This window comes from Carettochelys insculpta, chromosome 1, assembly GCF_033958435.1.
Source record: "Carettochelys insculpta isolate YL-2023 chromosome 1, ASM3395843v1, whole genome shotgun sequence".
Lineage (NCBI taxonomy): Eukaryota > Metazoa > Chordata > Testudines > Carettochelyidae > Carettochelys > Carettochelys insculpta.
Window position 1 is genome coordinate 308879012 of NC_134137.1, and position 144179 is coordinate 309023190.

Below are 144179 nucleotides of genomic sequence, written 5' to 3' on the forward strand. Positions count from 1 at the left end.
TTTAACCCCCATCTTGCTCAGCCTTCCTCTCACTCCCATATACCCCCATCCCGAACTTCCCCCACACCCAACCCTCTTCCTTATACAATCATTGAAATATAGCATGTACATTTGCTTTTTAGATTAAAAAAATACTGCAATGAAAGACCTACCCGACCCTCATAATATATAAAGCAGTGTAAAGAAGTCATTGTTTGCATGAAATTATAGCTTGCACTGACTTCACTTGTATTTATTACATAGCCTGTTGTAAAACTAAGAAAATATCTAGATGAGTGTGTGTTCCCCCATCGGGTCTCTGCATATCCCAGGTTGAGCAGGCTACCTTGGGAAGCACCTGTTAGGTAGCTTCCAAAAATTCCATAAAAGAGATGGGCTTGGACCTGCTGGGGTATCTCTTGATGAGCTGGGAGTGAAGCAGGGTAGAAGGATGCTGAGCTTCCATTGCCTCTTCAGGAATACCAATTGGCTTGAGTGAAGATGTACATAAGTTCACAATTTACTTTCCAGTGTTGGGAGTCATAACAACACTTGCCTTTTTGGTGTTGCACTTCATGTGTAGGTCTCAAAACGCTGTGCCATCAAAAGCAAACACTGTTATCTGCATTTTGCAAATGGGTGAAGGTTCTTGCCATGGGTCTTTCAGCAGACTAACGTCAGGGCTGGAACTGGAACTGACATCTCCTAAGTGCTCCTTTGATATAGTGCGCTGAGCCTAGCTGTGGATGGGGACACAAAGGTTGATAAGTATTTTGCAGACCTGGTTTAATTCTGGGCAGTTGCATTCATGCACAATGTCACTCAGACAGGCCAAATGTTCTGTAATTTATCATGAAAGAAGAATTACTTGAAGATGTTCAAAATGCATAAAAGAACAGCTGTTGTATTGCTGGAAGCAATGCATTAGTGCATGCATGTGTTACTATAAAACATGGTGCTGATTAATTGTTAAGCCTTCTTATAACATTTTAATGTATTTTATGTTAACTGTCATCTATTTTATTCACAGCTTGTGCGGGATTCCCTTTCCACAATGAACTTACCACAAATAAACAAGTAATATAATACATTTATTAATGAGCATGTTAATCACTGGGTTGGGAAGACTGAAATGATGAAATGGAAGTGAAAAGTAGCTATTATCACTGACATAATTAACACTAGACTGTGTTAAATGAGTGGTGAAGAAAAGGCAATTTAGATACCAGCAAATCCTCATCCTTTAAACTAACCTTCCTTCTTAGGGATTTTTGGCCAAGTTAACAGGTTCAATGGTGTGAGGAATCTTTTTTCTTTTTGCCACATTTGAGGCAGAAGAATAAAGATTCTGATAAATAGTACTAGGACCTTTTCTGCACTATGCACTAAATCAGTATTGCTGCACTTGATACAGGAGCATAAATTTAGGGGGTCTAGTATAGGGATCAGCACTTGTGGCCCCAGACCCCCAGGCAGCTCCGTAAGGAGCCACTTGCGGCTCCAAGTGCTGCCCCCGCTGACTTCTGTTGCAGCTCCAGAGGCTGCTGCCACTTAAACAAACAAACAAAAAATCATTTTGATCCCTTCTGCCTTTAAATTGAATTTAAGGGTTTTGTTTGTTTGTTTGTTTGTTTGTTTGTTTAAATGTGGCAGCCTCTGGAGCTGTTGAGCAGTCAGCTGTGGCAGGGAGCCCTGCAGAAGTCAGCTGTCAGGGCAGGGGCCCAGGAGGAGAAAGCTGGAAGAGCAGGGAGCTGCCCACCATGCATGTGGGGGAAGTCAGCCCGCAAGAGAGTGGAGGGAGGGAGTAGCTGAGTCTGCCAGAGCTGCACAGAGAAGGAGGCAGAGACGCCCAGTAGATGCAGAGGCAAAGCAACTTGTTTCTATATTATCATCCCCACATCCCTGAACAAGAGTGCAATACGGCTATAAGGAGTATGTGAATGGTATGATGATGGGTGGGAGAATTGGCAAGGATGGATTACACACAGCTCTGCTCAGCTGGAGGATGCTTTTTGGAGATTGTTAGCATCTGAGCATGTTCGAGCAGACCACGCACTGCTTCAGCTTGTTTTGAGACCAGGTTGCAGGCATGAAGCAAATAAGAGACCATAACCAACCCTCTGACAGCCATCCACTTGCTATGTCATAGTTAGACTCAACAGAGCAGAGAATCTGGCCCTTTGACAATTTTTTATAATAAGTAAATTGGTCTGCTGATAAAATACCTACAAATATTTTGGGTATGGCAATCAGAATTTAAATATTACTCCTGGTAAGAAGCTACACTGCAACCCTTTGGCTAGCAGCAATTAGATTGTCCTTAAAATAAGATCATGATACTTGCACTGCTTCTATAAAGATTTTTAAAGAATATATGGTAAGCAAATGTAGCATCACTGCTATTCTGAGAGGAGATCAAAGCAGAGAGTTAAGAATAAAGCCAAGTTTTAAAAATGTTCTGCTTTTTCTCATGTTCTTGGGATGTTTGAGCTCAGTTTGTGGTGTTAAACATTGACTCAGAGCAAATTAGGTCCTGGAAGCCCCTGCCCAGTTTATGAACTGTCCACAGAGAATTCCATAGTCTGAGTTAAACCCATCTCAAACACACAATACAGCTGTAGAAAGTGATCTGACAGAGACTGAAGGCTGAAAGATTTGGGCTTGTTTAGTTTGGAAAAGAGAAGACTGAGGGGAGACATGGTAGTGGTTTTCAGGTATCTAAAAGGGTATCATAAGGAAGAGGGAGAAAACTTGTTCTTCTTGGCCTCTGAGGACTGAATAAGAAGCAATGGTCTTAAACTGCAACAAGGGAGGTTTAGACTGGACATTAGGAAAAAGTTCCCAACTGTCAGGATGGTCAAACACAGGAATAAATTGCCTGGGGAGGTTGTGGAATCTCCATCTCTGGAGAGATTTAAGAACAGGTTAGATAAATGTCTATCAGGGATGGTCTAGACAGTACTTGGTCCTGCCATGGGAGCAGGGAGCTGGACTCAATGACCTCTCGAGGTCCCTTCCAATCCTAGCATTCTATGACTCTGTGATCTTTTGGACATACCGCTTTATGGTCACGGTCTCATTGTTTCTGTTCAAAGCTCATCATGAAGGGTTATTCTGAAAGCAACCAATATTTTTATTTATTCAGATGGATTTTTTTGAAGAATGATAGCATTCAGCGAGAAAAAGACTTTATAAGCCTATAACAAAAGGAGCACCTTAACTGTCTGCAGCTAGATTTCAAAGAAACGCCAATTCTGAAGCTTTCTGGGAACCTCTGATTCTTTCCTGTATACTGTATAAGGGTCTGATACAAACATTTCAATGGGATTTGAATCAGGCTTTAGTACACATGCAAACCTGATGTTTTGAAAATTTGGTTTATTATTAGCCATTCTTGGAGATTTCTCCAATGATAAACCAGACACTCACCCTTGACATGGGCTCTCAAATAGCTGTAAAATGAAATGGTTATGCGACTGAGTGACAGATACAGGAAAAGTTAGAGACATCCAATTATGTTAATGGCAACAATAAAACCCATCTAATTCTCTCAATTTATTTGCTAATTAAGATCCCAGTTCAGCAAAGTACTTGGACGTTTGCTTATGTGTGTATGGTGTCTTTCTCATAGCACAGGGAGCTTGCATTTAATAACTAAATTATTTTTATTTCAAAATTTCGTAACACAGAAATGACAGCCCAGTGTCAGCCAAGTCTGATCTATCTCCTGAAGTCCAGAATTCCACCCTTCAAAATGGAAGACAACCTTTAATCTTTGAAGATCAAACACTTATATAACCTTGACAGCTACTCCACAGAGCATCTTGCTGAATAAGGGTCAGACTATGTGCAGTGTTAGAGTTGAGTGCATTATTGAATTTTCAGTTTGATGAGTGAAGAAAAAAACTTTAAAAGAACCATTTGGTTAATAAATAGTTTTGTTTCAGATTAGTTTTAGGTGTTTTCACCTTAGTGATTTGTAAACAGCTATATATCTAAATGAAATGTTATATAAAATAACAAGTCAGAACATTTTGAAGTAGACAAAACAAAATCTGTAAAAACAAAACATTTCATTTTGAAATGTCCAAAATGGAGCATTTGACTTTTTTTCTTTTTTAAGCTTTCTGCTTCTCAGCTCAAAGCTATTGGCTGAATTTGTACCAAATTCCCAAATAATTTTATGCCCCTCAAAAATGTATTTTTCCAGTGAATTTATAATTTACCAGAAAATATGTCCAGCTCCAGTCAAAATATTTCTTCATTTCCACATTCAGTTTCTTTTTCCTGAAAAGTGTTACAAGCAATTCAATTCCCTGTTTCATCTACTGACTTACTTTAAACTAAAATAGTTATAAAATGCAGATTCAGGCCATACATTTGACAATATGTAAGTTTTCTTTCTCAGATCTATTATAATATATGCTTCACTCAGTGCTGGAAATTATAAAATCAGGATGCATCCTACAGGTGTTTGAAAAAAATGGCACTTCTAAGACAACATACAATCAATTTTATTTTGAAATCTATTAAAAATATCAATATCAACATCTGGAATTAATGGATCAGACATTCAGATAAATCAGATATATTTTCACCCCTGAGAATATGGCCCATTGTAGCATTTTCAATCCGCTCAATAAAGAGGGATGAGGGTGAGCTGAACAAACAACTATTTCACTTAAGAAAAATGTGCCAAAAAGAAATGGTATAATAGCAAATAAAGCAATATTTGCTTTTCAATAAAGCAAACTTCAGAAGTCTTGGAACTATGTAAAGTTGTGGGGAGGCTTGGGACAGGAGGTTCAGGGCACCAGAACTTGGATGGGGGGCTTGGGACAGGGGGTGGAGGAACCTCAAAACATGGAGGAGGTTTGGGGCCATGAATCTGAGGGGAAGCAGGACCCTGTGTAGCATCAGACTTGGGATCCCCTTCTGCTTTGAGTTGGGGAGGCCCCCATCAGGGCTGGTTTGGGGCCAGAATCAGAGGGAGACACCAGGGAGTTGGGGCTGCAGTGGGGTCTGGGTGGTCAAGGGAGATGGGGCGGGGGCTGGGGGAGCAGATCCAAGATGCCCTGTGGATGGCCAGAGGGGGCAGTGCAGCAGGGTTTGGGGGCAGCCAGGGTAGAGGAGAGGGAGTGGCAGGGGCAGGGGTGGTGGCAGGGGTGGGAGTGGCATGCTTGGGCTGGGCCATCGTATCCCACCAGATACTGGTGGTGATGTCCAAGCAGAACATGAGCTGGTCCCAGGCCCATGACCACCACTCCATGTTGGCTCATAGCTGCCACTCCAAAATCAAGGTACTCCTCCAGAGGGTGGCATTGTGGTCCTTGTGGCAGTCCTCCTGGATGCAGTTATGGCTCCGCCATCTGCAGGATCACTCTGGTGCTGGGGTGGGGCTGGCCCAGCCCTCAGATGTTGTAGGTGCTGCTTTAATGAAGACAAGGAGGAGAGATGGTGAGTCATTCATGCAATGCAGCCCCTAGGGCCCTGGCCACCACCATGAGCACCGACCAGCATCCTGCAGGCGAAGGGATGAGAATGTCACAGGAGCAAACCCATATGCAGCCTGCACTATGGGCCCTGCCACTCCGGGGCTCCATTGTGCCTCTGGTACAGGGCTGACCGCAGTGCTCCACCCACTCCCCACTTGATGGACTAGTGGCTAAGGGCAGTGTCTGGCCACAGAGTGGTCCCCTCACGGATGGCAGGTGAGCAGAGGACAGTCTGGTCCTCACCAGCACCACCCCCACAAACCTGCAGCTCATGGTGCTGTCTACAGCAGGGTGCTGCCCTGTGCCTGCAGGGATACCTGTGTGCCAGGAGCCACGGTCCTCAGTGTGCCTGCGGTCAGGCCGGTGCCCTTGCAGCCATAGCAGGTGCTGGCAGCCCCCACCTCACGCCCCCCACCATGGGCCTGAGGCTCATCCATCCTCCTGTGAGGATGTCACCCATGCCTAGGGGCTGTCTGCTGGGTTCAGGTGTTGCACATGACTTTGAACGTGCTCTGTGCACCGGTCCCATAGCGCAAGGTCCTGCCTGCACTGGCCATGTAACCCTCACAATTTGCCCCTTCTGCTCCCACCTCCCACGCTCTGGGGTGTGTGACACATGGGGTACTCAATGGAGGGACCCTTGACCAGCTCCAAAGACACCCAGGAGTGGTCTGGCTGGCAGGGACTGGCTCCAGGATGATTACGAGGCTGCTGCTGGCCTCTGACCCCATATCTGGCTCCAGCTCTGGTGGGGTTGGGGCTCAGGGGCCTCTTCCTCCTCCTCTGGGAGCTCCCGCTGTGGTGGGGGGTTGGAAGGGTCTCGAACATCATGTCCACACTGTGGTGTGGTGGGGATGTGTTCTCCCTCACTGGATGGTGTGGAGTTCCCGGTAGTAGGGGTAGGTGGCGGGTCCTGCCCCAGAGCATTGAGAGGCATCCTGGGCGCAGACATAGCTCTGGTGGAGCTCCTTCACCTTGGTACACACCTGCTCCATGGTTCGTCAGTGGAAGGTGGCCCTGTTCAGCCATCCAGGCGTAGATAGGGGCATTGCAGCACTTTGCCTTGGAGTCTTGGAGGGTCTCTTCCTCCTCACACAGGTCCAACAGGGCCTGGGCCTGAGCCCCGGGGCAGGAGGGGACCTGCCTCCTGCTGTCCGTGGTGGCTCCTGAGACCCCTCAGTCTGGTCCCTCAAGGGCCCAGAAGGGATGAGGTGTGCCTGCTGCTCAGCTATCGGGCATGCTGTCTGCTCGGGAGTGGCTACAAGGGTGTGAGACACAGATATGTGATGCTGTGCTGTTCACATGCCCTCAGCTTCCTGCCACAGGCTTTTAAAGAGGGGCTGGAGGCAGGGACCATAAAGCTCTGTTTGCTGTGGACAGGGTGTCCCATGGGGGCCTTTTTGGTTGGCGGAAGGACCGCACTGGAATATCCAGACTGTCATTTTGTTGACAGATCTCTGTTGACAGAGGTGTTCTTCCTCGTGGGGAGTAGGGTATGGCTGTCCACAAAAGGGCTGCATTCTCTCACTTGTCTGTTAACTGAATGCACTTGGCAATCTGGACGCTCCCAGCTTTCGTTAACAAAAACCTCTAGTCTAGACATAGCCTAAGATATTACTCAGCAGTGTTGGTTAAATGTTTCAGTTCACTCATCTGTAGCAAGCATGTCATTTTTCTAATATTCTGTACCTGGTGTTAGTTTCAAAGCTTCTTTACCAATCAGTTCACAAAAGATTTACTTGCAACATATTCTGCAGAGTTAACTGGTGTTAAACATGAAATGCCATATAGTTTTGGAAAATAATGTAATATAAGTAGATACTATCACATTTAAAATCTGAATTCTTTCTTTCTTTTGCCAGTTCCAATATGCTAATGGGGAGCTTTCTCACTTCCTTACACGAGACTTCCTCTTCAGGAGACAGCACTTCTTGGAAAGAAAAGCTTTCTTTAAATTATTTTGTATTTGTAGGGCCAGTTTAGTAAAACTGAAATGTCAAACACTGCCAAGAATGGGGATGATATTTTATCCTGTACTTACATCACAGTGAGTAAAATTAAACCAAGTGCATTATCCACTGAAGTGCAGACTGTTAGCAACTTGGTATTAAGAAACGAATCATAAATGTTAAGCAGACCTCAGAGCTATTCAGAAACTATCTGTGAATGAAAAATCAGAAATAAAGACCAGAGCTGGAAAAGACCTATTAGGACATTGAGACCATCCTTCCACTGGCATAATTTTTTTTTCTACTCTACATTTGTGAGTATTTTGTCCACATTTATTTTATAATCTCCCACTCAAAGAACTGTTCTGTTCTATGCAGTTTCTTATATCATCTTCCTCTCCATAGCATCTGTCTATCTTTCAGTAGTTCATTAAGTGATATGATGAAAATTTATTATATTAAATTAATTCACTCTCTCAGCCTTTTACTAAAGGGAAAGTTGTTTGAGCAGTGGAATGTTATATTTTGGTCACTTATTTGTTAAAAAGTATGCACATATATATGTACCTAAATTAGAAAAGAAAAGGTCCAAGAAGTACACCTAGCACTTGATGTAGAAGAGTGGCAATATTTGTGATAGTCCTTCATTCTCATGGGGAATTATTCCACATTCTTGGATTGGATGCCTCAAAAGCTCTGACCCTTAACACAGACTAACATCTCGTATGATGCAAAGTTCCATTGTGCTTGTTGATCACCACATTAATCTTTAGACAATCTTTTTTGATATGCTAAACCGGGCAATTGAATGCCTTGAAGCTAAAGACTGAGACCTTGAATTTGACTCGGTGTTGTACGGGAAGCCAGTATAGAGAACAATGGAGAAGTTTGACGTAATCCTCCCAGTTCCTCGTGGTACTGATTTCATATCTTAATAGTATCCCCTGTTTTTCCATAATATTCAGATTAATTTTCCCCCAGTAATCAGAACATTTTTCAGACTTATAAGATTTTGTTGTACCCTAACATATTTTCTCTTCCTCATTAGTGCTGGTACACTTTAAATTTGTAGGCATTAATCATGCCTCCTTCATTCCAAATCTTCACTTTCAATTCACAACTAGCTGGTTTTCAAACCTTCTACAGAATTCAGTTATTCCAGTTCCCCGATCATTTTTGTTCCTCTCAGAACATGCTCCACAGTCTGTCAGTATCTTCTGTTATTCCCTATTATGAACAAACATCCATGGAATTAAGTATCGGAGGACTAGTTGTATTAGTCTGTATCTTCACAAACAATGAGAAGTTCTGTGGCACCTTATAGGCTAACAGATATTTTGGAGCATAAGCTTTCATGGGCAAAAACCTGCTTTGTCAGATTCAACGTGACATTGCATCTCGTAAAGAAGATATTTGCCCATGTGAGCTTATGCTCCAAAATATCTGTCAACCTATAAGGTGTCACAGAACTTCTCACTATCCACGGAATTGTGCTTGGACCCGAATGCAATTCAGAATGTGAATAAAAACATCACCTATTGCAGCTGTTTGGCAGTGTTTAGTCAGGCTCACCTCAAAATACAACAGTGGTACTGCAGCTTCCAGTATGTAAAAAAAGGCCAGCACAGTCCTGGGTTGCATTATCTCACTCTAAGTTCACATTTAACTTGCTTTCCATTACAAATTCTGGAATTTGAAACCAGACAAATTCAGACTGGAAGTGAGACCTACTGGAGAAACCTTTGATCCTCTCGTCCAGGTACTGCAGAGAGAGCAGCGGATGGGCTCCATTTTGGAGAGTGGAGCCAGATTGCTGGGGTTTGGCTATTTCCAGAGCGGAAGCTGCTGCTAGGAAGCTGGAACCTGCTGTGACTTTGATCAAGCAGGAAGTTTCAGAGACTGTTGGTAGTTTTCCCTGAAGGGGAGAGACTCTGGCTGTGCCTGGAGCTGACTGAGAGGGGCCTTCAGAGAAGGAACAGTGAGTAAATATGGCTGTTTTGGAAAATGCTCGCATGGGAAGGAGCACAGCAGAGAATCTGAGTCTGAGACGAGGGGTCATTTGGAGGGGCCAGCTCCATTTTCAGCAGAGTTGTGCAGCTTGTTGCCTTGGCTGGACTGACACACACAACTGCGCCATGTTGTGGCCACTCCAGCTGGAGACCTTTAAGCGTGCCCATGTCTGGGACTCTGAAATCCAGGTAAGTGTTCACTCAGGAGTGGCTAAATGTAGGGTTACGCTATAAAAAAGAACACATCCCTGAGTGCATCTGCATCAGTATCTACCAACTCACTTTGTATTAACATGTTATGGTGTAAACATAGCACATTAATACAATGTGAGTTGGTAGATACTGATACAGATACACTCCCTCTCGTGGGGGTCCTCTTTTTTGAAAGGTCATATATGATAACCCTAACAAATGGTGGCAGTGGAAATACCATTTAGATATTTAGATAAGCTTAACTGATTACTGTTTATTCTGCTTCTTAATTGCTTTTTTTTTAACCTGCACATTTAGATTTAATTTAGAAGTGGTATTTAATCTTGGTCTTTTAAACCCCGTTCCTTTAATTTGTTAAGTAAATGCGTGTTAATCCTAATTTAAATATATTATATGTATATTTTATAAGGCTTATTTTGGAGTTAGATTCATGTCATATATTATTATTATTATTATTATTATTATTATTATTATTATTATTATTATTTAAATGAGTTTATTCCTGAAGGTTTCCAAGGCACACCATTGAGTGCGTGTACACGGACCAGCCGGGTGGAGGCATCACCAGTTCCAAATTCTTATATAAGAAAGGGATGGCAGCAGATCAGTGGCTAAAGGATTCCCACCTATCCAACATCACTACTGGGATGCTCAGGATCTCCTATAACAACATCAGGCACACAGGTACGTATGGGAGGCTCCCGGGGAGGGTTTACAAGTTCAATTCCCCATCAACCTTTTAGGATCAGTGTGTTCACATTGTGGAAGTGTTCACGCTGAAATACCCAGCTGCATTAATCTGGTTAGTTATCCTTGTAGTTGAAATAACCATGAATTTCTCTGATAATGAGATGAAAATAACCAATGAAACCTTGTGGAAGGGTCATTCCAATATCCCGCCTCTTGCCAGAAATCAACCCAGGTGTCACTCAGTCTTCCAGGAGGTTATGTTATTTGGGATTTGCTGTGACAATATTAATGTAATTAACCACTGAAACAATTTACCATGTTTGCTTGGCTTAATCTAATTCTTGACACCCCGCCCCCACCTTCTGCCCCTCTACTCTCTCATTTGCTCACCTTGATAATATTTTTCTGATTTGTCAACCTTGATTACTATTTTTGGTTCTCTGTGCCTTAAATATTGAGTCTGTTCTGGTATAGCTATGATCTGAAGAAGTGGGTCTGTCCCACGAAAGCTCATCACCTAATAAATTATTTTGTTAGTCTTTAAAGTGCTACCAGACTGCTTTTTTGTTTTGATAGTATATAGACTAGCACAGTTTTCTCCCTGTTACTATTCAATTTACCATGTGCTCTGCAGGATTCTCCATCATGAGAAATCCTTAAACCAAGACTGGATATCTTTCCCAGATGAAATCCTCCAGTTTATATAGGAATTAATTCAAGGAAGTGTCCCACATAGAAGGCCAGACTAGATGATCATAGGCTACGTCTACACGTGAAGCCTACATCGAAGTAGCCTATTTCGATGTGGCGACATCGAAATAGGGTATTTCAATGAATAACGTCTACACGTCCTCCAGGGCTGGCAACGTCGATGTTCAACATCGACGTTGCGCAGCACCACATCGAAATAGGCGCAGTGAGGGAACGTCTACACGCCACAGTAGCACACATCGAAATAAGGGTGCCAGGCACAGCTGCAGACAGGGTCACAGGGCGGACTCAACAGCCAGCCGCTCCCTTAAAGGGCCCCTCCCAGACACACTTGCACTAAACAGCACAAGATCCACAGAGCCGACAACGAGTTGCAGACCCTGTGCCTGCAGCATGAATCCCCCACTGCAGCAGCAGCAGCCACAAGCCCTGGGCTAAAGGCTGCTGCGCACGGTGACCATAGAGCCCCGCACGGGCTGGAGAGACAGCGTCTCTCAACCCCCCAGCTGATGGCTGCCATGGAGGACCCCACAATTTCGACGTTGCAGTACGCGGATCGTCTACACGGTCCCTACTTCGACATTGAACGTCGAAGTAGGGCGCTATTCCGATCCCCTCATGAGGTTCGCGACTTCGACGTCTCGCCGCCTAACGTCGAAGTTAACTTCGAAATAGCGCCCGACGCGTGTAGCCGCGATGGGTTCTATTTCGAAGTTAGTGCCACTACTTCGAAGTAGCATGCACATGTAGACACAGCCATAGAGTCCCTTCTGGTCTTATAATCAATTATTTTGCTAAGATTCCTTCAGCATTGCTTTTTCCATTGCTGTAGAATATATGTGTTTTAGATTATATTCCCCCAGATATTTTAATGCACCATTTTCTATAAGCACAAATTGCTAAGCAGTCTAATGGTGGGATTTTCAAAGAGATCTTGCTTTGTCATTTATGGCTGCACTTTTATGATCCTTCGGTGAAATTTCTAATCTATGTGATAGTGCTTATATCCAAGGCAATTTCAATTCATTTTGGTGAGATGCTTTGTCAATTACTTTACTCAAATCTGTTGAAGCTATCAGGAGCCGTTCATCCATTACTGTTATAATTTTATCAACTACCACAACACAAGCAATCAGGTTAGTCAGGCAAGATTAGTTCCTTAAACATTTCTACAGCTTATTAGGATGGTTGATTAATTGCAGTTAACTCACACGATTAACTTAAAGTAATTGCGATTAAAATTAATCATTATTAATCGCAGTTTTAATCACACTGTTAAACAACAAAATACCAAGTGAAATATATTACAGATTTGGGATTTTTCTACATTTTTTAATATATTGATTTAAATTACCACACAGAATACTAAGTGTACACTGTTTACAGGCCCACCAAAGTTGCCCTGGTGCCTGGCTATTCAAAAGGGTCCATGGTTCCAGGCAGCAGCAACTGGAGCCCTGAGCCCCATATGCCACCAGGGTGCTGGGCAATGCAACTTTAAGGGTCTTGGGGAGGAGGGTGCAGTGCAATATGCTATGAGACATGCTGAGGGCTGGCTGCCCCCAGCCTTGCCCCTTCTGAGAGAGACCCTCCACTTCCAGGGGCTCAGAGCTGCCCCTCAACCCACCCTGCTCATGTACGCAGCAAGTATTTTGGCCCCATGACCTTTCATTTCATAGTATTGTTTTTATTACAAATATTTGCATTGTAAAAATGAGAAAAGAAATAGTATATTTCAATTCCTCTTATATTGAGTCTTATACAAGCACTGCAGTGCAATCTCTTTATCATGAAAGTTCAACATACAAATGAAGATCTTTTTGTTACATAACTGCATTCAAAAATAAAACAATGCCAAAGTTTAGAACCTATGAGTCCACTCAGTCCTACTTCTTGTTCTGCAAATCTTGAAGATAAACAAGTTTGTTTATGTTTATGGCAGAGAATTCTACCTGCTTTTTATTTACAATGTCATCAGAAAGGGACAAAAGGTATTCACATAGCACTTCTGTAGCAGGCATTGCAACCTATTTATGTGCCAGGTACGCTAAACATTCTCCTGCCTCTTTGTGCTTCAGCCACCTTTCCAAAAGACATGCTTTCATGATGATGATGCTTCTTAAAAATAATGCATTAATTAAATTTGTGACTTAACTCCTTGTGGGGAGGACTGCATGTCTCCAGCTCTCAGATGCCCATATTCTGTCATATATTTCTTGTTATAGCAGTCTTAGATAAGAATATTTCTTTTGCAGATTTGACAAAACACAAAGGCTACAGACACACTGGAAGCATTTGTTGACAGTACATAGATACACTAAAGTAGATCAAAAGAACAATCTTGTCTGTTGACAGAGCAGCTGGACTGTCCAGCTGCTCTCTTGACAAAACAGTAAACCGGAAGCACAGTGGACAGGGCTGCCCGTTGTCCTGGATGCCCTGTCTGTTGACAGAAGACCCACCCAGAGCATCCACACGCTTTTCTGGTTGACAGAATCTGTCAATAAAAGTCCTCTTCCTTATCTGGGAGAGGCAGAAGGTTATCAGCAAAAACACCAAAGAAGTTAGCAATGAGAGATTTCTAAAGATGGCAACAGAACTCGACCCAAGTAACAGAGAGATAGCTGTGTTAGTCTGTATCATATCAAAACAGAAAAGCAGTCATGTAGTACTTTAAAGATTAACAAAATAATTTATTAGGTGATGAGCTTCCATGGGACAGACCTACTTCTTCAGATCAAAGCCATACCAGAATAGGCTCAACATATAAAGCACAGCAGTCCAAAAATTGTTATAAAGGTTGATAAACCAGAAAAATTGTTATCAAGGTTGGCAAATCAGAAGAGCAGAGAGAGGGGGTAAGGGCTGGGGAAGTAAGTGTTTGGTCAAACATCAAAGTATACATAAGAGTCCTTATAATGGGTCAGGTAATTGCTGTCCCTGTTCAAACCACGTGTTAATGTGTCAAATTTGAATATGAATGTTAGTTCCAAATATTCACGCTGTAGATGGTTGTGAAAGTCCCTTTTCTGCAGAACACAAACTTTCAGGTCTTTAACAGAGTGTCTCACTCCATTAAGGTCCTGGCTGACAAGTTTGTGCATTAGGAGATTTTTGATGTCTGCTCTATGTCCATTCATTTTTTAGCAAAGCGTGTTTGCAGTTTGCCCAATATACAAAGTGTGTGGGAATTGCCAGGACATGATGGCATATATGACTTTAGTTGAGGAACAGGAGAATGTACCCATGATTCTATAATTAATGTGATTATGTCCAGTGATGGTGTCTTCAGAATAGGTATGTGAACAAAGGTGGCAACATGGCTCGTTGCAAGGAAAAGTTCCAGTATTAGTATTATTGTGGTATAGCCTGTCGTTCCTAGTGAGAATCCTCATAAGATTAGGAGATAGTCTATAGGAGAGATCAGGCCTGTCACCTAGGGCCTTCTGGAGTGTGGCATCATGATTTAGGATAGGTTGTAGGTCTTTAATGATGCGTTGCAGTGGTTTGAGTTGGAAACTGCAGGTAATGACAGGTGGAGTTCTGCTATTGTTTTTTGGGAGCCTATCTTGGAGTAGCTGGTTTCTGGCTATTCATCTGGCCCTGTCTATTTGTTTGTTTGTTTTTATTTCTCCTGGTGGGTAATTAAGCTTTATGAATGTTTGGTGGAGATCTTGTTGTGTTCGGTCTCTGTCAATATGATCAGAGCAGATGCAACTGTATCTCAGGGTTTGACTGTAAACGATGGCTCATGGAATGTGTGCAGGATGGAAGCTAGAAGCATGTAGGTGAGTGTAGCAGCCAGTGGGTTTCCGTTAGACAGTGGTATTGATCTGATCATCAGTGATTTGTACTGTAGTGTCCAGGAAATATATCTCTCGTGTGGAGTGGTCAAGGCTGAAGTTGATGGTGAGGTGCAGATTGTTAAAGTCTCTGTGGAATTCTAGATTTGCTTTACCATGGGTTCAAATGATAGAGATGCCATTGATGTATCATAAGTAATAGAGGGGCAACAGGGGACAAGACCTGAGGAATCATTGTTCCAAGTCAGCCACAAATATATTATTTTATTGTGGGGCCATGTGGGTGTCCATAGCATGCCACTACTCTGGAGGTATAAGTTGTCCCCATATCAGAAATAAGTTTGGGAGAGAACAAAGTGACATAGGTCAGACACCAGATTAGCTGTGGTAACTACAAGCAATCAGGAATACCATCCCTGATGTTACCACACACCCCCTCTTCTATCTGATTGACAACCTTGATAATAATTTTTCTTATTTGTCAACCTTAATAACAATTTTCAAGCCTCTGTGCTTTATATAGGCCATGTCTACACTAGCCCAAAACTTTTAAATGGCTCAGCAAATGGCCATTTCAAAGTTTACTAATGAAGCACTGAAATGCATATTCAGCACCTCATTAGAATGTGTGTGGCTGTGGCACTTTGAAATTGACATGGTTCGCCACTGCGCAGCTCGTCGAGACTGGGCTCCTTTTCAAAAGGACCCTGGCAACTTCAAAATTCCCCTATTCCTAACAGCAGATAGGAATAAGGGGATTTCAAAGTTGCTGTGGTCCTTTCGAAAAAGAGCCCAGTCTGGATGAGCCAAGCTGTGGCGAGCAGCATCAATTTCGATGTGCCGCAGCGTCCCACATTCTAATGAGGCGCTGAATATGTACTTCAGAGCTTCATTAGTAAACTTCAAAATAGCCATTTGAAAGGCCATTTCGAAGTTTTGGGCTGGTGTAGACATAGCCATATTGAGTCTGTTCTGGTAAGGCTATTATCTGAAGAAGTGGGTCTGTCCCACGAAAACTCATCACTTAATTGTTAGTCTCTAAAGTGCTACATAACTGCTTTTTTGTTTTACTCAACCCAAGATTTAAGAATCTCAAGTGACTTACAAAAATTGAGATGGATGGGGTGTGGAGCATGCTTGTAGAAGTCTTAGAAGAGCAGCTCTCCAAAGCCAGAACTACAGAACCCAAGCCACCAAAAAAGAAAGTCAACTTTCTGCTAATGGCATCTGACCAATATGAGGAAAATGATCACACATTGGTCCACACTGCTTTGGATTGTTATCATGAAGCATCTGTAATCAGCATGGACGCATGTTTTCTGGAATAACGGTTAAACCATGAAGGGATGGAAGAATCTTCAGTGCATCTGGCATATAAATATGTTGCAATGCTGGCTCCAATAGTGCCTATTTTCGCCTTCAGGTGACATTGTAAATAAGAAGCTGGCAGCACTATCTCCTACAAATGCAAACCAAACTTGTTCTTCTCAGCAAATGGCTGAATGAGCAATAGAAGTGAGAGGACCTGTAGGCACTAAAATTTTACATTGTTCTATTTTTGAATGCAGTTTTTATCCATAATTATCCATTTTAAGTTCAACTTACAAAATAAAGAGATTGCACTAAAGTAGGTCTATTAGCAGAATTGGTAAATGCTATATTACTTTTACATTTCACATATTTGTAATCAAAATAAATATAAAGTGGTCACTGTATACTTTATTATAATTGAAATCAATATATTTGAACATGTAGAAAATATTCAAAATATTTTAATAAGTGGCACTCTATAATTAGCAGTGTAATAAATCACAAATATTGTTTAATTTTTGATTAATCAGAATAATTTTGAATCACTTGCCTCGTGTTCATTGCTCATAGGAAATGCAAGTTTTAACACACACTGAAACACAGAGAGACACACACACATTCTTACTGCAACAACAAAAGCTTGATCAGCAGCATGAATTATGCCAATTATTCTAATTCATATAAAAATCTGAATAAAAAGATACCTATAACAAAACTGATTAGTGAAGAGATTTATATTCATTTCAGGTGTACTGGGATTTACTTTACCTGAACAACAATCCAGAAACATTAATTTGCATAGTAAAGGAGCTGAGCATTATATGGCCAAACTTTGAGGCACCCCACCAAATACTGAACTCTCCAGGCCTAAACATTTCAAGGGGACATTTAGACCACTGAGAAGGGGATTCCTGGAAGCTAGTAAGCTAATGGGAAGTTGCCTGGACTACTCAGTAGGAAATGCTGAGGAGTCGGGTTCGAACTAAGCCCTGCCCCTCAAAGTGACAGGTGCTATACTCAGGGCTGAAGAGAGGTTCCTTCTATTTTTCCTTTGGATTTGTAGCTCTGAACCTTCTCCTGGACTCAGACACCTAACTCATATCAGCTATGTTCTGCCAGTTCCAGGACTGTGGCACTCTGGTGGCACGTGGGAGAACCAATTTCATATACTGGTTCCAAAGCAGACTGACCGTGGATTTCAAAACAGCCCTTCCACACTCCTGAACAGTGGGTATTGGGGATTCTGGATCACAACTGCATCTCAGAAATATTTCTGATCTGATCCTCTTTGGCTGTTTTGTGTGCAGAATAGGCATGCTCTGAGCCTGCAGCAGTCTTTGTGACTTCAGTCCAAAAGGATGGCTCCTGAGACACATGTGCCGTATTATAGCTTCCACACAGACAACTGGTAATGTGACATTTTGGCTTCTGCAAAGTTTCACTTGAACAGGCTGGTAGTGTCCAAAATTCATAGCTGTCTGGTGATCTCTTGGAAATTAATTGGTTTCAGCCCATTTCCTTGAGGAAAAATGCCTAAATCACAAACATGTGTCATTTGCTGGCATCTTTGACTGCCTGCAGAAAGGTACCAAGGATCGAATGAACATAGGGATTGAGCTAGTCCAAAGATGAACCCTCCAAATCAGAGATCAGCCACATTGGCTTGGCACTGCAGGGAAGATAGCCTTGCTCTTCCTGTGCAGAGACCAAAGAGAGGCCTCAAGGGCTATTGCATTAAAACCTTTAATCAGATCAACTCTTTTTAAATGTGTTGTGTTTTATAAACTAGACTTTTGGCATTAACAAGAACAAAAGGGATTTTTCTCCGTAGCAATTTCCCAGGTTCTGAAAAGGCTGGCCCTTATGGTTAAACCCATTCTGATCGTACCAGCACTTGCATGCACTCTAAATACCCTTTCAGTCTGAAGCACAGCTACTTCAAGGCTATTTCTCACATATTGTGTATCACAATGTTTCTCTTTATCTAAAAAAACAGCTCACTAAAGACATGCAAGGCAATAAACGCAGTATGAAGATGAATGGTTCCCCAGGGCAACATAAACATCCTTATGTCAAGTACAGCCAAGGTAGTTCACAACAGCTTGCTCTGTGAAACATCTCTAGAAAAATCTACAAAGACTCCCAGCAAGATGTGGAGAAGTCCACAAGTCCTACCACAGCGATCCGGTATCGCTGAGCAAATAGAAGTTATTTAGATGTTGTGCTTACTAGGGGGCATTGATATCTGCATTTGATGCATCTTGCCCACTAGTTGTTAAATGTTGTTTTCAGATCAGAGTACCAAGAACTCCAGTATACAGGATTGACTTTTACCCAATGAAGTATAAGATTGTTCAAGGTTTGTATAATGTAATATTCTGAATTCATTTTTTTCATTAAAAAGTAAATTTGGGGAAGTTGAAAGCCAGCATTAATCTTTCGTATTACTATGTTTCATTGGAAAAAAATTAAAATATCTTAAGAATCTTCTTGACAATATAAATTACCCTTTTTGAGAATTTTATGTCACAGATAAACTGTGAAATTAGCCTTTTTTGCTTTAATCATTCATGCAGCTTGACAACAGTGATTTATACAGACCCCTAATTATCCATGTCCCAACAGTTTTAGAGCAATTACAGAAGATCCATGGTTTAAAATAAAAATCTGATAATAAAATAGTCACAATTCAGCTTTAATAATCTAAAGTAATTTTTATTTGACACTGGTAGGGGAAAAGATGGGAGTTATCCACCTCTAAAATCTAAAGTCAAGTGTTACAGCTTTCTAAAGCATCAAAGAGTAACCTCATTAGGACTGACATTTTAAAACTTGTGATCTGTTTTTTCAGAGGTGCCTCCATTCGTCCATTACCATTTTGGTTCACCAGATGTATGGGTATTCAGAACCTGTGCAAACCACTGACTAAGGGGTAGAAATGGGTAAAGATCCAAGCACACTAAAGCAATTAAGCATGTATTTAGCTTCAAGACCAGAAGTAGCTCCCCTGACTTTAGTGACTAAAGTAAAGTATATACCTAAGTCCTTCCCACTGAAATCAGTTAAGATTTAGATGCCAAAATGCCTTTGAGGGTCTGGGCCTTAGCACCAAAACTTGAGACTTTTGAATTTTGAGTTTACTCTAAGGAAATGAAAAGCTAATGAATTAGGCTGAGGTTTCATCTTTTAAAGACAAATCATTCCATCCCTATATCAAACATGACAACACTACCACAAATGCTATGTTCCAAGAGTAAAACAAGTATTTTAAATGGATATAACAAAATCTAAACACTGTATTTGATATACAGTAACATTAGATCCATCAGATTGGATATCTGTGTTTTCTGCTGCTGAATTCAGTTAGTTACAACTTTGCATTGTATGGCATCCTTTGTACAATTTGCATCTCAGAATGCTTCATAGGAGAAGAGACAGAGGGCTGTGGCAAAGTACCTCATTGGATGTCATGAACATTTGTTACACAGCCCCTATTTTAAGTAAGATCTGAAAAAGACACACTGTTAAGGAGAGCAGGGGCATATAAGATTATTGTTCCAGATGGCATATGTTATAGTGAAACCTGAGGCATACTGAGTGGCAAGGCTCTGTTACGAGTTGGAGAGACTACAAATAATAGGACAGATGAAGACACAGTCTGATGCAAGCCCACAGTAAAGTAGAAACGTTTATAAACAGGGAAATTCTGAATATACCCTGCTGTAGAGTTCTCTTGTATTTTTACCTGTATGTATGAAAATTCCAAAAATCCTGTAGAATGAACCACTGAATGTCTTTATTGCTTCTACTTTCCTTGTGTGGAACCACAGCTCCTGCTTTCATTTTTTTTCCATGTACCACTTTAAAAATGAGGTATAAAACAGGCAAAAGCTTATTATAGCACATCGTTCCACAGTTTTGTTAGTATCTGAATTGTCACCCAGTGATTTGTTTGGAAAATGCAGTTGTAATATTGTATTGTGCTCCTTGGGTTAAGTCAGAGTTATAAGCAAAATTGACATTCTATGTAAAGGAGCTATTTAGAAATAATCACTGGCTGATAAAAAATGCTCTCCAAAGAGATGGAATTTTCTAACTTTTGATTTTACAATCTCAAAATTCTTAAAAATGTTATTTTAGGGCAGACTATGAAAGTAGCTTTGAGGAACAAATGAAAATAAAAGAGGTAAACATAGTTATTTTTAAATACCACTTGCACCTGTTTCTCTCATTCCTCAATATCTTCAGTTGTGCTGTGTGAATTATAGCCAGCCGAGAACAGAAAATATGACACTTTCATGGGAAACCATGAATTTATAAGACTGGCATTATGATATCACATATCTATGCATTGGTTTTCTATAAATATCAGAGGCTAAATTTCATTACAAAGCCCACTGTAAATGATGACATATAGCTGTGCCATCAAAGGAGTATCTTACCCTAGAAGCCATATGCTCAGAACACTGCAATTCCTTTCTTACTTCATTTTTACTCTGGCAAACAGGTGGGAGCTGCAATAATTTGCTATTTGCCAGCAAATGTTGGACACCCATTCCCTACCCCTCTCATGTCTTTGGTTTGGTTAGGGGTAATGCTCACCTTCCTGATACCACAAGTTTGCATAATAGCTTCCCCTGTACAGGAGTGTATTCTAGATAAAAATCTAGACCTTGAATATGAAAGAGGATAAATATATGATAAATCAATGTGCTGTATAACATGCTAGTTTATATAGTGCCTAGCATAATGGATCATTGTCTGGATTGAGGTCTCTAGGCATGATTCTATTAGAAATAACTAATAATTAACCACAATAATTAACAATGATAATTTTCAGAAGGGATTATAAATCAACCAGTTCCTTTCTTTTTCAGTTGGAGTTGCTATTCAATTAATATAAAGTAGACCAGTAAAGCTATGCAGAACTTGTAAATCAATGGGCCAATTTCATCCCCACCCACCTGGAATGTGGGAGAACTGAATTCAAGGACTTTTTCCAAATTAGACAGAGCGTGGATTTCAAAACATGAAACACACCTCAAAAATATCCCTAATCCAGTCATGTTCAGCTGTCCTGTGTGCAAGCGCACAACTGTTTCTGTGACTTCATTCCAAGAGGGTGGCTCTTGAGGCAAATATGTCATGTAATAGGTACTGGCCCAGGGAAATGGTAATGTGGTATGTTATTGTCTTCAAACCCTAACTCTTACTCAGGCCAACAGTGTTCATAATTCATTGCCGTCTGGTGATCTCTTAGAAATGAGTTGGTGTCAGTCAATGTCCTTCTGGAAAAATGTCCAAACTGCAGAAAGGCCACTCATGTCACTCATTGGCATCTTTGACTGTTTGAGGAGAGGTACCAAAGCATGAATGAAAATGAGGACTGAATTATACCAGAGATGGTCCCACCAGACCAGTAATGAGACATAAAGGCTTGACACTGTGGAGAAGATTGCCTCACTGTTCTCATGCAGGAACAAAACAAAAGAATTCCATGGCTATCAATATGATACCTTTCAGAAGCTGAAAGTATACTTACTTCTTCTCTACCTGGTTCCACTGGCTTCAGTAGACATCCTGAATACATGATATTTCTGAGAATTGCTAGTGGGACTGGTAACGGCTTTATCATCTTTCAGTATAAAATTATTGGTTAACCTCCAACATAGTTGCTTTCTACCATCTTCATGGGTTAGAAACCATGTCCCATTCTGGTCATTGATTTGCTGGCCTTTGTGACATCTACTAGAGCAATGAAATTTGCCTGATCATGTAGTCTTCAGCCTTTAGGAAACTCTGAGTAGTCCCAAATGCTAGAGTACAGAAAAATGTCAGCAATGTAGACACATTAGGCATGTCCTCCACTTTGTGAACCTGCTTCCTATAAAAATATTGAGTTAAGCTCCAAATTTCAGTCCTTATCTTCAAGGAGCCCAATGTCTTGGGCCCAGGATATCTAACGCTGTGGGGTAAGGGCTGTGTTTGACAACTCTGCTCCTCATTCACAGCAAACATCTTAATCACAAAGATCATGCTTGTTTGTGCAACAGCTAGAGCTTTCTCAGGTCCTACTTATTCCTGTGAGCAGATGGGAATAAGGAGACTTCGAAGAAGCTGGGGTCCTTTCAAAAAGGAGCCCCGTCGGGACGAGCCGCACGGCGGCGAGCTGCATCAATTTCGAAGTGCCGCGGCCACCTGCATGCTAATGAGGTGCTAAATATGTATTTCAGCGCTTCATTAGTAAACTTCGAAATGGCCATTCGCATGGCCATTTCGAAGTTTGGGGCTAGTGTAGACACGGCCATAGTGACCACCAATAGAGTGATTTCCATGAGCAAGCTGACCATAGAAGACCATCTTTGACATCTGGGTATCATCGATCCTCATAATATGATCAATTCAACAAGACTGTTCAGAAGCATTGCTTCCATGCCCGCAACACCAAACAGCTTAAGAACCTCCGTGTCAGGAATTTTGTCCCAACAATTCATGTGGGTATTCTTCCTCAGACAGCATATATGGAACTGTTCAAGTTTCAGAACATGGTGGTGATATATTTTCCATGACCCCAAGACATACAGCAGGAAGTTCAGGACAATTGCCTGATAAACTACTACCTTGGTATGGAGTTTAACACCATGGTCATTCCATAGGTGTTTGGTCATTTTTTCAAAGGCCGTACTGGCTTTGGCTAATGAAGCAGATATGTCATGATCCACATTTATGCCAGAGGTCAGCACACTTCTGAGGCAGCAGAACTTGTCAACAGCCTTAAGGACTGTATGAGCAGCAGTGATCCCTGGACTGCTGGGCTTTTTCCAAACAGGCTGAGGCACAACTTCTGTCTTCTTCAGGCTCACTGTGAGTCCAAAACAGTGAGCAGAAGTAACAAAACAATCAAAACGTCCCTGTGCATTCTTCACTGAATGAGCTAACAATGCACAGTCATCAGCAAACAGAAGTAGTTTTAGTAACCACTTTAGTGCAAGCCTAAAGTTTCTGGGGGTTTAAAATATGGCCATCTGTTCAGAACCAAATATATATGCCCAACAGTCAATCCTTAAAAGCAACTAACAGCATCGTTGAAAAGTAGATGTTGAAGAGGAGAGGAGCAAGCACACATCCTTGCTTAATATTTGAAAGGGTGCTGATGTCACTTCATTGTTAAGGATGAGACCAAACATGTTATCATGAGAAGACCAATCAATTCTGATACATTTTTTGGGACAGACAATTTTCCCAAGTATTTTCCAGAGCCCCTTTCTGTTGACCTTGTTGAATGCCTTGATCAAATTGATGGAAATCACATACAGGTCCTGATGTTACTCTTTACATTTCTCTTGTATCTGTCTGGATGTAAATATCATGGTTGCAGTGCCTCGACTGGCACAAAATCCACACTGACTTTCAGAATTAATGTCATATTACATGTTGTTCATTTTAAGAACACTTTTACTGTCCAAAAGATATTTGAAAAGGATATAGGCCAGGATCTTACCAGCTATACAGAAATGTTCCAATGGTCATCATAACACACGGTCACATTTTGTCTAGTATATGTGTACAATCAGGGCATCTTTGAAGTCCTGGGGGACTAGCTCCTTCTCCAAATGGCAGTAAATAAATTAATGAGATAGTACATTGGCTGGACACCAGCAACATTATGAATTTCTAATGGAATTGCATCACTGCTAGGTGTCTTTCCACATTTCATCTGTTTAACAGCTTTATGTACCTTTTGTACCTTTTCGTACCTTGGTGGTAAGACTAGCTGTAAATCATTAGCCCACTGAGGGATTTCTTCAAGAACGCTGCTGTCAAAAGCTGAGCTCTGGCTTAATACTTTGTGAAAATGTTCAGCACAGAGTCAAGGATTTTAGCACCATCTGGGATCAAAGTAAGGCCATCAGCAAGGCACACTGGTGTAAAGCCAGCAATGCATGGCCCATAAACTGCCTTTAGCTCATCATAGAATGCTTTATAATCATGTGTGTTGGCCACATCTTGGAGTTTAACTGATATTTACCTTGATATTTCCACCAGTCCTCTTTCATTTGCAATAATTTGACTTGTGTCTGCTGCTTAGCTTGAATATATGCTAATTTTCTGAAGGCATTCTCTTTATTTTTGATCCAAGCCAGGTGAGTCACATGCATCTTATCAAGAAAAGCGTGTGCATTTCTGTCCTTGTTGTTAAACCAGTCTTGGTGCTTGTATTTTTGAAAACTAGAGATCTCAACAGCAGTTCTGTAGGTTGTTTCTTTTATGTAAATCCAATCATCCTCAGTAGGGGGTGACCACTCTGGACCTTCATTGCTGATGACTAAGGAAGTGTCAAGACTGCATTGAAACAGAGCTTGTGTCTTGGGTATGTCAAATTTACCTGCATTCAGCTTTTTCAGCATAAAGCAGAGTGATGACATTTTGGTGAACAAAGGTCCAAGGTGGTAACTATGCGTACAATGTCATGGTCGGAACAGGAGCCACTGTCATGCACTGCATGACAATGCTTAGACCAAGGATGCATCCAAGATGCTTTGTAAAATTGTTCTCTTTTTGGAAGAATGTTCTTGCAATAGTAAATTCATGCTGTGCACAAGTTTGAAGAAGAAGAAGAAGAGCATCTTTTGAGTACTCACTTCCAATACTGTGATGTCCAAGCACCTCTGACCATGTGGTGCAGTCCTGACCAACTCTAGCACTACAGTCGCCGAGTATGTATAGCTTGGGTTTAAAAGGTGCTGAAGAGATCACTGAATTCAGGCTAGCACAGAAAGCCTCCTTTTCATCATCTGCAGCAGTCAAAGTAGGCGCGTATGCACTAATGAGTACAAGGCATTGTCCCTGCTTCAGTCAAAACTTTGCAGTCATAAGGTGAAGACTGATGGCATATGGCTCGGATTCAAGCTGTGAGACCAGTGTTGTCCTGATAGATAAGCCAACTTCTGCTTCCCTTGGATGACACTCAGGTTAGCCTGCACAGTAATATGAATGGCATGCTCCAACTGCTGTGAACTGGCTGATACCAAAAATATGTGTTTCTCTTAAAGCTGCAACATCAATTTTGTAAAGTGCAAGTTTTCTACCAATGATTGCTGTCCTATGTTCATGGCAATTGTTATTATCAAGAAGCGTGAATATGTTCCAGGATGCAAAGCACAGTTTCTGTTTAGTTGTTAATTTTCCCTTGTGACTGCAAAAACTGGACATCCAGTAGGTCATGGTTAACTGACAGGGAGAAATTGGAACAAGCTGTGTTTAGGGATTGTTCTCTCTCCCCCTCTTCTTTTCAAGAAAGCAATGCTGTCCCTAAATAGGGCTGCTTTGTCACCTAGGAAGCATACAGGAGCTACTGTTTGTTCCAGTTCAGCAGACAGACAGCCATCACACCTGGGCTGCCTACATACAGGTTTGTGAGTAAATGCTTCCAGTGGTATCCTCCACCTACATCTGGTATCATTGGCCATCACTGCATGACTTTCATCAAGAGGTAAATCTTTAGTGTCAAGAGAGATACCTTCACATATGAATGTATTTAAGTGAGGCTGGCTTGTAAGTTCCAACCCCACTCTCTCTTCTCATACCAACGATCGTGCACAGGCACAACAACTCAGACATGTTCACGGAGAGGAACCCAGGTTTGAGATCAGTTACCTTCTCCTAGACTGATGTGTCTAAAGAGGTTTAACAAGCTCACTCTTCCCCGGTTTGGAGTCAGAGTTTCCCTTTTCCTAGGTACTGTTGGTTCCTGGTGCCCTATTCTGTATTATTTGGCACAACACCTCATGGCGCTTCCTTGTTCCGCCATCCTGAGACTGTGCCTCAATGTTATAATATCCCAGTGTGAGGACAAAACAGCACTCTTTGTCTTCTATGTACGTCATAGTTCTTGTGCCCTTTCACGATGGTCATTTTAAGAAGAGAGAGTGGGGTTGGAACTCACATGAATGTATCTCTTTTGATGCCAAAGATTTACCTATTGACCAAACAGAACACAAAGTATACAGTGCTCACTTTGTATTATTTTTAATTAAATCTTTGAACTGCAAAATGGATAAACAAAAGAAATAGCATTTTTCAATGTACCTCACACAGGTACTCCCTTTGTCATGAAAGTCTAGCTTGCAATTGTAGATTGTTACATAACTGCTCTAAAACACAAAACAATGTGAAATTTTAGTGCCTACAAGTCCACTCAGTCCTTCTCCTTCTTCTTCTTCTTCTTTTTCAGTGAATTACTCAGACGTTTGTTTACATTTGGCAGAGATAATGCTTCCCATTTCTTATTTGTAATGTCAGCTGAAAGTGAGAACAGGCATTTTCATGGCACTTCTGTAACAGGAATTGCAATATATTTTTATGCCAGATGTGCTAAACATTCATATACCCCTTTGGGTTTTATCCACCATTCCAGAGGACATGCTTCCATGCTGCTGATGCTCATTAAAAATCACATGTTAATTAAATTTGTTACTCACCTCCTTGGGGGAGAATTTTATATCTGTTTTACCCACATTCTGTTGTATATTTCGTGTTACAGTGGCCTTGAATGATGACCCAATACATATTGTTCATTTTAAGAACACTTGCACTGCAAATCTGACAAAAAACAAATAAGATGCTAGTGTGAGATTTCTAAAGCTAGCTACAGCACTTGACCCAAAGTTTGAGAATCTGAAGCGACTACCAAAATCCACGGGACACAGTGTGAAACGAGCTGTCAGAAGTTTCAAAGATCAACACTCTGAAACTTCAGAACCGCGTTTGATTTATTCCATCAGCAGTACCATGGGAATGCTTGTTCTCACTTTCAGATGACATTGACATAAGAAGTAGGCAGCATTATTTGCTGCAAATGTGAACAAACTTGTTTTTCTGAGTGTAGAATTAGGACTAAGTGAACTTGTAGATTCTAAAGTTTTATATTGTTTTATTTCTGAATGAAGTCTGTTTTTACATACTTCTGCGCTTATAAGTTCAGGTTTCACAATAAAGAGATTGCACAATAATACCAGAGCAGATAGAACCCTCTCTATTCTGGCACCCGAAGGACCTGACCTGTGCAGAATAGAGAGTTTGCCAGACCACAGGAGGTCAATATTGTTTAGCACATTACTAATACTTTCACTGCTTGCTGGGCTCTTAGAAGACATTTGGGATAAAATACAGCTAAATAACTGCATAGAAGACTGAAAACCAGGACAGGAAACAAACTTTATGGGACCATGGGAAACTTGGACACATCCATGATAAATGGTCATCCACCTAACTAAAATCATGACCAATTACAGATGTTGCTGGATGAGAGAGTACTGGACTAGAGAGATTCACCCTGTATTAGGAGAATTGAAAAATGCTATTGCTTTTATTTTTACTGTACACGTTTGTAATAAAATAGATATTGTGAGCACTGAATACTTTGCCTTCTGTTTTGCAATTGAAATCACTATATTTGTAAAGTAGATAACATCAACAATATTTAAATTCTATTCTATTATTATTTATCACTGTGATTAATCATGTGAGTAGTCATGATTATTTTTTTAATCCCGTGATTATTCATGTTTCATTTTTAAATCACTAAAGAGCCCTAACATGTTTTTCTAAAACATTACAAAATATACACAGGACTTCTGTGTAGGTGACAGAGGAAATGAATCCTACATGGACAGATATTAGCCATTTCACTCAATACCTGGATAGTGCACACAGATATTATGGTGATGAGGGCGGTACATAAATAATAGAATGGAAAGGTCAAAACAGTACGGTCAAATGTCCATGAAAAATGAGTTTGATCTCAGTCACATTCCAATAGGTACACACGTGAAACACTGCAATTCACACTTTTGTTGATTATCTCAGCAAAAACAGCCAATATTTGATGGGCATGGGGAACTAAGAAGTCCTTAGTGGAGCACTCTGAAGAAGCCTACATTGTGGTTTCCTGCGTTGCATCTGGTCTACATATAAGTATTCAAGGCAATCAGACATCTTATATAAACCTTAAATTCATATTTTAGAAAGCAACTTTCTTTTCTTCATTTTATAATCTCTTGTGTCTGTTTGCCTAGTAGCCCACTCTTTTGCTTGGCTTCCTGCCAGTGACTAAATTCTTGATTATACCATCTAATCCTGTCTTATCGCTCTGACCTTAACACTGCTATACCTTTCTTATTTCCCACTGGCACCAGGTTTGTTCTTTGTGTCCTGAACCCTGCAACAACTCCAAATGGGTCAGTCATCACATCACTTGAGACATGACTTGCTATCAGCACATCTTCAGAAGATAAGTGTAAGATCTGGCTAGTCAAATTGAAGTAAAGGCTGAAATTCCCCTGTACTTCCTACTTTTTTGTAATCACTTCCTTTGCATATATATGAAAAAAGGGTGTCATTTTCTCGCTATAGAACTCACTCACTAGTGGTATTGTGGAATTGATTTTATGCATATGTCATGTCTTCACTACAGAAAGTCTGATTTTTTTCCATGCATAAAAGGCTGCAAACAAAGGTGGGGGTTTTCTCCAAAGAACCATGTTTACACAGCATTTTGTGTGCTGGCAGCAGTGTCTGCCAGTAAGCAAATATGCAAATGAGTGTCCATTTGCATTTTCAAGACCCTGAATTTGCATACTGCTGCTGGCGGTTAGGATCAGTGTAACCATAGCCCAGGAGCATCCATACACAAAGGCTTTTTGTCAACAGTCTCAACAAAACAGAGCACTTTCCCCAACAGTGTTATCCCTCTCTGGTTACATCTACACGGGCAGTCTCTGTTGACAAAACTGGGCTTTTGTCAACAAAACTCACCAAGCATATACATGGCTAAAGTGCTCTGCCAAGAGTTTGTCAGCAAAACTCAGCTGTTCAGCCAGCCGCGTTATACTTCTCCCCAGTCAGGTATAAGGCCTCTGTTGACAGTGTTTTGTCAACAGAGATCCCATGTAGCGACAGAGAGGGCTTCTGGTTCCCCAGGCAGCCCCGTTTGCAGAGCTTCCAGTCAGCCGTTCTGTCGACAGAGAGCAGGGAAATGTGGCTGCTCGCTGTAGACAGAGTGGTTTACTCTTTCAAGCCACTTTTATGTGTAGATGAACTCTGTCGACAGAGGTACTGCCGAGGTTTCTCTGTTGACAGTGGCAGAGTTCGGTCAACATAAGTGAAGTGTAGATGCTCCAGGGCCCTTTTGTCGACAGACAGGGCTTCTGTTCTACTGAGAAGCCCTGATGCAGAGTTTCTGGTCACCCATTCTGTCAAAAGAGGGCCAGGCAGTCTGGCTGCTCTCTTTCAACAGAGTGGATAGCTCTTTCGATCTGCTTTTATGTGTAGACACAATTTGTCAACAGAAGTTTTGCACATAGATCTCTTCCAATAGTGACTTCTGTCGACAGATTGCTATAGTGTAAACTTAACCATTGTGTGCTGTTGTTTATTTTTGGAGGGAGGGGAACATTGTGATCTTGTCCATTTGATTCTCACCCATATTCCACATCATATCCTCCCTCCTCCATCCCCATCTCTTCCTACACTGGCTCTATCTTCCCTCCCTGAGTACCCTCAGCCCTCTGCAGTTGTCACCAGGTCTCCATGGACCTCTTCCTTTCTCTGCACCCTTCTCTCTCACCTCTACACAGACGTGTTAGATCTCCTGTTTCCTTCAGGGGACTCCCAGTTGTGCATGTTCTCTCATGGTCTCCTGAATCACCTGTGAAAACAGGGTTATTTGATAGGACACAGGGTTAGATGCTGTACCTACAAGCACTCCTAGTCACTAAGGTCTCAGCAAGGTTGAAACCAGTGAACTATTCCTGTGATTCCCCGCTCACACATATTGATAAGGGATTTTCAATCTGTTGCTTAATAATAACAACAGACTGTTGAAAATCCAAATACCTGCCAAATACCAGGGTCTTGACTTTTCACTTTGCAGATATGCCCAAATAACTCTAACTTCTGTTGTATAACCTTCTTCAGTAGGTTCTCTTTCAGCTGTATCTTCCTATATTATTCCTCATCGGTGACTTTCTTCATCCAGACAGCTCATGCACCAAAGCGCACCACCAGACTCAGTGCACCTCCAACTGTGGCTCACATGTTGCAGTGTGCCTCCAGTCAGCTCACACCCCATGGGGCACCTCCAGCCCTGGCTTATGTGCCACAGGGTGCCTCCAGCCACAGAGCACCTCCAGCCTTGGCTTACATGCTGCAGGGTGGGTCCAGATGGTTCATGCACTCCAGAGCACCTCCAGCTGTGGGGTGTCTCCAGCCCTGGCTCATCTGCTGCAGGGTACCTCTAGCCATGGGGTACCTCCAGCCTCAGCTCATGTGCCAAGTAGCACCTCCAGTCGTGAGGCACCTCGAGCCCCAGCTCACACTCCGTCGGGTGCCTCCAGCCATGGCTTGCACACTGCAGGGTGCCTCCAGCCCTCAGTTATGCAGCACAAGGCACATCCAGCCACAGAGTACCTCCATTCCCAGTTCACCAACAGCCATGGCTCATGTTCCCCGGGGTGTCTCTGGGCTGCTGGGTCCCCTGCACACTGGTCAGGGTTCCCACAGCTGGGGCTGCCAGTGGGCTCCACCCCTAGCTGTCTCCCAGCCATGGGGTATGCCATCCCACACTATAGCCGTGTCTACACGTGCACGCTACTTCGAAGTAGCGGCACTAACTTTGAAATAGCGCCCGTCACAGCTACATGTGTTGGGCGCTATTTTGATGTTAACATCGACGTTAGGCGGCGAGACGTCGAAGCCGCTAACCCCATGAGGGGATGGGAATAGTGCCCTACTTCAAAGTTGAACATCGAAGTAGGGCACGTGTAGCCGATCCGCGTCCCGCAACATCGAAATAGCAGGGTCCGCCATGGCAGCCATCAGCTGAGGGGTTGAGAGACACTCTCTCTCCAGCCCCTGCGGGGCTCTATGGTCACCGTGTGCAGCAGCCCTTAGCCCAGGGCTTCTGGCTGCTGCTGCGGCAGCTGGGGATCCATGCTGCAGGCACAGGGTCTGCAACCAGTTGTCGGCTCTGTGGATCTTGTGTTGTTTAGTGCAACTGTGTCTGGGAGGGGCCCTTTAAGGGAGCGGCTTGCTGTTGAGTCCGCCCTGTGACCCTGTCTGCAGCTGTGCCTGGCACCCTTATTTCGATGTGTGCTACTTTGGCGTGTAGACGTTCCCTCGCAGCGCCTATTTCGATGTGGTGCTGCACAACGTCGATGTTGAACGTCGACGTTGCCAGCCCTGGAGGACGTGTAGATGTTATTCATCGAAATAGCCTATTTCGATGTCGCTACATCGAAATAAGCTACTTCGATGTAGGCTTCACGTGTAGACATAGCCTATGAGGTGAGCATAGCACTTTTTTTTTTTAAGAATAAAAGCACTGATCAGAACATAATGTGAAAACATAAGAGTTACATGGGAAAAAATTCAGTTCAATAAGAATAAAGAGTAGGAGAGTATCTCTTTGCTATGTAATATAACCAACATCATGTTTCACAATAACCAACAATGAAGGCAAGAACAACTAATAAACTTGATAAATTACTGGGAAAGAAAAAGAAAAATCCATTGTTCAGACTGACTATTATCATTCCTTATCTTCCAGATAAAGGGCTATGAATATAAGCAGAAAAACCTCATCTAATCTTGTAAATATTAATGAGCCATAACTACCCCAAACCAAGAATAATAGGGTCATAATTAAGCAGAAAGCAGCCGAAGAAATTAACTGAAGGAATAAAATGGAAAAAAATGCAGATAAAACTTTGCTTTGGAAAGCTAGGTTTTTAAACGCTTTTACCTCAGTTTGGGCTTGTCTACACTTGCCTCCAACTTTGAAGGGGGCGTGTTAATCAGCATGATGTGAGATTACTAATGAAGGCTGTGGTGAATATGTAACTCTTCATTAGGCAAATTCTCCAACACAGGAACTTCAAAGTGACAAACTTCAAAGTGCCTTTACTCCTCAAAATTTTGGGGAGTAAAGGCACTTTGAAGTAGCGCAGGCATTTCAAAGTGCCTGAGGCTACACACATGCCAGCACTTCAAATTTTGACACTCTGAAGTTGCCATGGGGGAGAATTAGCCTAATGAAGTGCTGCATATTCACCGCAGCACTATATTAGTAATTTTCCATCACCCTGATTAACATGCTCCCTTGGAAGTGGGTAGCAGGAGTATACAAGCCCTTTCACACCCTTACACTTTCACACACATTGACTTCAGTTAACCTTTTCTAGACTTAAGGGCTAGTCCAAAATGACTGAAATTGGTAAGTATTAGCTTTAGTCTTTAATGCATTTTGGATTAGTCCATTCATGAGTTTATATTTTCAACCTTTTGTACAAAAAACCTGAAGTAACTATTGAAAGTTTGTTGTTTCTGTTGCTTTATTTCCAGAAAAGCCTGTCCTGCGCATTTTCTCAATTTGTATCCAATTAGGGTTGCCAACTTTCCCTCCTAGATGGACCAGAAGCCATTAGTAGCAATAGTGTCCAGTCGGTCTGATAGGGAGGGCCAGCAACTCAGTATTCAATATGTAATCTTTCTAAGTATAAATAATATCTTTCCAAATTTCTTTCATATAACAACAGAATAGATCATATTACATTATTGGACAAGAAAATTTACCTTTACCAATTACAGGTTAAATTAACAAATTGTAATACTAAATTACATGCATATATTTGCAAAAAATTGGTGCTGCACCAGTAAGATACATGGAAAGATGGCCAAATTTTCAAACATTTATAAACATCTAAGTTACACCGGCAAAGTTAAGTACTTGGACACAAATAAATATGTTCCATGTGGATGTGCAAATGTGTGATTTGTATATTTTAAAAGTTTAACTGCACTTTTGTTTGTGCTCATAGACTTCAAGATCAGAAGAGTCCATCATGATTCGGGCCTCTTGCATATTGCAGGCCACAGAAACTCACTCATCTGCTTCTGAAATAAACCCGTTATCTCTTTCTGAGTCACTGAAATAATCAAACTGGGATGAGTTAAATGTCTATTAGAGGTTTAGAAGTGAATTTTTAGGAGTGTACTTTGCATTCATGGAATGCCTTTCAAAATAGTTGGTAGGTGTACAAAAAACTATTCACCTTCCAGAGTAGCATTGTTAATATTGTTCTTATTATTCTAGACAAAGAAAGATCACTTTCTAACATAAAAAAACAAGGAAATGAAAATGGTAAACCTGAGGAGAAAAAACATGCAAGCAATTACAACAAACAACACTTGAAATGTATCCAGCTGTTCAATGAAGAGTTAGGGAATGATGAAGGAAACTAGTAGAGAACAGAATACTAAGATTTGAAATGAGGACCCCATAACAGTTAGCATAGCTTTCTATTGTTGTTGTTCTATTTAAACATTCCATGAACTGATTGCAGCTCCAATATTTCAGCACTCTGTGCGTGTGTGAGACCTGCAAGGTGAGGTAGAAGCTTAACTGCTCCACAATGAACAAGAGGTAAACTCCAGGTCAGCTTTTCTCTAGAACAGATACTTCAGTGAAAGTCTGTAAGGAAAGCTCATTGTGGAAAAAAAAACAAAAAACATAGGAGTGAATATCTTCAAGAAGGGCAAATTTCACACCCAGCACACATAAGACCGGGTTGAATCCTGATTTGGTGAGCTGTTCCGTTTAGTTTTTGGTTTTGACTTCATTCCACTTCTGTGTTGTAATCCTCTATTCCTTAATAAATAACCTTTGATAAATCGTTTTAGTTGAATTTTATTTCTCTGAACTTTCCATGGGGTCTAACAGTGAAACTGACTACAATTGATTAAAGACAACAGTGAAGGTGATTATCTATTTTAGGACCATTCTATCAGGAAGCAGAAATTCTACTGTCTTCTCTGAGTTTCATCTGTCAGGTCTATTCACACTTGTGAGCCGAAATTTTGCATCATTCAGGGAATATGCATCCTAAAATTTACAAGACTTGATAGTATCTCCCTAAGGCTTATACAATTACCATTGAAGTCATCTTCTGAAGACTCACTGGCAGTGTTTTCAGGAAATCATCACTCCATATTCAAAATTTTCCTTGTTATCAGTTCTTCTTAATCTTCTCTTCTTCTAGAACTGTCTGCTCAATTGTCTCTTCCATTTCTGTGGCTATCCCTTCAACTCATTTATCTAGGTCTTCCTCTGCGCCCACATTCCTGATCTTGAGTTTCATTTTGATGCTTGCAATCACTAGACTGTGGTTCGACTCTGGATCTGCTCCTTGGAAAGCTCAGCACTGCTGTACTGATGCTGCCCATCTTCTTCTTACCAAAATCATATCTGTCATGCTGCTGCACTTTTCATCATTCAATCATCATGTCCACTTCCTATAGTCCTTTTGTTGGACTCTCATGTTGCAAATCACCATCTTGTGCTATGTAGTAAACTCTAGTAGTTTCTTGCCTCTTTCATTTCTTTCTCTGTATCCTAACCTTCCCATGGCTCTCTCCCAAACTTCATGATTTGTTCTCACCTTTGAGTTCCAATCTCCTGTGATGGTCAGCCAGCTCTGAAATTCCTCTTTCCTCATGAAAATCATTGAGAGGGCCTTGGGAAGCCAACTCCTTCAACAAATTTTAGTATATTGGATCCCATGCCTTTGGTTTCAGATTTGATCATGTTTATGAAACAGAATTAATTTTGGTGGTCAAGATTGCATTTATACAGTTCTATACTCCTTGGAACCTGTGAGGTACAACAAAATGTCACCCACACTTAGTGTTACAGAAGATAATTCCAGTTCTGAAAAAGTTAACTAAAGATTCCAAAGTTCTACAGAAACTTTTATTTCTGTGATTTGGAACCAAATTTTCATACAAATCAACTAACATCTGTAAAAATGATCAGCCTCAAACAACTTAGCTGTACAATACTTTTTTATTATTGTTATTATTTTTTGTGGGAGAGAAAGTGGGTGGAGTATTATGGGAGCTCACAGAACATATGTTGTTGCTCACTGTGTTGTGCAACAGCAAAGAGTAATTAAGGAAGCTGAGAGAAAGGCATAACAACATCCTCTTAAGCAATGGTTCTGGAATGGTTCCTATTCTGTGATCTTATGTTACAACAGAAAACAAAAAATCAACAGCCTCTTCCTGTGGGTGCAGGAACTTCCTCACATCTAGACATTAAAAAAAGCTGGGTTCTGATAACACTTCCCTACATATACATACACACACACCTGGGCCTGCTCATGACACTGCCTTTACCACCAGAATGAAGAATCCAATATCAAAAAATATGATGTAAACCAAGAACCTGTGAAGGTCTTGACTTCCAAGTAACCACCCACAAAAAAATTAGGAATTCCATACTTTTTTATAAAAAAAGCTGCAAGTCAACTGCTGACATCTGATACAGAGGTCCCAATCCTGCAGATTTCTGAACAGAAAACTGCGATACATTGTTCCATGGGTCCCTTTAGTCATCACTGCCAGACTGGGACCTTAATAAGCAGCATATACTGTAACATGGTTTGTACCATACTTTGTAGCCATTTGAATTTTTTTTAAGTAAATAATCTGCTAAACCTATTTGTGTATGCAGGCAGTAAGGCATAATTATTAGAGGTGGTCAAAATTTCCTATGGAAATTTTCTGTGGAAAATATTGAATTGACAAAACTGAAATTACTAGTGAGAACTTATCAGTATCAATGAAATGTGTAATGAAAAAATATCAAAACATTTTCCTGATGAAATCCAATTATTTTATTTTGATGAGGTCAAAATGCTTGTTTTTGATTTATGTCAGCTGTTATATAGCACAAAATAGTAAAAGATAAAGTTGAAACAGAGCACTTTGAGCTTGTCAAAATGAAGTCCTCGGTTATTTCATTTCAGTACTTCTGAGGTGAAATTTTGCAGAAATTTTGTTTGTCAGCAAGTATCAGTGATGCTTTGTTCAAATTGAGGATGAAATTTTAGAATGTTGGAAGAGTTCCAAAATATTTGTTAGTCTATAGGGTGCCAGAGGACTTCTTGTTGTTCTCAAAGATACAAACTAAGACGGCTACCTCTCTGATACTTGTCACCATGCAATGGAAGGTTTAGGTGAACGGGTCTAGTGTGGAACTTTAATGTTCAGCAACATCCATACTCTGGCATGATTTTAGTTAGCAGGAGAACCACTTACATGGATATGGCCAAGTTTCTCCTTTTCCTGTAAAGTATATTTACAGCCACCAGTCCTGACTTTTAGGCTATGTCTACACTTACTAAAAACTTTGAAATGGCCATGCTAATGGCCAAATTGAAGAATACTAATGAGGCACTGAAGTGCGTATTCAGTGCCTCACTAGGATGCTGCCAGCTGCAGCACTTCAAAAGTGCTGCGGTCCACTCACCCATGGCTCATCTACACTGATAGGAATAAGGGGATTTCAATGTTAGCAGGGTCCTTTTGAAAATGACCCCTGTGTAGAAGAGCTGCGAGTGAGCGAACCGTGGCACTTTTGAAGTGCCACAGCCAGCGGCATCCTAATGAGGCGGTGAATACGCACTTCAGCGCCTCATTAGTATTCTTCAATTTGGCCATTAGCATGGCCATTTCAAAGTTTTTAGTAAGTGTAGACACAGCCATAGTGTTCTGTGCTGTTATTTAACTGTAATTTAGCCCAAATGTTTCTTAAGAAAGAGCCCAGGAAACAGTGGAAGTGTTGGTAATGCTGCTAGGCAACATTGACCTCGTATGGTTCAGCAAATTCTCTCATCCGACACTGGTCAACTCCTGAGGGTACCAGACTACAGCGCTTCTACTATATAAACATGTACATAATACAATATTCCAGCACTATTTTCAGATTTTTTTTCTGAGTATTTCCTTTGGGAACTCTCCATAAAATGGAGGCTTTGTTAGGTTTTCCTTCATCTAAACCTTTAGCATTTGTAGCCATCATTAGATTTATTTCATGATATTTCCATACTGGAAACTCTTTTGAGAGTGAAGCAATATGGTTAGAATCAGAGACTGCAAGTCAGGAAACCCTGAATTCAGCCTAACAGTGTGATACCTTTTGCACTTCCCTTTCACTCTCGTTGGAAAGAAAATAGCAATTACTTGATTATATTACAGGAGGAAAGTGGTGTATCTCATCTGTAGCATTTTACATGCATGTTCCATCACCTACTTTCATTCAATGGTCTTTTAATGTGGCACAGATACATTCTATATTACCTTCACAGATGATGCTCATCAACAGACAATGCAATGCTTTTGAAAAAAAATGCAAAAGAGAGAATGTTAAAAGGGTAACCATGGGGTGTGGGTGGAAAGGGGAGGGGGCTGGAAAAAGTTGGCCAATATAAAGTACTAATATTCAACAGCAGAATGTGCTAATGTACATTTACTGCACAGATATATTTCTGTATAGTGAGTATATATTTCTGCCATCAAGTATACTCTGTGAATATATTGCTTTAATGTGAAACTGAAGTTTTCAGTGAACAGCTGATTACTGAACAGCTTATATTTTTCAAATCTTTTCAGTGAATGTGAATGTTTCATATTAGATTTTAAAATAAAAAATAATTAACCCAGAAGTGTTAATTCATAATGATAAGAGTGTCTGTTTATTGCAAACAATAGGTTTCCTCATATTTGCTTACTGGTTCTCAGCTAAATTACTCTTGAGCCAACTACTCTGTATTCACCTGAGCTATGTAGCTTCAAACACTGCCTGGAAAAACATATTGTATGTGACGGGACATCTATTTTCCCTATGATTTTCAGAGCTAGGTGAATTTAAGTAAAATTTCTGAGTAGATGTTTTATCAAATTCTTATGCAGTTGACACACTGAGTTAATGTATTGTGCAGTTCACAATACTGCAGAAATGTCAGTCTCATTAGGGTTAGAGCTGTTGCAGAATAGGGTCAGAAATCCTCTTGAATTCATTGTGCTGTGCCAATTACTATGGTTCCTTTCTAACCCTGTCAAAGATGATGTAATGAGCAACATTAGCAAAGATACCATTTATGGGGTCAGCTCTACAGTGTTGTGGCTGTGGTAATTACTGCTGTACTGAGCAGAAAATTAAACTCCTTGTGCTGACTTTTCTCACTGTAACAATGACACTTCTTTTTCATTTTCATTTTCCCTTCAAAATTCACAAATGTGAGCTCTTCACTGAGCATGACTTATTTGCATTTCCTTAGGTAAGGTTAAAACCAGAAGACCTGCATGGAACCCCATTCACCCTGGCTAACAGAGGAGGCAGAAATTTCAAATCTAGTTTTAGTATGTTCCTGCTGAGAGTGTTGGATTTAGGGCATTTCTAAGCTAAAAGTTTTTCAACAGTAGGACTGGAGTGCTGCAGCTACTCCTGTGTAGACACTTGCTGCAGTGACAAAAGGGATTTTTCTATTGCTGGAGTAAATCCACCTCCACAAGGTGGCTGTAATTAGCTCAATGGTGCATAGACAATGGAGGATGAGGGTAAAGCCAACTTAACTATGTTCCACAGAGAGAGAAATTTTTCATAGCCTTGAGTTATGTAGTTAAGTTGAAATACATTTTTGATGTAGACCAAACCTTAGGGAATATTCACAAGGGCTTAATGATGTGAGAGAATCTACACCTCATGCAGAGGTATTCAATACCATGCAAAACTAATCAAGTTCCAAGTTATTCCTGTAACAAGAATGTCCTTCCAAAAACTACCTTTTAAGGGCAAGAGGTTGTTATAAAATCTTGCAACACTATTTCTATTTTTTTTAACTTTCACAATTTCCTCTTGTTTTGGTCAAGGTTCCATTTTTTACCAGCTATTGGAAAGCTAGGAATATACTCCTACATTATGACCTTTCTGTGGTATTTTCCACTGGGACATTAATGGAAGGTTATTTATCATTTTGTTGGGGAAGAATAGATTTCCTGTCTCTGCTCTTGGGGGGGGATCTTGCCTTTCCTTATTTCATTGACTAAATGTGCTCATTATTTAATCTCAAGCCTGTGCCTGGGGTGCATCTCCTTTAATGATTAAATTTCCTTGGCAGATCAACTACTATAGAAAATGTTTATGGGATTTAAATCTCTCTTGTGATTCATTTTGTTTTCCTGGCATTTCTTGATTAGCTTCAAGCTTTGCTTTTTTTCATACCCATTGGTCACATGTCACTGGAGCCTTCTGTGTATTTTTTATTACTACCATTGTTATATGATACTTTTATTAACACACCTGCTCTGCCAGAGCAGCTCTTCAACAGCTCCCCACTACAGGCAACTTGTGAGTAATACATTTTTCTCGCGGTATTTTAACTTGTTTAGATTTTACAATGGAACTAGTTATTTAAAATCATAACTTAATCGTAATTTAAAATCCTGTATAATATTAACAGGGATTTTCTACTCTATTCCTGGGTCTGGATCACACACACATTAAACACCGTCTCATCCCTCTCTTTATTTTAAAATAAAGTAACAAAGACCTCTGGGAGGAATGTAAAGGTTGAAACACTCTCATCCTTCCCTCTCTCTTCTGGCAGCACCCTTCGTCCAGCAGGACCAGTGCTATGGCAGGGCCAGAGAGCTCCTGGACCAGAAAGCTCCAGCTGTGCAGAGCCACAATGGAGTTCTCCTGGTGACAAGGAGCCCTGCAAGCAGCCCACTCCAGGAACCCCCAGCTGCAGCCCTGGGGCAGGGAGGGAGCCAGGTTGTGGAGCCTCACTATTGGTAGCCTAGATGGGGTTGGGGAGCCCCACTGTAGGGAGCCTTGCTATAGTTAGGAGCCATGTCAGGACCCCCATGACAGGGAGCCAGAGGCCAGTCTCGCTGGGGCACAAAGTCCAGACTGCAGAAAGGAACCTGGCCAGGGGAGCCGTGCAGAGAGGGGCTCCTTCTCCAAACAGCTTGGGGGCAGGGAGCCTGTGGCAGCCAAGCCAGCTGGCTGGTGGCCTCCCATGAGCAGCTAGCAGGCCTGACCTCCCCTCTTCTGACAAATCCCCTCATTCCAGACCATTTAGGTCCCAAGAGTGCGGAACAAGGGGAGTACAACCTGTAATTTCAAAGGCAAAGGGGTGTTTTTCAGCTGGACTTCTGGTTCCCCATACGAGCTTTTTCTTCCTTAGCATGTCCACAAGGTATTTTCACATCTGTAAATTGGAGCCAAAGAGATCCATGTGGTCCAGCTGTCAGTATAAATCAGCAGAATGGCTCTGCATCTGGGCACTGAGTACGATAGTCAAATATTTTTGCTACACATAACAATTGTTATGTGTGCAATTCTACATACACAGCTATGTGTGCAACAATGATTCAAAGTATTTCAAAAGATTAATATATAAGGAAAATCTTGATATTAACAAGACACAAATATTAAACTAATGTAGTAAGCAAATATTTTACATATTTTAACAGCTGTAGAATTCATGCCTGCATAATAGTGATTATCATATAAAATGTTAGGATTGGGGCTGTTTACCTTAAAGGGTGACAAATAAGAGTGGGTAGAACATAGGTATGCATAATAATTAGTAGTTGGAAAATGTAGATCAGGAGCATTCTATGTGCCCTTTTGCGCAATATAAGAGCAAAAGGACACTCTGAAATTGAAATGGGGCAAATACAAAAATGGCAAACATCCACCCTCACATAACATTAAAAGCAACAGCAACAGCAAACATTTTACGTAACATTCAATTAAGCTGCAGAGATCATTGCAAAAGGATAACATTGTCGTCAGTACTTAGAAGGCGAGCTGGCGGGCAAATGGGGTGTTTTACTGCAGAGCATGTGTGCATGTGTGCTTTCAACAACTGAAAACCAAAACTGTGGGTTTTTCCCACAAACTCCTGGGGTTTGCCTAAAACACTTCAGTTGGCCGGCTTTTGATTTTCTGTTTAAAAATCAGAGAATTTCAAGGCAAGCAGACTCTTGCTGGGAAAGTATGAAAAGGATATAAACACAGCTACTTCAAGGCATAAGTTAACTCTATGTTAATAAAGTTTAGGGATGAACTTCCCTAAATCACAGTTTCCCCTCTTCACCCTTTACATAACAGGCCACAGCAGGTTTTCTTCTTCAGAAACATCTGATATTGACCATTGTCATGAACAGGCTATCTGACTGTGATCTGATCAGGTATGGCAATTTCTATTTCCTGCTACAAGTAAATAATTTGCTGTTTTAGTTAAAGTTACAATAAGCAACAGTCTTTATAGTCTCAAATCATCAACTGGGAAGAGAGGCAATAGGCCAGTACCCTGCATAGCATTGCACTACTAAGTGCTTTGTGGAGGATTCACTCCATCCTCTAAAAATGTGGTAATAGTCACTGCTAGGATCAGATTGGTAACAGAGAGGTAGTTGTGTTACTCTGTACTCTAACAAAGCAAAACAACAGTCATGTAGCACTTCAAAGACTAGCAAAATAATTTATTAGGGCTATGTCTACACTAGCCCAATGAAGCACTGAAATACATATTCAGCGCCTCATTAGAATGCCAGCAGCCGCGGCACTTCGAAATTGTCACGGTTCGCCGCCACAAGGCTCATCCAGATGGGGCTCCTTTTTGAAAGGACCCCGGCAACTTCAAAATCCCCTTATTCCTCACAGCAGATAGGAACAAAAGGATTTCGAAGTTGCTGGGGTCCTTTCGAAAAGGAGCCCCGTCTGGACGAGCCACATGGTGGCAAGCCACGACAATTTCGAAGTGCTGCAGCTGCCGGCATTCTAATGAGGCGCTGAATATATATTTCAGTGCTTCATTAGTAAACTTCGAAATGGCCATTTGCATGGCCATTTTGAAGTTTTGGGCTAGTGTAGACACAGGCTAGGTGGTGAGCTTTCATGGGGCAGACCATCTTCTTCAGCTCTCTTAGATCTGTCTGATCTGTCCAGATTGTCTAGATCTCTCCCATGAAAGCTCATCACCTAATAAATTATTTTGTTAGTCCTTAAAGTACTACATGACTGCTGTTTTGTTAGGATCAGATTAGATGATCTATTCTATTTTAGAAACTTTAAAGTAGGTTTATAAGAATATCTGGCCTAGTGCACAGGCCAGAGCCCTCCAGTTTTTGCCAGCCTAATTATGTGTGGGTATGGGAGATGGCTGTGCTCTCAACTTACTCCCATGACACCAGAGATTCTGTCCCCACTGAAGAACAGGTGGGAGGAACAAGATAGGGCAATCCAATTCACCAGATCGCAACCAGGGCCCAGGTGATTTTCCAAAGCACCCAGCCTAATTAATGAGCTACCCCAAGGAGGCTTTTCCTAGAGATCCTTCCAAAAGTCTGGGGCACTTCAGTTAGGAGCATGGTAACTGGCTTAGAAGACTCTCCTCAGTCTTTCAACATAGCATTCAAGTGATCTCTTTTAAGGCTTTCAGCTTGCCAAAGGTAGAGGCGGGCGGCTCCAAACCACAGATGCTAGAGCAGCCTTTACAAAGCTGGAGTCCTTCTTGACACAGTCTTGCTTCCTGGTACAGCAGCGTTCTTTCAAATGTTCCTTCACTGGAAACAAGACTTGTACCCTGGCCTTTCTGTCTCAGAGTCCAGATTCAGGCTCTGTATCTGTTTTATTAAAGACCAGTATGTAACTCCTTTTTTCACATGGTGACATATCAGAGCGTATGTCTACACTATGCCACAAATATACCTGGTAGGAATCAATCCACCAGCCCTTGATTTATCACATCACTGAAGATGTACTAAATTGATCTCTGAGCTTACTCTGGTTGATGCTGATACTCCAGCAAAACAAGGAGAGTAGCAAGCATTGATGAGAGGGCAGCCTCCATCAACCTTCCTGTGTGGGAGACACCACAGTAGATATGTAAAGGCAGATGCAGACAAGGCCAGACTCTCATATTTATGGTGGGGAGTGAAAGAAGCTACTCAGCACACAAAGTACATCTTGAAAGGTGTTTAGTTCACATATACCTTGTTCTGGGTCAGACAGACCTGGACAATTTAAAGTAAACCTACAAATGACTTGCATCTTCCAAAAGAAGTTGGTAAAAAGCCTCTAGAATGCATGAGCTGATCTACACTGCTTACTATAACAACACAGTTACAGCTTGAAGAGGTGTGCAAAATGGGTTAGCCCAACCTCTGGCACAGATATTCCTACATGGATGGAAGCATTCTTTTGTCCAACTAGCCATTGGCTCTGGAGGAAGCAGATAGGAGAACCTCTCCCATTGCTGTAATAAGTGGCCATGCTGAAGCACTATAGCTTCACAGCAGTGCCATTGCAGTGACACCTCAGGACCTGACCTGTGCTGGGCAAAAGAATTTGCCAGGCCACGGGAAGTCAAGATTGTGTAGGTGTGCTACCAACACTTCCACTGTTTACTGGGCTTAGAAGACATTTAGGAGTAAGTTGCAGCTAAATAAAAGCACAGAACACTGAGAGCCAGGACTAGTAGCTGTAAAGAAACTTTATGGGACCACAGGAAACTTGTCCATACCCGTGATAAGTGGTCATCCTATGAGCTAAAATCATGCGTGATTACAGATGTTTCTGGACAAGAGAGTTCCAGATTAGAGAGGTTCAACTTGTACCTGCATAGGTAATCCACTTCTTCAAGGAGGATTAGCTAGTTGACAGAAGAATTCTTCCTTCCACTTTGTGCTGTCTACATGGGAGTCTAACTATGCCAATCAGGAGTATGGATCTTTCACATCCCTGACCAAAGTAGTCACACCAATATTTCTAACATAAATCAGGCCATAGTTCACAACTTCTCCATAAGGGTTGTCTGACCCAGAACAAGTTCTATGTGAACTAAACACCTTTCAAGTTATTAGTTATCAAGTTATTAAAGTTGTTAGTGCAAAACAGTTTACATCAGTGCTAATTCTTCTTTCCTCAGAGTCCACCACTTGATTCAGCATAAATTCGGGTGTCCACTGAACAGCTAAAAATACTTAAGTTGTTAATCAGACAAAAATTCAGTGACTAATGAATAAATCAACTTCCATATTTACAAGAAAGCCAGTATGCTAATTCTTCCTCATCAATGGCTAAAATTTAATATACTTTATACTTCTTGACAATTATATGCAGTTCTGAAACAATTTACACATTTAATGAATACCAAGATTTTTGTACATGCTGGCAGTATATTCCTTAAAGAAATCTTGTAGTGATTTAAGAAGAGCGGTGAGAAATAAGGATTAAATACACAGTGAAAAAACCATACAATTATAGTGATAAAGAGGAGCGCAGTTTTTGTATCTCTGGAATGCTTTGAACAGATTTCTCCTATTTTGCAGTGTGAGGTGTACTCCAGCCCCTCTTGTGGAATCCATGTTTTCAAGAGAAACCCTGTGCAGGTGGGAGTTGGAGCAATTTGAATAACAAAACCAGCTGCTTATTGGGTGAGGCTCAGTATGAGGAATACATTGACCAAATTATCCCAAACATGCACCACTGCCCCTCCTCCAGGTGAGGTAAAGGAATTTTCTGATTATGCAAAGGGATTTTAGAGCATTTGATATGAAATTTAAACAAAATCCTCTTTTCCTGAGGCAGAAAGAAGCTGCTAACCAAAGCAGACTGCAGCATGGCCTAGCAAGTTGCAGAGCAAATATTCATACACTCTGCTGAGGACAATAGTCTGACCCCATGGTTATTGAGTTCAAGTGTCCCATCTGCCTGATATGGAAAATGGATGTGAAGTTGGGTCTCCCAGAGGGCAGAAAAGCAGTCTAACTGCTGGGCTGTGGGAGATTCAGGTAAGGGTCTTTCTCAGTCTCTCCCCTTTAAACATTTCTACTTTTTAGGATTGATTAAACATTCATTGGAGCAGGCACTTCTCCCTGGGTCTCCCCTGTCCAGAGGGAAAAAGGAAGTGACAATATTACAGTGGTTGTTGATGGCAGGACTACACAAGCATTAGTCTTTTTCAGATAACTTTTTTCCATGCTTGATGCTCAGAGTTAAGCTTAACAGAATTCAATTTATTTTTATAATTTTGATGGATTATATCGATGTTTATATGAAGCTTCTTTGTTGTTTTAGCAATTTAACTTCTCACAGTAAAATCGAAGTCATCCACTTTGGGGGTTCAGGCAATGAGGGCAGAGAATTATTTTTTAATGATGGTAGGAGTAGAGATTAAAAAAAATCAACATTTTTTAACCATTAAAAAACACAAACTGTCAACATCACTTGTCAAAATATACAATGTAAATATCCTTAAATCAAACAATACCAAGTTCTCAAGTGTCATTTTTTCCTACTTTCCCAGTATGCAAACTGTGATTATTATCAATGTAAATAGTTTCTCAGTACATGTGCATAAGCTGCAATGTGCATTTACCATTGTACCTAAACGGGGAGAAGTATAACACTGCCAGCTGATGTGCTGGGGTTTGTTGTCAAACTGTTGACAAAAAGCATTTTGTGTGTCAACACTCTGCTGTTTTTCCCAACAAAAGCCCATTTTTGCTTTTGTTGGGAAAAACAGCAGAGTGTTGACACACAAAATGCGTTTTGTCAGCAGTTTGACAGCAAAACCCAGCACATCAGCCGGCAGTGTTATACCTCTCCCTGTTTAGGTACAATGCTTCTTTCGACAGTGTTCTTTCAACAAAACAGCCATGTAGTTGCTCCAGGGCCTTTTATCAACAGACAGGGCTTCCAGTTCACCAGGCAGCCCTGTTTGCAGAGCTTCCAGTAAGCCATTCTCTCGAGAAAGGGCTGGACAGTCTGGCTGCTCTCTGTCAACAGAGTGGACTGATCTTTCAATCTGCTTTTATGTGTAGCTACAATCTGTCGACAGAAGTTTTGCCAGGACATCTCTTCTCACAGTGACTTCTGTCGACAGAGGCTTCTCATGTAGCTTGTAGCCTTACAGTCCAGCCAGCTACTTGATGGAATGGTGAAGGTAACTGGGAAGCAGCACTTCTCAACATCCATCATCACCCATGAGCTTGTGAACAACCAAAATAACACATGAACCTGTAACATTTTGTTCACAGGGCATTGATGCCATTAATACCTACATTCACACTGTCTTCGGTGGCTCAGTTTCAACCATCATCTTCCAATCCTGCTTCATCTTAAATATTCTCTTGGGCTACATGTACAGTACAGTGATCTGTTGCCAAAAGTTACTGTTGGAAGAGAACTTCTGGCAAAATTTCAGTTGACAGATATGTCCGCACACAAAAGTGAATTAGAAAAGTGATCTGCTCCATTGACAGAGAGTGGCCAGACTGCCTGGCTGCTGTCTCGAAAGACTGCTCAACCAGAAGCTCAGCAAACAGAGCTGCCCCATGAACTGGAAGCCCTATCTGTCAATAGAGGGGCCCCTGAGCATCTATGCAGCTTTTTTGTTGACAGAAACTGTGAACGAAGGCATAATTCCTCATCACGAGGCGGCAGAATGCTGTCTGTGGAAGTGCCGAGCTGTGTTGACAGACTGTCAACAAAACAAATTTTGTGTGTAGATGCACCACGAGTTTTGTAGAAGTAGCCTTGTCATCATTATCACCAATAACTGTGTCTGATGCCTCTCTCACTATTTCCTTTCCCTATCCAGTGCAGAGTGGCTTAGTTTCTGTAGACTAGGTGCACACCAATCTACTACATCATCTATCCATTCTCTGTGGGGTCTGCCTCTCCTGTTCGAACAGTCCATCATGCCAAATACTAGGGTCTTGACTTTTTGTTCATCGTTCATTCTGCAAGTATGTCCAAATAGTTGTAGCTTCTGTTTTATAACCTTCTGCAGCAGGTTCTCTTTCGGCTGTATCTTCCGAAATAATTCCTCATTGGTGACCTTCTGCATCCATCCTATTCTCAGAGTCTTTCTAAAACAACTCCTTTTGAATGCCAATATTCTTCTTTTCGAATCTTTTGTTACCACCCATGTCTCACATCCGTACAACATGCTGCTGAATACACACGTTTTCAAGATGCCCAGTTTCATTGTTAAGCTAATTGCTTTGCTTTTCCAGATCTTATCTGTTGCCTTCAAACTCGCTCTTGCTTTCCCTATTCTAGTTGCTAGTTCCTTCTTACAGTCTAGATCATACGTTATCTTGCTCCCCAGATAAGTGTTGTTTTTCTTCATCGTCTTCTTCTACACTTTCTTTTTTTCATGCTTCAGCTTGGTCTCTGAACCCATGTCAAAGGGGATGTTCTGTCAGATGGTTACATATTAATTTGCCTGTTGCATTGTTCAGATTGACACTACATTTTCCAGTTGAATACCATTGGCACTGATCTTCTTTTCCATTTCCTTATCTCCAAATACCACTGTTTTTGTTTTATCGATGTTCATATTCAGTCCATACCGCTTCCCCTCTTCATTTAACACCCACATCATTTTCACTATCTTTTCCTCATCTTCCTCAATGATAACTATATCATCCACGAACCTCAAGTTGTTAATTCTTTTCCCATGCACAGCTATCCCTTCTACCTCTTCCTTGATCTTGTCCTTCGCTCTCTCCAGATGTGTGATGAAGATATTTGGTGATATTGGATCTCCTTGGCTACGTCTACACGTGCACCCAACTTCGAAATAGCTTATTTCGATGTTGCGACATCGAAATAGGCTATTTCGATGAATAACGTCTACACGTCCTCCAGGGCTGGCAACGTCGATGTTCAACTTCGACGTTGCTCAGCCCAACATCGAAATAGGCACAGCGAGGGAACGTCTACACGCCAAAGTAGCACACATCGAAATAAGGGAGCCAGGCACAGCTGCAGACAGGGTCACGGGGCGGACTCAACAGTAAGTCGCTCCCTTAAAGGGCCCCTCCCAGACACACTTTCATTAAACAGTGCAAGATACACAGAGCCAACAACTAGTTGCAGACCCTGTATATGCAGCACGAACCCCCAGCTGCAGCAGCAGCAGCCAGAAGCCCTGGGCTAAGGGCTGCTGCCCACGGTGACCACAGAGCCCCGCAAGGGCTGGAGAGAGAGTATCTCTCAACCCCCCAGCTGATGGCCGCCATGGAGGACCCCGCTATTTCGATGTTGCGGGACGCGGATCGTCTACACGTCCCTACTTCGATGTTGAACGTCGAAGTAGGGCGCTATTCCCATCCCCTCATGGGGTTAGCAACTTCGACGTCTCGCCGCCTAACGTCGATTTCAACTTCGAAATAGCGCCCAACACGTGTAGACGTGACGGGCGCTATTTCGAAGTTACTGCCGCTACTTCGAAGTAGCGTGCACGTGTAGACGCAGCTCAAGTCTCATACCTCTACTTGTTTTAAACCAACTTCCCAACTCCCCACATGTTCTCACCGCTGCCTCCGCATTATCACTGATATCTTTCAACAACCATATCAGTCTGCTATGCACTCCGTATGACTCCAACATCACACACGTCACTTTCTGATCTATACTGTCAAATGCCTTTTGAAAATCGACGAAGCAAGTGTATACGTTTTTGCTTTTTCATCAAGCTTTCTCTGCTATCAGTCTTAGTGCCAATATTTGCTGTATGGTACTTCTATCTTTTCTTGCTCGTCAGCTATATGTTCTTCTATCTGTGATGTTAATCTTTCAGTCAGTATCATCATCAGCACCTTACCTAAATGACTCATTAGGGCAATTGTTCTGTAGCCTTATAGTTTACAGTTAATTCACAGTCTCCATGTAGGCCTAGAAAATGTAACTTGTCTCATTTCACAACACTCTTGTTTTTCTTCATCATCTTCTTCTACACTTTCTTTTTTTCATGCTTCAGCTTGGTCTCTGAACCCATGTCAAAGGGGATGTTCTGTCAGATGGTCACATATTAATTTGCCTGTTGCATTGTTCAGATTGACACTCCAGCAGCTTCAGCACTGCAGATATAAGTGCAAATGAGTGTGGAATGAGCAAATGAGTGTGGAAAGAACAGACATTATACAAAAGCAATGCTTACAGAGGCCAATAACCTAATGTGGACTCCTGCTGTTGCTGTGAGATTTTTCATGAAGGCAAAGAAACCAGCTACCTGAAAGTGAACACAATCAAGGTAAGGGGAAAAAGACCTCACACACACACAACCCTACCATGAAGCTGATGATTCACTGTGATTCACACTGCTGGCCAGAACATATTATTTGCCCCTACACTCCAGTATATTATTTGTTGGCAAGAATTGTGACACCTAAGTACCTTTATGAAAGTTGGCCTTGAATTACGTTTTTATGTGGTTTAACAAGAGAAGAAGAATAAGAGAATAAGAATAAGAGAATATTTCTCTCTCTTTAACAAGAACACCGATTAAAATGGCATTTTTATGTGTGATATATGACTTTATATAGATTGGTGAATAGACCGGTACCAAAACGCTAAGAAGAAGGATGATTTTAGGTTTGGAATTGTTATGGCATAACCTAGATTTGCTGTGCTCTGTCTCAACTTTTTTTTTTAAGTGTAAAAGACAAAGTATTGTCATTAAAATCTCTTACATGTATTTTGTCAGATAACTATTTCATTAATCAGTAAAGGTGACAAGTTGACGTAACTGGTTATGCTGATTAATTAAATGGTTTATGTAAGGAAATAAGTATAAGAGCCTTTTTAATAACTATGCTTTGAATGTGAGGAAAAATATTAAATTAGACTACAGCATAGCACATATTAGCTGTGTCTACACGTGCACGCTACTTCGAAGTAGCGGCACTAACTTCGAAATAGCGCCCGTCGCGGCTACACGCGTCGGGCGCTATTTCGAAGTTAACTTCGACGTTAGGCGGCGAGACGTCGAAGTCGCTAACCTCATGAGGGGATCGGAATAGCACCCTACTTCAACGTTCAACGTCGAAGTAGGGACCGTGTAGACGATCCGCGTCCCGCAACGTCGAAATTGCCGGGTCCTCCATGGCGGCCATCAGCTGGGGGGTTGAGAGATGCTCTCTCTCCAGCCCCTGCGGGGCTCTATGGTCACCGTGGGCAGCAGCCCTTAGCCCAGGGCTTCTGGCTGCTTCTGCGGCAGCTGGGGATCCATGCTGCAGGCACAGGGTCTGCAACCAGTTGTCAGCTCTGTGTATCTTGTGTTGTTTAGTGCAACTGTGTCTGGGAGGGGCCCTTTAAGGGAGCGGCTTGCTGTTGAGTCCGCCCTGTGACCCTGTCTGCAGCTGTGCCTGGCACCCTTATTTCGATGTGTGCTACTTTGGCGTGTAGACGTACCCTCGCAGCGCCTATTTCGATGTGGTGCCGCGCAACGTCGAAGTTGAACGTCGACGTTGCCAGCCCTGGAGGACGTGTAGATGTTATTCATCGAAATAGCCTATTTCGATGTTGGCTTCACGTGTAAACGTAGCCATTAAGTCAGACATTCTCATGATTTTCTAGCTGGTGTGGTTAAAGTTCCACTTCCTTTTTTAACTACTCTAAAACAAAATTAAAGCATAATAAGTACAGAAGTTGAAATCAAATTATTAAATTTGTGTATGCCCATTGAATTGAGAATAGAAATACTCACACATAACTGACAGCAAACTTCAATAATTGAAGCAGAATAGGAGCATTGCTAGATGTTTCAGAAAAAAAATATATCCTTCTTAGGAGGCTTAGCTGTTCCGCTGCATTTCAGACATTTCAGATGAGGCAATTTGAAAAAAAGAAAACAAAAAGAAAAAAAACCCTACAAAATTCTTCCCTTTGATCCGGAGTGAATCTCTGTGGGTGTCTCACCAAATGAATACATTGAATTCTCACTGACATCAGCAGAAGTTCTGAATGCAGAAGAAGTTGAAAATATGAAAAAGAGATCTGTGTTGTAGATAAGAGAAAATAATTTCCCCTTAGAGGTTCATGCATTAACTCATGATTGGATATTACTCAGTAGCCTAGTATTGCCATGACAGTTTTGATCATTTGGGAGAACTTAAGGTTAGAGTTCCTAAATTTAAACATTTTGGGGGTACATTGCAAAAAGCAGTTTTAGTAGATGACTTTGCAGCCAATGGAACTGAAATGAAAACCATGTAATATACAGAAAAAAAAATTCTTAAAAATGCTCAGAGGAAGTCTATAGCTTCTTTTCCATTTACTTGGTATTGTTTGTATAGTTTATTTGGTCCACATACTGCTTTTAATTTAGTAGCATCTGATAGCGTTATCTAGGTTAGCAATTAGAACACTGTTCCTTACCACACAATAAAAATAACTATTTGAGGAAATGTGAATCCCATGCTTATATTGTTAACCTTAGGACACCCTGCTGGTTCACATGTTTAAACACTTAGATGAAGTCAATTTATGCCTGGCACTGGGTAGCAGGAAAAGTACTGCCTGGATAAAATGACCACAAGACTGTAGATAAAGTGAGCAGAGGTTAGAGACTGGTTATAATGCCACAAGTTATTGTCCCATTTTTCAGTGATTTAGTGGATCCTGATGAGGAGAATTAAAATATCACAAAAAATAAATCTCAGAGACTAAGTGTACCTATTTTTATGTGTCTGTGTGAGCAGTATTCATGTATGTGACAGAACTCATTAAAAGCATCTAAAATATCAAAAGAGTATTATCAGAATATTATTTACTCCAGTCCATTGTACATAATTGACTCCAGTTTGAACGGGAATGCTAGAATTCAAAGTGCAGCAGCAGCCAGAGTGGAAAACTACATTCTAGCAGGGAAAACAACTTCTCCAGTAGAGTTTTAATCAGGTATATGTTTTATAATTTTCTTACCTAAATAATTAATATGCTACCAAGCACTGTAGCCTTTAGGGGAACAGATTGAACTGTTTTACCTCTTCCTTCCCTCCCTTTCAATGAAGATATGTTATAATATTAGGATGGCCTCTCTTTTCTTTGACAGAATTCTAGGGTAACACATTAAACAATACATTAGGCAATACAATACTGTAAATACATTGCTCAACTGTACTTTTAATACCAGTACAATCAAGGAAAAAATAATTAATGCTAAAATTATAACTACAGTATAATATGATGTGTCGGGGTGGGGAAGGGCACAAACTAGCATGGCTTTTGACAGAGTAAATTATGATGCATTTGTTAAAAGCTTTTGAAAAAACTAAGCAAAATGATGTATACAAAGGAAAATGGCAGATATACAATTTTTAGTCTGTCAAAATGTTTTCCCTCTTGGAAAAGTCTATTAAAAAAATCTAGTAACCTCTGGTTCAAATATGAAGTCATGACTTGTATTAAAACGAGGCTAAAGAAAGAGTAGGAATAAATAACCAATTCTCAGAAAAGAAAAATGAACTGTCCTTGGGATTAATACAATACATATAGAAACATTGTTATTCAATATATTTAGAGGCTTTCAGGCAAGTGGTGGTGACCCATACGAGTTGTTGAACTCAAAAATTAGATGGACAATACATGAAATTAGCTCAGGTTCCCATTCTAATAGTACCTGCAAAATAGCTTTAGTTTCGAGGGGTATTTTTTTTTAATATTCTGTTGTCAATTGATCGTTGAAGCTCTTGGTGAACTTTCTACTTTCTCTGAATTCTCACTAACTTTTCCAGGCTGCTGTTTCTGGTGTATTTCAAGTTCAAGGCCCAATTGTCATATCTTAAAGAAATAGGTAAGTCGTGAGATAGGCATAATGTGGAGCATGGCCTCTATCTCCTAATAATGAAGGGGGCTATCAGAGAAGAAGCCATTTTCCTGCTTATGAGGAGGCAGTCATTTCATCTAAACTATATGATTCAGCTAGAAAAGGTTTAAAAGAAAAATCCCATGTGTTGTTTTTATGTCTCAGTACATCACAAAGGATTCTTACAAGGAATCTTCTTGTGTTTTGAAAACTGACTTTGGAGCAGGGGGCTCATATTATTTCAGCAAGGAAGTTCTCAAGAAGCAGATTTGGTATTTTTCCTCCACAGACTCCAAGGGCCAGACCTAGAGGGCCATAGACCGGTAGTGAGGCGGCAAAGCAGTAACAGTCACTTACAAATCTGAGAGGTGGGGTGGTAAAGCAGTCCCTGAAGAACTGAAGAGCGAGGCTGAAGGAGGCTTTCTGGAACATAGAAACCCAGCCACCTTTGGACTTTTATAAAGATCTGAAACCTGCAATAGGCTGTTGAAGCCATGATATCCCTGACATTGAGTTTCAGCTTGGGGAACAGGATAGTGTGATCTCCACAGAGGTGAAATAGAAGATCCAGTCCCTTTATAAATGAGCACATGTGCCAGGAAGATAGAGCCAGTATGCCTGGAAGATAGAGGTAGGGGCGCTTACAGCTTAAGTGTCACAATGGGGGAATCATGCTCAGAGCAGAGATGAGGGACAACTGCTGCATCTGGCTAACAGCAGGGCAGTGTAAAATGGCCTTCAAATGGGACTGACCCCTTGCCAGTGCAGCAAATAGATGAATCATTAATCACCCCTGAGGCAAAGCATGGATGAGACTGGCACTCCAAGCAATAGGCCTGAGGAGCACAGTGAGCAATGTTAACTACCCAAATGTGTTCACTTGTTTGGGATTGCTCACAGCTGCATTATGCACAGCAGCATTCTTCTTTTATTGGAACTGACTCAGCTATTCAGTGGTGGGATTAGCCGCTGGGCCAACATGGCCTGTGCCCTAGGGCCCCAGTCAATTGAGGGACCCTAGAAAAATGGGCACTCCCATTCCCTGTCCCACAATGCCTACCCACCAGCTCCTGCCAGGAACCATGGTTAGGATGCAGGGGGTTTTCCTGCTCCACCTGCCTGACTACTCCTTCCAGGGAATGGGAAAATCCCACACACCCTGATGGGCAGGACTGCAGGCAGAATGGGTAAGGAGATCCCCTACTTGCTCTGGCTCCAGGGCCCTGCAAAACCTTAATTCACCTCTGCAGCTGTTCTAATTGGACATTACCCCCCATTTCTTTCTGCTGAACCTGAGAAATGACCCCTTTGTTCAGTCCATGTAAGAGTGACCATTGGTAACTCACCAGATATAAGGGCCCTTGAAGCATCTACAGTACTTTCCCCCAAACTCACAGGACACCTGAGCCGTGTCTACACGTGCACGCTACTTCGAAGTAGCGGCACTAACTTCGAAATAGCGCCCGTCACGGCTACACGCGTCGGGCGCTATTTCGAAGTTAACTTCGACGTTAGGCGGCGAGACGTCGAAGTCGCTATCCTCATCAGGGCTACGTCTACACGTGAAGCCTACATTGAAGTAGCTTATTTCGATGTAGCAACATCAAAATAGGCGATTTCGATGAATAACGTCTACACGTCCTCCAGGGCTGGGAACGTCGATGTTCAACTTCGACGTTGCGCAGCACCACATCGAAATAGGCGCTGCGGGGAACGTCTTCACGCCAAAGTAGCACACATCGAAATAAGGGTGCCAGGCACAGCTGCAGACAGAGTCACAGGGCAGACTCAACAGCAAGCCGCTCCCTTAAAGGGCCCCTCCCAGACACAGTTGCACTAAACAACACAAGATACACAGAGCCGACAACTGGTTGCAGACCCTGTGCCTGCAGCATGGATCCCCAGCTGCAGCAGCAGCAGCCAGAAGCCCTGGGCTAAGGGCTGCTGCCCACAGTGACCATAGAGCCCCGCAGGGGCTGGAGAGAGAGCGTCTCTCAACCCCTCAGCTGATGGCCGCCATGGCGGACCCCACTATTTCGAAGTTGCAGGATGCGCAATGACTATACGGTCCCTACTTCGACGTTGAACGTCGAAGTAGGGCGCTATCCCCATCTCCTGATGAGGATAGCGACTTCGACGTCTCACCGCCTAACGTTGAAGTTAACTTCGAAATAGCGCCCGACGCGTGTAGCCGTGACGGGCGCTATTTTGAAATTAGTGCCGCTACTTCGAAGTAGCGTGCACGTGTAGACACGGCTCAGGAGATGGGAGCTGTGTCTACAAATGCATGCTACTTCGAAGTAGCGGCACTAACTTCGAAATAGCGCCCGTCGCGGCTACACGCATCGGGCGCTATTTCGAAGTTAACTTCGACGTTAGGCAGCGAGACGTCAAAGTCGCTAACCTCATGAGGGGATCGGAATAGCGCCCTACTTCGACGTTCAACGTCGAAGTAGGGACCGTGTAGACGATCTGCGTCCCGCAACGTCGAAATTGCTGGGTCCTCCATGGCGGCCATCAGCTGGGGGGGTTGAGAGATGCTCTCTCTCCAGCCCCTGCGGGGCTGTATGGTTACCGTGGGCAGCAGCCCTTAGCCCAGGGCTTCTGGCTGCTGCTGCGGCAGCTGGGGATCCATGCTGCAGGCACAGGGTCTGCAACCAGTTGTCAGCTCTGTGTATCTTGTGTTGTTTAGTGCAACTGTGTCTGGGAGGGGCCCTTTAAGGGAGCGGCTTGCTGTTGAGTCCGCCCTGTGACCCTGTCTGCAGCTGTGCCTGGCACCCTTATTTCGATGTGTGCTACTTTGGCGTGTAGACGTACCCTCGCAGCGCCTATTTCGAAGTGGTGCCGCGCAACGTCGAAGTTGAACGTCGACGTTGCCAGCCCTGGAGGACGTGTAGATGTTATTCATCGAAATAGCCTATTTTGATGTTGCTACATCGAAATAAGCTACTTCGATGTAGGCTTCACGTGTAGACGTAGCCCTGGCGTGCTACCAACTAATTGCAAAAGCCTGGTGTCCTTTGACACTGACACTGACACCTTCAGTGTCATAGTTTCTCTAGTTCCATCTGCTTCAGGCAAGCAGCCTATTTTTCTTTGTTATTCTGTGCAATTTTATTTTTATTTGGCCCAATAATCATGTCTAACTTTTTCAAGTTTTCCTACTCTCTGACTTTTACTGTTTCATCACGCTGAGGAATCGTGTGAGATGGACAAGGAGTGAGAGGGGTTTCAGTGGATACAGCACATAAAACCAGCTGAAGTGCCAAAAGTGATACCAGCTTAACTTCTCTCACACAAACCCTTTCACTGTTTTAAACGTAGTTAAACAATTGTATTCAGTTACTCATTTAAAGGTAAAATGATGTCATGGATGAACAAAAGTGATTTTATTGTTCCTTTTGATTCCAATTAATTTAATTTTGCATGTTATACACATTTTAGCGCTCTCCCATCTGTCTATATCTATCTGTTGTACCTTGTGTTACAATAAAATTGTAAGATCTTTGGGGCAGGGCCCTCCACTTTTCTGTGTTTGAGCAGCTTCTACTACAATGGGATCCCAGGTACCACAGTAATAGCAATAATTAAATAATCAAGTTTTATAACCAAAATGCATTTTATTCTCTGAAATACCTGTTCAGCCCTGTGGAGGAGTAACCTATTCTGCCTGCTGATGATCTTTATTACATTTTGATTGGCTCATCTGTAGCCTACAGAGCTAACCTCCTTGTGTGCCTATAAATATATAGATTTATTCTTTCCTTATTGTTTTGATTATATGTTTCATATAATAAATTACAGTTGATTTATATTGGCAGTTTGGCTGTAGCACAGGAGATGTACATCTTTGTGTGAGGAACTAAGGCAAGGTTGGAGTGCACATGTCTGGGACTTTCACTCAGATAGCTAAGTCCAAAAATACTCTCAAATTTAACAGGTACGTCATTACTTAGAAAAAACCCCAAATAACTAGTTAACACTAAACTAAATAACTCCGTAGAACAGAAAAAAACTATTGTGATAGACAACCACAAAAGGTCTATGGTAATAAATTGACATATATGATAATAAGCTAAGATCAATTATATACTGACATGTAGGTGGGGAAAAAAAAACACTTCACCTTTAATAAGGTGAGGAGATACACATAAAGAGAGAAGGAAACATCTCCTGCTCAACAGGCATCAAGTATAACAACTTCAGAATAACATATTATAAATGTACCAGACCAGCTTAGGGACGGGAGGAGAAGAAGAGATTGTCTCTGGGAGGCGCCAGAATGATGGCCACTGGTAATGATGGGGAAGGCAAAGGTGATGAGGAAAATGATGGGCAACACCTCATGTTGTTCTAGAACAGGGGCCAGCAACCTGCGGCTCCAGAGCTGCATGCAGCTGTTTAAGGAGTCAGTTCCACTCCAGGCACTGTCATCACTGACTCCTCTTGCAGCTCCCTGCCTTGCTGCCGCTCCAATAATGGTAATATATATAATTGGTTTAACAGCCGGCTGGGTGGCAGGAGGGATCCAACTGTTAAACCAGTTCAATTTAGTTCCATAATTTCATGGGCAGCAAAGCAGGGAGCTGCCTGCACTGCAGGGGGAGGAGGGGTGCTACGCCTGCGGGAGAGCTGCGGGGAGGGGAGGCTGAGTTTGCCACTGCTGGAGCTGTGCAGCCCCACTGAGAAGGAGGCAGCAGCCATGGAGGAGCAACAGCAGTGTGCACAGCTGGAGGAGATCTTCAACTGAGGTGGGTTAATCCTGAGGATGTGGGGTGGGGTCAGTTTGGGAATAAGAGGGATTAAACCTGAGGACATGGAGGTGTTTGCAGGATGTGGAGTAAAACTTGGGAATGGGACAGATTTGTGGACTCAGCCAGGTCAAACCTGGAGATGGGGGGAGGATTTATGGGCCAAGTAGGGTAGAACCTGGGAATGTAGGGGGGCGGTGTGGAGTGTTGATGAGAATATTGCTCCTCCCTGCTTAAGAGTCTGTCCCCAAGAGCAGCATTTTACGTGTCCTCATTTCCTCTCCAATCCAGAGGTGAAAGTAACTTAAACTTTCTAACTGGTACAAATCAGTGTGTGTGCTCTTCTTAAAATAGGGGTTCCACAAGTATGGTTTGATGTTATTTATTAAGGACTGTCTCATAGTCACATGCACTGAAGCTCTTGAAGTGTTGATTTTGGAACTGAATTTGAAAAAAATGGTTCTTCTCCCTATTTTGGTATCAGACCCCTGTTCTAGAAAGGATGGTGTGAGTATAAGGTATGAACAAATAAATGTACATTTTCTGTCTGTCTTATGAAATTGAGGTGTTTGTGACTGTGCTAAATGTATTAATAATCCATACTTGTAAATATGAAAGAGTTTCCATAGTATGAGTGTTGCAGCTATGCACATCAGGATTCTTAATCAGAATAATTATATACAGGACCTGATCCTGGGATAAAGGATCTCTCAACCCTAAAGGTGGCAACTGAAATTTCATAAATAATCTAAGATCAGACATTTTCATTCATGAGACTAACTGCATGCAGTACACAGGACAAGTTCAGCAATGAGTCTCTTGAGGCAACAGTGGGATCCTGAAAATGCACACATTATCTTTTCATTTTGTTGTGACATATGAATCATGGGATTTTGCATTCACCTGAACACGAATCTTTTACAAATTACAGCCCTCAAATCATGCAGAAGTAGATCAATGGTGGATTGTATTTGGCAGTATAACAGGCTGCAAAAGAAGTATGATGCTCTGAAGCAGAAAGTAACTTGTTTCGTTACTGATAGGGGGCATGCCTCTCTGTGGCTGTGTTTACAGTAGAAACTAACTTCGAAGTTAGGCACTAATTGGAAGTAGCCAGCAGACAGTCTACACACATTTCCCCCTACTTCAAAGTTGACTTCAAAGTAGGGAGCCCAACTTCAAAGTTCTTACTCCATTCCCAGGAATGGAGTAGTGCCCTACTTCGAAATTTAACTAAGTTTAACTTTGACGTAGGGTGCGTGTAGATGCCGAACTTTGAAGTAAGGAACTTGAAAGTAATTTTTGTAATGTAGATACGACCTGTGTATGTTTGTGATGGATTGTTTACGATGGAGTAAGCTCTAAGGGGATGTGGTCTAGGAGGCAGGATCTCCTCCCCAGCAGTTTAGAACTCAGGAGAGCAGGTGCCCCTAATGGGTGCAATCCTCAGGCAGCAACTCAGCCAAGTAACTACAGTTCTGAGGTTGGGACAAGAACTTGAGCCCTCCTAGTCCACCAAGTTCCAAGAGAGGAGCAGGGGCCCCAGGAAGCTGGTTTGGCTTTTCACCTGGCAGCCTCCTGAATCAGCCTCAAGCCACCTTCTGTGGATCAGTTTCTAACTCAAACTGCATCCCAGCCTGCCATTATCTGTCCATGGGGATTGCTGTTTTTTTGGGCTTCCAGCCCTGGTCCCCAGCGCCAGGTGCTATGGCTTCCTCATGCTCTGGCTCAGTATAGGCTCAGCTTGTAGTCTTCCTGAAATTCCTAGAGCACGTCCTTTTCCGTTGCCTGCCAGCTCCAATCTTTTAAACCCTGCTTCCCACCTGAACATGCTCAGCTGGTACCACTTTAGCCCAGAGTTGTTCCTAACTCTTTCCTGTACAATTAGGAATTTATACATCCTGTCACACATTATTTTTAGAAGGAACCAAACATGAAACATAAAATAATGAGACATCTATGAGCCCTTGAGGAAACAATGAAAAAATGCTTCATTGGAGACTATCCACAACCTAGGTCGAGCCGCACTGAGAACAGTTTGCTCTTCAGTTTATGCCTCAGTTGGAGTACTGTGTCCATTTTGGGGCACCACATTTTAGGAAAGATGTGGAGAAATTGGAGAGGGTCCAGAGAAGAACAATTAAAATGATTAAAGATTTAGAAAATATGACCGAGATAGATTAAAAAATGGGTTTATTAGTTTGGAAAAGAGCAGGCTGAGAGGAGGCATGACAGCAGCTTTCAAGTACCTAAAAGGATGTTGCAAGAAGGGAAACTATTATTCTTCTTAGCCTCTAAAAACCAATGGGCTTAAATTCCACTCAGGGAGTTTCAGGTGGACATCAGAAATAATCTCCCAAATGTCAGGGTGATTAAGTACTGGAATAAGTTGCTTACAGTGATTGCAGAATCTCCATCACTGGCAGTATGTAAAAAAAAAAAAAAAAAAAGTCTGATAAATATCTCACAGGGATCATATAGATGGTATTTGGCCCTACTGTGAGGGCACAGGACTGGACTTGATGACCTCTTGAAGTCCCTTCCAGTGCTAGTATTCTATGATTCTTTGATTCTCAAGTGTAAATTTAGTTTCAGGGGAAAGCTATTAAACAGTGTATGATCCTTGGCCTAGAAAGGGGGATAAGGCAGAATCCAGGGCTCAGTAGTGCCGTGAGTGTGAGTGTGAGTGTGAGCTGATAGGCAGGCAAGGAGACACACAAAGACAGCAAGACCCTTCTATTAACAGGACAGTCAGCTTCTGCCAACCAGAAATGGGGGTTAGTTGGCCTGAGAAAAATTTACTATCTTGGCAAGGAAAGATTAAAATGTAGGTAAGGAGAAATAGGCATCTGGGGTTCTTTATTTTTTTATTTTTTGTATCCTTTATTCTGAGTGCTTTCATTGCGTGTTTTGGAGACACTGTTTTGCAGTGGCTTTAACCCTGTTTCTGGTCATGGATGTCCAGTGCATGAAAACTAAACTAAGTTGGATCTGTCCCATTAGTAAGCCTGCAAAATTGGAAGAGGAGAGAGAAGCTGTAGCCCAAAAATACAATCTCTGATATGGTTCCATCCAGAATGAAGTGAAAGAAACTGAGCCCATCACTGAAAGGATGTTCTCAAAGACTATACCAGTTTCCTAGTACAGTTTACCCAGAAACTGTGACACACTTATTAATATTATAATGGTGATTACAATTAATGAGATGAGGTGAACCTGCTGGTGAAGTGACAAAGATTAGCAAAAGCAAGGGGGGAGTTGAGAAGAAGACTGACATAACTGGGAAACTGTGGCAGACGAAGTTCAACACAGACAGGTGAAAGTTATTGCATGTTCTCTGTAAACTTCAATTTAAACTACTTATAAGCACTGTTTCCGAGTTAACTGTAACCTCGCAGGGAAAAAGATCTACAGTTAATGTTGTAATTGGCTGAACAACAATGATATCTTCCTTGTACAAGATAATGGTCAAAAAGTGAAGGTACATTGAAGAGAATAATGTTCAAAAAGTGAAGGTAGATTGCAGAGAATAAAACTGAAAATATAATACAGTTGTATTTATTGATGGTATCATTGTATGTCAGACATTGAATTCAGATATGCTTGTCTCATTTAGAAAAAAATAATAACCACTATAAAAACCAAGTTCTGACAAAAGTTAGATGAAAAAGAAGAAAATTAAAATAATATATTAGAGCCACTGAAAACAGTGATGTGAGAAGAGATTGGACAGAAAGGATTCATGTCCATTTGGAAAAAAGTAGTGTAGGAAAATAAGTGAAAGTGGTACATAAAATATTAAACAGTAAATAAAATACCAACTTAGAATTTGTTTCACTTTTTCCCATAACATCAGGGCAAATAACAAAACCACTGAACATTAAAAGCTAAAAAAAATTGAAACAGAGAAAGGGAATTGCCTCATTTTAATGATACAGGGGTATACTGTTACAATGTAGTATGAAGGCAAATAACAGTAAAAGCTAAGTGCAAGGAGTGGTCCAAGTGCTTAACTTAGCTTTGCTTTAAAAATACACTGGGAATCACAGAGCCTGAGTTAGGCAGCCAGTGAAGACTGGAGACAGCTGCCAAAGAGTAAGATTCACAAAAGCCTTAAGGGGCTCTTTGCCTAAACTAGCCAGGGGTAACTGCCAATGTTAGGGATGTGTTCTAAGCCTGGCTTACAGCTGAAACTTTGGCACTGAGGTCCAGGCTTCAGGGAGCCACCTGCTTCTGCTGATTGTTTTTCAAGAAGCTGGGGCAGTGGAAGAAGGGCTTTCTTTTACCCCACTGGTTAGATATTTGCCTGGGGTGTATGAAACTGCTGATTCAAGTTTCTGCCCCCCCACTGCACCTTAGCAGAAGAGGGATTTGTATAGATTTTACTACTTCTTAGGTGAGAGCCCTAAACACTGACTTCTGGGATATGCAAAGAGGGGCCTCCTTTGGTTTCTTTTGTTGAAGCTGTTCCACCATGGATAACTAATATGAAAATATGTCATTGGAACCAGATGACTTGCAGCCTGAGTCTCCCACCTCCTAGCTGAGCTCTGTAGCCACCGGGCCACCGACTCATTCTCTCTTCAGTGTCTCCTTTGTTATTTATCCACAGTGGAGCAGTTTTGGCAGGAGAGCACTACACCAGTATATGCTACAGCTCAGGGGTTAGGACACTAACATAAGAGAGGGAAGTGGGACTTCCACTGTCAAGTGGAAGGTGGGATTCAAATTAGGGTTCTCACACATGAGTTCCCTACCCCTTGAGCTATCCAAGACATCAGTCCCTCTGACATCTGCTGTTCTCTCTGAGCACTTCTGTGTGGTCTGAGTTGATAAGGGGGCTCTAAACACACACATCCCTTCACCTCATTAGTTAAGCTCCAGGGTGTCTGTGTTCCTCCAATTCAATCCTTATTCTGGGGCCTAGGCATCCAGATGCTTAGAGGGAAGCACCAATGCACCAGCTCAGTGGCAGAAATATATGTGACTAGGGACTTTTGGTGCAAACGTTTAGGTGCTGAATGAGTTTAGGCACCTTACAAGTTTGGGGGCAGGTGAGAGAGGGCCTGGTATATCTCAGTAGGGCTTGAATCTTGGATTTAGGTTCCTAAGGTGCAATTTGGCACCTAAGCCCTTTTGTGAATATAGCCCTAAAAGTGGAAGAAGTGTTTGTGTGTGCGAGCTCTCCTACCCAGACACTAAATAAAACTGAAACCTATGTAGATGGATTGCCTGAAAGAGAAAGAAATCAATCATTTAGCACCTTAAACACTAACAACATTATTTATTAGGTGATGAGCTTTCGTGGGACAGACCCAATTCTTCAGATCTGGAGAATCCTGATAACCGATAACTGAGATGAAGAGAATTTAAAAGAAAGGGAGGAAAAAAATAAATAAAAAGTGATGAATCAGCTAGATAGGACAGAAGGAAGTGGGGAGAGAAAAGTGGGGAATAAAAAATGTTTCTGCAAGTATCTATTAAGTTTTGTGGGATGCCTGGGATCATTGCAAAGGGGGGGAGAATTGTCCTTGAAATGTGTGAGGTAATTGATATCTTTGTTGAGTCTGCGGTGATAGTTAGCAAACTTGAACATAAATTCCAGTTCAGATGTCTCGTTTTGTAATCTGGGGTTAAAGTCTCTGGCTATGGTTACTCAATAGCAATTTGGAGACAGAAGTCACCATCAGAAGAGATTTCCTGACAAAACTTCTGTTGCAAGAGTGCAGCCATACACTAAAGCCAATCGGAAGAGCTCTTGGCTCTGTCGACAGAGTGATTGGACTGCCAGGCTGCTCTCTCGTCAAAACAGGCACCCAGGAGCACAGCAGACAGAGTTTCCCATTGCTGTGGATGTCCTGTCTGTGGAGAGAAGCATGCATCCCTCCCTCCGACACCCACAGAGCATCCATACAGCTTTTTTGTTCAAGAGAATCTGTCAACAGCAGCATGATACCTCATGGCTGAGAAGCAGGTAGACAAAGTGTATTTTGTGTGTAGACATTCCACCAGTTTTGTCAACAAAATCACGCTTTTATCAGTAAAACTTGCTAGAGTAACCATAACCTCTTTGTTTTAAAATGCACACCATTAAGTGTTGGATACCATGACTTGCTAAATTGAAATGCTCACTTACAAGTTTATGGCTAGGTCTATGGTTGCCCCCAACTTCAAAGCCATGGTAATCAGGGGAATGGAAGATTACTAATGAAATGCTGTGATGAATATCCAGCACTTTATTAGGCTAACTTCCACCCACGGCAACTTTGAAGCATCAAATTTCAAAGTTCCAACATGTGTGTAGCCACGAGCACTTCAAAGTGCCTGTGCTACTTCGAAGTCAAAATTTTGAGGCATCAAAGGGACTTTGAAGTAGCATGGGCACTTGCCGGCACTTCAAAGTTTGACGCTTTGAAGCTGCCTCGGAGGGAAGTTAGCTTAGTGAATCTCCCATGGCACTGATTACCATGCCCCTTTCAAAGCTGGGGGCAAGCGTAGACAAGCCTTATGTGTGCTAAGATTCCTACTGCCTAATTTGTGTTCATCCATGCTTTGGTGAAGTGATCAGTTTGTCCAATGTACATGGCAGACAGGCATTGCTGCCACATGATGGTATATATCACATTAGTGGAAATACAGGAATATGAGCCCCTGATTATGTAACTGATGTGGTAAGGTCCGGTGATGGTGTCTCCAGTGTAAATATGTGGACAGAGATGGCAACAGAGCTTACTGCAAGGAGAAGTTCCAGGATTAGTATTTCTGTGGTGTGGCATGTAGTTGATAATGACAATTTCCCTGAAGTTGGGCAGATTAATTTATTTATTAATTTATTCTCCTTGCTTCGGTCCTATCTTTCTGATTCATTGCTTTTTATTTCATTTTTTCCATCTTTCTTTTACATTCTCTTTGCCTCAGTTATCACGATTCTCTAGATCTGAACAAGTGCATCTGTCCCATGAAAGCTCATCACCTAATAAATAATATTGTTAGTCTTTAAAGTGATACAAGACTACTTTTTGGCTTGTGAATATACAGACTAACACCACTGTCATGTGACCACATTTTTTACTGGATCTGAAAGCCATTTTAATGCCCAGTGTGGCTATTGGCCCCAAATATTGTGCCAGGGAGGCCATGTGAGGTGTCTAATGAAAGCTAATGATGCCCTGAATCTATGTATGTTACTCACATGTCTGTATCATGTATGTAGGTAAAGTTACAGATTTTAGCTATGTAACTGTGTTAGAAAATGTTTCAGTGATAAGCTTTGCAATAGGAGCTGTGAACTCAGCCCCAGTCAGGGCATTGGGCTGAACAATAGGGTGGAGAATAGGTGCTCATGAAACCCACACACCTATGTGTGGTTGATTGTCCCATGTAGTGGTACCTAGGCCACTTCACAGAGAAAGAATAAGTATCCTCTATAGCCTGCACCAAGCACTAGCTGTCCTTCAGCTCAAGTTGCATAAGTGCTTATAGTAAGCTCCACAGGGCCCAGGTTTGAGCCCACCTGTGGGCTGTTACACTCAGATACCAAATCCACATCCTGGATTCTTAGGACTTGTTAATAGGATACAGCCCACTGGTCAAGTGACCTGGGCTGGAGCAAAGGAACAGGTCCATTTCAGACTGTCTCCTGGCATTCATCCAACCACATTTTGCCATGACAGCTCACCTGAGTCAGGTGGGGGCAGGCTCTCAGGGTACTATGGGAAGAAGAAAGGGCTTTATCCCTGAACAGAAAAAGAACACAAGAGATAACAGCAAGAGTGAACAATGGTTTGAATTTAACAGTGTTCATATTGGATCTTTTGTCTTGTGGTCTCCAAGGTCCATGTTCCACCATGTGCACCCTAGGGGGATGGATCTAAAATGCTTTGATAACTGAATCTATATAATCTGAAATGAATTTTCAGAGACTTTCAAGGATCTGCAAATAACATTGCTGGTGTGCTTCAGTAGTTACGACTGATTTATGTAAAGTATTGCTTTAACAATTCTTCCCTCTAACCCCGTTCTTTCTTTTTTATTAATAAATCTTTATATACTTAGATCTAAAGAATTGATGAGCATGTTGTTTTGGGTGAGATCCAAGTATATATTGACTGGGGTCTGGGGCTCGCCCTGTGGGATCTGGAAGAAAGAGTGTGGTATTGGGTGAAACAGGCTTAGGAGCCCCTCACCTGAATTTGGCGGTTGTTGGTTTGGGCTGGTATAGCAGCTGGGAAGTCTGTGGGTTTGCTTGTGTGGCTTCTGGCTGACCAGTGGGGCTGGCAGAAGTACTGTTGTGGCTGGTGGGATTTTCCTTGCTGAGAAGAAAATCTCACCATGGGGCTGTCAGTGGCCCAGATTTTGAGCAAGGATACCCTGGACTGATTGCTCTAGCTGTGCCCAGAAACCCCCTCCTATCACAACCACTACCTTTTTGAGACTATTTTATATTAAATAGCTTCAAGACAGGAAGTCCTGTGGCACCTTATAGACTAACAGATATTTTGGAGCATAAGCTTTCGTGGGCAAAGACCCGCTTCATCTGATGAACTGGGTCTTCGCCCACAAAAGCTAATGCTCCAAAATATCTGTTAGTCTATAAGGTGCCACAAGACTTTTTGTTGTTTTTGAAGATACAAAATAACTCAGCTACCCCTCTGATACTTCAGGACAGGGCCCGGCAGCACTCCCCAAGGGACTTGAGATGGGAAAACATGAGTGTGCTTTAGGATTTAGGGACTACTTTACTCAGTGACTCCAAACCATGAAAGGTGTTTTGCAGATTGAGATGGAGATATGATTTGGTAAAGATTGGTAAAATATTTACCCATTGGATATTCACAATGGCAGGCAGAGAAACTGAGTAAGTGGACTACTGCCAAAGTTGATGTGAGGGAGATTTTAATTTATCGCTCATTTATTTATTTGATCTGTTTTCCCAAATTTGTACTCTGTTCCCTTATTCCCTAATCAAGTTTTCCTACACAGATTCAGTGCTTGCTAATGGAGAAGTATTGCCTACTAAAGATGCCCAGGAAAGGTCTTTAGCAACCCCAGAAATTCTAGGTGAGAGCTCCGGCTGCTCTTGTTTGTTGAGAAGGATACCTAGCAATCTGAATCTCTCCCTTGTTGCTGCCAACACTATGTGGCAACATTTTTACATAGACGAATAGACACTTCAAGAAGTTAAAAGAATCATTATGCTTCCGGGCAAAAGCCAGCAGTAGCTGAGATCAGGACAAAAATCTCCCCTCATTTCACAGCTGGGTGCATTATGATACAAAAGTGCATATACCTTCCTCTGAAACATGCAGCATTGTCCACTATTGGAGATAAAACACTAGACTGCACAGAGCAATGAGGTGGTTACCAAATCCTGTGAGGAAAGAGATTTGTTTATGGAGGTGGGCAAGTACAAGACATTTCATGTTTTCCCCAAGTAACTTATTTTTAGGCAGTGCAATATTTTCATTCTCCTTCACTGTCCTTGATTTAAGCTTCTTATAAAAATTATGGAACATACAGATACATTTTAATGGAAACTTTCATAATCTTAAAATGAGACTTATAAAGGGATTTTTGTGCAGATTCCAATATGTCTAAAGTTAGCTACATACACTTGACTGAGTATCATACATTATGATTCTTTAATATGGGTCTGTGTGATTTACTTTATTGCTTGTAATGGTTTCCCAAACACAATTTGCTAAAGGATATACTTGGAGTTCTTCAAGAGCTTTTCATCTCCCATGGCTGTGGTGTGCTCATCACTGCATCCTTGTCTCCTTTTACTAAGGAAAACACAACCTGAAAAAAGACCAACATTAAATTTCTTTGACTTCAATTTGGAGATTAAAACTTGTTTTCACAATTTCATTACTAAACAGTCTAATAGAATTGTAGTCACCATTTAAAAGTGAACTGTCTAAACTGGGTTCTTTAAAAAACACATAAATATTATCTCCTAACCACTTTATTCACCACAGGATAAATTTCAATCTCAGTGGCACTGGTAAAATGAACTGAAATCAAAATCTGATTGCCAGGTCTTCTTTGTCATGGTAATTATCTGCTGTCACACTGAACTTACCAGCAAAATTCACCTTTACTTCACTAGGGCTATACCCAGACTACAGGGTTTTGTCGACAAAATAGCCATTTTGTCAACAAAACCCACAGAGCATCCAGCTTTCCAAACACATTCTGTCGACAGTCGACAGAATGCAACACTTTTGTCCACAGCTGTACCCTGTGCATCACAAGGAACAACGCCGCTGTCGACAGAGACTTGGTAACAAAACACAGGTCTGGATATTCCAAGGCAGCCTTCTGTTGGCAGAAAAGGACCCCAGGATGCCAGGCAGGTTCCCTGGTGGACACCCTGTCCACAGCTTCAGCGCTGTATGGTTCCTGCTTCCAGCCCTTTTTAAAGCCACAGGGAGCTGGGCAACCCCATGGCAGGAAGCTGAGTGTTGGAGCAGTGGTGTGCCATGCAGCTCTCTCCAGTGAGCTAGCAGACACACCCAGGAGCACCATGGAGCCACAGGCCCCATGAGACCCCCCTGAGCACTCACGTGAGCAGCCGCAGGGCTCCCAGAACCCTCCCTGTGGCTCAAAGAGGTGAGCCTCATCCTGCTCTGGCTCAGAGATTGGGGCCCTCCTGGATTTCTGGGACAAGGAGGAGACTCTACAAGACCCCGTACCAGAATCTGCAATGCGGAAACCTGTAGCTGCATGACCGTGGCCTGGCTGAATGGGGCTACCCAAGCCACACCCTAAAACAAGTGTGGGCAAAAGTTAATGAGTTGCGCTGGAATATATGTGGGCCTGGGATACTGCAGGATGCTCAAGGGCAGGACCACCCTTCAGCCCTTACTACAGGGAGCTGCAACACATACCGGGGGGGATGGTCAACTCACCCCCTCACCAGAGCTTTGACATGGGGCTTGAGGGCCCCCCAGCACAACAGGCGCAGCTGGAGGAGGAAGCGGAGGAGGAGGAGGCAGCCAAGGCAAACCACTACTGCAGCTGGACTCCAAGTCCAGCAGCCTTATGTTGGTGCTGGACTTGGTCCCTGGCAGCCTGGTCATGTCCTGGGCATCCTCCAAGCTCAGAGAGGGCCCCTCTGGTGAGTACCCTGTGTGTCACACACAGCCAGGGCATGGGAGCAAGGTGTGGACGGGGTGGGGTATGAGTGTCACACAGCCAGCTCAGGCAGGAACTCACAATATTGTCTCAGTATATCTCAGCAGTGATGGCGTACACCATCTGGACCCAGCAGACATCCCTAGGGCATGGGTGGCATCCTGCTGCCAAGCTGTCCAGAGGCTGGATGAACATGGGGAGCGGGGGGGTCCAAGCATCTGAACCCACTTAAGCCTAGGACTTAAGCGGGATTTAAGTAGTACCTGGGCCTTGTGCTTAGAACCCTGCTCAGGAAACATCTGTACAATAGACTATAGTCGCTAATAAGTATTATCATTGTTATAGTCCAAAAAATAGGCTTAACTTCTCAACATCTAATGAAATAAGGAAAAACTCCATTTATTTATCACATAGTCCATGGGTTAATTTTAAAACATAATGGATGCAAACACATTTCTAAAGTTTAATTCTCATATATTTTCTTTTGTCTTTAAAGTTGTAGGGTATTCATTTACTTTTCTCCTCTATCTCAGTTACATTATTTTTAAGAACACTTGCATTTGTGTACAAAGATATAGGCATGTGTGTGTGTTTGTGTGTGTGTGTGTAAGAAAGAGACAACATTTTTAGAAAGCCTAATATCATCACTTAAGCAATACTTCTTGAAATTTCTATGGCTGTGAATGTTTTTGTACCCAGCCACCAATTTGTTGCTGACAGGAAGAATTAAATAAATGTCAGGTAAAAAAGAGAGAGGAGTGAAAATTATTCTGTGTTGGAATCAATAGGAACAGCAGGATGGATTTTCAAACACAGTAGATAAGCACGTTTAAGTGATTTGTGATAAGTGATTTTGTTTCACCTCAACTTGTAGATGTTCACCATATAGGCAGATACTGTCATGAATTTTAGATGAAGATAAATAACCTGCCTATTGACTGGCTAATTATTCAGGTGTGTTAGTGATGCCATAGTTTGCAATTTGCATTTAAAGCAGGACTGAAATCTCTCCATTTCATATATTAAAATTTCAATGTAGCATCCAAATTTAACATGACAACTTTTCATGGGCCAATTGAAATTTCCATTATATTTACTTGAATGAATATTTATGAAGTTTGGCAAAGGAAACTTTTTAAAAATGGACTTTTGTTTTATCAAACACTTCTAGCTAAAGAACTGCAAACTCCAGAGTTTACACACACACCAGATTCTGGGATGGGACAGTTTTATTTATTTATTTTTTATTTAATAAAGGTTACAGATCAAGTCACGAGCAACTGAGGGTGCTGAGTTCACCTGAAAATCAGGATATTTTATTTTGGAGCCCACATATGGATGTCAGGTCCAGATAATCAAGAAATTCAATGAGTTAGACACCTAAATACCTTTGTGAATCTGGGCACTAGTGCATAGCTTTATGTACTCAAGTTTTATGTACCCAAGTTTTGTCGTCTATGCAGTAGACACTACAGGTGGTTAGTACTTCTCAGGATCATACTCAAATATTCCATACCTATTCTGGCATCACAGAGGTGGAACATTTCTGGTATAAAAGGTGTAACATATGCCTTTTTTTTTTCCTATTTCCCTCACAGCGGACATTGTACAGGATTCACTTTTTGTGTGTAGAAAAGCCTGACAGTGGCCACCTCAGTGCGGCATTTATCTCATTCTACAAGGTCCTGCTGGTTTCAGAAGTGGAAAAGATATGCTTGAGTGGAAAAGAAAGCATGCTACTAATGCAGGGTTGTTTCAAGGTTCCCCTCATTTTAAGCCACTGCCTGAGCAAACAGCATGAACTTTTTACTTTTCTACCAGCTAATTAGAAAAAGACACCACTTAAACAAGTGTTCATCCTCTAACAAGCTGGCACTAATTTGACCTTCTAATGGGAGGTGGCAAAAAGAAAAAGGAAGTATCCATCAAATAAATTAGTTAATGGGTATTGCTTTTCTTCTCTGAATGATTTTTGAATAAGTTGAATATTCTTAAAATCTGCTGAATTATTCAGGAAATATCTTATTTACAACTCTAGTAGATGACAAAAAGGATTTGTCAAATCAATTATTCTTCAAAAACTGTAATTTTAAATGCATAATAGAACTGTTAATTGAGTCATGCAGTCAAATTATTGATTAATACATCCAAATTAATAAAATAATGCATTCAGTTAATAGCCGACCGACTCTTTCTGGAGCTATACCCTGTACTCCATTTTAGCTGTGTATTGGCTGTTGTCTATTTAAATGAATAAATATATGCTTTCCTCATATCCCCCACCAACAGTGGCCACCACACACCAAGTGATATTTATTCCAGATGCAGAAAGATATTGTTTGCTTCATACCTCTTCCCTCAAGGTTTTTATGAGCCTATTATAGAGAGTTTATTTGTTTAGGGAGTGGATAACTGGAGGGCTCCACAGGGGTGAGGTAAAGGTGACTGCTGTGAATCCGAAACGTGCTAGTTTTCACTGGTATGTTTTGGGTTCAAATGTGCCCTTATGTGATAGGGCTTAGAAATTATGTGGTGCTGACTTTTGCACATCTCATAAATCTGTTGGTAATCTCAGTCCTACTCACCAAGAATAGATGTCTACATCATTAAACTACAACCATAATAATCATCGATAGCAGCCAGAGGTGAAAGGCAGAATTTTCACACAGCAGAAGATTTAACTATCCTTTTCCAGAATTTCACCTGTAGAGGAATGGCTCTTCCAGGTTAGGGCTCAAGAACATTCTCTAGGCACTCGGAAAATGATCCCATGGCTGCCAGTACTTCTTTTCTGCAAATAAAGAAGTTCAGTCTTTATACCTGTCAACATGGCATGTCTCCAGGGTTGTTAAAGTCACTTGAAGAAGGCAAAGAAAACTAAAAATATGCATGGTAACATTAGTTATCCACTGAGCATGTGTCTTGTTTATAGCCCAGCAGCCAAGATTCCCTGTGTAAGACTGTTAGGATACTCATCAATGCCAGTTTAAATGAAATGTTAATTCACTGTATTTAACAAGTACCATTTAATAATTGTATTGAGAAAAACTCAGAAAGATTTGTATATGCAAGTGGAAATGATGCATCTTTTTTTAAGAGATTGCACTTAAATCCTCTGAATGGTCAGGATTACTTGGGGGTATTTTACATTGATGACTCTTATTCTTTCAACATCAGTTCCATTCTAAGAAATTTTATTAGGCCCTTGAGTAGACTGAAGAAAATAATGCAAATGTTTGTTGTGAGCATTTGTTCAAATTTTAAATGGATTTCCTTTAGCTATTTTCATGCTCCTTTATGTTGAATAAATGTGTGAAACATTACACATTACTGATGCAAATGTACATAAAAAGCAAATTTCACACTCATGTGCTGTAGCATTTACTCACCTCACACTTTAGCTTTGCACTTGTAAGCATCTTGACTGGATCCATGAGCATACTGGTTACTGAAGTAGGGACCTCTAGACTCCAGCTTAGACTTGAAGTAAACAAGCTGGTCTCATAGCTGGGAGCTGTAAGAGACTCATATCTTCTGTGGATAAGGCACAGATGGGGACACATACTTCATACAGAACAGTGAGTTAGTTGCTTGCTCATTCAATCAGGGAACGGGGGCGATACAGCATGCCTTCTCACAGCTAAGCAACACAGCACAAATTTCCAATAATCACACTCAAACCACAGAATGAAATGCTTGGTTAGTTTATCTTGAATAAATGTGAGGAAAAGGTGAATAAGTAAATCAAACAGACTGGACAATTTGTTGGGAATCCATTCAGATCTGTCTCTCTGTGTCTGAATGGCAGTTGTCTAATTTGTGATAATGAATTCTCTTAAAGGGATTGCAATAGGTGCCTTCAGGCTTGATCAATACAGATTGTTCCTAAACTGAAATAACAAAGGAGAAACTAACAAAGGTAAAATTAATACGAGTAGAAAACCAGTATATAAATACAATATTTCAAATAAAATATACCAAAGGAAAGTGACTACTAAAAATTAGGGCTTCAAAAATCATCCATATAGACTGTTACACACACAAAAAGTATTGTCAAATGGGTTGTATAAATCTGAGAAAATACTGAATAGCGAAAGGATGTGGATAGGAAAATAGCTTGGCAACAGAGAATGACATGAGACACACACAGGAAAAGTTTTGGAGAAGGAAGTGGGAGTTGGAAGCCAAGGATATTTGCCATTGGAAAAGCAGTGGAAGAGAACTCAATAGGAAGGGAGTTTGTACAAATAAGGAGGGGTAGTTCTGAGCTCCAAGCAGGAAAACATAAGGGTTGAGCTTAACTTGCTGGTCAGCCCCTGAAAGAAGTGTGACAAGATGATGTCAGACTCTGAACAGTCAAATATAAGTAAACTTTATGTTTGCATGCATTTAAATGCAGAACTCAAATATTAGATCTATTGTATTTTTGTGCTGACTCAGTTAGTAGCAGGCTGATGTGATTGATCACTTGTATAGGGCATTTAGCATCATAACATCCAAGCATCAAAACTAAGCCCCTAAAGTGGCATGTTAGCATCTGATGAAATGTCATAATTCATCTAAAACAACAACGAAACAACCCAGATGAGTGAGCGAGCATGGGAGTGGCCCTCCTTTATCTCAGTGAGCTGCAGCAGTCTGTGGCCCACTGGGGTTCCACTTGCGGCCCACGGGCTCAGTTTGTTCCCCTCCCCCTGACACTTTTTGCACACTGGGACATGAGGACCCCTTAATCTTACTTCTCCCCCTCCCTCCCAGCACGTGCACAGCTACAAACAGCTGATTGATGGTGTTCCAGCTCTGGGATGGTGCGGGGGATAAGTGGGGTTGAAGGGAGGGGGAGAAGTAGAGGTTCCAATGCCCCAGCATGCATGAGTTGGGTGGGGGTAGACAGGAAGTCCACAGGCCAACTGGGCTGCAAGTTGCCCACCACTCATCTATGGCCGTTTCTACACAGGCCACTTCCTTTGGAAGTGGCATGCCAATACACGGAGCGAAAGATGCTAATGAAGGGCAAATGCAAATTCCCTGCGCCTCATTAGCATAACGCCACTTGATTTGGAGTCCGGAAGACCATTCTTCCAGACTCCAAAATGCCGTGTAGAAGCGTGACCCCCGGGGGGGGGAGGGCTTCCAGAAGGAAGTCCTTCTTCCAGAAGCCCCTTCCTACCGAAAATTCTTGGGAAGAAGGGGCCTCCAGAAGAAGCCCGTCCTTCCGGAAGCTCCCCTGGGAGCCACGCTTCTATGCAGTGTTTTGGAGTCTGGAAGAACGGTCTTCTGGACTCCAAATCACATGACATTATGCGAGTGAAGCGCAGGGAATTTGCATCCATGCCTCATTAGCATCTTTCACTCCATGTATTAGCTGTGTAGAAACAGCCTAAAAGTTTAGCAGTAACCATGTTTGCCCTTCATGACATATCGGCTGTGTCTTCCAAGTAGCCAGCACAATTTCAAAATGGTGTGCATTGCATCTACACACACCTTGCGCTACTTCGAAGGTGACATCAACATTAGGCGACAAGATGTCAAAATCACTATTCCTATCAGAAAATGGGAATAGCACCCTATGTCGTTGTTGAACTTCGAAGTAAGGTGTGTGTAGACTATCTATGTGTCACTACTTTGAAATAGTCCTCCATGGCAGCAATCAGCTGAGAGTTTGAGACGTGCTGTCCAGCCCGTGCGGGCTCTATGATCACTGAATGCAGCAGCCCTTAAAGCACCATGACCCAGATTTTCAGTGGCAGGAAGTTGAGAGCATGCAGCCAGCAGAACATGCATGTGCCAGCCCTGCACTCCCTCCAGAGGCCCCAAACTACCCAACCAGCACCCATGGCAGCCAGCCAGCCCTCTGAGCGCCCCCAGGACTCCACCCCTGAGGAGACTCAGGGCCCCCAGGCAGCCAGATGGGGGGCCAAGAAGTGGAGGGGCCCCTCCTGGACAGAGGCTGAGCTTTGAGACCTGCTGGGGCTCTGGGGTGAGGAGGAGGTGCTCCAAGTAATGGGGAGCAAGTGACAGAAAGCAGAAGTGTTTGCCTGTCTGGCCAAGGGCCTGGCTGCCTGCGGTCACCCTGCCTGCACTCTGGATCACGTCTGGTGCAAGGTGAAGGAGTTGTGGCAGGGTTATGCCTCGGCCTGGGACTCGGCCAGCCGGTCTGGAGTCGCCCCCACTGCTTGTCCCTATTACAGGCAGCTCAGGGCCATCCTGGGCCCTTGGGACACCTCCTCCCCCTGGCTGTCCTTGACATCATGGCCAAGGATCCCCAGGAGGCCTTGGAGCCGGATTCCAGCCCAGAGGCCAGCCCCACACCCTGGGGCCCACCAAAGGACCCAGCCTTCAGGACCACCAAGAAGGGGTCCAGAAGTGAAGGTGGGGGCTCCTCATCAACCTCCCATCCTGGAGCTCCAGCTGGGCATCCAGCCAAAAGGCATCCCCTAACCGTGGCAGTGGACAGTCAGGTAAGTACTCTGCAGGGCACAAACCACCAGGCCATGGATTGAGGGCCCCAGACAATACCAGGGGCTCCCCACCCTCCCAGAAGACCCTGGCTCGCAACTGCCCAAATACAGCAAGGTCCTGGGACAGCGGCACCACCACTAGTGCCCATCAGCACCCGCTCCCATGACAGCACCATGCCCAAACCTCACGGGGGTGGGGGGGGCTGGCCATGCTAAGGGGACACCCTCAAGGACAGCATGCCCATATATGGGGACCCAGGGCCCAAGAGGGGCCGAGGAGCGTCGTCCACAGGTCAGTGCATAGTACTAATGGCCTTCCTCTCCCTCCCTCCCCATTTCTACAGCTGCAGCGTCCAAAGCCCTGGACAGCCAGGTGCCCTACATCGTCCTGGAGAGCCCGCCAGAGGGCAGGGACCACCAGTGCCCAGGGGTCTGCCAGTGCTGGGACAGTGTGGCCCTGACGGACCCCGGGGACAGCCGCCATCAACCCCCCAGCTCCTGGCCACTCTTCTGCAGCAGGTGGAGGTGGCTGAGGAGAGATTCTGGTATGACTGGGAGGAGTCTGCTCTGCACTGGGCATCATGGCAGGACTTTATGGGGGTGTTCCAGCACGTAGCCGGGTCATTCCAGGAGGCTATGGCCCAGCTCTTACTCCCCGCTACCCCCCTGCCACCTTCCCTGCTCCCCTGCCTGCTAACTCCCCAGAACTGCTGGGGCTGAAGATTGGCCAGGGGAGGCATCCCAGCCCTACTTGCTGGTCCTCCTGGCTCCCAGCCTGCTGCGCCGGGGACTGCGGACAAGGGGTGAAGGCGCAACCCAATGCTGTCAGGGGTCACATCCATCCTCCCCTGCGCCAGAGTGATGGGAAGACAGTCAAGCCATCCACTGCCCCCCCATGTATATAGTTTTCCCCCCATTTGTATATAGGTCTCCCCCCATTTGTATATAGATCCAGGTTGTTGTTCACAATCCACACTACACAGTTAGCATTTAATCAATAATTAATGGTTTTATTTTTCAAAAAACCCTGTGAGATGTGCTTGTTGGGGGAACGGTATGCCAGTGGTGGGGGTGCTATGCAGGCGGTGGGGGCGGTGTGTGAGAGTCCTTCCAGGGATAGCAAGGGAGGTGCTCAGTGGACCCCCCCCAATCAAAATGGGCCTGCAGGGCCTCTCAGACCCGTACCCCTTCCTGGTGGGCCTGGGGACTGGGTGTGGCAGCCAGCTGGGGGAACCGCCCACTCCTGGACGAAGGTCTCCCCCTTGCTGTTAACGATGTTGTGGAGCATGCAGCATGCACCCACAAACAGGGGGCGTTCTGGAAGCCCACATCCAGGTGGACAAGGAGGCACTGCCACCGCCCCTTCAAGTGGCCGAAGGTCATCTCCACCACCTGGCGGGCATGGTTCAGGTGGCCATTGAACTGCTCCTGGCTGGCATTGAGGTGGCCGGTGTATAGACACATGAACCAAGGCTGGAGGGGGTAGGAAGCATCTGCCACGAGGCAGAGGGGCACGGTGGTGTCCCCCACAGGGATCTCCCTCTGGGGGATGCAGGTCCCTGCCTCCAGCCGGTGGCACAGGCCTGGAGTTCTGGTTGTCATGTGTACAGCTGGGCCACCCCACATAGACATCCTGGAAGCAGTTCCGGCTGTGTACCACGGCCTGCAGGACCACCGAGTGGTAGCCCCTCTGGTTTATGTATCATCCCCTGCTGTGGTCCAGGTGAGGATAGGGATATGGATCCCATCTAGGGCCCCAAAGCAGTTCAGGAACCTCATAGCAGAGAATCCTGTGATGGCTGCATCCAGGTCCACAACTGGGATGACCCTCTGGAGCAGCAAAGCATTGAGCACACAGACCACCTGTGGGGAGGGGACATTAGCACTATGAGGGTGTGCAGGGTGCCCCCGGCCTCCCCCAGGGATCCCCTTCCCAAGCACCCTCCCACCCCAGCCCCCCCTCCCTTCCCAGGCCCCACACAGCCCTTCCCTCCCTGCCCCCCCTCCCTCCCCAGCCCCACACCTGGGACCCCCTCCTCTGCCCCCCATGTTCCAGTGGGCACATGCCCAGGCCTCCTCACCTCCATGACTACAGCCCCGACCATGGCCTTTCCCTCTCCAAACTGGTGGCTCACGGAACAGTAGCTGTCTGGAGCAGCCAGTTTCCAGACAGCTACTGTGACGCTCTTCTCGACGGGGAGGGTCTGTCGCATCCGGGTGTCCTGGTGCCTCGGTGCAGGGGTGAGCCACTGACAGAGCTCCAGGAAGGTCTGCTGGTGCATGCAGAAATTCCGCAGCCACATGTCGTCATCCCTCTCCCCCATGACCAGCTGCTCCCATCACTCGGAGCTGGTGGTGTACCTCCAGAGGCAGCGGAGCACCTGGCAGGGGAGGAAAAGGGGAGCTTGGTGGTCAGGGGCATTCCAATCTGCCCCTGAGGAGGGTTCCCCTGCCAGGAGCTTCTGGGCAGCCTCCTCTGCAGCACCTAGCAGGGCACTTGCTCCCTGGGTGACAGCCTGGAAGGCTTCCAGGTGCTGCTGCTGCTGCTGCTGCTGCTGCTGCTGCTGCTGCTGGGAGTCCATGCCTGCTGTGACTCGGTCTGCGAGAGTATGGATAGTACTCTGCAGACCATGTGCTGTACAGATCGAGTATGTCTGGGAGGGGCCCTTTAAAGGAGAGATTCGCTGTTGCCCCAGAAAGGCTAGTCCACCCTGTGGCCCTGTCCGAGGGCTTTCCTGGCCCCTTATTTCGAAAGGGGCCTCTTGTGTGTGTAGACACTCTGATTTTTCCCTCCAGGGCAGCCCCTTTCAATTTTCCCATCCCTACTTCGACGTTGAACATCGACAGCACCAGCCCAGGAGGATGCGTGGATGATACGCGTCAAAGTAGCCTGTTTCGATGTCGTTACTTCAAAATAAGCTACTTCAAAGTAGCGTCTTAGTGTAGACATAGCCATCATTTCTATGTGATTTTCCTTCTCTTGGAATGGCTTTTAATGAACTTAGAATTATAAAACATACATTCCATATTAATATAGCATGCTTAGTGCACATGATCATAAATACCCTCATAAAGAAAAACAGTTAATTAAAGTTTTTTCATAAGACAAATGAAAAGCCACTCCTCCTATACAACCCTTTTTAGAAAATACTCCTGCTACAATGACTGCCATCTACAGGTTAAGGAGAAAGTTTGTTGAATCCTGCCTGAGTATTCTTTATCTGCTGTAAAGCCTGTTGAATACAAAACACATCAAAATTTTGGACCATGATTTTAGCTTTAAGGGCTTGATCAATTTTAGCTTTAAGGGCTTAAGGGCTAGTCTATATGATGAATTGTGAAATGATCTAAAATACAAGCATTCCTAAACTTCCCTTGTAGAATTAAAGAATTAATGGAGAAGGACATTCACAAATTCAGGCCTCTAAAAAAAATCACATTAAAACTTCTATGAGTTAGGAATTATCTTTAATAACTGGAGAACAGACAAAGTCCCACAGGACTGGATCAGGGCAAACATAGTACTTAAAAACAACATAAGTAGCCAAGAAGAACCAGGGAATATGGATTTCAATAACTACAATGATACTGGAACAAATTATAAAACAATCATATGGTAAACACTACAGAATATCCAAACTGTTATGATTCTTTGACATGGTTACTGACCTAGTAGATAGGGAAGAAGCTGTAGACATACTGTATCCTGATTACAGTAAGATTTTTGATGCAGTCCCACAGGATATACTCATAAGCAAATGAGTGTAATGTGGTCTACAGGAAATAAGCATAAAATGGGTCCACAAATAGTTGAAAAAAATACAGAAAGTCTAATCTGTCACTGGTTGTCAAGATGGGAGGATGTTTCTAGTGAGATCTCACAAGGGTCAGTCCTGGTCTGATGCTAGTCAGAAATTTCACTAATGGCCTGGATAATGGCCCTTGACTGACTAGGAAGCAGAGGATAATTTCTTGGATTTTTCCATAGCTCAGATCCTCAGCCTCCTGATACAACCAACAACCACTCCTAGGCTGTGTCTACTCTAGCCCAAAACTTCGAAATGGCCATGCAAATGGCCATTTTGAAGTTTACTAATGAAGCACTGAAATACATATTCAGTGTCTCATTAGAATGCCAGCAGCCACAGCACTTCAAAATTGACTCAGCTCGCCGCCGCACGGCTTGTCCAGAAAGGGCTCCTTTTCGAAAGGACCCCACCAACTTCGAAATCCCCTTCTTCCTAACAGCAGATAGTAATAAGGGGATTTGGAAGTTGCCAGGGTCCTTTCGAAAAGGAGCCCCATCTGGACGAGCCACATGGTGGTGAGTCACGTCAATTTCGAAGTGCCATGGCTCCCAGCATTCCAATGAGGCACTGAATACGTATTTCAGCGCTTCATTAGTAAACTTCGAAATAGCCATTTGCATGGCCATTTCAAAGTTTCGGGTGAGTGAAAACATAGCCCTAACGTGGTAGAGACAGTGGATGTATTCCCCTGATATCAGGCCTGGTTACCTTGGAGACTGTACTTTTGGAAGCGGGATTGGGAACCCCACAACTTATGAACTCCCTGAATTTTCCTTTGATTTTGGCAGTACCCGGGCATGACCACAAATGCTGTGTTCCCAAAACCTTAGCTCTTTCCCATGGAGCTCCTGCAGGGATAAATGGCTCTCAGTTCAAGACCTGCAATACTAGGGCGTAAGCCAGAGAACCTGGCTTCAAGAGCCAAGATGGCCCTTCCCATGACAGTCACTCTGTTGGACACAGAAACAACAGCTGTTCATGATCAACCATCCTCCCCACATAATACTGAGATTACTAAAATGACTCTAAAACAGGAGCTAAAGAATGTGGTGAGAATCCTTAAATAAAGTTGATACAGTAGCAGGTTTCACTCCAATAAGATGCTCTGGAACAGTGAGAATTGGGCATTTATGTTAAAAATTAGACAGTTTTTGCTCTTCCAGTTCCGAGAGAAGTCCAAGATGTGTCTGAGAATATGTTTTTTTTTCTGTTAAAACCTTAAATCCATTATGCATTCAAGTATTTCTGTATATCCCTTGTTTTGGGCAGCACTACATCAAGATTCACCATACTAGGTGCAAGGAGACTATAATGGATGAAATGCAGGAAGCAGAGTCCCATGTCACGATGCCTGATAAATTTGTTCAACAGTAAAATGAGGAAGATAGGGTGAACAAACAAAATAGGGACAAACAAATAAAATGATTGGGCCTCAGCTAGACTATTGTGTCCAGTTCTGCATGCCACATTCCTGGAAAGATGTGGACAAGTTGGAAAAAATCTGGAAAACAGCATGATTAAAGGTCTAGAAAAACCTAACTTATAAGGCAATATTGAAAAAATGGTTTTGGTTAGTCTGGAAAAGAGAAGACTGAGAGGGGATATAAGAGCTATTTTCATATACATAAAAGGTTGTAACACAGAGGAGAAAGAAAAACTCGTCTTAACCTCTCAGGCTAGGACAAGAGGCAATGGGCTTAAATTGCAGCAAGGGATGTTTAGGATGGGCAGGAGGAAAAGCTTCCTGTCAGGGTGGTTAAGTCCTGGAATAATTTGCCTAGACAGATTGTTGTATCAATATGATTGGGGGTTTTTAAGAATAGGTTAGAGAAATACCTGTCAGGAATGGTCTAGATAATACTTAGTCCTGCCATGAGTGCACGGGACTGAACTAAATAACCTCTGAAGGTTCCTACAACTCTATGACTCTATTGTGCCAAATGAGGGATGCAGCCACAGCTACTGGGTGATCCTCCAATTCCCTTCTGCAATAACATGGAGCCAAATGGTTCTCACAACACTAGTGCAATTCTTCTGATTGTGCTCCTAGAAGGGGAATCACATTGTCCTCAATACATGAATAGTGATAGGTCTTCTGGTCTGCTTGCCCTGATGTGAGGGTTTAGCAGCCGAATAAGCATTGGGTTGCTTTGTTGCCACTTGGACATTAGTGGGTGCATTTGTCACAGTGCAATACTGAATGAGTGTAGTATTTTGGGGAGTTTAAGGCATTTATTGGTGGCAAAGAGGCAGAAGGTCCCTTTAGTCCAGAATTTGTTCTGCAGCTTAGTATTCAGAAATCTGTTTCCAAAGTGTTATATATAGGTAACAAACACCCTGTCCATCAACCAAATGCACAAGCGTTAAGTTTTGGTCTAATAATCTCAGACACAGTGGTTTCAAGCAGATTAATATTACCATTTGGACCATTTACACAGCATGAATAAGGTCTAATCTAACAGTGACTAGGTTTTACATGAGAATGACAAGGGCCTGTGTTGTTCAAGAAGCCAGACTAGATCATCCCAAAACAATGGTCTCTTCTGTCCCTAATATCTATTGATTAATGTAAGAAGGAGCTATGTATTCTAGCCATCTAATTTTTCATCTGGACAGTGACAATGACTTTCTGTGTAACATTGCTTATGCCACCTCTCTTTGTTTCAGTGTCTCAATCTGCCTAATGGTTATAATACTAGTCAACCTGCAGGATTGCTGTGAAACATCATTCATTGGAGATAGTGAAGAATTTGAAGTCTCTGGAGAGGAGATTATAAGATATGAGAACTAGCCTGTTATGTAAATACATGCTTGCTGGCACTTTAAAAATCGATACTCTACAAATTGGCTGTTGCATGCTCATGTGAGCCATGTCTACACGTGCACGCTACTTCGAAGTAGCGGCACTAACTTCGAAATAGCACCCGTCACGGCTACATGTGTTGGGCTCTATTTCGATGTTAACATCGACGTTAGGCGGCGAGACGTCAAAGCCGCTAACCCCATGACGGGATGGGAATAGCGCCCTACTTCGACGTTCAACGTCGAAGTAGGGACCGTGTAGTCGTTGCACGTCCCACAACTTCAAAATTGCGGGGTCCTCCATGGCAGCCATCAGCTGAAGGGTTGAGAAACGCTCTCTCCAGCCTCTGAGCTCAATGGTGGCCGCGTGGAGCGGCCCCTTAAAGGTCCCCACCCCCTCCCTTTCTGTGCAGGAAGCTGAGAGAGCATGCAGGCAGCAGCAATAACACACGGCTCGCTTGCACGCTCCTCCGCAGCCACCCACACCCCCATCCAACGCGATGCCCACCCAGCAGCCCCCCCAGAGCCCTGAGGGAACCCTCCCAAAGGGGAGCCAGAGTTCTCAGGGCAGCCAGGGCAGGAGCCAGGCCGGGAAGCGGCAGCGGGGCTCCTCCTGGACGGAGGCCGAGCTTCGGGACCTGCTGGGGCTCTGGAGCGAGGAGGAGGTGCTCCAGGTAATGGGGAGCAAGAGGAGGAATTCGGATGTGTTCGCTCGGCTGGCCGAGGGCCTGGCCGTCTGGGGTCACCCTGCCCGCACTCCGGACCATGTCTGGAGTAAAGTCAAGGAGCTGCAGCAGGGTTATGCCTGGGCCCAGGATGCGGCCGGCCGATCTGGGGCCACCCCCATCACTTGCCCCTTTTACAGGGAGCTCAGGGACATCCTGGGCCCCCGGCACACCTCTTCCCCTCCGGCCACACTTGACAGCTCAGCTGAGGAGCCCCAGCAGGCCCCGGAGCCAGAGTCCACCCCAGAAGCAAGCTCCGCACCCCGGGGGCCACCCCTGGAGCCCACCCCTGGGGCACCAGAGCAGGAGGAGGAGGAGGGGGACTCCTCCTCCACTGAGACGGGGCTCCAGATCCTCCTCCTGCCATTGAGGAGCAGCAGCCGGGCCTCCGCCCCCCGGGTGTCCCCCAACCGTGGGAGTGGACCTACAGGTATGTACCCCCCCCGGTGTATACCCCCAGGGTTGAGGGGTGGGGGTAATAGATATGTGGCCAGGGCCCTCCACACGCCCAGATGACCATGGCCCCAAGGACAGCAGTGGCATGTCCCTCACAGGAGTGCATTAGCCCCTTCCCCCTGCAGCACGACAGTGCCATGCCCCATCCCCGGGGCAGGGGGGAGTGGAACCTCTAGGGTCCCCCGGGAGGAGGGGGTGGGACACCCAGCAGCAGCAGCAGCATGTGATGGAGTTGGGGGAGTGCAAATGCGAGTCTCAGGCTAGATATGAGCAACAAGCTGAATAGCTCCCAGTGGCTAAGGATGATCCTGGGGCTACAACTGGCAGGTTACACCTCTGCCCTGAACAAAGAGGAGGGAGGAGCCGAGCTGGGTTTGAATCAGGGGCCGCAGTTAGAGGCTAGGGGAAGGGAGAGCTGGAAGGCAGCCAGCCTGAGGAGGGGGAAAGCTACACCCCAGAGGGGCACCCCTTGGGGTCTTCTCCCCAGGACGGGTTGGAAGGACTGTCTCTGACTCCTGTACTGTCACTTCTGGGAGAAACTGGGCATCTGTTGCCCAAGAAACCTCTCCTGTCAGACCCTGCTGAGTGAAGTAAGAGTCACTCCCGCCAGGGGATGGGGTGCAGTGCAGGGGGACCCTTGAACCCCATCACAGCAGCATCTCCTGGGGACGGGGATAGGGAACCTGCAGCACAGGGGTTGGGGGACAAGGGTCATGGCTCGGGGCCCACACTAACGCCTGTCTCCACTCTTCTTCCCCCCCTCCTGTGTTCCGCAGCTGCACCATCGGAAGGACCGGAGAGCGCCGGCGAGGCGTCAGTGGTGCTGGAATCCCCTCCGGGGCCATCGCTGCAGGCCAGCCCCTCAGCGGAGGACCGACCGGCCCCACGGCGGGCAAGACGGCGGACCCAGCACCAGCCGCCGGCGACGGACCCCCAGCTGCTGGCCTTCCACCGCCGGCAGGTGGAGGTCACGGAGCAGCGCCTGCGGGTGGAGCAACACCGCCTCCAGCTCCAGAAGCAGGCGCTGGCCTGGTGCCAAGAGGCATGGGGGGCCTACATGGAGACATTCAACCGCATAGCGGACTACCTGCCCCCCCATGCCGCACCAGCCGCTGCTGCGCCCGCCCTGACTGCTCCACCCGCTGCGCCACCCGCTGCTCCGCTCGTCGCCGCACCGTCCGCCGTCACCCCGACACCTGCCACCGAGGGCCGTTCTGCTGAGGGAGACCTGGGGCCAGCTGACGCTCGCCGGACGTATCTGCCGGTCCGCCCGGCCCCCAGCCAGCCCTGGACAGGGCTGCGGCCGAGGCGGGGCTCCCAGCCGCCCACCCCCAGTGCCGGACTATAGGGGTGTGGGTCCCAGGACTTGGTCCCCCCCTTGTATATAGTTGGTATTTATTTATTTGTGCTCCCCGTTTGCCCAGTCCCCCCCGCATGTAAAGAGTTCTCCCCTTCCTTGTTATCCCTGGTTTTTTTTGTTAATATATACGTACACTTTTCATATTTAAGTTAGTTAGAAGTTCCTGTATATAGTTTGTATTAGTTAGTTATAGAACAGAGTTGAAAGTAAACCAGTTTGATTTCACAAACAAGTGTCTGCTTTTATTTGTGCAGGAAAAGTGCGGGGGGTGCTGTTGGGTGCTCCGTGGTGTGGGCGTAGGGGCAGGGAGTGTTGTGGAGGATGGGAGGGGGCGCAGTGGGGGGCCTGGCAGCGTTCACCCCGCGGCCTCATCAAAGTGGGCCCGCAGGGCCTCCTGGACCCGGGTCCCTTTGCAGTCCACCTGGCGACTGGGGGCAGCGGGTGGCTGCACGTCGGCCCTGCCAGCCTCCACAGCCCAGCCCTGAAAAAAGGCCTCCCCCTTGCTCTCCACCAGATTGTGTAGGGCACTGCACGCACCCACAATCTGGAGGATGTTGGTGGGGCCCGCATCCAGGCGGGTGAGAAGACATCTCCAGCGCCCTTGGAGGCAGCCAAATGAGCGCTCCACCACCTGGCGCGCGTGGTTCAGGCGCTGGTTGAAGCACTCCTGGCTCACAGAGAGATGGCTCGTGTACAGGTGCATGAGCCAGGGCTGGAGGGGGTATGCTGCATCTGCAATGATGCAGAGGGGCATGGTGGTGTCCCCCACAGGGCTCTCCCACTGGGGGATGTAGGTCCCCACCTCCAGCCGGCGGCACAGGCCCGAGTTCTGGAAAACCTGGGCGGCGTGGGTGCTGCCAGGCCAGCCCACATAAATGTCCTGGAAATGGCCCCGGCTGTCCACCAAGGCCTGGAGGACCACTGAGTGGTAGCCCTTCCGGTTTATGTAGCGTCCTCCACTGTGTACTGGGGCGCAGATGGGGATGTGAGTCCCATCCAATGCCCCGAAGCAACTGGGGAAGCCCAGGGTGCCAAAGCCCTTGATGGTGGCATCCGCGTCCCCCAGCCTCACGAGCCTGTGGAGGAGCAGGGCGTTGATGGCGTGCATGACCTGCAGGGGAAGCACATGGGAGAGCACCAATGAGGGGTGAGCAGGGTGTGTGTGGCCCTCCCCTGCCCAGGCCCCCCTGCCCTGCCAGGGCTGCCTCTGCCCCCCCTCCCATGGGTCCTCTTACCTCCATGAGGACAGCCCTGACGGTGGCCTTGCCGACACCAAATTGCTGTCCCACGGATCGGTAGCTGTCTGGAGCGGCCAGCTTCCAGCCAGCGATGCCGACCTGTTTCTCCACAGGGAGGGCACGCCGCATGGCGGTGTCCTGGTGCCTGAGTGTGGGGGTGAGCCACTGGCAGAGCTCCAGAAATGTCTGCCGGCTCATTCTAAAGTTCCTGAGCCAGCTTTCGTCGTCCCACTCCCCAAGCACCAGCTGCTCCCACCAGTCGGTGCTGGTGGGGTAGCTCCACAGCCGTCGGCGTGTGAGGCTGGGGGGGGCGGGGTGCTGCAGGGTTGGGGGTTGAGTCCTCCACCCCTGCGGGCCGCTCCTCCTCCTGTGTGGCAACGAGGTGCTCAGCTGCCTCCCGCATGGCATGGAGCAGGGTGAGCCCTTCTCCTGCAGGGGTGGCTGGATGGACCTCTGGCTGCTGCTGCTGCTGGGGGTCCGTGACTGCATCGCCCGAGGTCTGCGTGCCTATGGCTCTGCAGACCGCATGCTGTGCAGGCTGAGTGTGTCTGAGAGGGGCCCTTTAAGGGAGCGGCTAGCTGTTGCCCCGGAAGCACTAGCCCGCCCTGTGACCCTGTCTGCAGCTGTGCCTGGCAACCCTATTTCGATGTGTGCTACTTTGTCGTGTAGACATTCCCTCACTGCGCCTATTTCGATGTGGTGCTGCGCAACGTTGATGTTGAACATCAATGTTGCCAGCCCTGGAGGACGTGTAGACGTTATTCATCGAAATAGCCTATTTCGATGTCGCCACATCGAAATAGGCTACTTCGATGTAGGCTTCACGTGTAGACGTAGCTGTGGTGCCTCCATATCAGAAAAGCTTATGAAAATAACAATAGAATTAAATACCTAGTGGAGTCACCAGGCTATTGAACTACTCTAAATTCCATGCCCATGTGAAGTTGCTTCTACCATTTTCATCAAAATCTATGGCTGTCTAATGTATATATGCACTCATAAATCTGCCACGCTCTCTCCCATTGGAAGAGAGTGTAATTCCTATACTTTAAAGTACTCCTTGTAAAAGAAGTACAAGAAAGTGTCAAAAAATAAAAACTGCCACTGATTTAAATGGCATAGTCCTGGCACAGGTTAAACACCTCTAAAAATTTACAGCCAAGATAAAGAGATGAGACTTCAAATACTATCGAAGAAAATGAATTGTTGGTTCATAGAGCATGAATGAGGTTATAAATGGTACAGCACAAGCCTCCTGAGGTTTGGCTTGGGTCGCTTGATAAATGGTCCTTGTGGGTTCTGCCTGAATCTATCTACTGTGAACACTGCCTGTCACCAGTTGCTTAAGATTTTTTTTTTGTCCTTGTCACTTGAAACTTTGTACTGAAGACTGAATTGACATAGAAGGAGCATATTTTATTAAAAAGTGTCTTTGAACTTTAGCCTTTTCTACGTAATTACACTTTAACTGATTCTACTCATTTCAAAGACTCGATATTTTAAGATGTGGGAACATTCCCCAGACCGGTATGATCTTTCTAAATGGTAGAAATATGTTAGGTATGTCCAATACATTTAAATCCTCTTACCTTTATAAATGAGGGATCACTGTATGATAGCTGAAAATGTGATGTGACATACACTTTCATGTAATATTCACGTGAAGGCTGTTCTATGGGGCATGTGGCATGTGTGTGGCATCACATTTTTGTCTCCATTTTTGGCTATCATTTAAAAGCAGCTGGAATAGGCAGTTAGTGTACTCATTTATTTATGGAACTCATTTATTTGTAGAACTAGAGAGCTGTTCTCCTAAAGAAGTAAGAAATGTGTGTCCCCAGAAGGAAGTGCCTAAAGGATGAAATTAACTCTGGAAGAAGAAGAGGAATATTTGTTCAAACTTCTAATCATCATCCTATTTTATTCACTGCTATCTGGACAAAAGTATTATTTTTCCTTATGTAATAGCTGTTTCGCAACAAAAACTAGTGCTTAATTTGTTCTGGGGTCTGCCAGAGCTGAGACCTGGCACCCACTAGGCTTGGCAGTTTACTGTCATGGCACTACTGGGCTTGCTGCACCACTGAGGAAAGTTTGAGCCCTGGCACCTACTGCATTAAAAAATTAAACACTCCTCTCCCTATGTTAAATATTACAAGCTGGGGTAAGGTGAGACTCACAGACTTTCAATGTTAGCCTGAAATGTAATCCCTTTAGTCCAGGGGCTAGATTCTAACCTCAGTTAGGGTGCGTCTACACTTGCATTCCTCTTTCGAAAGAGGTGTGCAAATGAGGCAAATTGAAAATACAAATGAGGTGTAAATTTGCATATTTGGTGCCTCATTTGCATATTCTAATTTCAAAAGAGCTTCTTTCAAAAGAAGAAAGCCAGTGTAGATGCTGCTCTTTCAAAAGGAAACCCCATCTTTGAAAGAATCCTTCTTCCCATTAAATAAATGGGAAACATTTGATAAGCATTTTATTTTTGGAGTTCAGTATCTGAACAGCCTCAGAGGCATTTACTGAACAAAGAAGGTATGGGGTAGAATAAAGGGAGAAAACACTGTAGAATGAAGTGATAATTGGAGTCCAATTCTTGATTGTCATGAACCTTCTGTAGTAATTGATACCAGGGTAAAATGGTTATGAAAGCCTGCCAAATCAGAATGGTAGTATTTTATACCTACTGTGCACATGAGTAAATTACTACATAAGGTTCAGGGCAACAGTCGCTCAGGTCCAGTATTGTCTATGCAAGTTAAAATGTAATCTGAGAATATTTGTTGGCTCTGTTATATGTAAATAGAAACAATGGGAGCAGATCATTCTGTAATCACTTTGGTGAACAGTGGTGTAGAATGATGCATTGTAAATGTGTAAAAAAGCTACTCTAGCTAATTCAGCCCTCAAACACAAGTGCAATAGACACTGAAATGAAGTGCAGCTAAAACATACCGTTTCTGGAGGCAGAATTCAGACCACTGTATCCATCCCAATAGTTTGCCCATTGCCATAATAATATTTAAACTAAGACTTAGAAATTGCTTTAGGGACTGTGATACTATAGAGGTCTACACAGAGCCCTCTTTCTCTGCCAAGCTCAGGTGAAAAGAGAACCAAAAGAGTCTTTTGCTAGGCACCTACTGTGCTAGATGTAGTGATTACATAGAACATGTGGCAACTGAGCAACTAGAAATGCTCACACAGGTTAGCAATCAATTCATCAGACCAGGTAATTTTTTTTTTTTTTTGCTGGCAAACAAGATCAAATCATCATTTTGGGTTATGTGTCCCTTTGGCTACGTCTACACGTGCAGCCAACATCGAAATAGCTTATTTCGATGTTGCGACATCGAAATAGTCTATTTCGATGAATAACGTCTACACGTCCTCCAGGGCCAGCAACGTCGATGTTCAACTTCGACGTTGCTCAGCCCAACATCGAAATAGGCACAGCGAGGGAACGTCTACACGCCAAAGTAGCACACACCGAAATAGGGATGCCAGGCACAGCTGCAGACAGGGTCACAGGGCGGACTCAACAGCAAGCCGCTCCCTTAAAGGGCCCCTCCCAGACACAGTTGCACTAAACAACACAAGATCCACAGAGCTGACAACTGGTTGCAGACCCTGTGCCTGCAGCATAGATCCCCAGCTGCCGCAGAAGCAGCCAGAAGCCCTGGGCTAAGGGCTGCTGCCCACGGTGACCATAGAGCCCCGCAGGGGCTGGAGAGAGAGCATCTCTCAACCCCCCAGCTGATGGCCGCCATGGAGGACCCAGCAATTTCGACGTTGCGGGACGCGGATCGTCTACACGGTCCCTACTTCGATGTTGAACGTCGAAGTAGGGCGCTATTCCTATCTCCTCATGAGGTTAGCGACTTCGACGTCTCGCCGCCTAACGTCGAAGTTAACTTCGAAATAGCGCCCGACGCGTGTAGATGCGACGGGCGCTATTTCGAAGTTGGTGCCGCTACTTCGAAGTAGCGTGCACGTGTAGACGCAGCTTTTCTGTTGCATTATAAGCCTGTTGGGCCTTTTCCAAGAACAGAATTATTTAGCTTTTCCAAAAGACTGGCAGCAGATAGTTAAATGCATTCTTAATTCTTAACGAACTATCTGCTTCTGAAATGTTCCAGGTGGGCAACCTCAAGAAGGTGCTCTTGAACCTAAGCCTGATATATAGCAGCATATCATGATGCAGGAACAACACTGTTTGAATTTCTTGTTTGTTTTGTAAGTGGGAATAACTGGGTGTAATACAGTTACTAATCATTTAGACAATTTTAAAGACAATGTGATAGGAAAAATGGAGCAAATTTGGATAACTGCTCACACTGAATGATACCCTTCTCCATGAGTATTTGTGAATTACTAAACTGGTGTGAATTCTACTGATTCTCATATACACCAGGTTTCTCAGTATGAAGTGACTTTAAAGTGTGTGCAAACCCAGAACAATGTAAAGGGACCTTATAAATAAAAACAGGTCCAATAGGTCTATTTGTGGAGTAAGTTGCTATAAATTGAAATAAGAGTTTCAGACACAGACCCAAACAAGAGAAGCTGGTTACAGGGTCTGACTTACTCATACTTCTTAATTTCTGAGCTTTCATACTAAGATTCCTTACGTAAAAATTATTTTGCATTGTTATTATTAAGTACCTTTTACATTGTCTCTCCTGCACAGGTTATGTCAAAATTCACCCATGGCATGTGCTATTCCTCAGATAATATGAAATGGAGCTATTGAAATAATATTTTTGAGTGGCAAGCTTTTATTTTTGTCAGAAAATCCACTTTTAATGATAGCATTTTAAAGACATATTTTGCTGCTTAAAGCCTTCATTACACCCCTAAGCTCTTCCTATTAGATTGTACACCAGACAAAACGTGCACTGCAGCAAAAGATAGCATCCATGTGACTTGGATAAGAAAAAAGTGTCATAAAGTTGTTGTTTTTATGATTATTAACCCCTTCTTTTCTTTAGTGTAAACTAATTCGCCTCCTCCACATCCCAGCAAGCAGCAAAACACTTCCCCCTGCTTATGATTGACACATGGATTAGATACAGACACTAAATTTGGTAAATAAGGCTGTTTCTACACAGGCCACTTCCTTTGGAAGTGGCATGCTAATACAGGAAGCAAAAGATGCTAATGAGGCGTGGATGCAAATTCCCCGCACCTCATTAGCATAATATCAAGTGATTTGGAGTCCAGAAGACTCCAAAACACCATGTAGAAGCGTGGCCGCCGGGGGGGGCTTCCAGAAGGAAGTCCTTCTTCCAGAGGCCCCTTCTTCCCAGGCTCAGAATGTCAAAGGGTTAAGAGAGTCACTCAGGGGGCTCATGTGAAACATGTGATGAGCTATACAAACTGCACAGTTGGGAATACAGACTTACTGAGCCATTGTGAGATCAACCAGCCCTGTTCTGCCACACCTGTGAGAGACATCAGAATTGGTAAGAGAAACTTAGAAGTGCAGAACACCCCACAGCTGGGAACAAACCAGAGAGGGCAGCTGGCAGTCTGTTCTCAGTGCCTGCAAATGGACTGACTGAAGGCATGAGATTCAGAATGACTGCTACTGGACAGGTCCATCTCCTCAAGGGAGGGTGTGATGTTGAACTCCTGTTACGGGACTGTCTTAGACCACTGTGTCAATCTGATAGCCCACGGCTTTTTTGGGACTAAAGACATAGCAGGGTTGTTTCCTTTTGTTTGTTGGCCACCCTGGAAGAATCGGACAATCTGGGGTCTCCCCTGAGTGATTGTGCGGTCAGTGCACGGATATCGAAAACCAGTCCTACCTTGGACTTTAGGGGTGATCTTGGAGAGGGAAAGAAGTGATGACGTAACTAAGTCAAATCAAATCAGGATAGGAAGTGTGTATGAGAAACCATCCATTTCATTTTTTCCCTATTTGCTGGACCTTGTGCTTCATCCTGTAACCCCATCCTCTGCATAGGTTGGTAGACTATGGCTCAGGAGTGGTTAGAGATTTCAGGGAACTGAGTGTATCTTATTGTTCCCACTGTAAGTTACAGTAGCCAGTGGCCCATTATCATAGAATCTGAACCTGATATTTTTACAGATAGTTTGGAAATACAATGAATTCTGCAGGGTTAATTATCGTATTCATGTATTTTCTAAAAAAGTTCCCTTACCGAGGAGGGGTTTGCTAGAGCTTATGGTATTATAATAACAATTGTGCATTATACATTCAACACCTAACATGCACTGATATTAAAAACACCCTCCTATACACTAATATACTTAAACATTAAGCTGTGTCTAGACTGCAGGGATTTGTCGGCAGAAGTTCATGCTGGAAGATATCTTGCAACAAATGTTCTGTCGATAGAGTGCATCCAGAGAGCAAGGTGCTTTGAAAGAGTGATCTGCTCTGTTGACAGAGAGTGACCACATGCTCTTGCAACAAAACCACCACCCAGAACCATGTCAACCAGGGTTGTAGGTCACCCGTTCCTTTTGGGAACCCATGCTGGAGCCCTGTGGAGAAGGGCACTTAAAGGGACCACCCTGGACAGCCGATCCCAGACATTGCTGCAGGCTTGCCTACCCCTGCAAGGGACAGCAGAACTCTCCATGTGTCCACTGTGGTTACCCTGCATTTCGGAGCAGCACAGCCAGTACCTGGGTGCAATGCCACCAGAGCTCTCCTTGAGCTTCAGATGGCCCCACACAGACATGCTGGGACTGGGGCTGAACTTTCTGGCAACTGTCTTCCTGCTCCTCACTGAGGTTAAGCCTGAGAGAACCTTTGGACATGGCAGCCTGGCTCCAGGATTTACACAACTGCACCCAGTGCTCCCCCACCCCACACGGTGCACAGGCAGCTCTGAGGGTACCACACCGTTTTGGACTGGTGGGACCGGCTGGTCATGGAGCAGTAGGACGACCACTAGTGGCTCCAAAATGTCCGCCTGTTGAGGACACCTTCTTGGATCTCTGTGCCTAGCTCGCCCCTGCCCTCCGGAGACATGACACCCACCTAAGAACTGCCATCTGCATGAAGAAGCAGGTCACAATCACCCTCTGGAAGCTCACCATCCCCAACAGCTACTGATCAGTGGGAAACTAGTTTAGCTTGGGGAAGTCCACTGTCAGGGCCCTACTCATGAAGGTAACACACTCTCAGCATGCAGTCCCTGCATGGAGGGAGGAGGGCATACCACCAAAGTGGGACTCTTGGAAAGTTAGATCAGGGGCTGTGAGGGGTGGGGTTGGGATGGGGGGATGTTGTCTCACCCCCATACAGCCCTGCTGCTGTGGGAGATGGCCTCATGGAGGGAGGCATGGAGAGCTTGGGTGGGGGGAATGAACGAGAGGGGGACAAGGAGCCCCAGGGACCCAGGTACTCCCTCCCTCAGTCCTTGTCGTATGTGTTTGGTTGCCTCCCTCTGCAGGATGTGAGGGCCATCAACCCAATCCTGCTGTGGAGAATCAGCCACCTGGGAGACCTTGACAAAGCCATGGACAGATTTGCTGCCCTGGGTTTTCCAAACTGCGTTGGGACCATCATTGGGAACCACATCCTGATCAATGTCCTGGAGCATAGCATAGGCAAGTACAATAACTGCTGCAGGCCCTGATTGACCACCACGGACATTTCACAGACATTTACGTTGGGTGGGCAGGCTGGGCACGTGACTCCCACATATTCCACAACTCCAGCCTGTGCTGAAGGTGGGCACATTTGCACCCCACCATGAGCTAGCAGTTGAGGACATGCAGATACCACTCTGCATGATGGGGGATGAAGCTTACCCCCTCATGCCATGGCTGATGAAGCCCTATACTGCCCAGCTGGACCCCTGATGGGAATTATTCAGTGTCCACCTGAACCACACCAGGATGCAGGTTGAGTGTGCCTTCAGCCACCTCAAGGCACAGTTCAGATGCCTGCTCACCTGCCTCGACATGGGAAAATGCAAAATCTACCAGGTTGTGAGAGCTTGTTGTGTCTTTCACAACATTGTGAGGAAAGGGGGGAAGACTTCCTCCCAGGGTGAGGGACAGATGTCTGTTGCAAAAGGCATGTTTATGAGTATTCTGGCACAGCCACCATCTCCCAGGCCTATCTAGATTGGCTGCGGATCTGGGAGGCCCTGAGGGAGAGCTTCTCCCAAGGATCCTAGTAACCCTGCACAAAACATCCTCACCTGGGCCCTCGGACACACAGCTCTACTCCATCCCCACCACGACACTTCCCTTCACCCCACACACAATAACCCTGAACACACATATTGAGAAGAATTAAGTGGGCTTTAATGAACAAAATAAAAATTGTGCAAAAAAACAGTAAATCAAAATTATTTTCAGGGAATGTTGGTGTACAAAACAAAACAGTGCACATCCTAACTATGTACAATGAAGGGCTGTGCAGCTATACCTAGTTACAATGAGACAGGGTGGGGGGCCTCAGAACTTGGATGGGGAGCTTAGGATGGGGGAACACCTCAGAACATGGAGGGGGTGCGGGCCTGTGAACCCAAGGGGGAGTAGTATCCCAAGCAGCATTGGCTTCAGGATCCCCTCCCACCATGGGTGGTACTGGGACCAGAGTGTGGTGTGATATCAGAGAGGCTGCAGTGCGCTCTGTGTGATCGGGGTACAGGGAGACATGGGAGACAGGGGGAGCAGGGGAGCGTGGGGGCCAGTGATAGGGGCCATGGCCATTGTCCATTGGAGCAGGTGGTGGTCCAGGGCACCGTGCATGAGGTCCCATGGGTGCAAGGAAGTGAGGGTGGCTGTGAACAGCATGTGCCGCCAAGCACTGGTAACAGCATCACAGTGGGACATTAGCTGATCCCAGGCCCTTGACCGCCACTCCACATTGACCCTGACCTGGTGCTCTATGGTACCATGGATATCCCAGGGGATGGCAATGTGCTGCCATATCAAATCTTTGTGTACCTGCCCATGGCTCCTCTGGCTACAGGGGTGGCCTGATGGTAAGGTCAGGGTAGTCCAGCCCTTGGACAGTGCAGGACACCAACATTCCCTAAAAATAATTTTGATTCACTGTTCTTATTTTGCACAATTTAATGTAATTTAATTTAATTTAATTTAAGAGGACAGATGGCAAGTCATTCATGCAATGTAACCCCTGAGTCCTTGCCCCCGACTGTGAGCAGCAACCAACACCTCCTGGGACATGGGACAGGGATGTCCCAGGAGCACAGTCATGTGTGGCCAGCACAGAGGGTCTTGCCCCATGGGGGCTCCATGGTGCCCCTGGGATATGCTTACCACTGTGGCATCCCCTATCCCCAACCCCCACCACACGGTCAAGAGACTAGCAGCAAAGGGGATGTCTGGCCAGAGAGGAGTCCCCTCATGGATGGTAGCTGAGTCAGGAACAGCTTAGCCCTTCTCAGGGCCCACTCACACACTTGCTGCTTGCAGTACTGCCCACAGGAGCAGGTGCTGCCTCTCAGCTGTAAACATGCCATGTGCCAGTGCCACACTCCTCAGTGTATCTGGGGTCAGGGCAGTGCCCTTGTGGCTACTCTGCTTCCTGCTGTCCATGACAGGGGTTGGGAGGGTCTCCCATGTGTGGTCTGAGGATCATCCATCCTCCTGGGAGCCTGGCAGCAGGATGACACCTTTGCCCTGGAGGCTGTCTGCTGGATCTGGGTGGCATAGATAACCACTGCATGTTGTTTCATGTGCTGGGACCACAGTGTGAAGTCCCTCCCACGCTGGCCAATACTGTAACACTCACGGCACACCCCATCTGTTCCTGTCTCCCATGCCCTGAGATGTGTGATGCGCAGGGTAGTCACTGGATGGACCCTTGCCCAGTTCTGAGGGCACCTGGCGCATGGCCTGGCTGTTGGGGACCGGTTCCAGCATGAGGACGAGGCTGCTAGTGTCCAAGTCTGGCTCTGGAGGGGGTTAGGCCTTGGCTGCCTCCTCCTCCAGGGGCTCCTGCAGTGCACCATTCAGATGCCTCACAAACCCATCTGTCTGCTACCGGTCACGTGCAGTGTCGATCTGATCTATCTCAAGCAGAGCCCAAATCTTCTGGCACAAGTAAGACTGAAAGTTTCACCCCTGACCAGAGTGCACAGACTACAGTGTACCATATTGGTAAGCAACAGCTCAACAAACAGCTTGCACATATGGAATAGTCAATAATTGATTTTGACTGGAGAGTGGAAGAACCAAATGAAAAAGAAATCTGCTACTACAAGCATATGCCAGTTGCCCTTCTCAGCACAGGCAAAGGTAGCACTACATCTACTTTCTAACACGCGCAGAGTAAGTGTCTGGTTGCAGCATTATTTGTCTTCTGAGCTACAAAGTCATGACTCAAGTCTCTGTCCAAGTATTTGGTAATCAGAGTGGCTTCTTCCCTGCCTCGCACTGCTTAGGTCCTGGGTTCCTTATTTTGGCACTGGGTGCCTCCATCCAAGGTAACAAGTCTTGATGTTTGGACATCCAAGGGGTGTTCACCCTTTGGAAAATAATTAATATTACTACTGTAGTCACAAGGAATATAACCTAGGACATGAATAATATATTGAGAAGCCCCGATATCAGATTCAGAAAGAGTGGTATAACAAAGAGGACTTTACTGAGGACAGGAAACAAAGGCTTTAGGGTATGTTGGGAGTAGGATTAATTAAAATACTAAAACATCAACAGTATAACAAATTCTCCCTGTCCAAGGTTTACCATTTTACACAACCCCCTGGTTTTCTCCCTAGCACTGTCCCAGCAAGTGGCACACAGAGGAAAGTCCTCAGACAAATGCTCCAACACTCTGAGTGCTTGTTGGCTTGAACAAGAAGAATTGTCATATATTGCTCCGACCATGAGTGGGGCAGGGCCCTCTCTTGGCTCCCTGCTCTGTAGTCACATGGAGGTCTTGGCTATCTCTTGTTAGCTGGTGCTGAGTTAGTTCTCTTTCTCCCTGATCCCTGGTGTGCACCAGGATGGAACTGTCAAACCACACACTAGATTGCCCAGCAGATCCGATTCTCCCTTTGTGAGGAGTGGAAATTAATCAGAGACTCTCCAGGCCATGCTGCTCTTCCCTGAGTCACCTCCAGACACAAACGGGTATTAAATTACAATTAATTTACTTTTGTTTTGGAAGCAGTCTCTCCCTGCCCTGTCCTGGCTCCTCACTGACCCAACAAATAGTCTCTATAAATCTCTCCATTTGGAGTTCCTCTCAGGTCCCTGCTCCAGACCTTAACTATGCGAGAAAATGGTGTCTGCAGTTTCTGGAGCCATTATTACTGTAATCCAGAGGCTTGGACCCCTAGAGGCTCCCTTCAGTGTAGCAGCAGCTAGCAAACTCCATGGGGAAAGGCCGGCGGGGGCATGTATAGCAGGACATAACACAGTCCTTAACAGACCAGTTCCAACCACACAAGTTATATGGACTTTGATCGTTCCAGGAAAGTTCCTCTGCTCCCAAGTGCCTCCCGCCCCCAACAACAACAATACTATATAACACCTTCAGACTCTCAGGAACCTATTTGGTTATAGGAATAAGGGGATTTTGACATCTGCAGGGTCCTTTCAAAAAGGACCCCATATAGACGAGCTGTGCACCATCAAAAGCAGCACTTTCGAAGTGCCGCGACCACCATTATGTTAATGAGGTGCTGCATATTCATTGTAGTGCCTCATTAGTGTATCCTGAAGTGTCTCATTAGCAACCCGCTTTCAAGAGGAGAGGGCTAGTGTAGACATAGCCAAAGAGACTTAAGAAATCACCAAAGAATATGTTATATCATTTATGAGCAGCCCCTGGGCTCTATTAGACCTGGTAAAAACAAGAACAAAGGCTTAGTACGCTCACCTGGCTTCCAGTCTGATGCAGATTGTTTCCCACACAGACAAAATAGAAATAACTGTAATCAGTATACCATATTTTGTAATCAACAGTAGGTAAGTAGGTAGCCTCTGCCCTTCTGTCTCTTGTAGGTTCAAAAGGATCCTGAAATGAAAAATCAAATCTGTTCTTCACCAAATCTTTATAGGATAGGTTCCTGTATTTCATCTCACTTCTGCGTTTTTACAGCCATTACACTCTTTATATAGATAAATAGAGTTCATAACAATCCCACTCCCTCCCACATGTCTTTGGAAGCAGCTGTGATTCTTTCTAGGTAAACCAATGTTAACCTTTCCCTGGATAACTCAGAGATAGGGCCTGCCTACCTAATCACAAAGCCCTTATAATCTTAGTAATATTTGTTGCATGTATAAATATAGCATGTCTTCATAATGGAATAAATAAAAATTCACATAGCTGGTCCACATATAGCTGAGTTAATTAAACCATCTGGTGCATTTTAAAACTAAGGTACAGCAGAAGTATTTTTAATTCCTAACCTTCATGCAAAAGTATTTTAATACTGTGATTTATTTTAATAGCAGTAATAAAAAAAATGGGCTCAATTTGATTATATTGCAATTTGGTGCATGGACAATATTCAGAAGTGCAGATCTTTTCCTCACTGATCCATTTTTATTTAATCATATTTTTCTTTGATGTTCCTTAGCCTTATTTCTGCAACTGTTGTGTTTTCTTATCAGGTTAAGAGTATTTCTCAGTATTGTTATTTTTATTTTTATATAATGCAGTGCTTGGAAGGACACATGCATTATATTTTTGAGTTTATCACCCCAATGTTTTACAGTGTGTGACACTGACTTCAGTTAAGTTATTCCTTATTCCAGTTACATTGCTTTTTCACTTAGGGATAATCTACACTATTGCAGAAGATCAACCCAATCAAGGTCGATCTTCCAGGGTTTGATTTTGCACATGCACAAAATCAACCTCTCAGGGGTCATAATCAACCCCTGTGCTCCTTGTGAGAAGCAATGAGTAAGGAAGGTTGAAGGGACAAACTCTCTGGTTGACCTTCCCCTGTTAAGACAGACAAGTTAGCCAAGCACAAATATGTCAATTTTAGCTGTTCAACTGGCGTAGCTAAAATTGGGTATCTGCATTAGACTTCCATGTCTCATATAGACATAGGCTTAGACCATTTGAAGTGAGGTTATAATCAGGTCCTATTCCTCTTTTGCACATGAGTGGAACTATGCTAATTTACAGCAGCTGAGGATCTGGGCCTCTAACTCTAGGGAACTCGAGTTTTCAATCTCTCCGTCTCTCTAATAGGATTTCCTCATCAAGGGCCTGATCCTGAAGAATGCTGATAGCACTAGTCCACTCTGAGATAAGCTGACTCTAAAATACCAGCATGGCAGGTATTCAGTGGCATGCTCCTGAGCACTTCAGTACAGAAAATTCAGCTCAGGGGGAGCAAGACCAAATACAACCTTGGGACATTCTCAGTTATGGCAGATTCTTCATGGCTGCCCGTAAGGCTTTGCCACATGAAAGAATCCCTGCAGTGCTTAGAACTATGGCCAGGCTCCATTCCACCTTGTTCCCACCCACCCCAGAAATAGACAACTGTGTAGGGTCATTTACATGAGCCACATGTTGCTTCTTTTCTGGAGTAATTCTCTCCTGGCTAATTATGGGGGGACACACACACACACACACACACACACACACACACACACATCAAGCTCAGTGTCTAGGACCCATCTGGGGCATGGGCAGCCCTGCCCTGCACTCAGAAAAGATTTTGGGAGGATATTTGAATACCAGTCTCTGTCCTCAGATTCTCATACACTCTTCTAAATGCAGTCAGAGCTGTGGTTGAGTATCATAACGTAAAATTGGTTCCAGTTATATATTCCACTCTCTGCCTGAACACATACAGCCTTAAGGGAGATGCACTTGGACCACAGTATGTAGAGTTAGTCAGAGGCATCAGGCTAAATTCCCTACTTACCCATCTAGAAATATCCCTCTCGTTGGCAGTTTCAGCATCATCTACTCTAGCACTGTGCAAGTCAAAAACTGGGTCAGTACACAAGCCATTTGGAGATTTAATAAGTAATTTCTGCTTATTCAAAGGCACATAAAAGTATATGTGCAAAGAAAGAAAGAATTCCAAGCAAGTTAAAGGAGGTGCTTGCTCAGCCCCAGTTTGTGCAGGAGTTATTTATTCTGCCTTCAACAGCAGCTCCAATCGACTGTCTATATGGCAGATTAAAAAGTGCTTACAACATTAGCTGCTGCATAAATTTACCTTTCCTTGGAATACTGCACTCCTTCCTAATGGGCAAACCTACTAATTAACATCCCAACCTAGGCTCCTGCTGTAGTGCATTACATTCCAGTGGATATAGAAAGGGGCTGCTCTAGGACCCAGTAAAAAATATTTTTGCATTAAACTCCAATGATCCTTAAGGAAGATGAGGAGAAGCTAGTGAAAACAGCGCAGGTGTTAAACAAAGACGGGAAGCGGTACGGACTGATTATGAACATTGATAAAACGATAAGAATGGTATTTGGAGATAAGGAAATAGGAAGGAAGATCGATGTCGATGGTATTGAACTAGAAAATGTAGAGAAGTTCACATATCTGGGGAGCAACATAACGTATGATCTAGACTGTAAGAAGGAGATAGTGGCTAGAATAGCGAAAGCAAGAGCGAGTTTGAAGGCGATGGACAAGATCTGGAAAAGAAAAGCAATTAGCTTAAGAACGAAGCTGAGTGTCTTGAAAACATGTGCATTCACCAGCAAGTTGTATGGATGTGAGACATGGGTGATAACGAAAGATTCATAAAGAAGAATATTGGCGTTCAAAAGGAGTTGTTATTGAAAGATTCTGAGAATAAGATAGATGCAGAAGGTCACCAATGAGGACTATATAAGAAGATACAGCCGAAAGAAAACCTGCTGCAGAAGGTTATAAAATGGAAGCTACAACTATTTGGGCATATTTTCAGAACGAACGATGGACAAAAAATCAAGACCCTAGTATTTGGCATAATGGACGGTTTGAATAGGAGAGGCAGACCCTACAGAGAATGGATAGATGATATAGTATATTGGTGTGGTGCTAGTCTACAGAAGCTAAGCCACTCCTCACTGGACAGTGAAAGATGGAAGGAAATAGTGAGAGAGTCATCAGACACCAACAGGTGCTGAGCCCACGGTTATTTATGATGATGATGGTGATGATGATGATGATGATCCTTAAGTGAGCCTGCCATGCAACAGAAGACAGTGTACCATTTTTCTTCTCCGTAGCTCAAACTCTGATTTCACTTTTTTATTTCTTTTCCCACTCGTGTTGAGCCAAATGGTATACACAGAGTACTGTAGCCTGTTACCCTAATAGTTATATCAGCTGAAGAGAGGCTATGCAAGAGCAGTTTATATTGAGAGGAATTGTCGGGGCCATTGAGTTTATGCCAGGCACTCCTAAATTCTAATTTCTGCTTTCACACTCACTAATTCTATGACCTTGGATTCTTATTATTCTTTGTAATAAGGCAATGTCTACAGACCTCTGTCATGGATCAGGTCCCCATTGTTCAGTCACAGCCAGCCTCTGCCTCAAAGAACTCATAATAAACAACAACTAATTAACTGATTTTCTCAGTAAAATGACGATAATCATAACATACCAGTTAGTCAATGTTACATTCCAAGAAGTTATTATGTTAGGAAAACAATTGCCTTTCTTTAGTATTGATTCACAAATTTTCCTACAGACAGGAATGATTTAAGATATTTGAGAATTTGCCTTTGAGAAACAATAAATGATCCATGGGTAGAATTCACTGGAGGTTGGTTATTTCAAATGCCATTGGAGAAAAATTAGCTATGCCACCATTTTTTAAAAATCATGTAATGCTTGCGTTTCTTAGAGGGCAACACTGTATGTTGTCCTTATGTAGATCCGGTCAGCACAAAGACCATTTCCTGATTTGCCATCTGCTTTTATTTCGCAGAAATAGAATTCAAAGGACATCTAAGAGCCATGGTTATTGTGGAATTTCTATTTGTCCTTTTCTGATGTTTGCATCACAACAGTCACCAGCTAGTCAGGAAGCTTCCTGTGATGCAGGGATTTTCTGTAGATTTGGAAAGGGATGCAAAAGGGCAAGACAGCTGTTTGGCTGCTTCTGTCCAACAAAGAGCTCTGAAGTGCAGAACTAAGAGGTGTGGCTCAAAGGATCTGTCAGAGAGACAGTTTCATTTCTGGATGGAGATCAAAAAACAGGCCAGCAAGACTCTGCAGTTGCAGCTGAGATGGACCAGTGCAAGATGCAAACACCACACAAGCCCTCAAAGTGGTTCATAGATGTTGAGCTGGCTCTCGCCAAGGGTCAATTTTACCTTGAGCATCTGTTCTAAAAGTTGCAGAAGTCTCACTGCTTACATGATTTCTAGTTCACCAACTTTTTTCTGAGTTGCATGAAAGCCCTGGATCAGGTTCAAATTCATTCCTTTCTATACCATAAAGTCAGCATTTAATTAAATTATCCTGCTCCCAAAGCCTCTGTTATGGTCATTGGCCAATGAAAATGTACTTAAGGAAACTCAGTCTTCTAAATAGATACAGGCAGCAGAATTTAAATATTTATCTACCAAATTACACAGCCAAGAGAATCTTTAAACGATACATAAATCACGGTTTATCATATTCAGTAAAATGGGATTGGTCAACACCAATTATAACTTTGGCTATTTAATCTCCAAGTTCTGCCAATGTTAGCCATACTCCGAGGAACAAAATACAAATAGCATTCTATGTAAGAAAGTAAAGCATATATTCACGTGTCTTTGATAATAAGTAGAGTCATGCCCTCCATTATTTCCTGTTACCCATGGGTGGCTGCAGAATTCTTTCAGCACATGTCACAGAGCACTTCCTAATCTTTTCCCCCTTTCTTTTATAATAGTAGAAGAAGACTGGTGGTTTAAACAAAAGTTCCACCATTGTTTGTCTTCCTTACATTTTGCAGGGATGGATTGTTGTCATATTTATCATTTTTCATTAAAAAACAGATCTTTTAGTGCAGATACTAATTTGCATTTGCTAAGCCTGTCACTGGAAAAAATATGCATCTACCGCTTGCTGCCTCAAATGAAGATGGTGATTGTCTTTGGAGTAACATTGGACACTAGTGGCGTTTTCAGAGTTAAGCCTGAGAACATACTAGAATAATACGAACCGGGTTTGTCTACACTACCACCTTCCTTTAAAGGAAGGATGGTAATTAGGGTGTTGGGAGTTTACTAATGAAGTGCTGCCGTGCATAGGCAGCACTTCATTAAGCAAATTCCCTCCTTTGGCAACTCCAAAGTTTTGAACTTCAAAGTACCAGCACGCATCTAGCTGCGGCTCACCCGCCAGTACTTTGAAGTCCCAAGGAGTAAGGGGACTTTGAAGTTGCCCAGCCACTTCAAAATACTGGCGGGTGAGCCACGGCTAGCTGCATGCCGGTACTTCGAAGTTTAAAACTTTGGAGTTGCCACAGGGGGGAAATTGCTTAATGAAGTTCTGCCTATGCAGAGCAGCACTTCATTAGTAAACTCCCAACACCCTAATTACCATCCTTCCTTTGAAGGAAGGTGGTAGTGTAGACAAGCCCATAAGTGCTTTTTCATGCCAGTACTTGCTGGTACTGTGTACCGGGACTTCAGCAGCCCCAGCAGTGGGATTGGCTAGCAGGGGGCATGGGGAGCCAGCTGAGTACCAGCTGCTTTTTTTTTTCTTTCCAAAAGAGCACTGATACTAATAATAAAAAATTAACTATGTCACACAGAATAAATACGAGGTGTGACAAGTAATTGTAATTGCACTTTGCTGTTACACAACTAACAACTAAATACACTGTGGCTACAGCCACATTTGCACGTTTCTTCAAAGAGGGCACGGTAATCAGGCTGACGGGAGATTACTAATGAAGTGCAGTGCTGAATACGCAGCACTTCATTGTGCTAATTCTGCCCCGCGGCAACTTCGAAGTGTCAAACTTTGAAGTGCTGGCATGCCGTGTAGCCGCGGGCACTTCAAAGTGCCCACGCTCCTTCGAAGTGCCTTTACTCCCCAAAATTTTGAGGCATAAAGGCACTTTGAAGTGCCCTCAGCTACACGCATGCTGGCACTGCAGAGTTTGACACTTCGAAATTGCCATGGGAGAGAATTAGCCTAATGAAGTTCTGCTTATGCAGGGCAGCACCTCATCAGTATTCTCCTGTAGCACTGATTAACATACCCACTTTGAAGAAGGGGCCAAGTGTAGCTATAGCCTACAAGTAACACAATGTAACTATGCAGATTAGTCACCATTCACAGGGATATTGTCTTTAAGTCTTTGTTTTACTGTTACCTCACTGTCTGATATCTGTCTACCTTGTTTGACGATTGGCGGAGAAATGGGTACAGCTATACCACATTGCCTTTTCAGAGGAGGAATGCAAATGAGGGAGATCAAAAATGTTAATGAAGTGTTGATTTGCAAATCTCATGCCTCATTTGCATAATCTCACTCAATCTCATTCCAGGAAGAGACTTTTCCGAAAGCAAACACAACCTTGTAGACGGGGTTCCTTTGGAAAAAAACCGAAAAGTTTTTGAAAGAACCCTTCTTCCTGAAACAAAATAATAAGAAGGGTTCTTTCAAAAACAACTTTTGTTTTGTTTTGTTTTTTTCTGAAGGAACCCCATCTACACGGCTGTTTTTGCTTTTGAAAAAGTCTTTTCCTGATACGAGATTGTGAGAGATTATGCAAATGAGACACAAGATTTATAAATCAACACTTCATTTGCATTTTTGATCTCCCTCATTTGCATTCCTCCTCCAAAAGGGGAATGTAATGTAGCTGTAGCCATGCTGACTTTTCTGTAGTCCAGCAAATCAGGCTCTTTCTTCTTAGGCTGACAGCCAGAATACTGGCACCACTCAATCTCCCCTTTTTGTTTTCATCTTTGTTAGCCTTCATTTTTGTTACACTGGGAGATTCTTCTTTGTCTGACATCTCTCCATTTCTGTCATTTACTTTCTTCTCCACCTCCACTGGTTCTGCTTCCCATTGCTCCTCTGTCTTTGTTGCCGTGCTCACTGGTCTAGTCCATAAAGTGATATCAAAATACATAAGTCCCAGATTGTAAGTGTGGCTATGTCTACACGAGCCCCCTCCTTTTGAAAGGGGCTAATGAGACACTTTGGGATATACTAATGAGGTTCTACCATGAATATGCAAGTCTTCAAAAGCCCCTTATTCCTAAAACCAAACAGGAATAAGGGGCTTTCGAAGACTGGGGGGTCCTTTCAAAAGGCCCCCATCTACACGTGTGGCAGGTTATTCGAAAGTGACATTTTTGAATCACCATGGCTGCCATTATGCTAATGAGGCACTGCGTATTCATTGCAGCATCTCTTTAGCATATCCTGAAGTGTCTCATCAGCATACTCCTTTTGAAAAGTGGGGGCTAGTGTAGACATAGCCTTTGTGTCATAAATGTTTATTTCTTGAGCCTTAATGCCTCCCGCAATGCTCCAGCTCATATTCAATTCCAAAATCATCGTTCACATCACTGGTTTTGCATACCTGATCCTTATCTTTCTACTCATCTATCTTCTGCTAGCCATACTACAATCAAATCCCAGCTGCATTAAAGTATATTATTCCTATAAATCTACCCACCTGCTGCTACCCATCAACTCAAATTATTGTCATATAAACAATTCACCACTTTCCTCTGGTTTCTTCCAGGCCCCTGGTCCTGATTTCAATATTTAATCCACATACAAAGAGAATTATTTCTGTCACTACCAGATCAAGCTTCCTCCTTCATGACTTCATTCATTTCCGGGAAGGACTGCTAGGCAGAGATGGAGTTCACCTTTCGAGGAGGGGGAAGACCATATTCGGACACAGGCTGGCTAACCTAGTGAGGAGGGCTTTAAACTAGGATCGACGGGGGCAGGGGAGCAAAGCCTGCAGGTAAGTGGACAGCATGAATACATGGGAGATGAATTTGAAATGGGAGGGAGTATGGGCTACACTGGGAGAGTAAAAAGAGGGCCAGGGCAAAACTGGGAGGCAAGACCAAATCAATGTCTGAGATGCCTATATACAAATGCAAGAATTATGGGAAATAAGCAAGAAGAATTGGAAGTACTAATAAATGAATACAACTATGATATCATTGGCATCACAGAAACTTGGTGGGATAATACTCATGATTGGAATGTTGGTATTGAAGGGTACAGCCTGCTTAGGAAGGACAGGCAGGGAAAGAAGGGAGGAGGTGTTGCCTTGTATATTAAAAATGTACACACTTGGACAGAGGTGGAGATGGACGAAGGATATGGACGGGTTGAAAGTCTCTGGGTTAGACTCAGAGAAGTAAAAAACAAGGATGAGGTCCTACTAGGAGTCTACTACAGGCCCCCTAGCCAGGTGGAAGAGGTGGATGAGGCTTTCTTTAAACAGCTAACAAAATCATCTAGGGCCCAGAATTTGGTGGTGATGGGGGACTTCAACTATCCAGGTATATGTTGGGAAACTAATACAGCAGGGGACAGACTGTCCAATAAATTCTTGGATTGCATTGCAGACAACTTTTTATTCCAAAAGGTTGAAAAAGCTACCAGAGGGGAAGCTGTTCTAGATTTAATTTTAACAAATAGGAAGGAAATTATTGAGAATTTGAAAGTGGAAGGATGCTTGGGTGAAAGTGATCATGAAATCATAGAGTTCACAATTCTAAGGAAGGGTAGAAGGGAAAACAGTACAATAGAGATAATGGATTTCAGGAAGGCAGATTTTGGTAAACTCAGACAGCTGGTAGGTAAGGTCCCATGGGAAGCTAAACTGAGGGGAAAAACGGCTGAGGAGAGTTGGCAGTTTTTCAAAGGGACATTATTAAGGGCCCAAAAGCAAGCTATCCGGCTGCGTAGGAAAGATAGAAAACACAGCAAAAGACTGTCTTGGCTTAACCAGGAGATCTTGCATGATCTCAAAATAAAAAAGGAATCTTATAAGAAATGGAAACTACGACAGATTACAAAGGACGAGTATAGGCAAACAACACGAGCGTGCAGAAGCAAGATTAGAAAGGCTAAGGCACAAAATGAGCTCAAACTAGCTACAAGCATAAAGGGAAACAAGAAGGCTTTTTACAAATACATTGGTAACAACAGGAAGACTAAGGAGAGGGTAGGGCCATTGGTCAGTGAGGAGGGAGGAACAGTAACAGGGAATTTGGAAATGGCAGAAATGTTTAATGATTTCTTTGTTTCGGTCTTCACTGAGAAATCTGAAGGAATGCCTGACATAGAGAATGCTAGTGAAAAAGGGGTAGGCTTAGAAGTTGAAATAAGAAAAGAACAAATTAAAATTTACTTAGAAAAATTAGATGTCTGCAAATCACCAGGGCCTGATGAAATGCATCCTAGAATACTCAAGGAGCTGATAGAAGAGGTATCTGAGCCTTTAGCAATAATTTTCGGTAAATCGTGGGAGACGGGAGAGATTCCAGAAGACTGGAAAAGGGCAAATATAGTATCCATTTATAAAAAGGGGAACAAGAATAACCCAGGAAACTACAGGCCAGTCAGTTTAACTTCTGTGCCAGGAAAGATAATGGAGCAGGTAATTAAAGAAATCATCTGCAAGCATTTGGAAGGTGGTAAGGTCCTAGGGAACAGCCAGCATGGCTTTGTTAAAAACAGATCATGTCAAACCAATCTAATAGCTTTCTTTGATAGAATAACGAGTCTTGTGGATAAGGGAGAAGCAGTGGATGTGGTATACCTAGACTTCAGTAAAGCATTTGACACAGTCTCACATAATATACTTATCAATAAACTATGCAAATACAACTTAGATGGAGCTACAATAAGGTGGGTGAACAACTGGCTGGATAACCGTACCCAGAAAGTAGTTATTAATGGTTTTCAATCCGGCTGGAAAAGTATAACTAGTGGGGTTCCGCAGGGGTCTGTTTTAGGACCGGTTCTGTTCAATATCCTCATTAATGATTTAGATATTGACATAGAAAGTACACTTATTAAGTTTGCAGATGATACCAAGCTGGGAGGGGTTGCAACTTCTTTGGAGGATAGGGTCATAATTCAAAACGATCTGGATAAACTGGAGAAATGGGCTGAGGTAAACAGGATGAAGTTTAATAAGGACAAATGCAAAGTGCTCCACTTAGGAAGAAACAATCAGTGTCACACATACAGAATGGGAAAGGACTGCCTAGGAATGAGTACAGCAGAAAGGGATCTGGGGGTTATAGTGGACCACAAGCTAAATATGAGTCAACAGTGTTGTGCTGTTGCGAAAAAGGCAAACATGATTCTAGGATGCATTAACAGTTGTGTCGTGAACAAGACATGAGAAGTCATTCTCCCGCTCTACTCTGCGCTGGTTAGGCCTCAGCTGGAGTATTGTGTCCAGTTCTGGGCACCGCAGTTCAGGAAGGATGTGGAGAAATTGGAGAGGGTCCAGAGGAGAGCAACAAGAATGATCAAAGATCTAGAGAACATGACCTATGAAGAAAGACTGAAAGAATTGGACTTATTTAGTTTGGAAAAGAGAAGATTGAGGGGGGACATGATAGCAGTTTTCAGGTATTTAAAAGGGTGTCGTCAGGCAGAGGGAGGGAACTTGTTCTTCCTTGCCTCTGAGGATAGAACAAGAGGCAATGGACTGAAATTGCAGCAGGGGAGGTTCAGGTTGGACATTAGGAAAAAGTTCCTAACTGTCAGGGTGATCAAACACCGGAATGAATTGCCAGGGTAGGTGGTAGAGTCTCCATCACTGGAGCTATTTAAGAAGAGGTTAGATAGATGGCTTTCAGGGATGGTCTAGAAAATGCTTGGTCCTGCCATGAGGGCAGGGGGCTGGACTCGATGGCCTCTCGAGGTCTCTTCCAGTCCTACTCTTCTATGATTCTATGATTGCTGCTCTGAATTCAGGGAACCCATCATGTGAGAATCTCAAAATGTTTCAGAAACACTAATCAATTAAACCCCTCATCATTCTAGGCTACCATCCCAGTGTTCTAGAAAATATTCAGAGGGTTTAAGGCCCAAGTTCACGGAAGGGACTTAGGATAAACACATTAAAGTAGAACACCTTAAACAGTAGAAAACCCTAACCAAGAGAGATTGAGAGAGCCCCTTGTCAGATTATCCCCTAGCCCAGAAGCATGGGGATGTTTATGCAGGAGGGCAGACCCCCTGTTCCAGACTTCTGTCTTCTTGAGAGTGTGGGAAATAAAATCTGGGTTACCTATATCTTGGGTAAGTGCTCCTGGTGCTGAGCGAAAGAAGTTACCTCTGGCATTTCTTGCGAAAACAGCTTTGGCCTGGCCCCAAGGATGGTTTCCTGATGCGGACAGCAAACAAAACAGACACACCCCAGCCACTTGAGCTTAGGCATAAACTACATGAATGGGTGGGAGCTTATGACAAATTCTTCTCATAATTACCTTCCATTGTCCAGCTTAAGCATCTCCCTGTCTAATGGGTCAGCTTTTGTGGATCCCATTCTTAGGCTCCTATCTTTTCTTACTCATTGTATAGGGCTGTGGCCACACTTGGCCAAAATTTCAAAATGGCCATGCTAATGTCCAAATTGGAAGATACTAATGAGGTGCTGAAATGAATATTCAGCACCTCATTAGCATGCTACCTGCTGAGACACTTCAAAAGTGCCACATTTTGATCGTGCACAGCTCGTCTACATGGAGGTCCTTTTCGAAAGGACCCCACAAATTTCAAAATCCCCTTATTCCTATCCTTTCGAAAAGGACCCCCATGTAGGTAAGCCACGTGCAATCGAAAAGCGGCACTTTCAAAGTGTGCAGCTGGCAGCATGTTAATGAGGTGTTGAATATTCATTTCAGTGCCTCATTCGTATCCTCCAATTTGGCCATTAGCATGGCCATTTCGAAATTTTGGCCAAGTAGGGCCACAGCCTAGGAGACCTGGGTTCCCAGACAGGGTTTGTGGATACCATTCTTTTTCCAGTTATTTTCTAGGTGACTAAAAGTTAGGAAATTTGAAGCCTACATCCTTTTGGGTCTGAGCTGAAGTTACTTGCCTAAAGCAATACAGCAAGTTAGCGACAGAGGTGGGAGTAAAATCCACAATTCTAGGCTCCAAAACTATAGACTATCCTGTAAAGAATGTTCTGCTAATTTCTTCCCTTCAGACTATTATACTAATATGAAAGTGCCAATATCTTTCTATTTATTTACTTAATGTAAACAAAATCTAAGCATTCTAGAAAAAAAATTACAATCAAATCATTCATTCAGGGCTGTTGCTGTTGAAATTCCTCATCATGCCAGTCTACCATTCCAGGCTTCTAGAGAATATACAGAGGGAATATAGACAATTCAGGTGGGGTGGTAAGGGATGCAAGACTGAATGTGTGGGAATTAAATTGTCTAGGTACGAAAGACTGATGCTGAGGAAAACATGTGTCTCCCTGAGACCCCAGCACAGCTACTGTAGCTATACCAACAGCCAGACAACTAGTGTTGTAATGTACTCTTTTTACCACACATCCTCTTAGCTGTTAATGTTGTTCTCCTTATTTTGAAGTTATTGGCCTTTCTTAGAGCCTTCAATATGTTTTGGTGTGTGAAGGAAATTTAAAAGTTTAAGAATATTCTAATTTTCCTGCAGCAACCTATAAATGGAGTATTACAAGTTGGTATAAAATATAATGTACACAATCTAAAATGCTGTGTTTTCTGTGTCAGGAGAAGAGGTTGGTGAATTAGTTTTTTTAAATAAGAACTATGTTTTCAGCCTCTGACAAACAGAGGCTAGGGACACTATTCCTACCCATTCTGTCTCATAGCTGTTGATGGACCTATCCTCCATGAATTTATTTAGTTCTTTTGGGACCCTGTTAAAGTCCTGATCCTCACAACCTCCTCTGGCAAGGCATTGCACAAGCCTACCACACGTGGCATGAACAAAAACTTCCTTTTGTTAGCTTTAATTAGCTTTGTTAGCTACCCATTAATTTCATTTGGTGACCCGTAGTTCATATGTTATGGAAAAAAAATAAATAATTTGTCCTTTTTTGCTTTCCCCATACCTGTCATGATTTTATAGACCTCTATTATACCCCCTTAGTCTCCTCTTTTCTAAGCTGAAAAGTCACAGTCCTTTTAATCTTTCTTCATGAGGCACCTGTTCCAAACCCCTAATCATTTTGTTGCTCTTTTCTGAGCCTTTCCCAATCCCAATTTATCATTTTTGAGATGACCACATCTGTATGCAGAGTTAAAGTTGTGGGAGTAGCATGGATTTCTTTATTCCCTATCCCTTTTCAAATGAGTCCCAACATTCTGTTTGCCTTTTTGACTGCTGCTGCACATTGAGTTTTCAAAGAACAATCCACAATGACCTAAAGACCTCTGTCTTGAATGGTTATAGCTAAATTAACCCCCATTATTTTGTATGTATAGCTCAGATTATTTTTTCCAATGTGAATTATTTTACATTTATCTACTTTAAATTTTATTTGGCATTTTGTTGTCCACACACTGGTCGTGGCTACACTAGCCCCCACCTTTCAAAAGGGGGATACTAATGAGCCACTTGGACAGATGCTAATGAGGCACTTCCATGAATATGCACAGCCTCATTAGCATAATGGTGGCTGCATGTTTTCAAAGTGCCACTTTCAAAACGCCTGCTGCTTGTGTAGACAGGGGCCTTTTGAAAGGACTTCTGCACTTCAAAAGCCCCTTCTTCCCATTTGGTTTTGGGAAGACGGAGCTGTCGAATTCCAGAGGGTCCTTTCGAAAGGCCCCTGCCTACACGAGCAGTGTGCGTTTAGAAAGCAGCACTTTCAAAATGCACGCGGTCAACATTATACTAATGAGGTGCTGCATATTCAGGGTAGTGCCTCATTAGCATCTGCTGATGTGGCTCATTAGCATCCCCCTTTTGAAAGACAAGGGCTAGTGTAGCCATGGCCACTTAGTTTTGTGAGATCTTTATGACACTTTTCACAGTCTACTTTGCTCTTAACTATCTTGAGCAGCTTAGTATCATCAGCAAATTTTGCCTCCTCGCTGTTCACCACTTTCTCCAGATCATTTACAAGTAGGTTGAATAGGATTGGTCCCAGAATGGAGAGTTGGGGAACACCACTGGTTTCCTCTCTCCATTCTGAAAACTTACCATTTATCCCTATCCTTTGTTTTCTGTCTTTTAAACAGTTTTCAATCCATGAGAGGACCTTCCCTCTTATCCCATGACAACTTACTTTACTTATGAGCCTTTGGTGAAGAACTTTGTCGTGGCCCTGTGTTGGGACCTGGTGGAGTTGGGCTGGCCCCTTGGCACTGGCTGTTTTGCCATGCTGTCCTGCAGTGAGGGCTTCTGTAGCAACTCTGGCTGTTAGCCCCTTCATGCAGGGCAGTACAGCCTATTTGCTGTTGTCTCAACCTTTGCAACTTGTGGACTATGAGTTCTTAGACCTCCTAATAGACTTAATCATGGTGTCCACACACCCACTGTCTTCCCCTGTACAGGCTGGGGTGTGCATGCAGCACTATAAAGGTCCTCATGCAACCACTGCTCCACAGTCATGCCAGATTTTTTGTTTGTTTGTTTGTTTGTTTTCAGAAATGGACAGTATGGCCTCCTCAACTGTTCTACTCATTCAGGACATGGTGCATGGTGAATCTGAGGGGATTTTGGTCAATCGGTTCATCCATCTTTTGCTGCCTTTGTATTGTTCCCAGGATTACAGTGGGCTGATTATTTGCAGTTTATCTGTAAACCTTGACTTACTTCAAAACACTCTTAGGCTCCCTTGAAATTAGGTAGGTGAATTTCTACATCTAATACTAATATGAGGAGAAAAGGCCAATTTTATATGCTAGAATGTATTTAATCTGTACAGTAGCTGCAGCCAAATTAAAAATGCTTTACTCCTTATAAAAATTGTCATGAGCCCTGAATGTATCTTGGCAAAATAATACTTGTCAATGGGATGATAAATGGTGGTAATTTAAAACATCCTTGTTCAATCTATAGATTTTAATTGTGTGGATTCCTCTAGCGCTGCAAGAAAGGGAGAAATGTACTTTTCCTACATGTTTATTTACCATTATATGAGCCAAATTGATTTTACATAATTGTAGTAGAGTAAAAGGAAACACATCACATACAGTTTTTTTTTAAAGAACAAAGCCAGAAAACATTAACATGGGAAGATAATGAATATTTTTGCTATAAAACAGATTCAATAGCTTAGATTTTTTCATCAAATATAAGTGATCTGAGTGTCAAGCCATGATGAAACATGACACACTGTGTCAAATTATGCTGTACTGTATTAAATTATGACAAATCATTGGATGCCTTGCAAAGGCTAAAGCTTCCCAATTGATTTGATTTTTGACACTATCCAACAGTATATTAAGCCAATACATATGAGTTAGAAACAAGTCTTCCAAATCCAGCAGTATCTGTCAATTAGACTCGTGGCTATTTGAACAGGATATATGACATGAACTGTCAGACATTAGTGCATGGGGGCCAGGAGCCTTTGTTTGCCTTTCATCATGGGTCATTGGCTCTTACAATAGCTGGCTTTCAGCATGGTTCCACATTTAATTGGCCTGCTTGCTTATGAACCATTTATTCACATAAATTTCAAATACTTTAGCACTTGTCTAATTCATTAGCCATACTATACAGATAGATCATTACCTAAAGCCATTCAGCTTTCCCTTTCTCCCAGCATTCAAATGACTTGTATATATCAGTGGGATCTCACTGGCATTGCTTGCTTAATCAAAACTGCTGCCTCAGATATTCTTTTATGAATCAGAAATAGACTGTTCAATCACTCTCAGAAAGCCCAATGGACCAAAAGATGTTAATGTCCTTCCATCAGCATGTTTTAAGTCACTCCAACTTTTAACCTGCAGCCAAATCTTGTACCAAAGTATGCAGTCTGAGTGGCTTGACTGTGTACCAGGTACTAATGGAAGCTGGAATAGGGGATTAGTAGATTTGTCACCGAGGACAAACTTCCAGCTCAAAGAGACACACCCATATGAGAAAGGCTGACTCACTTCTTATGCCATTTTATGGCCAGGCCTGGAGTAGTAGCTCTCTCCCTACAGACTGTCTCCTGCTCGCAACCACTCCACCTCTGTTTCGGTCTGTCTTCTGTGACTTGTCCATCCACCATGTCATGGGTAGCCCATGAACAAAAAGCAAAGAGAATTAATGCAAATACCCTGACTGTATAGGAAATAGAGGAGAATGACTCAGAATATGATCATTTCCACTCTGCTTTTAAGACCACGTCCAGCCTTTGCATGACTTGCAAGTCTGGTGGAGCACTCCAGATCAGCCCCTCAACTCATTCTTGTTTGGCATGTGATTTGATTATCCCATCACACTGCACTAACTTTGAGCTAATGTGCAAAAAAAAAAATAGTGGTGTGTTGGTTTCACGAGTGAGAAGAAGTGCTAGCTACTCTGAGTATCATGCCATCCAAGATCACGGTAGCTGTGTCTACATGTGCACAAGACATTGAAATAAGTGGCCCTTTTTTGAAAGAGCGGGAGAAGCGTCCACACGCGTAATGCCGTCTTTCTATAGGAAATCAAAAGAACAGGGCGCAGATGTTGAAATCCAAACCCCAATCCCAGATCAGGAAGATCGGCCCCTTTCAAAATACTAAATCGAAAGAGTGCACTTGTAGACACCCCACAGTCTGCGTTTTTGAAATACAGGTCTGCCATGGCACCAGTCAGCTGGAGTGTGGGGCCGCTCCAGCCAGCAGTAAAGAGGCTCTATGGTCCCTGCCCCCAGCTGCCTTAAAGCTGTACACATGCAGGAAACCCATGGCAGTAAGCTGAGCGCATGCTAGGAGCATGATCTGCACGTGCTCCAGTGCCGCAGCATGGCCAGCAGCCAGACCCCCATGAGCCCCATGGCCCCTGCTCCAAGCCCCTGCAGGGCTCCTGGGGGAGAAAAAAAGACAGGCCCCTTCCTGGATGGAGAGGGAGCTGCAGGACCTCCTCGGCCTGTGGAAGGAGGAGGAGGTCCTGCATGAGATGGGGTCAAGTGGCATAATGCTGCCGCCTTCAACCACCTGGCTCAGGGCCTCCAGACCAGGGGCCACCCGGAGAGTACCACGGAGCAGGTACTCTCCAAGGTAAATGAGCTGCAGCAGGGCTATGCCTGGGCCAGGGACCAGGCCGGCTACTCCAGGGCAGCTCTAGCCACATGCCCCTTCTTCTGGGAGCTCTGGGGCATCCTGGGGCCCCAGGACAGCTCCCCACCCCCATTGTTCCTGAACATCTCGGCCAAGGAGCTGCAGCCGGAGGAGAAGGAGAAGCCTGGACTGGGGACCCATGAGGGTGAGGGGACCACAGACTGGTCGAGTGAGGCAGGGGACCTCACCATTGTCCTCCCCTCTTGCTCCTCCAGCTGGGCAACCAGGAGCTGCACATCCCTGGATGTCACCTAGGGACCCTCTGCTACGTACAGAGAGGGGTGCACACCTGCTCCACAGGGTGGGGGCGACACAACAGCTAGTCACCTGCACACAGGACCAGTGGTCCCAGGCCGCACACAGGCCAGCCCCCCCATGGGATGCAGCACCCCGCGGTGGCCCACCAGCGATGCCCAGCACCTGCCCACAGTGGACATCACCACAAGCCCCACACAGGGTGGCAGCCAATCAGTGCCAGACATAGGCATCCCCCTTTCTCTTCACAACATTGTGGAGGATGCAACAGGAGCCCACCACCTGGTGCACATTCAGGACCCCGATCTCCAGCTGCGTGTGGAGGCACTTCCACTGCCCCTTTAGGCACATGAAGGACTGCTCCATGACGTTGAGGGCGTGGTTAAGGCACTGACTGAATGCCTCCCAGGTGGGGTCGAGGTGTCCTGTGTACACCCTCATGAACTATGGCTGCAAGGGGTATAACACATCTGCCACCATGCGGAGCGGCATGGTGATGTCCTCTGCCAGCCTCCATGAACCGGCAGAGGCTGGAGTTCTGGAAAACCCGGGCATCGTGGGTGCGGCCGGCCTAGCACACATAGATGTTGGTGAACCAAACCCTCGTGTCCACTAGGGCCTGGAGCACCACTGAGTGGTAGCCCTTCCTGTTTATGTACTGGCCAGCACTGTGTGGCGGGGCGTGGATGGGGATGTGCTTGCCATCCAAAGCTCCAATGCAGTTTGGAAAGCCCAGGTCCTGGAAGCCTGTGACAGTGTTGTCCAGATCCCCCAGGTGGACAACCCTATGGAGCAGCATCGCGTTGATGGCTCTGACAACCTGTGGGGAGAGGGGGAGATGTGCTCTAGTGCAGGCGTGGCGGCCATCTCACCCCCACCTCAGGCCCATTCTGCCCCCCTCCCATCTGGACCCCACCCTGTCCAGCCCCCTGCCTCCGTCCCATTGAACTCCACCCCCATCCGGCCCCTTGCAGCGGTGGGTTCCCCTCACCCCAGCTCACCCCACCCATGGGGGGGATGCATGACCCAGCCCCACCTTTCCTCCATAAGTACTGCCTCGACAGTTGCCTTGCCCACCCTGAACTATCTTTCCACAGAGCGGCAGGAGTCTGGGGTGGCCAGCTCCCAGATGGCAATTGTGACCCGTTTCTCCAGGGTGAGGGCTGACCTTATGCAGGTGTCCTGGTGCCAAAGTGCGGGGGCGAGCCAGTGGCCAATCTCCTCAAAGGTCTGTTTCTACAAGCAGAAGTTCTGCAGCCACCTTTCCTCACCCCACTCCCCCAGCACCAGGTGCTCACACCACTTGGTGCTGCTGGGGTGGGTCCAGAGGCGTTGGAGCACCCGGGGGGGGGTACCCAGCTGTGCCCCAGGTTTGGGAGCCCCACAGTCCCAGGGGGACCGCCCAGCCATCTGATGAGTCCTGTGTCCTGACCCCAGAGGCTGGCACCCCCTCTCTGCTGGCCTCCACCTCACTCCCCTGCTATCCAATGGTCTGGGGGGTCCTGAAGGATCCTGGGTGCAGAGGGGTTTCCACCTGCTAAGGGTCAGGCTAGGTTTGGTACCCCGCTTTCTCTGGGTGTGTGGACCGTGGGGCTGTGCAAGGGAGGGCCTGGTTGTCGTGCAAGCTTGTGACCCCCAGCCAGCTGTGGCAGGGGATGAGGTCCCTATCCCTGGGTCTCGTGCCATCTTGAATGCCCCCTACCCACTGGCTGCTACCTCCAGGACCTCAGGTGATGCATATGTCAAGAAGGCCCAGCTGGTTTTACTGGAGGGGAGTGCAATGATGAGGATCCCATCACTGAATCCCTCATCACTGCCCTGGGCCTCAGTGCCCTGGTTCCCTCCACAGGGGGCTGGTGGTGCCCGATGGACCCTGCTCCTGCTCTGAGTCTGTGGGGCAAGGGGAGGGCACTAGGTGACGTGGTGATGGCACCTCCTTCAGTCCCAGGAGGCGATGCCGTTCCTCATAATGGGAGCAGTAGGTAGGCTGTGCTGGTGGCTGGTAGCATCCCATGCACGACAGTAGGCCTGCTGGAGTTCTTTAATCTTCACCCAGATATAATCCCTGGTCTGGACAGGGTGCCCCCCGGCAATGACCTCCCGGCCAGCTGCTCGAACACCTCTGCATTCCGGTGCCACACCCCTGTCTGGAGCAGGACCTCCTTGTCCCCCCACAGTCCAAGGAGGTCCTGCAGTTTGGCCTCTGTCCAGGAGTGACCCTCTTTTGCCATGGCTTACCCAGCAGCTGTGAGCCCTGGATAGACTTGCCAATGGGCTCCAGGTGGGTCACGGGATTCCTGGCTGGATGCCATTGCTGGCTAGTGGTGTTTACCACAGCTCCAGCATCCAGAGGGCGTCTGTGCAGCAGGGGGCTCGTGATCACCCTGCTTCTGCCACACTCTCAGCTTCCTGCCTGGGATTGCTGGGTAGCTGCTTCCTCTAACACAGCCAGCGGTGACCATAGAGCTCCACCTGACCTGAACAGAGCATCTCCGGGCTCCTGCAGGGCTGCCACTGTGGTGGACCCGTTATTTTGAAATAGCAGTTGTGAAGCATCTACACTCTGAAATAGGGTGCTACTGCATTCCCAGGAATGGAGTAAGGACTTCGAAGTTGTGTTTCCTTACTTCAAAGTTAATTTCAAAATAGGCAAAATGTATGTAGATGCTCTGCACTCTATTTCAAAATAAGCCCTAAGTTTGAAGTTCATTGCTGGTGTAGACACAGCCAGGGTTTTTTTTGACAGCAGAATCACATCTACAGAATGTGATTCCTTCCACAGATATGCAAAATAGCCTCATGAATATGCACACAACTTATGCAAATATGCAGATTAGTTGCCATTTTGCATTTTAATGACCGTTTATTTGCATCAAACAGTCAACGGTACAGCTCAGTGTAGACACAGCCACGGTATCTGAACTAATAAAAATAATGGTAGCACTAAATTAGAGCTGAGGCGTATGTCTGACAGCGGTGGTCATGTTTTTGACCTCAGTCTCAGCCTTTTTGGAGATAAAATATGGTGTCTCTCCATACAGAAGTGATTTAATCAATGGAATTATATTTCTATTAAAAGAGTTAGTACAAATGGGGCTACGTGTAACATTAGTATGGGTCCCAGCACTTACTGGGATAAGAGGAAATGAAATAGCAGACATAGTAACTAAGATACTACAAAAATAGAAGGGTTGCCATAGAAATATCCTTGAATACACAGGAATTTATTAGGCTAGCACAGATAAACCTAAAAAAGAATGGCAAACACTTTGGACTAAGGAAAAAATTGGAAGATTTTCTGAATTGTGCCCTAGAGTTGAGAAAAATCATACCTAAGGTCCTGGCTAGGTAAAATAAAGAAAATTTGTTGAGATACTAATTTGCTATTAAGTATCAGAGGGGTAGCCGTGTTAGTCTGGATCTGTAACAGCAATGAAGGATCCTGTGGCACCTTATAGACTAACAGAAAAGTTTTGAGCATGAGCTTTCGTGAGCAAAGACTCACTTCATCTGATGCTGGTCATGGAAATGTGCAGGGCCAGGTATAAATAAGCCAGAGCAAGGCTGGGGATAACAAGGTTAGCTCAGTCAGGAAGGATGAAGCTTAATACCAGCAGTTGATCTGGAGGTGTGAACACCAAGGGAGGGGAAGCTGCCTTTGTATTTAGCCAGCCATTCACAGTCTTTGTTTAATCCTGAGCTGAGGGTATCGAATTTGCAGATGAATTGTAGCTCAGCAGTTTCTCTTTGGAATCTGGTCTTGAAATTTTTTTGCTGTAGGATAGCTACTTTTACGTCTGCTACTGTGAGGCCTGGGAGATTGAAGTGCTCTCCTCTGGGTTTTTGTCTATTACCATTTCTGATATCTGATTTGTGTGCGTTTACTCTTTTACGTAGAGACTGTCCAGTTTGTCCGATGTATATAGCAGAGGGGCATTGCTGGCACATGATGGCATAAATTATACTGGTAGATGTGCAGATGAATGAACCCACGATGGTGTGGCTGATCTGGTTAGGTCCTGTAATGGTGTTGCTGGTGTAGATATGTGGGCAGAGCTGGCGACAAGGTTTGTTGCATGGATGGGTCCCTGAGTTAGAGTGACTGTGGTGTGGTGTATAGTTGCTGGTTAGGATTTGATTCAGGTTGGCTGGTTGTCTGTGAGCAAGGACTGGTCTGCCTCCCAAGGCCTGTGAAAGTGGGGGATCATTGTCCAGGATGGGTTGTAAATCCCTGAAGATGCGCTGTAGAGGTTTTAGCTGAGGATAGTAGGTGCTGGCTAGTGGTGTTCTGTTGGTTTCTCTCTTGGGCTTGTCCTGTATTAAGAGGCTTCGTGGCACACGTCTGGCTCTGTTGATCTGTTTTTTTCACTTCCTCAGGTGAGTATTGCAGTTTCAAGAATGTTTGGTAGAGATCCTGTAGGTGTTTGTCTCTGTCGGAGGGGTTGGAGCAAATGCAGTTATATCTTAGTGCTTGGCTGTAGACAATGGTCCGTGTGGTGTGTCTGGGATGGAAGCTGGAGGCATGAAGGTAGGCATAGCAGTCAGTGGGTTTATGGTACAGGGTGGTATTGAAGTGGCCATCGCGTATTAGCACTGTGGTGTCCAGGAAGTGGATCTCCTGTGTAGACTGTTTCAGGCTGAGGTTGATGTTGGGGTGAAAGTTGTTGAGGTCCCAGTGGAATTCCTCCAGAGTCTCCTTCCCATGGGTCCAGATGATGAAGATGTCATCAATGTAGCATAAGTAGAGATGGGGTGTTAGTGGATGAGAGCTAAGGAAGCGCTGTTCCAGGTCAGCCATGAAAATATTGGCATACTGAGGGGCCAAGCAGGTACCCATTGCTCTACCACTGATTTGAAGGTATATATCGTCGCCAAATCTGAAATAGTTGTGTGTGAGGTTAAAGTTACAGAGCTCAGCCATCAGATGTGCTGTAGCATCATCAGGGATACTGTTCTGGACAGCATTTATTCCATCTTTGTGTGGGATGTTGGTATAGAGAGCCTCTACATCCATGGTGGCTAGGATAGTGTTTTCTGGTAGGTCATCAATGTATTGCAGTTTTCTCAGGAAGTCAGTGGTGTCTCGGAGATAGCTGGGAGTGCTGGTGGCATAGGGTCGGAGGAGAGAGTCCACATAACCAGACAGTCCTTCAGTGAGAGTGCCAATGCCTGAGATGATGGGGCGTCCAGGATTTCCAGGTTTGTGGATCTTGGGTAGTAGGTAGAATAGCCCCGGACGGGGGTCTAGAGGTGTGTTGGTATAAATCTGTTCTTGTGCTTGTGTAGGGAGTGTCTTGAGCAGATGGTGTAGTTTCTTAGTGTATTCCTTGGTGGGATCTGAGGAAAGTAGCCTGTAAAATCTGGTATTGGAGAGTTGTCTGGAAGCCTCCTTCTGGTAGTCAGACCCGGAGAAAATCCCCTTTGGGGAGCTGCTGAGGATCCATGAAGGTCTCTGCAAGGGCTCAGCTCTGTGCAAAGGGTTTGCTGTGCTGTGTACAATCTGGCAGCCCTGAGCACCTGCAGAGTTAGGGGTGCTGGGAGAAGCCCTTTAAGGAAGCAGCTGGCTGCAACCCCAAAAGGGCTTGTCAGGCATGTAATCTCTGTCTGCGGCATTTCCTGGCCTCTTATTTTGAAATCAGGGCATGGGTGTGTAGAAGCTTCATTTGAAAGTACCAGGACACAATTTTGAAATAGCAGATGGAGGAGCTGTGTGTGTGGATGAGAACTTTCAAAGTCTGTTACTTTGAAGATGGACTTTGAAATAAGCAACGTTGAAGTTACTGTGTAGGGTAGATGCAGCCCCTTTGTAACGAGCCTCTTATGCCTGGGGGAAATGCAAATTAACCTCATGATATGCACATTGGTCACAGTCACATGCAAATGAGCCACTATTTTCCATTTTCAAGGCTGCTTATTTGCATCAGGCTGTTGGCACTAGGGTTCAGTGTAGACGCAGCCCATGACAGCAATAAAATCAGATATTTCATTAGATTCATTAATTGCAACTTTTGGCATGTAATATGCCATTTCCATGCTTTCTTTTCCCTTTTCTTGAACCCAGCTGTATTTATTTGACAAAATAATTATAGGCCAAAACTTTGAAATGGCCAAATCGAATAATACTTATAAGGTGCTGAATTGAATATTCAGCACCTCATTAGCATTTGCATGCTGCCAGCCATGTCACTTCAAAAGTGCCACTTTCAAATGCATGCAGTTTGGTTTGGCTATATGGGGGTCCTTTCTGAAAGCACCCTGCACATTTCAATATCCCCTTATTCCTCTCAGCTGACAGGAATAAGGGGATTTCAAAACATGTGGGGCCCTTTTGAAAAGGACCCCCGTGTAGCCACACCGAGCTCTACGCATTCGAAAGTGGCACTTTCAAAACACCGTGGCCGGCAACAAGGAAATGCTAATGAGGTGCTGAATATTCAATTCAGCGCCTCATTAGTAATCTTCGATTTGGCCATTAGCATGGCCATTTTGAAGTTTTTGGCCAAGCGTGGCCACAGCCATTCTCTTTAATATCTTTAAATTTATAAAATAAATCTAACTCCTCATTCAGACATGCAGCTTCCCTTTCATAATTAATTTTCCCATGACTAATGATTCTGACTCCATTTACCTTTTCCTTGTCTTACAGCTACTATATCCATACTTCATCTCTAGTGGCCTGTGGAGTTCTAACATCAGGTGCTATAGAGTTCACCTATCAAATTCCAAATGATCTTCATATTTGTTTGGCACTTTCACCATTAACTTTGGCCCAGAATTTTATGTCCAGTATTTACTTTCATAGTGTAACTGTTATTTTTGTAGAGGCTATTTATTGCACATATATATGTGTTGTAATATGAGTATCACACACAATTGGCAGTGCCTGGCAATGTATTTTTTTTTTTAATTCTGATAGTGATGGTGACCCAACAGCTTGATCTGATCAGGACTCTGCAGACGATCAGCAGTGTTTTCTTTTCTATGCCCTCCAAAGTCACCTCAGCAAGAATTTTAATCAGGTTAATGATTCCTGTACTCTTATCTTTAACATCGTGTAACCCAGAGGCACTGAGACCCCTGACAAAAGAGAGTGAAGCTTCTGCTCTGCAGCCTTTGCTGTTAGACCGTTGGCTTTTAGCTCATGTGGCAGCACCTGTGGCTTTTACCACTAAAGTCGCAGGTTCATACCCTTCTGCCAACAACTCACGTTCAATGGCGTTTCAATTGGCGTCTTTTAATACAGATTTTTGTATTAAAATGCAATACAAGGCATACTCAATGTACACTGTTGACTCTCTCTAGTCTGGCACCCTAAGGACCTGACTGGTGTCAAACGAGAGAATTTGCCAGACCACATGAGGTCAGTATTGTCTGGCAGCATTGCCAATACTTCCAATGCTTACTGGGCTCTTGGAAGACATTTAAAGGTAAACTGTATCTAAATAATAGCACAGAACACTGAGAACCAGGACTGGTGGCTGTAAACAAACTTTATGGGACTGCAGGAAAGTTGGCCACATCCATGATAAATGGTCATCTGGCTAACTAAAATTATGCCAGGTTACTTGCTAATTGGCCAGGAGTTTCCAGATTCTAGCTAATGAGTACAAACGGGAATGTCTGCTCTTGAGGAAACCTTCCATGCTTCCAAAACAGCTGCAAAGCATGGTTAATGATTTTTTATGCTTCTACTTGTACGCTGAAATAGCAAATGCTTGTCTCCAATCATTCAAGCTTTATACTGCAATCTTGCCTGGATGGGTTTCTATGTCAATTCAAAGTAAGCAGAAGCAACAGCTGTAATTACAGCAACAAGATGGCTTTGGTTAAAGGAGATGGGGTTTGGTCTGCTGAGAATATAATAGGTTATATTTTATGGTTGCCATATTTTCTCATCTTTCATGGAATGATACTGAACACTTACGTAAAATAATTGAACGCACAAAAAGTATAACAAAATATTTAGCATCAGGTATTATCCCAGAAGTGGAAGATGAATTGGCGAGGACAGGGAGGTAAGTGGAGAAGGTTCTTCAATTTCACAAGCAAAAATCCAACCACACAACTGAGGAGAGGTTGAGGATATAATCTAAAACCTTCTATCCAGTTTACATAAGAGTACGGAAGACCATAGAAAATAAGGCACTGGGGGTGAAAACATGATTAAACCACATTTTAATACAGTGTGCATTCGATACTTCTCATCCTGTCTGAAGTTGCTACTATACTAAAAGCTGAAGCTCTGAGCATGTTTCAGTTTTAAACATGGTTACTGAGGGGCTCTTAACTCACATACAAAAAATCACTCTGGTATGAAACTTGGTATATATAAAGTCTCCACCTGGGAGCAATTTTTTAAACAAAGTAACACACTTTCATTTTAAAAAATGAAATTTTACAGGCTGTTAACCTATAATCCTAAGCATAGTTATGACATTCTCTCTATGTATCAAAGGAGTGTTTAATTGCACATGGAAAATGTCGAGCTAGTTAGGAAAATGCACTTTTCTGAATTTTTAAAGCTGTACATGAGATTTTAGCCAGACAACTCCCATTAAAGTTAATGACTTGCATCACTGAAGCTCCATTGAAAAATGGAGATTTGTGTATAATATGGTGAAAATCTATATCCTTCTCACTAAAAAAGAATGGTCTATACAGTATCATAAATAATACAGTTAAAAGGTTTTGTTGTTGGCAGACAAGAAGTAGATGAGTTTTAATCTACAGCATCGACAATGCAGACACTTACAAACATTTTTAGGTTAACAGACTTGAGTAGCTCTGTTAAGTTCAATGGGTCTGCTCATATGAATAAAACTACGTGCATGACTATGGCATGTGCAGAATTTTATTTGCTCATCTATATTTAAATAATAAAGATAAGGCTACCCAAGGATCTAGAGCCCACACCCTCAAAGCTATTGGGGTTCATAATTTGTGTTGATTTCATGCAATCTAAATATCCGTGATGATCTGGGTCTCAGTGTCTTAATGCATCATGAATAATGTAATAGACTGCCACTTGCATTATGGGTTTCACCTCCCTGGTCCACCATCTTCAGGACCTGCATAGTCCTGAACCATGAATTTTTCCAGAAAGGGGAATTTAATGCCCCTGGCCCTCCAGCCACAGCTCCCCACCGCATCATCTCCCCAGTGCTCCTCCCATTGCTCCCCATCGCCATTGGCTCCCAAGCTCTCCAGCTGTAGCTCCCCACCACTGCCATCAGCTCTGCAGCCCTCTGGCCATGACTCCCTGGCAGCAGCTCCCACCTCAGAACTGCAAGCTGGCCCTGCTGCCTGCTAGGGCCTTCTGATCCAGTAACTTCTGTGATCCTTCCAGACTATAGATATTGCTGAACCAGAGAGTCCCAGATTTCAGAGGTTCGACCTGTAGAGCATTTTCAACAGGAACTCAGGCAAGCAGCTACCTGCAAAAATGCCTTTCTAGCATTTCATCACTGTAGGAAACATGTCTACAATCAGCCACAAAAACCCCAGCAAAGAATTGGGCCAGGTGAAACTCAGAGTGGCATTTTCAATGGAAAATCAATGGGCTTGTGTTCCTAATTCATTTTATTGTCTTTAAAAGTCTACCTCCAGTAGACTAAATATTCAGCGTTAGGAGTATTGTGGAAGTGCCATCCCGCTCTGTAGTTTGGAAAAAAAACCTTAGTTCCATCACATTTAGAAGATGGGCCAAAAGAAAATATAATTTTTTAATACAGTAGCTAGACAGTAGACTTTTTGTGTGTGTTTGAACAGAAGTACAGTAAAATTCTGGTTACTGGGCACCAAGATAACTGGCACACTTGGTTAACCAGCAATGCTGAGGAGCTGGTTGCCAGGTCAGGGCCAGCTGACTTTCTGTCTAGGGGCTATCCACTGCCTGGCCAGGGGTGCAAAACAGTGCTGGCTGCCAAACAGTGCTGGCTGCCTGCCCCTGGTCAAATAACCAGCACAATTTATTATTCAGCAGCCCTGGTTCTCCAGGACTGCTGGATAATAAAGCCTGCACTGTAGCTACATGTTAGCGATTGTGGAAAGCACTAGATAGGGTAAAATAACCCAAGAAATCAGATGAAACGAAGGCACTTATGGTTTCATATATAACATGGTTCTAGCTTACTCATTGCCCACAGCTGCCACAAAGCGGCAACTGTGACCAGCTTGTGTGCCACTTCCTGCTGCAGACACCGACTGCTGGCTAGTTCTCCTCAAAGGCTCATTCTCCTCTAAGCCATAGATCTCAAAGTCCAGGCCCACAGTCCACCCCCAGCCAGAGCATTTGTATAGCCCAGCCTGAGGAGTCCTGATGGGCCAGGAGCAGAGGCCTGTACCTGTGGGGTGATGGAGCACACACGGGGAGCACATTTGTTCTATAGCACCTTCCTTTCCTGAGACCCTTTCTGACACAAAGTGTTGGGGCAGGGTTTAACCACTGCTGCTGTCCCACATCAAACCTCCCTCCAGTCCCCAAGGCTTCATCCCTGGGGGCCAGGGAGCCATGGATGGGAGGAGGAAGGGCAGTGGCACAAAATGATGGGGCTTGGGAAACAGGAACAGGCAGCAGCCCCACCTAGTCCTCCCAGGCCAGACTGCACACCTGCTCCAGTTGTGGTGGCATGTGAGCCAGGAGATTGAGACCCCTGGTCTAAACAATGGTCTGGCTCCCTGTCCCCAACTCTCGTGATAGACTCAACAAACTCAAACTGTTTAGCTTAACAAAAGGGTGTTTTGATTACAATTTAAATAACCACATGGCGAATAAATACATAATGATCTCTTCAGTCTCAGACAGAAAGGCTGTGGCTACATGGCCAAGCTATCTTGAAATAACAGCAGTCCGTGAGGGCCTACAGGACCACAGAGTGGTCGCCCTTCTGATTCACATAGGCCCCGCCACTGTGCTCCAGGGCCCGGATGGGAATGTGTGTGCCAATGAGCGTTCGAAACAGTTTGGGAAGCCAGCTCCTCAAAGCCCTGGATGGTGCCTGATGTAGATCGGCTGCTGTTGGAGGACCTTGTTGATGGCCCGGATGACCTGCAGGGCATGGGAGAAGAACAGGCTTATGAGTGTGGGTTGATGAGCAGCATGCCTGCCCAACCCTTCCTCTATGGGGCACCAGCCACTGGACCCCTGCATGCCTGTCCATCCCTGGCCCATCCCCTCCCCCATCCCCAGTGGGCGTCACCCCTTAGGATCCCAATGGTGCCCCTTGCCAGGGAGCCCCTTCCCTCCTGGTCCCTGTCTGTGGTGGAAGCGTGACCCAGGCATGTCTTATCTTGTTTAGAACGGTCCTGACGGTGGCCCTGCCCACCTCAAACTGGTGGCCGATGGTTTGGTGATTGTCCGGGGTGGCCAGTTTCCACAGGGTGATGGCCACCCATTTCTGAAGTGGGATCACTGGCTTCATCCAGGTGTCATGGTACTGGAGGGCTGGGGCTGTCCCCTTGGTCATCCTGAAGTTCTGTAGACCCACAAGCAGCTCATGACCTGTGGAATTGGGTGGGGGTGTTGTGCCCTCAGGATGGCCTCCAGGAGGGTGGCCCCTGGAACCATAGGAGCACCATGACCATGGCCTCAATTTGGGGTGGGAGTTGTTTGGGATCCATGGGGCCCTGGGTGCCTCCTCCACTTGCTCTCCCTCTGTCTTCCTGGGTAAATCTAGCTGGCCCTTTGTGTGCTGGCTGGAGCTCCGGGGAGCAGCTGGGAGGGTGGCCTTTATAGGGGCAGCTGGCGACGGCCCCAGCAGGGTTTGGCTGCCATGTGACCCTGTTTGTGGCATTTTCTGGCCCCGTGTTTCAAAAGGGCACTCTGGGATGCATGGATGTTCTCTTTCAAAAGTGCAGTGGGGCTTTTCAAAGGGGCAGGTTGGACCTTTGTTCCCCGTTTGCCAGTGTGGCTGCTCCTTTTTGAAAGGCCATCTTTCAATGCTTATTTTCGGAAGCCGTGCTTTCGAAAGGGAGCTGTAGTGTAGGTGCAGCCTTCGCTTCTGGTTGTGTTATTTTGAAGTCAGGTATTTCAAAATAGCTATTTCAAAATATCCTTTTTTGAAATAGGGCCATCTTGCAGACTTAGCCAAATATAGAATGATCCAGTGGCTACAAGCTGAATCTAAACAAATTTCAGAAACTGGAAATAAGAAACTGGATGTGCATCTTAAGTGAGGAGAATAACCACTGGAACAACTTGTCAAGTGTCATGGGGGACTCTTTACCACAGACAACTTCTTAAATCAAGATTAGATGTCTTTCTAAAAGGTATACTCCAGGGACCCATTTCAGTTTTTGGTGCATGCCTTCATAGCAGGTTGGTGGGGCAGGCAGCAGGGGACAGAGAGTGGGTGAGAGTGAGGAACTCAGGAAAATGGCTTCAGTCCTTTTACTGAGCCTGCTCAGTGCAAGCCAAGCATAAAATTGGGAAAGGGAGGTTCTAAGACACTTAAACACTTTTTGTTTTGTTTTTTTTGCTTTTTTACAGATAACTTAGCAATTAGCTGACAGAAGCACTGTATAAATTCCTATGTAAAAAATAGATTCAGTCAGCTGTAATGCTAACATATTCTGACATCTTCTAGCAAGTCACTTAAGGAATACCGGTTAGCCTTAAATTTTAACATATATTCTTACTTTGTCACTAAGTCTGCTGAGAGAGAGAGAGAGAGAGAGAGGGAGAGAGAGAGAGAGAGAGAGCATGCATTCTATCTTGGCTCAGAAGAGGAATGGGGCCCAGGGAGTTACAGCAGTGGGCAGATGCATTTAGGCTTTTTGAGAAATGAGTTAAATGTGTGTCTGATTGATATGGTTGCTATTTTAGTTAGGATTGCCATCTTGAATGGGCAAAAGGACAACCTGGCCTCTATTTTTATAGCCTCTTTTTCTCCAAGCTTTTGGAGCCCTTTTTCCAGTTTGGCACCAAAACAGAAAAAAGGGGTGGAGCTATGGACTGCCACATGACAACAATTCTGCCCAACAACTGGGGATAGAAGAGAGTCTCTCTCTCTCTCTCTCTCTCTCATTGTGCTCTTTGTCTCTGGATGCTGTGCCAGCAGGTCATCCCAGTGGGGCACAGAGACCTCCCACAAAAAGCCACCCTTGCTGAGAGCTAGATCCTGAAGCAATAACATCTGGAAGGCATCCTTTAAATCACCTCCACTCAGAAACCAGATAGAGAGTGTTCACATTGCACATGCAGGATGACATACCAAGAATAGAAGATAAAAGACGGAAGGAAGTCCACGGACCAGTTCCAGAGGTTCCTGGAATCCAGTTCTTGGTGTTTTTGTGTCCTTCCTGTGTTATTCCAGAGTCTCCAGGACATGGTATAGTTTTCCCTACTATCTTGGTTCCTATTGTAAGTATCTGGGCTCTGGGATTCATTATTATCATCATCCTATGTTTTTGTTTTGTTTTTTTTTCAATCAGCACATCAACACTCCTCTGGCCAACCCTCCTCCTCTATCCAGTCTTGGGACTGGCATGGAAAACCTAAAGGCTTCATGGGGGAATGTGTGCTAACATCTGATTCATTATTGTTATGTTACAGGGAATCAGAGGGTTTTTTTTTGTTTTGTTTTTTTATTATTATTTTGTGTTGTTCAATACAGATCTGGTTGTTTTTAACTAACCTGCCCGCATCTTACCTACACCAAACGCTTATGATAGATGTTTATAAACAAACTCACTGCCCCAAAGCAAAGCTGAGAGGAGCACAAGCTGGGCATGTCCCTTAAGCAGACCTCCAGGATGAAATAAATGCCTGCCACTTTGCATAATAAGGACCCAATTGCACAAGGATTTCAGCACATGCTTAATTTTCACTATGTGAGTAGTCCCATTTGCTGCAACCCACTCTCAGTGCACAAAGTTAAGCAGATGCATAAATCTTTGCAGTGGTATAGCCTAAAGTATTACTCCATGTGAGGAAAGGAGGCACAATCTGATTCTTATTGTGTACTTGTGTAAAGTGGGATTTTGTTGTATTCACATTGGCTCCTCCATCCCTTTTCACAGTTTGATCAGTTTGAGTTCCATTTGTTCATCTGTTAGCCCCTTTGCATCCTCTTCTTCAGATGGTAAGGCTTCTTTTGTGTGCTGGGAGTCATAATATTTCCAAGCATGTAAGTATTTTGTTGAAGAATGTAAGAACTCCACTCCTGAGCGTTTATAATAACACAGCCTCAGAAACCAATTTATATACCTTTGTTGGTATCTGTTCAACGGTCTTTCCAATCCTTGGAGATTATTAGCTGGTGGTAGATCAACCCAATCTTCCATCAATACCATCTGTCACCATTACGAATGTAATGGACACAGAAACACAGGTAATATCTTCCCCAGATAACCGCAGCCACCAAATTCTTAATCTAGTGTTAGCTGACTTGCCAGTTACCTTGTATATGTGTGTAATTAGTTTTCTGAGTTAATTCAACACTAGCAGCATCTTTTAAGATTATTTCCAAGAAAATATGAAGCTGGTGAAGATTGCCTACTGCTACTCGCTCTATCGCAATATTCACGAAAGGAAGGTGACAAAGACATAGAAAGGACAAATCATTCTCATTTTAAAAGATCCTTCTGTAGTTTAAAAACAGCTTTGAACATATTAGTATGACGCTTGCATTTATTTTTACTGTATAGAATTCACCATTTGTGCTATATTCTTACTACTTCCTTGTCAAAGAACATATACAAGCCAACCATTCATCCCCTTTTTTGCTTTCCCTTATTCCTTGGAGAGTACTAGCAACCGTGTAACTGTACCACTGCAACACAAATAGAAATAGAATTGCAGTGAAGCAGCAAGATCAGGTGACTGGGGCCTTTCTTTCACCCTTATGACCTGTCTATAGTTGATCTTCTGTGATCACACAAAATCAGCATACAGATTCTCACTCACTGTGATTTTTTTTCCCTTGGCAGGATCTCTCCAATTTCCTTACTAACACAACCAATCTTGGTTTCTCCTACTGTTTGTCAAACTTGCCTCATCCTTTTCACATTTGCAGGCCTATTAATTGGCATTTTTAGGACTTTCTGACATCTTCTTTATTATACCAGTCTTCAAAATTATGCCCAGACTTTCTTAATAAGCATTGCCTTTACTTGTAGAATGTAGAAAACGTGACATCAAAATGAGTACACAAAATAAAAAGGAAAGCTTATTAAAACTACCAGTGGAGTTCTTAAAGGATCCCTTATTGATAACCAGGCTGCCAGAATGACTTGAGGAAATATGCAGCTAGACAATTTACAGGAAAACAAAATTGTTCTAAGTTGCAATGAAGTGAAAAATTGTATCCTGCCCTGCTTCAGGAATGCAGTTGTGGCCTCAGGTGACATTTGTTATCTTCCCTGGTCCTAATCCAAGTACAGAGGTTCTGGAGACTACAAATCCCAGACTGCACTACTCTTGAACTTGAACTACTCTTGAACAACTTCTCCAGTTTTAGACCAACAGGGAAGAAGCTACAGGGCCCAGGAGGTGAAAGACCCAGTGGTAATGTTAGCAAGCAAAGTTTTCTATCTCTGACAGCTGTAGCAGTCATGAGCCCCATCCAGGAAGTCTTGTGTACATTACTGAAACACAAGAGTCCCCATGGCCTGAGACTTTATGGATTTAATACTCTTTAGACTTCCTTTATTAATGGGGAAATAAATCAAGAGGACAGTCACAAAACACTAACAACCTAGTTGACAGTTGCTTCCAATCCTCTCCTCTTGCCAAATTTGCCTCTGAATAACTGTGTTTAAAAAATACTTAGGATGTGTCAAATGCAATACTGTTGTCACTCTCATCCTTCCTCTCCCTTTCACCTTATTTCTTCCTGAAGGTCACTGACAGTTTGCCTATACTTACCAGAAGATCAATCCAGTCAGGATCAATCTTACAGGGTCAATTTAGTGTACCTAGTGGGAATGCACTAAATCAAGCCATCGGGGTTTGTCAGTCAACCCTGGGGATTACAGCAGATGACAAGCTGGATATGAGTCAACATTGTGCCCTTGTAGCCAAGATGGCTAATGGCATATTGGGGTGCATTAGGAGGAGCATTTCCAGCAGATAGGGAGAAGTTATTAGTCTCCTCTATTCAGCACTGGTGAGGCCACATCTGGAGTATTGCATCCAGTATGGAAAGGATGCAGATGCATTGGAGCAGGTCCAGCAGAGGGCAATGAAAATGATTAGGGGACTGGTGCACAAGACCTATGAGGAGAAGCTGAGGGATCTGCGCTTATTTAGTTTGCAACAGAGAAGAATGAGGGGGAATTTGATAGCAGCCTTCAACTTCATGAAGGGGGGCTCTAAAGAGGATGGAGAGAGGCTGTTCTCAGCAGTGACTTAGGACAGAACAAGGAGCAATGGTCTAAAGTTACAGCTTTGGGGGAGGTTGGATAGTAGGAAAAACTACTTCACCAGGAGATGGTAAAGCATTATAATGCATTATCTAGAGAGGTGGTAGAATCTCTATCACTTGAGGCTTTTAAGTTCTGGCTATCAAAGTCCTGGCTAGAATGATTTAGTTAGGTTTGATTCTTCTTTAGGCAGGGGGCTGGACTATATGACCTCCTGAGGTCTCCTCCAGCCCTAGGATTTTATGATTTTAGGAATCCTCATTCTCCTGAGGAGTAACAGGGGTTGATGGGGAAGTTTCTCCTGTTGACTCCTCCTTGTGAGGAAGGCCTGGTAAGTCGATTGTCATAGCTGGAATTATATATCTAGGATTGACTTTCAGGTCGAGTGTAGACCTGCCCTAAATGTGTCACACTGAATTCAGACTGTACATTGTTCAAGGCATTTATTTTTCTCTTTGTAAAATGCCTAGCATACTTTATAGTTGAAAAATAGTAAATAGTATTTAAATGTGATGTTTTGGATGTCTGCAGTTAGAAGTAGCTTCTTTGGTACTGAAAAGATTCAAGATATTTTACATATTTATGTCCAACAGTGCCATGCTGATGGCATTGTTGCAAACATGATGAACAATGAAAACAAACTGGAAATAGTATCAAGAAATGGTTTGAAAAATTGCTAATTTATCGAGCCACACTCCTCTCTTCAGGAGAGAAAGTAATAGTTCACTGATCTTTTAGAACTGAATCAATTAAAATATGTGAATGGAATATTAGAACCATTTAGAGGAACATTTGAAGAGAAAATTAGATTTACTCGGCATAGTGTTCCCTTGTCAACATACTGTAGAGAGAACAGAGAACCTCAAGGGGACTGAAAGACTGCAGAAATGTTCCACCTTTTGGCTTTTAATAATGAGGGGGTTTTTCAAACACAAGTGGGAACACATTTTAAATTAACCAATCCTAGATTTGATGGCACTCATTAATGATGGAAAAAATAAACTCGTAGCAAAGGGTAAACTTGAATTACCAGAATTCCCTAGATCCAAAAGTGTCAATTCAAACCATTTGGAAACATTTTGAGAAGAATTAAATATCTTATGAAAAAAGTCATCCTTCACAAAGAGGGACAGAAGGTGACCTTTCAAACCTGTGCCTAAGATCTAAATAAAGGTGCACAGATTCTCAGCTGTACTAAAGTACTTGCAACTTCCATTCAATTGGGTTATTATACAAGCTGAATTAAAATTGTATATTGGTAGAAGAAGATAGAGATGAAAATGCAATCACTATGATCGTATTATAACTTAAGAGAAACTTAACTGTTAAGACACTTACCTACACATTTGTATTAACTTTTCAAATTGAAATAAGGGGTGAAATTCTTTCCAATTTAAAAGTTGAACACAGGGCCTATGAACTGTCAAAACAGGTCCTTTAAAATAGAACTTGAGTGATGTATACTCCTTGTGCTGCCTCTGCATAGAACTTCATGTCGCCCACACACACACCCCAATACTGAAGAGATGATGAAAGACAAACTTTTATCTTCAGTCTTAGAATATGGGTGTTTGTTTGTACAGGCACTGTTCTTCAAAGGAAAATATAAAATAAAAACCTCAACAAGCCAATAGGAAAAGGTGATGGGGGACAGGAGAGGATAGGAAGCAAAACTTAACATAGAGACGGGAACCTGTTAACTGTAGTCAACTTTGTTATACAGTGGGTCAGAAATTCCTCTGCCAAGTCTCAGAATTTAGTAATAAGATAAGTCCAGTATGGCAGATCAGAAGCTGCAGCCGACAAATGCCTGATCCTATTGGGATAACCAAGGGAGTGGGCAAGCGCAACCCACCCACAACTAAAAGGTCCCTCTTACGAGAAGGATCCACTAAAATAACCAGGCTCACAAATAATCATGGGGGACAACTAAAGAAAGAACAGGGACAGGTGTGGGGGTCAAAGGGCCAAAATGAGGGAGCCAGAGGGGGATACCGAGCAGAGAGCCCTGGACAATGCCCACTGCTCCTTGAAGGTATCAAGGGAGCCAGCGGATGCTGCCCAGAGGCACTCTGCCCAGAGTCGTGAATGGATGGCAGAACAGAAGTAGGCCCCACAGTCGCAGTCCCCCATCTCGGACAGCCTCCTCTCCCCGGTATTATAGATGGCCACCTTGGCCGTGGCCAAGAGGAGGCTGATGAGGTCGTGCGACTTAGTGGGGCCATGGATGGGATGTGCTAAGATCAAACGGTACAGGGAGAAGTGCAGCCAGAACCTCAGCAGGAGGTTCTGGAGGAGCCGGGACAAATGCCTGATGAAGGGTGAACGTTTTAGGTGCTGGAGGAACTCCTTTTTGTTCTCCTTCTAAGCTCCCAGAGGAAGCAGTCCTGCAGGCTGGATAGACAGGTGGGGCTCATTAGGAGTCAGCCAGCAACTGCTTGCAATCAAGCACCTGCACCACCTAAGGTCTCTAGGCTCCCTATAAAAGGCTTTCACCTGTCAGCACAAGGGTAGAGCAGTGCCTAGAGAGAAGGAGGTTAAAGGGTTAAGAGAACAGCAGGTCAGAACAGCACAGCACAGCACAGCAGTTCAGACAGCACAGGACAGGACAGAGTGCAGCTGATTGACACCAGCCACAAGGTACCTGTGGGAAGTGGTGGGTGCAGAGGCCCAGGGAAAGGTCACTGCTGTGGGGCAGGGACAAAAACCCCACTAGTCCCCTCCCCTCCTAGGGTCCCTAGGCCGGAGTCCAAGGTAGGGGATGGGACTGGACTCCCCCCGCCCTTCCCCTGAAGGGGCACCCAACTCGAGCCAAACTGGGGCAGCTCAAGACCAGTGAAGTGGGTCCTAATCCACCTTCACTCAGGACTGGCCTGTGAGGAAAATGGCTCGGTAAAGGGAGACCCTTGCCATTGGGAAGCCCCAGGGCAACAAATGTGTTTCTCTGAGGCACACAAGGAGACACCCATAAGTGCAAGTCCCCTAAGGAGCAGACAAGGGGTCTGTCACACCAGGTATACAACTGTTTCAGAGCAGTACACTGCTCTCTTGAAATTTAAGACTGAAATGTCAGTTTATTTATTTGATCAAAGATTCACACCTCCTTCCTATGCTTAAAACTGTCCTGTGATAACTAATATTGGTAACTCCCTTGTGACGAGCAGTCCTGTAGAACCTTAGTGACTAACAAATTTATTAGGTCATGAGATTTTGTGGGTAAGACCCACTTCTTCAGATGATTGGAGAGGACAAATAGAATCCAGGATTTATATCGTAGGTGTCAACTCACAGGGCCAAGGATGAACAGGATTATGGGATTTGCTTCAGTACAGAGCTGATTAGGGATAATGTACTTTATTAAGCTTACTACTATTCCATTTCAATGGGTACACATTCACAAGCAAAAGGTACAATAAGACAATGCATAATGAAATAAGAAGCTCCTTGGTATCTTAGGGCTGGAAGGGACTTCAGGAGGTCATCAAGTCCAGCCACCTGCCTATTGCAGGATCATCCCCAACTAAATCATCCCAGCCAGGACTATGTCAAGCCAGGACAAAAAAACTCTGGGGACAGAGATTCCACCACTTGTCTCAGTAATGCATTCCAGCACTTTACTACCCTCCTGGTGAAATAGTTTTCCCTAATATCCAACCTACACCTCTCCCTCTGTAACTTCAGACCATTGCTCCTTGTTCTGCCGACTGTCACCACTGAGAAGAGTCTCTTTCCATCCTCTTTAGAGCTCTCTTTCAGGAAGTTAAAGGCTGCTATCAAATCACCCCTCAGTCTTCTCTTCTGCAAACTAAATAAGCCCAAATCTCTCAGCCTCTCCTCATAGGTTATGTGTTCCAGCCCCTTAACCATTGTCTTTGCCCTCTGCTGAACCTTCTCCAATGAGTCCACGTCCTTTCTGTACTGGGGGCCCAGAACTGGACACAACTCCCCAGATGTGTCCTCAACAGTGCCGAATAGAGGGAAATAATAACTTCTCTAAATCTACTGGAAACACTTCTTCTAATGCATCCCAATATGCTATTAGCCTTTTTGGCTACAAGGGCATACTATTGATTCATACCCAGCCTTTCATCCACTATAATCCCCAGGTCCTTTTCTGCAGTGCTGCTACTTAGCCAGTCAGTCCCCAGCCTGTAACAATGCTTGAGATTCTTCTGCCCCAAGTGCAGGACTCTGCACTTCTCCTTGTTGAACCTCATCAAATTTCTTTTGGCCCAGTCCTCCAATTTGTCTAGGTCACTCTGCACCCTATCCCTACCTTCCAATATATCCATCTGACCCCCCTAGTTTTGTGTCATCCACAAATTTGCTAAAGGTTCAATCCATCCCCTCATCCAGGTAATTAATAAAGATGTTGAACAGTTCTGGCCCTAGAACAGGTCCTTGGGGCACTCCACATGAAACTGACCGCCAATCAGACTTTGAGCCATTGATCAATACCTGTTGGGCCCATCAGTCAAGCCAGGTTTCTATCTATCTTACAGTCTATGTATCCAATCCCTACTTCCTTAGTTTATGGGCAAGAATGTTGCGGGAGACTGTATCAAAATCTTTGCTAAGGTCAAGTTATATCACATCCACTGACTTCCCCATGACCACAGAGCTGACTTCCCCATGTCCTCATCACAGAAGCTAATCAGATTGGTCAGGCACGACTTGCCCTTGGTGAACCCATATTGATGACTCTTCATCACTTCCCCTCTTCCAAGTGTTCCAAAATGGATTCCTTCAAGATCCCCTCCATGACTTTTCCGGGGACTGAGGTAAGGCTGACTGGTCTATAGTTCCCTGGATTGTCCTTCTTTCCTTTTTTAAAGACTGGCACTACATTTGCCTTTTTCCAGTCATCTGGGATCTCTCCTGAGCTCCATGAGTTTTCAGAAATAATGGCCAAAGTCTCTGAAATGACATCAGCCAATTCCCTCAGTACCCTTGGATGCATTAAATCCAGACCCATGGATCTGTGTGTCACTAGCTTTCCTAAGTAGCTTTTAACCTGTTCTTTCCCACATGGAGGGCTGCCTTACTACTTCCCATACTGCGTTGCCTAGTGCCATAGGTTGGGAACTGATCTTGTCCGTGAAGACTGAAGCCAAAAAAGCATTGAGCGTTTCAGCTTTTCCTGCTTCATCTGTCACTAGTTTACCTCCCACATCCAGTAACAGCCCCACTGGGACTTTTCAGTTTAGAAAAGAGGAGACTGAGAGGGGATATGTTAGAAGTATATAAATTCATGAGCTGTGTGGAGAGGATGAATAAAGAAAAGTTACTTACTTGCTCTCATAATATAAGAATTAGAGGACACCAAATGAAATTTAATGGGTAGTGTGTTTAAAATTAATAAAAGTTCTTTTTCACACAGCGCACAGTCAACCTGTGGAACTCCTTGCCAGTGGAGGCTGTGAAGGCTAGGACTATAACAGAGTTCAAAAGAGCTCGATAAATTCATGGAGGTTAGGTCAATAAAGGGCTATTAGCCAGCAGGTAGGGATGGTGTCTCTGGCCTGTGTTTGTCAAAGGCTGGAGATGGATGGCAGGAGACAAGTTACTTGATTATCGCCTGCGGTTCACCCCCTCTGGGGCACCTGGTACTGGCCATTGTCAACAGATGTAATACTGTGCTAGATGAACCTTTGGTCTAACCCAGTAATGGCTGTTCTTATGTTTATGTTCTTATGCCTACATATTCCTTTTGAATTAGGGGTCCTCCTTTGTTTTTCCTTCCTCCTTCCCCACTTACCTCAGGGCTTGTGTCACTGTCCCCTGACGAACCTAGTTTAAAGCCCTCCTCACTAGGTTAGCAAGCCTGCCTGCAAAGATGCTCTTTCTTCTCTTTGTTAGGTGGATCCCGTCTCTTCCTAGCAATCCTGGTTCCCAAAACAGAGTCCCATGGTCTGAGAAACCAAAGCCCTCTATCTGACACCATCTGCTCAACCAAGCATTTACCTCCATGATTCAATGCCCTCTACATGCTCCCCTTTCTTCAACTGGGAGGATAGACAAGAACACCATTTGTGCTCCATATTCCTCAATCTTTCTTTCCAGAGCTACATTATCTGCAGTGATCTGATCAAGGTCATTCTTGGCTACATCATTAATTCCTACATGGAGGAGCAGAAAAGGGTAATAATCCATAGGTTTGATTTTTGGAAGAGACTCCATCACATCCTGGATTCTAGCTTCTGGTCAGCAGCGAACTTCCCAGGACTCCAGGTCTGGGAGGCAGATGGATGACTCTGTCCCTCTTAGGAGGGAATCCCCAACCACCACCACCCATCTTCCTCTCTTAGGGGTGGTGGTCATAGAACCCCGATCCCTAGGACTACACATCTCATGCCTTCCAGTTAGTGGGGTCTTCTGATCCTGTCCTTGTGAGGTCACTGCCACAACATTCTGTACTGAATCAGCTGGGTAGGAGCCTGAAAGTGGTGGCTTACATCTACCGGAATAGGAGGTACCTGAACTGGTTTTCTTTTCCCCGAGGTTACATGCTTCCAGTTTTCTTCCTTGATTAGCATTGCCTTTGCTGGCTGCTAAGCCTGCTGTGCTTGTAGTATTAAACGCTGCCTTCTGTCAAGGAAGTCTTCCCCTTCCCTGATGGACCACAGTGTTGATATTTGCACCTCAAGTCCTCTAACCTTCTCTTCCAAGATGGCAACCAGTTTACAATTGGTATATGCAAAATCCGTTCCTTCTTCTGGGAGGAAGACAAACATGGCACATGCTGTGCTGGTCACAACAGCTAACTTGACAGTAGACTTGTCACTATCCATTTTTACCTTTCTTCAGAGAATTCCCTCAGATTTTTCTTAAGTGCTTCCTTGAAGGGCAGAAGAGAAACAAAACTATAAGAAAGACAACCAGCATGGGATCCCTGCAAGGTGAACCCACCAGGCAAACTCCCTGTTAGCTGGTGCCATGCTTGCTGCTGCTGCCTTCTTAAGGGCTGCTGCTGTTTAGGCCTGGCTAAAAAGCCTTGCCTCCAAGCCAACCAGCCCTAGAAGGCCCACTTGCACAAAGCACTCTCAGTTCACACCTTTGCAAACTTATTAGACTGCCAAACACATTTCCAAACTGCTCCTTTTTGCAGAACGGCAAAACAAATGCTCAGACACAGACAGACATTTGTATATTCAACCCACCAGCTCACAATGCAGTCCCCCAAAAGCCACACTTACCTGAGCTCCTCTTGGATGCTCTCCCAGGCAAACTCCCCGTTCGCTGCTGCCCTGTTCGCGGCTTACATCCCTTCTGCCACGGGGGGGGTCCCAATCCCTGTTGCCCCACACCAGAGCCCAAGGCAGATGTGGCTCATGCTGGGAGAATCCAGGGCACTCCTGAGGCTCAAGTTCCTGGATGGCTACATCTACACTAGCCCCAAACTTCAAAAGGGCCATGCAAATGGCCATTTCAAAGTTTACTAATGAAGTGCTGAAATACATATTCAATGCTTCATTAGCATGTGGGCGGCCGCGGCACTTCAAAATTGATGCGCCTCGCTGCCGCGCCGCTCGTCCTGACAGGGCTCCTTTTCAAAAGGACCCCGCCTATTTCGAAGTCCCCTTATTCCCATGAGCTGATGGGAATAAGGGGACTTTGAAGTAGGCGGGGTCCTTTCGAAAAGGAGCCCCGTCAGGACAAGCCGCGCAACAGCGAGGCGCATCAATTTCGAAGTGCCGCGGCCGCCCACATGTTAATGAGGCGCTGAATATGCATTTCAGTGCTTCATTAGCAAACTTCGAAATGGCCATTTTGAAGTTTTTGGCTAGTGTAGACACGGACGATGAGACTCAGCTAGGAGTGAGGTTTCTCAAGGTTTTATACCTTAGTTGTTTACTACTATGTGCGCTCTGGCTCAATGCCACTCTTATGTTCCCATAAGGTTAAAGCAGAATTAAAGAAGGGGCCAGGGCTGTTTGCTTCAGTACTTGACTTTCAGTTACAGATATAGGGTGGTGTCTGCTAAGAGCTGTCAAGGATGATACAGTCCGCCTGTTATTTATGCCTGAAGAGTTCAAGGCTGTGCCAGGCAGGGCATAGCAAATATGGAAGTTTCCACTTTTGCTCTCTGAGTCCTGTAGGCTGGCTTTTTTAAGGCCTCCAGATAGACCTGCTGGCATGTTACATGAGAGTAGAGAGGGAGGTGGCCAGAAAGAAAAGAGGGAAAAGGGTCACCTGTCACTAGTAGGAACAGTAGATGAAGCAAATTAAGTAAAATGAATCCCATTCCTGTGACTATCAAAGGTGGGAAAATTGCCCTAGTAATGCATAAAATAGTTGGGATGTCTGCTAAAGCTGAGGTTAAATGTGTCAAATATGTAAACAAATTGCAATTCAGATGTCTCCCTCTGTAATCTTGTGGTAAATCCTTTTGTAGAGGAAGGGCTACTTTTAAATCCATTATTGAATGTCCAGGTAGGTTAAAGTTTTCCTCTACAGGTTTATGTATATTCTAATTCCTGATGTCGGTTTTATGTTCATTCATTGTTTAGCACAGAGACTGGACAAAGTGGACAAGGTACACAGATGTGAAGATTTTGAGCCCTCGAGGGTGTGGCTGATGTGGTCTGTTTCCCTTTTGACTGAGGGACATTTGTTTCAGTTTTTGATTTGAGTCAGCATTCTATAACACACATGTTTTAGTTTCTTATGTTGTCACATTAAGAGTGTGCCATTTTGAATATGTTTGAAACATGCTTTTTTAGGTAGCTTTTGGGACTTTTTTTTATTATGCCTGTTTCCTTCCTTTAATGTACTCCTGAGCGATAATATCCTTCCAGGGTGCATTTAGATAAACACATCAGAGTTCTGCACTTCGTAGTACTAACATTCAAAGGACTCATGAGGTATGAGTGAAAAAGAGCTGCAAGTGTCCTGAACACACCTTCCGGAGATGGAAAAGTTCTGAAATTTGTCAAGCAAATACATCACCACATTTCACAAGTTGCCAAATGTGGGAAATGTCTATTTCCATGGAAACTGCAGAATTATGATCCCTTTTTCTTTCCCATAAGCTCAGCGGGTGGAAAGGCACATTTACATCAGTACTGGGCATAAAAACAAATGAAAAGAGATAAATAATATGTAAGGAGATGAAAAATATGGATTGACCTGACAAAATCCAGTCATATCTAATCTAAACTGTCCCTGTTTTGTGCATACATTTTTTTCCTGTGGAGAGACTGAAAAGCAATTGTAATACTGTGGTAGGCATTCATTATTTTATCTTAAAAACACAAAACCAACAAGAAAAAGTGGGGTGAGTTAAGAGTGAAGCTTCAGGTTTTAATCAGATATTTTTTATTTGAATTGCTTTTATTTATTTTTCTACATAGCTCAAAATAAGGATAAACTTGGCACACGTTTTAAAAAAAATAAGTCAGGGCATACTACTTAACCTGTTTATCATGGTCGTTTGTTCATATAGACTTATTTTACAATATATATATATATTTGATCATGACAGAGGAACTGATTTTTAGGTTATTTATGTAGCTAATTAGTAAAATGCTGACAAGCCATAGAACAGGTTTCATAGCTAATGTTGTGACAGTTTTCTTTATGTGAGGCAGTTCTTCACACATCTCTTTTCCTCTCTCTCTCCCTTCATTTAAGTACAAAAACAACCTCATGAGTCTGAAATATTTTTAGAAAAAGTGTCCTTGAGAGAGATTCAAAATAATCTTATTAGTTAGGTCCCAATGAGAAGTCCTGCAAAGAAAACATTTATTACATTTGACGTCAAGTTGTTACAATAATTGAAAGGAAATTCCTTATTATTGAGATGTGGCCAACAATACTGGAGAATCTGAACACTTTTGGAAAAATCTTCAAATGGCATTACAAGGATTGTTAATCTTACACATTTCGTTCTGTTGCTTTGATTATTTCATTATTTTTTTAAAAAAACTTTATTAAAGGAGCACTGTGTGATGTATTGGTTGGATAAATAAGGAGATATTAGTTCTCATGGATTATAGTTTTGTAAAGAACTACCCAAGACAAAAGCTTCATGAGACACTCAGATCACAGTTTTCATGCAAGCCATATTACAAGAAATAATGGATACCTAATGGCGCAGCTGTAGTATTCGCATCCAGCCTCAAATGTGGGAGATTTCATTCCCCCAAACTGGATTAAGTAGCATGCCCCCTTTGTAAATTAATTTTGGGATGATGCTGAAATGGGATAAGTGATAGTCCAAAGGTGGCTTTGCTGCACTGGGGTGTCCCTGCATAATCTGCTGACTTTTCTCAGTGAGAGGGATTTGAAGATGTCAAGGCTGATAATACTTGAACACTTCACCTTTCACATAAATTATGACTTTTGAGACAGTTCCAGATTTCGTGATTAACATGATGACCACAGAATTATCCCAGATGCTTGCTGCCTTAAGTCATGCAGCTGAGCTGGGCATACCCTGAATCAAGTGATTGGGCTGAAAGTAGAGGTGAAGAAACTGGAAAGTTTACCATTATTATAGACCAATTACCATGTAAGTGTGAGACAGATGTTTCAGGAAGAGGTACCTGTTCTGGAAGCTGATGAAACTTGAGTATCGTGAAGATCTCTGAATTAGGGTATTTTCCTCCAACATATCACTGTATCATTGGGAACAACATTGAGTTGGCAAGACAAGGAGACATTTCATCCTAAACTAGTGAGGAAGTGATCCCTAGGTCTTGTCTTCCTGGTTCCAGTCACATAGGACTTCAGATTAAGGATGACAGTTTACTGAATGAAGCAAAAGGAAAGAGAATCCAAATATGTTGAAGTCTCACGCTAAAGCTAAAGATGTCTCACAGTATTCATGATTTTTGTAAAATTGGGTGCCGTGTCCATGTGAGAGGTCAGAGAATAGTTAATCTGCCTCCAGCTGTTAAAATTCAATCAGCAGATTTATTCTGAGTTGTGGACAGCATGCTATGACACAGACAAATGCCTCCTCTCTGTGACCAATGAGCATGCCCCCTTTCTTCTGGAAGACACTTCATGTTAATGTATGGACAAGAACAAGTGAATTTTGACTACACAGCAGACACATTTGATTTAGGAGATGAATTTCAAGTCTTCTATGGCCAAATTGAGGCCAATAATTCTTATTGAAGTACTCAGTAAGAATACTGGCCACCACAGCTTACTTCAAATAAGACTGTAGTGGTATTGACTAGCTGGAGAAAGTCAATAGAAGATACTGTGAGAGAAAACTCTTCTTTTTAACTGAGGTTATGCATCCACCATTTCCTACTCAGATTTGCAATCTGTGAATACTGTTGGATCTCCTGTGGATAGTAGATAATTATGTGTCAGCTGCAGCCAATTATTTTCCCATGTATGTCTGGCTAGATGTTGCAACCATGTCTTCTGAATGCTGACCCCACTGTTACCACAAGGGATCTTTTTCAGGGGGATAAGGCAACATGCTGTTTTTATTAATAATATAACAAAGTACCATGTGCATTCATACACACACACACACACACACAAATACATCCTGCTGATGTTATAATTATTAGTCTGTTGCCCACCCTGACTTATTGGCCAGGTAAATCAGGCACAGAGGAGATGAGTCGAGTCCTATCTGAACTGATACTCCATGTTGCAGCAGGATGGAAACCAAAGAATAATACAAGATACCCCCATCCTTTATAGGGTTTTTCCTCCACACAAGTCTAGGCGTTTGTCGGGCCTTAATCAGTCACTTAGCATCACAATCACTTCTTCTGCAACATATGTTTATCTGAAAGTTGTTCTTGCAACTGTCTGATATCAGGATGCTGACATACCCTCCTGGGGTTGTCGTGATCAGTTCCTTATCAAGGCGTGCTTACCACTGATGTCAGGGTTTGCCAGCCTGCCCCGTTCACTCTTCATAGTTACTTGGTGCCCCTGAAAGCTCCAGCCCCACCACTAGTCATCTGGGCATGCAGTGGTCTTTATGTCTACCTCTCTAAAAGCATTCTTTCACTCATTCACACGAACACCATATTTACATAATTGCAGCATGGAATGACATTTCCATAGCGTAATATAGGCTACGTCTACACGTGCACGCTACATCGAAATAGCTTATTTCGATGTAGCGACATCGAAATAACGTCTACACGTCCTCCAGGGCCGGCAACGTCGATGTTCAACTTCGACGTTGCGCAGCCCAACATCGAAATAGGCGCAGCAAGGGAACGTCTACATGCCAAAGTAGCACACATCGAAATAGGGATGCCAGGCACAGCTGCAGACAGGGTCACAGGGCGGACTAGCGCTTCCGGGGCAACAGCTAGCCGCTCCCTTAAAGGGCTCCTCCCAGACACACTCAGCCTGCACAGCACGCGGTCTGAGGAGCCATAGGCACACAGACCCCGGGTGCTGCAGTCATGGACCCCCAGCAGCAGCAGCAGCAGCAGCAACAGCAGCAGCAGCAGCCAGAGGTCCACCCAGCCCTCCCGGCAGGAGCAGGGCTTGCCCTGCTCCATGCCATGCAGGAGGCAGCTGAGCACCTCCTTGCCACACAGGAGGAGATGCCCCCAGGGCAGCAGGGCTCAACCCCTAACCCTGCAGCACCCCGCCCCCGCCAGCCTCACACGCCGGCGGCTGTGGAGCTACCCCACCAGCACCGACTGGTGGGAGCGGCTGGTGCTTGGGGAGTGGGACGACGACCGCTGGCTCAGGAACTTCAGGATAAGCCAGCAGACATTTATGGAGCTGTGCCAGTGGCTCACCCCCGCACTCAGGCACCAGGACACCGCCATGTGGCGTGCCCTCCCAGTGGAGAAACGGGTCGGCATCACTGTCTGGAAGCTGGCCACTCCCAACAGCTACCGATCCGTGGGACAGCAGTTTGGTGTCGGCAAGGCCACCATCGGGGCTGTCCTCATGGAGGTAAGAGAACCCACGGGGGGAGGGCAGGGCAGGGGAGGGGGGCCCGGGCAGAGGAGGGCAGGGGAGGGGAGGGGAGGC